At 42.6% G+C, this 128,685-nt stretch overlaps 3 protein-coding genes across 5 annotated transcripts in view; all 3 read right to left on the reverse strand.

The window, feature by feature from the left end:
* rassf2b (Ras association domain family member 2b) overlaps positions 1 to 9,230 on the reverse strand; it is a 14,007-nt gene extending 4,777 nt beyond the window's left edge. Inside the window, exons 1-7 of one of the 2 annotated variants that reach the window (XM_079516301.1) lie at positions 9,090 to 9,230; positions 6,190 to 6,225; positions 4,856 to 4,934; positions 2,522 to 2,597; positions 2,006 to 2,157; positions 966 to 1,072; positions 234 to 376 (exon numbers count right to left, since the gene is read on the reverse strand). In XM_079516301.1, the coding sequence (XP_079372427.1) occupies positions 234 to 376; positions 966 to 1,072; positions 2,006 to 2,157; positions 2,522 to 2,597; positions 4,856 to 4,908 (531 nt within the window). In that variant the 5' untranslated portion in view covers positions 4,909 to 4,934; positions 6,190 to 6,225; positions 9,090 to 9,230. Of the gene's footprint in view, positions 1 to 233; positions 377 to 965; positions 1,073 to 2,005; positions 2,158 to 2,521; positions 2,598 to 4,855; positions 4,935 to 6,189; positions 6,437 to 9,089 lie in introns of those variants that run through there. The other variant, XM_079516302.1, reaches the window with a different exon arrangement.
* Positions 9,231 to 18,899: 9,669 nt separating this feature from the next.
* LOC306934506 (solute carrier family 23 member 2-like) lies at positions 18,900 to 68,206 on the reverse strand. Of its 2 annotated transcripts, XM_079517096.1 has the most exons (16): positions 67,844 to 68,206; positions 50,163 to 50,211; positions 48,943 to 49,151; positions 46,597 to 46,695; positions 43,647 to 43,763; positions 43,079 to 43,236; positions 35,969 to 36,057; positions 35,400 to 35,467; positions 33,910 to 34,091; positions 32,576 to 32,708; positions 30,611 to 30,767; positions 28,859 to 29,006; positions 27,609 to 27,714; positions 27,225 to 27,492; positions 26,802 to 26,897; positions 18,900 to 25,477 (listed from the first exon to the last, which is right to left on the reverse strand). In XM_079517096.1, the coding sequence occupies exons 2-16, from the start codon at positions 50,209 to 50,211 to the stop codon at positions 25,209 to 25,211; spliced, it is 2,148 nt and encodes a 715-aa protein (XP_079373222.1). In that variant the 5' UTR covers positions 67,844 to 68,206; the 3' UTR covers positions 18,900 to 25,208. The 2 variants fall into 2 exon arrangements, with proteins under 2 accessions (XP_079373222.1, XP_079373223.1); XM_079517097.1 differs by lacking the exon at positions 50,163 to 50,211.
* Positions 68,207 to 71,088: 2,882 nt separating this feature from the next.
* Positions 71,089 to 121,289, reverse strand: kcnip3b (Kv channel interacting protein 3b, calsenilin). The gene is made up of 8 exons (XM_079515235.1): positions 121,226 to 121,289; positions 104,994 to 105,175; positions 79,412 to 79,532; positions 79,179 to 79,248; positions 78,827 to 79,005; positions 77,881 to 77,985; positions 77,676 to 77,738; positions 71,089 to 72,901 (listed from the first exon to the last, which is right to left on the reverse strand). The coding sequence occupies exons 1-8, from the start codon at positions 121,229 to 121,231 to the stop codon at positions 72,854 to 72,856; spliced, it is 774 nt and encodes a 257-aa protein (XP_079371361.1). The 5' UTR covers positions 121,232 to 121,289; the 3' UTR covers positions 71,089 to 72,853.
* Positions 121,290 to 128,685: the final 7,396 nt, after the last annotated feature.

Consider the following 128,685-nt stretch of genomic DNA (forward strand, 5'->3'; position numbering starts at 1 on the left):
AGGACATTATTTCAAAGGAGATTAGGATTAGTGTTTCATGTTAGGGTTTGAATTTAACGCTAGATTAAAGTTAGCGTAAGTGATATGTGTACGCATGTAATGATTATGGGTAACGGGTTATAGGTCTTAAGGATGTATTGTGTACAGTAGTAGATATTATGTCATAGACATACAGTAACATATGTTTTGTTGTTCTGTGTGTGTGTGTGTGTGTGTGTGTGTGGTTGTATCACCTTATGGTTATAGAAGTGTCCATTGATGGAGAATCGATGTCGCCGTATCCTCCTCTGGTCGCTAGGTGACCGCCGCTGGCCCCGCCTCAGAACCCCAGCATCACTCTTTGTCCTCAGGAGTTGCGCGGAGCTCTCATAGTCCTCTGTACAACAGAAAGAAATAAAATAAAATCAGTCATGTTAAATATGGTCACACATAAACCTTTGTGGTCCTCCCATTAGCCAATTTGAATATATAAGCATAGGATTATGTAGATATTGTGACATGAGCCTAGATATCATCAGGGTTTTGGGATATTATGAGAAAAAACAAACGATCCGGGCACTCAGGAGTAAAAATGGAGGAAAGACAAGAAAGAGCTTTAGTCTTGCTGAATGATTGATTGTGCCTATGTAATTACAGTACCATCTAAAGTGCCGCCACGTGTATTTGGACACTTGCTAATTGTCTAATTACTTAGCTGTTCTCACATGTTTTAGCAAAATGTAATGAGTTTGTTTGTCTGTCATATTTATTCTGCCCTGATTAATACAAGGCAGTTCGTTGCCTTGTATTAATATAAAGGCTTTTCCTCCTTTTTTACATTGGATTTTGATCCTTTTTGATCCTGTGAACACCATTGAAACTTATCTCCTGTGAGCACCTGGTTGTCCTGTTTCTTATTATTACGATATCGATAGAATGTTTAGAATAGTTTTATTTTGTTCATATAGCCCAGCCTACAAACCCACCTTCTGTCTCATCTTCCTCCACTGCATTGTCCTCTGAGTCTGCTGTCACTTCCACCGTGGGAATGTTTTGCTGTGTCTGCTGTTGCCCCTCTGTGTTATTGGGTGAACTTGGAAAAGCAAGGAGAACAAAATATAAACTGACAAAGCTGAGCACATGTAAACAAGTACTACATTCATTCAAAAACAAACAAAAAAACCCATCTCAAACCCCCAATGGTAACCTTGGATTTAGGTCATTCCAACACAGAAATGACCTGTGTGCCTATTCTCTCAAAGAGAATGACATACGGCTTTCAACCAGTCAAACTGCATACCCATGATTAGGCCTACTAGGCTTCATTTTAGGGGGGAAAACGGAGGTACCATTTAAGCCCTATTTAAATAGAATAGTGAAAATAGAAGACATACAAGCTCACAACGCATCACACTATTTTGGCTATTAAAAAAGGGAAAAAGGCACATCTTTGTCTCCTATTAGGACATGCCCAACATAGGGACCAGGTTGAAAGTGGCTAATGAATGTACGGCTGCAGACAAGAAAACATGTCTATAACATGTGTGTTACATACAGTACATGTCACATTTAGATGATTGGGTGTGGATTGAGACACACTGATAAGAATTAGATTAGTGTGTGCAAAACATTCTCAGACGTGGAGAAACTAAGTATGCAAAACATAACTGAATTTGTGGTTAAATGATTAGGTTAGTCTAGGGAGACTAGACTTGAGCCCCTTGAAACAGATATGGATAGTGCTACCCTCAGGACAAAACAAACTGAGACCTGACACGGATTATCATCAGTAGTTCAGTAAAGTAAACACTTTGGACATCTGCAGTGCTTCGGTTACTTAAATTCTCTTTTTGGTGTTAAAACCGCTACACAATGAGATAATGTCAACAAATTACAAAACAAATTTCTTTGGCTTTATACTAAGTTCTTGTCAGTCCCCACTTGATCTATAGCTGCTCTCATTGACCCACTACACTTCTCTAAAGTATTTCCGGTAAGTGGGGTGTAACTGGAGACAGCTCCTTACCCCTGACAGTCCAGAGCACAGCCAGAGTGCCAGGAGGTGGAGGATGGAGGCGGGCGGATTCGTTCATGGTCATCCTGCATCTGAAGCCTGATTGGCCGACGTAGGCCCCAGGAGATGTTGAGCAAGCCCTCAACAATCAACTCCCCCTCTTCCTGTTATGGAACAGAGCTTTGATCAATACACACAGACACACGTGCGTACATACATGCACGTATTGTGAGTGGGCATATGTATAGAAAGAGGCTCAGCTATGCATTTATGTGCGTGCACAGTGCACACACACAGTTATGAAGGATGAGGGTGAATGAAAGCTGGACAAACATGGACATGAGGATAAAGCTTTCTGACTTTTCATAGCAACACGCGCGCAAACACGCACACTGTATATTCACCCTTCCATCATCCAAACACATGTTGGCCACCCAAAATCCACACAAATGTATTAAACCTAATTTATACTTAGTTGCGCACCGAAAAAACCATTTTCATGAAGTATAAATCACCCTTTATACCCACTTCTCTGTGCCTCAGCTGCAGGTTCTGTCCGTCATAGTAGAGGTTGTATGTCTTCAGGTGTGTAAGGACAGTTGACCTGGAGACAGAGATTTGTTAATGTGAAGATTGTAAGGGTGAAGGAATAGTCCTTTCTCTACCTCACACTAGTACCCAGTGCTCACACTGAAACAGCTTTATTAGTAACGCCCAACCCATATATTGATCTGACCTATACATCGAGACATTATTTGAATTTTTTGCAGACATCTGAATCGGCAGTTATGCATCCGAGGTGACGCGATTTCTTTTTACCACTTTCAACCTTTCTGGGCAGGTCATCTTGGTGACTTTGAACTGTACCCATTCTACAAACTGTTAATAACAGTTCCAACTAGAAAAAGTGCCCTTCTGGGCACAGGTCTCCACCAGGAGGATAGGAGTGTGTGAGATGTTTGGCAAAATGTTTAGTAGTAATATAAACATGTTTGCCTTGTATGGCAATTGGATGATTTGAGGCATTTTGTTCCAATCAACCTGTTTTGCAAAAATCAACCTGTTGGTGGCGCTATAACAGGCCAATGTGAAAAGGGTGGGATATATTCCTCAGCCTAGTAAGAAAATGTGTGAAAGATTTCACGTAAATTGCATGCTGTGTTCATGATTTGAGGCTTTTGTTCAAAACGGGGCAATCTTGCAAACTGTGAAAGCCAATTATAGCCAATTAAGGTGGAATATGAAATATCGGACAGATCCGACTTGAGCACATGACCATAGAGATACTGTGTAACGATTTGTGAGATTTTTGGACAGAATCTGGAGGAGTAATATCCAAAAATGTGTTTTACAAAAGTCGGCCTCCTGGTGGCGCTATAAAAGGCAGATGCGGAAAATGCAGGTCAAAGGTTTGTCCTTGGCCTCTAGGGAGTGTGCATGCAACGTTTCACGCAGATTGGTGCAGTTTTAGGTAACAAATGTGAAAAGCTGCCTCATGGTGGCGCTATAACAGGCCGTTCTGGAAAATGCGGGGCAGAGGTTCATCGTTGGCATCTAGGGAGTGTGTGTGCAAAGTTTGGCATCGACCGGGTTAACGGTGCCGGAGATTAGCTGGTAACGGACGGACGGAAGGACACACGGACACACGGACGGACACACACACGGACGGAGTGCAAAACATACTCTCTCCCCATCCCCATGCCTTCGGCCTGGTGGAGACAACAATCAGCTTGAGAACCACTGGTCGGGATCAGACATCAGAATGTCTGTGCTTATTAGTAAGCACGGTGAAATGGGCCCTTAACCCATTGATGCCTGATGCAACGTATACGTTGTTCTACCCTTGATGCCGGCGCGCTCTCTGCGTCTCATCAGCTATTGCTATACATGTAGCAACATAACTATTTAAAAAATAATTAATCCGAATTTGAAGGTTTTTAGAAACCTTAGGTCAGGCCCTAGAAGGCGTTCCCAGATTCGGCCTCAGGCATCAATGGGTTAAAGGTCTATGGTTATTTAATTGTGTAAGATTTATACTGGGGAGAAGTCTGAATCCCTCTGATAGTGTGGTGGAGTGCATGGGATACACATTATAAACTATAAAACACATATTAATCACATTGAGTTGAGCATGTGTGCAACAATTCATGTCTCGAAAGAGTGTTACTTTAAAGGACACTTTGTTTGTTTGTTTTCAACCAAGGTTCATATTTTAGGTTGATATTCTAGAAAGTAAAAGTGTAATTCTTTTGTTTTGCTTGCTCCTTTCTTTCGTTTTAGCGATTTTAGCTATTTTTGATAGGGGGGCGGGGGCATTCGAAGTGGCTAAATATGTATTTTATTTATTTATTATTATATTCCGTGATCTTTTGTGGCCAGATGAAATTTCCTGGGGCCTAGTAGGACTATAGTAAATAAAGAAATCACTGTAAACTTTTGTAAAGAAAATACCCGTACATACTTGTTCGAATGCCCCCTGCGGCCCCACCCCCCTGTCAAAAATAGCTAAAATGAAAGAAAGCAGCAAATGGAAGAAATAAATTAACACTACTTTCTCTAATAACAACCTAAAAACATGAACTTTGGTTGAAAAAACAAAAAAACAACCTTTAACTCCTTTAACTCAGAGAGTGTACAAATGTAACCAAATGGACTTCAGTTACAGATTAATGAATTAACACTGAAGAATTTGACTATGCATGCAGCACTAACATACATGGACAGCACAACACACAAGACATATATTTTGTGCAGAGATAGGCATATAGTACAGTATATAGTACAATTTTTGTCTGCATTTTGTACATGTAGGTCTCGTGGGTCTGTGTGCGTGACAGCTCTGTGCGTAGGCCTTCTCCTTACTTGCTGATGAACTTGTTCTCTCCGATCTGAACCCCATCCCGCACGTCATCCATTTTCAGACAGCATGAGAGAGAAGCGGCTGAGAGACAAAGGGACAACAGAGAGAGAGAGTGGTGGTGAGTTGGAGTCCCATGACTCCTCATGACCGGCGAGTATGCGTCCGAGGGCATCACCACACAGTAAAATCCAGAGTGTTGATCCTCAGAACTCTGAGAGTGTGCTCCAACCTCAATTAACTATTCGGATTTTGCTGTGTACACTGAGAGGGAGCCGAGACCAGTGGGCTTCCAGAGTGGAAAGTTAAGTTATCAGAGGATAAGAGATCATATGTATAGTATACTGCTTCTGTCGTCTACACATCTTGCTCTGTCACACTGAAGACAACCACCACTCTACTATTACTTCACACACACTTAACCAACCCACATCTCTCCATTCTCATTATCACTCCTCTAATCTGGGACTATTTTAGATGAGACATCAGGGGAACGCAATTCACTGCCTGGTAGAATAGATAGAACACAGTGGTTAGAAATGCTTATCCAACCCGAGGAAGGAGGTGGATAATCATTGCTTGCAAAAGTCTCAGTCAGAGTCATTTCGGTTGTGATGGAACAAGACAGCTGCTCTCCATGGCACTCTCTTCCTCTTCTTACACTTACTTCCTTTTTTCTTGAACCCTCTCCTTGTCTCCACACACACACACACACACACACACACACACACACACACACACACACACACACACACACACACACACACACACACACACACACACACACACACACACACACACACACACACACACACACACACACACACACACACACACACACACACACACACACACACACACACACACACACACACACACACACACACACACACACACACACGGCTTTCTGCCATCACCCTTAAGAATTTTCCGTCCTTCACAGCCACACTTGTGTATCCATGGAGAATGCGTGTGTGTGTGTGTCTGTCTGTGTGCGCGGGAGAGAGATCTTCCGGAAGGGAAGGAACAGGTGCAAAGCACATGGGCCAAAGCACATCGGCCAAAGCCTTTCAGTTGCTTAAACATTTATGTGAGTTAACCATACAGTAGTTAAGAAATGTCAAACACCAGGCCACACATACACTTATAAAACTTGATTCTATGGGCTAGCCTATGTACACCTATTCAAAACACGATTACACTTCACTTTGCACCCACTTTACAATGCCTCAATGAGACCGCAGCTGAAGGAATGACTGAGGGAAATGAACTGAATCTGCATACTGTAAATATATACAGTATGTGTGTGGCCTTGTTTCAAGAATCTTTAAAAGCTTACCGTAATGAAGACTGTGTGGTTGGTCTTGGTCGGCCACTGGTGAGAGGGAGAACCAGATGTGTAGAGAGGTAAAGAAAGAATAAAGAGATGAGAGATGTTGAGAGCCAGACGTTAGTATCCGCCGGTATAAATGCAGCTGCAGTATATCATCCACAGTTTGACTCTTAACAGATTCAAGGGCTTTTCCATACAACTAGCAGAGTTAATGAGCTGCTGTGTTTAAAGGAGGAGCTCCCCTTCCGTTAATCACTTCCTCCTTTACTGAGTCATTCACACAGGAAACTGACTGACTTCCTCAATTGGAACAACACTTTACAAATGCACATGCAAGCAAACCCCAACAGACCCGGGCAAAGACGCAGATGCAACCCCATGTGGTCCCTCTCTGCGACTTCCTCTAACAGTATAAACGCCTAAGAGCGCCTACATACAACATCCTCAACAATGCATGCTCTATTCTCCACAGTACAGCTGTAAACAAAGACATTCAAAAACCCACTGACGTGCTGAAAGCTGTGACAGGCTTAAACGTACAGTGCTGATAAACACAGGTCGTTCATCTCTGACACTAATGAGTTTTGTAATTGTGGCCAGATGAAATATTAAACGCCAATCAGCCTCACCCAGTGTTGTGCTCTATCAATATTTCAGCGCCCATATTAGGGCCTGTCAAGCCCACAAACACGCATCATTGACCGAGACAATGAGATGCATTAGTCTTTAATACCATGGTTGTGGTCAAGGTCAGTGGTGCAGACTCGATAATGAGTTGTGCTTGTGGTCTGATACAGTCCTGTCATATGTAAACAATGTTGTATCTGTCTTGTTGCAACGGGTCACAAGATTAAGAACAGCTGGGTTTCAAGGGTCAAATAAGGTGTCATTTGACAACAAAATTCTAATGCTCTCCTAAATTCCATTATGTCCCTGATAAAATGCTATAATCTGATGGATTGGTCTGGAATGGTCATGAACCACATAAAATGGAATAATTATTCAGGGACCAAGGCAAATAGTTTCAAATCAGCACTTTAAAATGGTTGTGGCACTTAAACAAAAGTACATTTTAAAACCCTGTGCAGTGGAAGTGATATGCTGTCTCTAGTAGACACAGTGTTTATAGTTTCAAGCCGACATGTACTGTAGATACATTTTTAACCAAATGAAAACATCCTATACTAGCGGACATTCTGAGCCAGGGTTGATCTAACAGTACACCAGAACATGAGAGACCAGGACTCTGTTCTATGTTCTAGATTGGAGTGAGTCCAAATATAGATCTAATATTATTTATCCTGTATTCCCCTGCAGCAGCTCATTACAGCAGCCAGTCCACAACCTCTCTCTTGGGTTCACTCTCTCTTTTGCTTGTTTGTTTCATGTGAGACTATTCCTTCCCTAGTATCCAATAGCTTCTTTTCTCCCCTCTTCGTGGAGTTGTATTTCCTCCTTTGTCTGCTGCTTTTTATGTCCCGTATTGACTGTGATCTCTCTCTGCAGTTGGCCTTTCTCTCCTTCTCTTGTGAGAGACTGGATCACCACGCTATTAAAACTCATGACCACAATTTCCTGACTTCCTCCCCCCACATCACCCTGTCTTTTTCAGACACACTGTGTGGACCAGATGTCCCCCTTTGCGTGGGACAGTCCCTCATTTCCAAGACTTTTTAGGCATCACCCTTGTGACAGGCAGGCATCAGTGTTCAAATCCCTAGTCCCCTAATAGTTGTCTTTCTCTTAAAGCTCTCTCGTTGTCTCTTTTCCTGCAAGATGTCTTTTTAAGCCTGTTAAAATAACATGAGACATATCCCTTAGGTTACAGTACCAAGTTGGCCAGACCACCCATGACCAAAATTAGCATTTTAAAACAAAATGTGAGACACCAGAGTGGTTTAATTAATAACAAAATGATAGGCAATATTAGACCTATGGTTGAATATGACATCAAGGCAATAAATAGCAACATACTTCTGTCCCTCAAATGAACAGTTTTGATCTGGTCGAGCCTAGCCACACATGCAGACTTATTTTCTGCCCTCTCTGCCTCTGAACCTCTGTGAACTGCTTTGGTTGGGGGGGGGGGGGGGGGATATAAAGTCCAAACCTTCACTGCCTGCTTTCCACCCCCACCTTTCTTCAGCTTCAATGTTCTGTTCAGCCTCTATGCCTGCCTCACTATTGTTATCATTGTCATAGCAACCCCACAAAACATCTGAGATCCAGCAACTCAGTTAGGAATAATTGTGCCAAATAGTATGCATGCTTTCCCTTTATCCCCTAGGCCGTTTTGTTGTTATTAAAACTGCATGTGTCTTGATCTCCAGTCTAAATCTGTCTCCCAGCTTCTCTACGTCAGGCTGAAACTGTACCTCCTATTAATGATTAAAACTAAAGACCACTACATTATGAATTCTCTCCTGACTTTGGAGTGGAAAATGTGTCCCTTCTGCTTGGCAGTTTACCGCCTAAGTTTAACAGAAGGTTATGGCCATAAAGTACTCCCTTGTGTGTCTGTGTAGACAAGAAGAATCCTACTGTTATGCAATCTGTTCAGACTCTTCTTTCGACAGTCACATTACATAGACAACTGCAGCCCACACGCTTTCACAGAGAGTATGCTAGTTTATTTTAGACAAATCCTTCCTTAGTGTAAACTTGAGCATGTGGATCATATTATTGAAACGCACAAGTGCTTTTTATTAATTTGTGCCATTAAATTCCATTTGTGCAACGCAAGGATCTTGATAATATCAGTTTGTCGCGCAATCAACCACGATAACTAAACCCCGATAAAATCTATCATATTAGTGAATCGAACATAATGGCAGTGATTAATTATTTCAGAGATTTAGCCTGTTTATTAGGAATTGAGATCTGGAATAACAGACTCGCCTACTTACGGAGCCACTTCTGTCTTGGGAGTCGGCGATTCTTGTCGAGTTTAATGATGTTGTCTGATCAGGCTCGTTTGTGGAGCACGCGTGTTGACTGTACAACGTACAGTACGGTCAACTGGCTCCTTCTGCTGTTGTCGGAGTCGGAGACAATCAGTGGTGCGCACACTGTGGGATGTACAACATTACCGGCGGAGGAGGACCCCATCTGTTCTAGCGGACCTCGTTGGCGTCTGGCCCAACGGCAACCAATCAGCTCACGACCTGACGCGCCTTTGTTCGTGCTGACTGGGTGCTGAAGATGAATAACTGGGAGACCCGAAAACAATGAGACCCCGGCCATGCACACACACACGTCACACACAGTGGTGAGCTGTGGATTTTTTAACTAAGGGGGCTATAATTTATGACGTCACGTGCACGTGCACGCGCATGCGCGCGCACGCGCATGTGCACGTGCACGTGCGCGGGCATGTGCACATAGCCACTCAGCTCAGTGCTAGTTGAAATACTGTATTCAACATGTGATTATTAATGTATTTATATTTCTTATTATTTTGTTGCATTGTTAATTTGTTGTTTTTATTTTTGTTTCAATTAATCAATTATTTTATTTTCCTTTACATAGACTCACCCACACATAAGTACTTAAAATAATCAGACAACTTTACTTCATCTTTACTTCAATGACTTTATTTTTTTTTAAAGACACAAGATGTCACTTACATTGCTTTCAACTTTCATAAGTCATAATGATCTAGGAATGGCCTGTCTTTCTGTGCCAGGTAGTATGCAGAGTTAAAAATAGCACACGTAGCAGTACGAACTGATGCATTATTGTTGTCATTGCATTTCTCAAATGGCTGATCTTTTGCAGATGCTTGTATCTTTTCTGCCGCCTTGTGACTCTGTGTCTCTTTGTGTAGTCCTATTTTCTTCCGAAGATTTTTCATCAGGTAGATTCTGTCCTTTCCACTGGGTGTAACGTTGTAGCTACTCCATTGGTCTGACAAATGTGCCCCCTTGGCCTTGTGGACGGATAAACCTGGAACAGAAGAGCATGGCTTGCACCCCAATTTCCCATCTTTACAGTCAAGCCAGGGGTGTTCCTCCTTCTTCTTAGCCCACTTCTCATCTGTCCATAAATCGGGGAATGGTGAATATGAAGAAGAATCAGTGGTGGATGAGGAAGTCTTGTCAGGAGTACAGCCACTATCTCCCAGCTATAAAATGAACAAAGTAAAAAAGAACACATTAGAAACAATTACAACAGGTTAGAGACAAGAGAGACCAATTGTCTTTCATTGTGAGAGGAATGTAAACACATTCAACCACACAGAGCTGTTCCCCATCCCCCACATTTGAGTGAGCCCTGAATTGGTCATTGAGACACATTCAAACACATTCCATGACTGGTTTAACAGGTTTAATTTAAATGAACAGTAGGCTAAATGAAAAGCAAACACATTTATTTGCACTTAATTGCAGTGGTGTACAGTAAGACGTGTTGAGAGCTTGTAGATTTGCTATTTTAACATTTTAGTACTTTGGTACATTAAGTACGTTTTGATACCAATACTTTTGTACTTTTACTCAAGTAACATTTTGAACACAGGCCATTAACTCCCAAATATAAAAAAGGTAAACAGGGTCCCGAAAGGGGCTAGCCATTAACCTGTAACAAAGTATTTCTACATTGCAGTATTGATACTTTTACTTAATAATTAATAACAGAACATGTAACACTAGTGCATAGTCACATTTGTAATGATTATATGCCAAATTTAAGAAAAATAAAAATAGTAGCCCCATCTGATAATAAATAACATATGATTTAACAGTTACTTGCCTCAGTGATGGCTTCCACAGACGGTTGAACAACTGATAATCTTCTTTGAGCTTTGAAAGTTTTCCTCCCCTCCAGCGGTGGTGCGGTTTTCGGATCTTCTACCACAGCCGTTTTGTTTCCCAACAACAGCTGAGACTGAGCGTCCACATGCACGGGTTTTGTAGGCGTCGGCGTCGCAACAAAACACAGTTTCCTCTGGACTCCTGTCTTGTTGTTGTTTCCCAACAACAGCTGAGTCGGAGCGTCCACAGGCACGTGTTCTTCAAGCAGGCGGGTAGGCGTAGCGAAACTGAGTTCTTCAAGCAGGCGGGTACATAGACATATATACATAGACGCCTCATTTGCCGCTGCAGTTCATTGGAGCGACGTGTATCCCAATGAAGGCGGAAGTGCAGTGCTGAAGGCTTTTTTTTTTTTAACAAATCTTTATAACAGTCATGACAATATACATTACAAAACAAGACAAACAAACAAACACAAACAACAAAGTTATTAACAATACAACATCAGAGCCAGGGGGGATTAGATTACTAACAGAAAACATTAAAGAGTGAACACAAAGCAACAGTTCTCCGCAGCTTTCTTATTTAGAAGTGCTGAAGGCATTTGCTGAAGGCGACTGCGTCGCTGCCCGAGTGACGTCACTCATTTGACTCCTCCATGTCTCTCGCTGTCACTCAAGTGACTACTGGCCAATCACAGCGCGTCTTTTCCGGGACTTATGTTACGCACGCGGAAGCTTGTCTTTGCTTCCGCTATTCTTCGCAAGGAATGTCGGGAAAATAGTGCCTTCAATTTTGACACACGCCTCAGAGCCGGAAGGGGCGTCTATGTATATATGTCTATGGGCGGGTAGGCGTAGCGAAACTGAGTTTCTTCTGGATGCATTTCTTCTTCTTCGGAGGCAAGGTGAGAGGCATTGTAGAATTCGCAGACAAGTGAAATACCTGACCTGTGTGGCTGTTAATACAGTGTAACTGAGGACGTAAGTGAGAACACAATGTGCTTTGCATAACATTGCTTTCTCACTTACGTCCTCAACCTGGCCATTGTTGTGTTAATGTTGACGGCTCGCGGCCGGGTGACGGTGAGTGCTCGCGCCAGCCCCCAGCCTGGGAACTAAGGGGTCGACGACCCCCCGTAGCACCCCCTTCAGCTCATCCCTGGTCACACACATACATAATAGAACACTACACTGGCCAACTAATTGGGTAATGGAAACCTCAACAGTACTGTACACATGTATACAGATCAGTGAGATCACCGGCACCAACAAACAGTCAGTAGCCTACTTATAGCCTACTACGGTTTGATTGATTGATTGAAATATTTATTAACAGTTTGCAGAATTACAGTACATTTCAGGCACAAACTCAATACAAAGACTGTTAACTGTGAGTGGACGACCCAATTAAGCATTACACTTGTTTACAAGAGGGTCCACCTTGTTCAATTCATCAAAACATTTATAGACGTACAATTAGATTGATTGATTGATTGATTGAAATATTTATTAACAGTTTGCAGAATTACAGTACATTTCGAGCACAAACTCAATACAAAGGCTGTTAACTGTGAGTGGACGACCCAATTAAGCATTACACTTGTTTCCAACAGGGTCCACCATGTTCAATTCATCAAAACATTTAGAGACGTACAAATAGACACTTCTATATAGACAAAGAGAACAGGAATTCATCATAAGACACTTCTATATAGTCAAAGAACAGAACAGGAATTCATCATAAAGGAGGTAAAAAGGGAAAAGAAACATATACATACACAGTGAGGGGAAAAAGGGGTGGGGGGATTCAGATTTTACGGGGGGCAGTTTCGAATTGCAGCCGTCCGTAGGTGCCCTTTGAGAGCGGTTTTGAAGGAGTCAAGGGATTCGCATGTCTTAATGACTGTTGGTAAGGCGTTCCACATTTTGGTGGCATAGGAGCAAAAATAATTTAGTCCCTTGTTTGTGCCGAATCTGGGTTGTACATGGTTCGTTGCACTCCCTCTGGTGTTGTGGGTGTGGACTTCGTTAACATTAAGGAAGTATCTAGACAGGTACATGGGTATCTTGGTGGTGTATCGAATCTTGTGGACCAGACCCATTGCAAGATGCTGTACTCTGTCGTCGACCCTAAGCCATTCCAGCCTGTCAAAGTGGGCAGTGGTGAGATGGGTTCGGGGGGTGAGGCCAAGTAGGAGCTTGACCAGTTTTGGGAAGTCTGGAGCCTAGTTTTAAGGGCCTTTGAGGTGCTGTGGTACCAGGAGGTGCATGCATAGTCAAAGAAACCTTGTACGAGGGCTCCTGTTAAGGTCTTCAAGGTGTTTTTGTTGACCAGTGAGGAGATCCTGTAAAGGAATCTTGTTCTTTGGTTGACTTTTTTGATTACGTTGGTGGCCATTTTATCACCGGAAAGATTAGCCTCCAGGATGGAACCTAGGTAGGTAATTTAATCTTTTCGTGTGATAATATTGTCACCCACTCTAACCAAGAAGTCATTTGCCTTGCTGAGATTACTATTAGATCCAAAGAGAATGGATTCAGTTTTCCCAGGTGTAAAGATAGTTTGTTATCAGCGAGCCAGGTGCAGATTCTACCGAGTTCAGAGCTGAGGGCCTTTTCAACCTGCAGTTTGTTCCTGTCCGAGATTAGCAGTGCCGAGTCATCTGCGAACAGGAACAAGTTGCAGTCACAAGCTGATGTCATGTCGTTTACATATATTAGGGACAGTAAAGGCCCTAGTATGCTTCCTTGTGGAACACCACAGCTCACTGGGAGGGGGGGGGCAGTGTTCCATTCACCTCCACCATCTGTTCTCTCCCCTCCTGGTAGGATTGCATCCAGCTCACTGATGTGCTATCGAAACCAATTGCTTTTAGCTTGTTAACCAGTATGGAGTGGTTCACGGTGTCAAAAGCCTTTTGGAGGTCCAGCATGACCATGCCGCAGTATTTACCAGCATCCACCTCATGTTTGATGTGGTCGCTCAAATAGAGAAGGCATGTGTCAGTGGAGTGGGATGTTCTGAAGCCAGATTGGAACTAGTACATTAATTTATTTGTGGCAAGATACTTTTCAACCTGTTCATAGACTATTTTTTCCATCACTTTCGAGATGGAGCTTAGAATAGAAATAGGGCGGTCTGGTTTAAAGGGTGTGTTTGTTCAGTAACTGGCCCCCCTGTCTCCAGCTTTTTAATAAGCTGAACAGGTGGAGTTCCCATTTATCAGCTTCAATTTTATAGTGTTCCTCTTCCAATTTCTCCTGTTAATTTTCTTTGTGTCATCACTTTCACTTGTAGGCCGTGCTGCGAGGTCCCTTTTTGTTCGGTTTCGTTCCCGCGTCTTTGGCACTACGATTTCAATGCATATTTCCATAGACAATACCCTTCTGGACTCTGGGTTAAAAGTTCTCCGCATAATATCCTGCAGTATTTTGTCACAAGCCAGAAATGTATATACAAGTGTATAACCAAAAAACGAAAATCTTGTGCTGCTGTTTTTGCTTGTAAAATGTGTTATATTGATTTTGGCAACACCAAATCTTTCTCAAATGTCATAAATACATATACCTAACATCTGAAACAAGTATTGGTGCCTTAGTTTACTCATATGTGAATCTAGATCATGAAATGTAGCAAATTTGTTAAAGAAAACGCTTCAACTTAAGTGATTGGCACCTAGCACAATGAAACATACACATAGAAAAAGCTTATGTTTCATACATAAAAATGTCACAACCTACTGGGTAATGAAAGGTAGAAAAGAAAAGCAGCCCACCTTGGCCCAAAATGGCTGAGAATCTATCAAAATGTTACCACGCCCCCTAAATTGGAATAATGAAAAAAATGGACAAGACTAAAAATAAATCTACTAAAGGTCAGAATTATTACAACATATGGTATGAAACATTTATACAAGTACCACAAAGTGTCACAGCATCTGACATTTGCACATCACCCCACCCCAGCTCAAGTGCAGTTAGTCAGTCTATTTGCCAGCCCATAGAGTCCCATTGTGAACCCAGACATGTTGAGTACACCAAAGTTTTATAGTACAAATGTTGAGTATGTATGGGTCCCCAGCATGTAGAAACCGTCGGATGCTAACTTGCATATGTTGAACAATTATAATTAGCTTTAATGACCATAATCACCTACTGTATATGGACAAGATTTCAGCAATAGTCACGGGCCTTATGGATTTTTCTGCGCCAATCAATATTAAAAGGACTAAATTTGGCCCAGATGTAGTCCTGCTCTAATGATTTAGCTAGGGAACCCGAGCCAGTTACCTTCGGGGTCGCCATGGCGGCCAAATCCAATATGGCCGCCACATAAAACGCCTTCCTCACCAGCCATTTGCAGCATCCTGTTGCACACACACTAAAAGATCTGAGCCTTCTTGAGAAGAACAGAAGACCAGAGTAGTCAGACCAGTCCAACGACCTGTTCAGGTGCACTCCTAGAAACTTGTAGTTGTCTACATTCTCCACTACCTTAATATGTTGCTGGGAACCGGAGGTACACTCTTGGTCGTGCCATAGTCCACCACCATCTTCTTGGTCTTGCTAGCATTGAGCCAGAGGCTATTTGCCTTGCTCCAGTGCACAACTTCCGTAACCATGCGTGCTCAACAGTGTTGTTACCTGAGATGCAGGTGACAACTGACATGTCTTGTAGTTGAAGTGGAAGTCAGATGTTTATAGGGTGAACAGGTGACAGCACTGTGCCCTGGGGAGCGCCCGTGATGTTCACCAGCACCTCCGAACAGACAACCCTGCAGTCTCACATACTGCGGTCTGCCCGAGAGATAGTCTGAGAGAATACTGGACAACTCACCCCGGTGCTTGCCCGTTTTTCCTCCCGGAATTTTCCCCAGTGAGGGGGATAACTTTGTAATATGCTATTGGCTGTTTGTATTCTTTTTGGAAAAATATAAAAAGATACTCCTGTGGAAAGGCTATATTATTTTACTTATATTGACCCTATAACAATTTAGTATTATTTATTATGTAAGGTTTTTCCCACTCAAATGGTACCTCGTCAGATAATCCCCACATAGCCTACAACAACTTCTGTGAACTGACTTCACTGTAGTAGCTTTTCATAAATATATTTGTACTTAGGCTGTCTGCTGTCGTGTCGTGAAAGTTTATAGGTAGAGAAATTCAAAGTCCAGCCGTCTGCTGTCCAGCCTCTCCCACCCCTCACTGGGGAAAATTCCGGGGAAAATTCCGGGAGGAAAACAGAAAAGGGGTGAGTTGTCTTGTTACCGTCTGGGATCCATGCCACCAAACCATGGTCCACCCCCATCAACGCAAGCTTCTGTAAGCAGTTGTGACTGGATAGTTCTGAAGACTCTGGAGAAGTCAAAAAGCATGATTCTAACTGCGTTGCCCATGGTGCCAAGGTGTGTGAATGCCCTGTTTAGCATGTAGATGATGACATCATCAAACCCAATGTCCACCTGGTATGTAAAAACTGAAGGGGGCCGACGTAGTCACTCACCATCGGTCACAATGCAGCAATATTTCCACAGTTCCTCCCTGTCATCAGGGAGGGGCATATCGTTTGGATCAGTAGTTCTGGACAACCTGATCTCCATATATGCCTATACTATATTATTGCGACCACAGGTCGCATTTACTATGAAATTGCGCATTTTCCGTCAGTCAGTCAGTGTATCACTCAAAATCCCCATACATGGGGAAAGCCCCCATATTGCCCAGGTCTTGTGAGTGACATAACGTGAAATCATCAGGGATGGAGATCCCTGATGTCATCAATATTGGCCAGCAACTCTACAACTGACCCCAAGTTCCCCAACCCTTAGATCTCCATATGGATATACTGTATGTCAGAACCTGTTCTGACATTCCATATGTTGATCCTTCCCCATCCATCCTTCCTCTTCGATGTCTCCCTTTTGACTGATACCTGTCCGTGTAAACTCTAGATGGGCCTGCCCCAAAGTTATTAATGCAGCCCGTTAGGGTGAGGTCGCTTCTCGCCCTCAGACTTACTGGTACTATGCTATAGCCTATACTATACTATACTATACTATACTATACTGATATGCCAATATCTATGTATGGCTGTATATACTGTAGGTAGTTTGAATCAGCGGTTCTGGACAACCGGATCTCCATATATGACTACACGAACACTGCACTACACACTACACTATACTGATACGCCCATACCCATGCATGGGCATATATACTGTAAGTAGTTCTGGACAACCGCCTATCCAATCAACTCGACACCGGACATATAAATGTCCCTGGCTAAATCCAGATTCTGTGACACTTTGTGATACTTGAATAAATGTTTCATACCATATGTTGAAATAATTCTGACCTTTAGTGCATTTATTTTTAATCTTGTCCATTTTTTGCATTATTCCAATTTAGGGGGCGTGGTAACATTTTGATAGATTTTCAGCCATTTTGGGCCAAGGTGGGCTGCTTTTCTTTTCTACCTTTCATTACACAGTAGATTGTGAAATTCTTTATGTATGAAACATAAGCTTTTGGCTAAATTAACTATTGTGTATGTTTCATTGAGCTAGGTGCCATCACTTAAGTTGAAGAGTTTTCTTTAACAAATTTGCTACATTTCATGATCTAAATTCACATGATTAAACTAAGGCACCAATACTTGTTTCAGATGTTAGGTATATGTAATTATGACATTTGAGAAATAGTTTGTGTTGCCACAATCAATATAACACATTTTACAAGCAAAAACAGCAGCACAAGATTTTCGTTTTTTGGTTATACACTTGTATATACATTTCTGGCTTGTGACAAAATACTGCAGGATATTATGCGGAGAACTTTTAACCCAAAGTCCAGAAGGGTATTGTCTATGGAAATATGCATTGAAATCGTAGTGCCAAAGACGCGGGAACGAAACCGAACATTTTCTAGGCACTTTTTCTTGGGTCGCAGCAGGGGTCTCCTTCGAGTCCTTCCAGTGGGACGTGCAACGAGGATCTCCCTAGGGAGACGTTCGGGAGGCAAGATGCCTGAACCACCTAAGCTGGCTCCTTTCCAAGTAAAGAAGCAGCGCGTCTACTCCGCGTCTCCCTCTCATGACTGAACTTCTCACCCTATCTCTAAAGGGAGATGCCAGCCACCCGTCTGAGACAACTCATTTCGGCCGCTTGTATCCGCAACTTTATTCTTTCGGTCATGACCCACACGGAATGAAGATTGTTCAGACCCAGAGATCTCATGCAAATCCATCGGTTTCCTGCTGTAAACCATGGCCTCAGATTTGGAGATGCCGATACTCACCCCAGCCGCTGTACACTCGACTGTGAAGGTCTCGGACCGATGAATTGTGACAACGCGTCTGTCTCTCTCTCTGTGTGTGTGTGTATACAGTATATATGAAGTTATTTTTTTTAATAAAGAATTCATTAGTTAGTCACCATACGTAAATATGCCCCAAAAATGCTAATTTGCACTACCATATTGTGGTAACAGAAAGATGATGGCAGGTATAAAGCATATTATCACATTTTGTTTATTATGACAAATACCAAAAACAATTGTGCACCCATGTTTGTGCTATAGTGAAGGAAAGAAGGATAATAGCCTGGTTTAACTACATTACTTACAGTAGTGAGAATGGAAGGGAAGGGGTGTGTGTGTTTGTGTGTATCAGTCTGTGTTACCAGGTCTAATCTCTTTTCCAAGAACAGATTGAAAGAGTCTTATGAAATAGGAAAGGATGAACAGACAGAAAGTGACAGAGCTTAAAAATAAATAATGAAACAGGGCTATAGTGCAAGAAAGTGAGAGAGCTTTAGGCATAGTTTATTTGAATCTCTGCCAGTATAGCCTAGATCAAATCGGACTATTTCTCCTTGTTCTTATGTTCCCACTTCGACTAATATGCCAGTGCACGTACCCAGGAAGAGACATTGACGACGATCAATAAAGACAAAAGACTGTATTCATTCTGTAACATCTTATTAAATAGTTTTAGGAACAATATAACATTTTGTTGCTACTATAAGTATACACAATGCCTGGTCCAGAATTATTTGCACACTGTACTCAATTCAATATACATTTATGTAGTTTTTACATCTGTTAAAAGTTTCTCCACATTTTTATTTGATTTTGTTTTGATACTGTGTTAACATGAACAGAAAGCAATGTTAGAAAAATACAATATGAAACATTCTAGCAAACTAAGGTGCTCCACCAACTACAGATTGGAAGTAGAAACAAAATGCATTTACCGTTTCTTTTAAAATAAGTAACAAAATGGTGTGCCTTGCAGCATGATTTCAGATTAAAATTTGTGATTTCTTACAAACATTAGTCTGTAAAACATGAAAATGATGTATAAAAAACAAACAAAAAAAACATTGAAATTTGAAAACACTTTAATAGATAAAAGTATTAATCTTCAGGTAGTGTCCCCTTCAAAATAACAGAAAGGGATTTATTTCTTTGTGTAATACACTTTTTGGCCACCTTCTTAATACCCATCTTTATAGCTTTGCAGAGCACAGGCTGAAGAGGAGAATCTGTCACCGTCAAAGCAATGTTATGTAGTTTCAATTATTTAAGGAACATAATGTAAACTACTGCTTGCATCTCCTGAAAGATAATGTGCCACAAGGTGAAAGATTATGTGATAATGTGATAATGTGATAATAATGTGATAATGCTGAAAGATAATGTGCCACAAATTGAAGGTGTAGAGTTAAGCTACAATCTGGAAATTATTTTAACGATTAAAACATTTTAATAAATCTGTATAGTAAAGTTCAATTTACAGTAACTGGCACATTGGTAGTGGGAGGTGGTCTCCCTACTCTTCCATTGATAAATGTAGAGTCTTGTAGACCATAGTGTCAGGTAGGACACCTATTGGTTGACTGACAAAGTTACAAAGTTATTTCAAGCAGAAGGCGCACATGATTGGACACTAGATGGGCGCCATCTTCATTGTAGTTTGGAGATCATTGCTTCTCTCCCGTCAGTTGAGGTAGTAAAGCTTCAAATTTAAAGTAAAACTATGTTGAGCCACTGATATAGAACATCAGTCTTCAGTAACTCAATTTCATTCAGCCTGCCAGCAAAACCAAGAGGCTCTCAAAAAGAAGGCCAACCAGTGATATAAGCTTGATTTATACTTAGTTGCACACTGAAAATAATGATACAAGATCACAACACGTCACAATGTGACGCATGGTAGGCTTGTAGATCTGCTATGTTTGGCGCACAAACAAGTATAAATTAACCCTTACATCGCCTCCAGAAACCTCAACATCAACATTTTCAATAGCAGGAAACGAATTAAAATAAAAAATAAAACACATACAATAAACAAGGTAAGATTACAGCAATGTCTGCACTGAAGCAGTGGGATGGGGAGGCGGGTAGAGATGGAGGTTAGTGAGGAAGCATGTATTGGGGCCAAAAAAATTATAATATCCGTTTGTTAGATGATGTCACAGAAATGGATGAAGGAATGTAGGAACTCCTACCAAACACGGTAGCAAATTTATAGTCCATTGTACACTATGTACAGCCACCTCGTTCGTCAGAAATCAAATAGTTTTGTCAAGTTTTGCAGTTGAAAATCAGTTATTTTTGGTGAGTGACGTGGCTATAGTGTAAACTAGGCTTAAACGCCCTCTGGCCCTGTTCCATGTTGTCCTGACCCAAGAGGAGACGGCATGGGCTATGAACACACAGGAACACTTCCTCATCACGTACAGTGTGGCAATTAACACCCCCGCTGTACCAATCACTCCTCATTAACACTGCTTCTACGGTATAATATGCACCCGGTCAGGAATCCTGATAACAGATTGGAATATCATCTCATCAGAACGATGAGCATTGCAGATGATGTAGTTGCTGTTTTTTTCTCAGAATCATTAAGGCCCAAGAAATAGTATCAAACCACAAATTGATTTGATGACGTTCACTAAACCGTAACATTACATATGGAAATATGGTAACTACTGTCCTTGATACGCTCTGGCATACTATTTACCACAAATATAAAAACAGTACTTAGGATACCTGTATAAATGTCTTGACACTGGAATCTCACTAAAACGGTCCAGTTCAAAAGTGTTTCATAAAAATAAAAATAAAAAATCTGCCGATATATGGAATGAACTGTAAGCATCAAACACTGTTAGATGCTATCTTCAGAAGAATGTGTATGCCCCCCTGCAGACTGAGGTCAAGTTACAGTAGCCTACTTGCTAGCCACTTATCTCTTATAGCCATGATATGTAGCTCCAATGCAGGGCAGAACTCTCACGGCATCTTTTACAGGGCAGCACAAGTTAACTCTAAACATCTGATAAATATCCACTGTATTGTTGTACAAGAGGCACATTAATGTGCTTCAAATAATCTTCATTCAGCAAAAACGTTCTCATAAATAAATAAATAATTCTACCAAAAAGATAAAAGTCTTGAAGATTTCAAATGAACCTGGGCAATGTCATGACATTTGCCGTCAACCTATTTGTTTTTTCTTTTTGGTGTAACAGTGATCAAGAGCAAACACAAATTAAGCACAAAAAACAGCACAATAACAGAAGAGAAAGAAAACAGCCTTTAGCATTTTGGTTTCGCAAAGATCTCAGTTTGACGGATTATATTCTAAATTCTTTAGCAGTTGTTGACCTAATGTTTATTTTTAAACTAAAGGCTATAATTTGAAATGTTCCACTTCTCAGCAGAGGCAACACAACTTGGGACAAATCTCAACCCGGGGTCTGGGGTAAGGACCCGGGGTCTGGGGTAAGGACAGACACTCACAGCCAGAGACCCAAGGCTTTCTAACCTGCCAAATGACGCTAGACCAGGCCCAAGATGGCAGGAGGCATGGATAGTAGTAACAATTATTAATAGTAAAAGCGCCACACAGACGAACTGCAGATTTGAGGGGCACAAGGCCAAGTGGTGAGGATTAAGATGCCAGAGAACAGGAGAAATGGATGGGAGGGATTGTCAACACTTAAACATTACTATGACATCAGAAACAATCATCATACTGATAATCCATAGTTATAATCAGGAGATGCAAGACAATACATTGTACAGTCTGTGAGCCATATATATATATATATATATATATATATATATATATATATAACACCATCACTACTTTTACGAACAGGTTTAAATACCCCCTCCTAATCCGACCCAAGCTAGAATGTCGATATATTTAACCTTACACCACTGTCTTACACCACATCCATGCAGCCATATAATTTAGTGTTCACGAGGGCATTAGAGCACTTTCTCTCAGATAGTATTAAAGAGCCTTAAGGATTACAGTGCAGTCAATCATGTTACATGTCCTGTAGAGCAGAGCAGAAGTGAACTTGTAATCGTTAATTCAGAGAGCGGAGCGGACGTTATGGACTACAGAACCGTGGGGCAGTCACATGTAGACAGGACGTTATGGACTACAGAACCGTGGGGCAGTCACATGTAGACAGGATAGATATTGTCTAACCTGTCTGAGGTGGTAACTGTCAAAAAGCTAAAAAAAATGCTTTTGCAGGGTCACTTGTTTGTGCACTGGATAGTGGGTACCAATCTCCCATTCCAAGCAGTAATAATGATATCATAACACGCCTAAGGCATTGCACTGGCCATTCCAAACCTGTTAAAACTAACATTATGCATGTGCCTACATAATATTATAGAGGTCCTTGCCTACACAAAAAGGTTAAGGTTATCAGTGAAATACAAAGGTTACCTAAACTCTACAAAAGGTTTGCAGTAATTGCACATTTAGGGTTGAAAAACAAGGGCCTTTTGCTACATGCTGAAGCGACGTAGATACTTCTAATGCCCATTTAAGCATTGAATGTGAGGGAATGTGTCCACGAGAGGGGTTTGGTGGTATTAGTGGATCAATGGGATCGTGCATAAGATAATGCAAGGGACTGTGGCCAGAAAAAAGAATGAAAGTCCATTTTCATTCTTTCATTTCATTTTCAAATCGATATTGTAACCATTACTAACACTCTTCCTGGTTTAGAAAACAAGGGGCTGGAGCAGACCACTCCGCTCTGCTTGCAGGTATTTCCTCTCCTAGAGAAGGAACATAATGGTATTTTTGTATTTTAACACGTCTGCGAATTTTGCCAAAGGCCAAATGGAGTGAGCAGTGGAGTGACATTCTGGGGTACCAGCTACTGGGACCGAGGCTAATGGGCCCCTTCCGCAAACTTTAAAAGACAATTGTAGTCAATCTTAATGGAATATGAAGAATCTGACTTCAGAGATAATGTGATTATGTGATAATGTGATAATGTGATAATGTGATGAGATTTGTGAGATTTGTGATAATGTGATAATGTGATAATGTGATAATGTGATGAGATTTGTGAGTTTTGGACAAAATATGTGTTTTGAAGAAGAACACACATTAAAACACATTAGCGTTGTAAGGCTTCATAGCACTCGTTATAAATGTTTATAATGATGCATAACAACTTATAACAAGTTTTATGAAGTATTATAAGTGCTGGTCATAATGCATTATAAGGCATTATAAGATGACCAGCACATTGTAAGTACAGTACCATACTTAGTGAGTTATATATTACTGTATAAGAGGCTTTATAACAGACTAAGTACTGTATGGTAGTTTGACGAGCATATAATGCATTATGACCAGCACTTATAATACTTCATAAACCCTGTTATATAAGGTATGCATCATTGTAAATGTTTGTAACGGTTCAAGAGTTATAGGCCAAAACGTGAATGGCCCTGTTATAGCACCACCAATATCAAAAATTTGGGTCAGAGGTTCTTCCATAATCTCCTGGGAGTGTGCGTGCAAAGCTTCATGCTGATCAGTCCAACAGTGCCGGAGATTAGCTGTTCAGAGACAGACAGACAGACGGACAAACTCACAGGAGCAAAAATATAATCCCTCGCCTTGGGCCACTTTGGCCTGCTGGCAGGGATAACAATCACATTTTGCATTGCATTAGCATGACCAAGCCAGTTTACGACGTGCATTATGGCTAGAGCCTAACCGATATCGGTTTGGCTCATATATCAGACTGTTTACCTTTTGACAACATCGGTATTGGCAATTATAGTACGTGGCCGATGCGTCTGTCACTTTCAACCTGGCTATTTTGGGGTAAAATTCAACAATTTTCAAAAATTGCTGAACTACAGTACAAGTACACGATGTGACATGATGCGTTGTGAGCTTACAGATTGGCTTTGTTTTTGATAGGGCTTAAAATATAAAATTAAGTTCAGTTCATGCGTTTGTTAATATTTACTTGCTTGGTCATTGTAGAATTAAAGTTAAACGTTATTTTAATTTTGTCTTATATTTATTTGGTCCCCAGGACTCCCCACTCCTTTGGGGTATTTCGTTTGTCACTGTACTTGCAGTGTACATACGTAGAATCTGTGCTCTGCCTTTACCCGTCCTAACTATTAGGTCTTAGGAGCAGTTGGCGCTACTAATACAGTGCAAGGGGAGCAGTTAGGGGTCAAGTGTCTTGCTCAGAGACACATTGACTAGGCATTCCCATTCCCTCTCTATTAATTCAGCTATGCATTGAAGTTTGTATACTTATATTAAAAAAAGAAATCTATCAAAAAGTGTAGCTGTAAGTGTAGGGACTGTTATTGTCTGCATGTGTGAGCACAATTCTGATGTGGTTATAAAAACAGTGAGCAATTCAATTTAGCATAATCCCAAACTTGCATTGTCAAATCTCCTTTTTACAGGAGATTATACTTCCTAACAACCACCTTGGGCAGTACGGGTTCTTTGTAAAGGGCTTAGTCACTGGCTGTACGATTAGAACTGATTCTACAAAATGTTACAGTCATCGCATTGAGCCTTTTAGCATCATCTGCTCATGTGTATTAAGGGACAATGTGCAAGCAAATATAAGCACAACCCAGACATGGAGAGCTCTATGAATTCTTGCACACAGTCACACACACGCGCAAACACACACCTGACCAAGATCTGACCTTGTGAGTTAATGATGGCATAATTTAAAGCATGCTGTGGATTGCCATAGCATGCTCATGACAGCATGGATAGAAATGACAAAGGCAGACTGAACGGAGGCTAAATCTTGACAAACACATGATCGGGGGGTTGGCACATCATATTGCTTCCATAGAATCCACAAAAAACGTTCATTCCTATACACTCCTTCCCAACTCCGACCTACTTCTCTTCTGTACTACTCTGTTTGCTCCCCAGCCTCCTGACTGTCTATTATACCCCGCTCTCTCCCTCTGTTCCTATTCCACCGTCCCCTTTCCCCGTTTCTGCATGTCCCATCCGTCTGGCACAGGCCCCCCGTAGTGCCCCCCACTGGTAGCCTGTGAAGGTGGGGCTGATGGGGATGTACTGGAAGACTCTGTGTCTACGGATAAAGTCCATGCCGAACGGCAAGTCGTAGGATTTCAGCCCCTCCAGCTCGGCACGACTGAGCCCGCCGGCGCCGCGATTCAGCTTCCCGATGCCGCGCTCTTCTGGAGTACCTGTGAAGGGCGGGTTGAGGGCCAAGGGGAGCATTAGCTATGATGGCACGGCGGTTTGAGCTGTAACGCTTGAAAGCCACCAGGCACGCAAGCATAAGCGCAAAGAGTCCATGCACGAACACTGTTTTTCTTGCGCTCCATGTTATAAATGAATGCAGCTGTTCTTACTGCCCTGCACAGGCGCTCCAATCGCGCATATAAAGATTATATTTCCGCTCGGGCAGAAAAATACGTTTCTCTGTGCACATGCTCATTGCAAATGCACTGACCAAACATCCTGCTGTGGGCAGGTTTGGCAAGAACAGTCGCACTCAAATCTGCTGCGCACAATAAAGCGCATGAGCGAATTTTGTTTGGTGGGTTGGGTACTTGGGTTGAGTTCCCAGAGCAATAGAGCTAAAAAGTTAATGCCCACTTTTAGAACAGCTCCGTTTCTGCAAGTGAATTTCCCATTAATTTACTCTGATGTTTCAGAAAATCCTAATTAAAAGTTAGTTAATGAATTCAATTGTTAAAGATGCATTTCCAACAACATTCATGAATTTAACCTTTATCATTATAATAATGTATTAATATATTTTAGTTGCTCTGTAATGATTGTCACCCTTCCTCAACTAAAAAAAAAGAAATAACAGAATGCCTTCCCTGTGTATATTGATGACGAACAATCTGAGATTATGAATTCACAAAATGTGAAATATCACAGAAGAAAAATAAATATTCACAAAATCTGAAAGATTTGAGAATTTACTTCCTTGGCCTATTGGTAGTGTGCACAAGAAAGTTGGTGCTGATTGTATCAGTGGTTTAGCCACGAACAGACACAGACAGACAGACAGCTCAACCCTAGGAGTTAAGGTCCCCATGCACACAACGGACAGCTCAACCCTAGGAGTTAAGGTCCCCATGCACACAACAGACAGCTCAACCCTAGGAGTTAAGGTCCCCATGCACACAACGCGCGTTTTTCGGATTTTTAGCGGCGTTTCTCCATCGGTTTTCCGAAAAACGCGTCCAGTGTGCAACCACCTTTATACTGTGAAAATACTTTGTAAAAGGAAATCATGGTTGCTCTAGCAATCATGAGCAATCATCACCTAGAGGATCATGTTTGATTTTCTGTTTTTCTCATCCATCTTGTCCATATGTTGCAGTGTTTTGAGGCTGTACCCTCAATATTGTATGTGGATCCAGAAAAGGCTTATTAATTATTATGCATGCACTTTTCCAATGCACTGTAGTATTATATTTGCATTTAACTAGATTCTTAATAATTGCATGCAATGATGACTCATGGCAGTGAAGAGCAGACTGAAAGACTTACCCGGGATGGTGTTGTCCAGAACGAATGCAACAGAGCCACCAACGAACATGGCAGTGGTCATCAGCACGTTCAGCACCTGGTCTATCTCAACGATACCTGAGAGATTGGATGAAGGAGTTAGCCATTAGCAGTAGATTGAAAGCTCTTGTGTACCGTTAACTACTTAATCCATACTGTATGTTGTTGACTAGGGTTCCCCGCCAGGGCTCTATATGAGGTCCCCTATTCAATCTACACAAAATCTCTTCATCGGAAGTAGCCAATCTACGATACATGCTCACTATGTGTGGTGAGCTTAAGTTGTAGATCTGCCATTTTCGACAAATGTTCGCCTATTACGACATGACCAGAAAAGGAATGTTAGGGTTCATGTGGTTAAGAGCAGACATTTTTATTCAGATTGACGTGCTCGACTCCACTCACCGGTGACCAGCGGATTCACTTTGAGGTAGCTTGGCAGCACAAGGCCAAAGAAGATGGAAAAGCCAAGGACGAAGAGATTCCGAGATGAGTTGAGGTCCACGAACTGTAGGTTGGACAGCCCCACAGCCGTGATCATGCCGAACAAGGTACAGAACAGTGCACCTAGGATGGGGTCGGGCAGAGAGGCAAACAGTGCACTGAATTTCCCCACGAGCCCAAGCAGCAGCATCATGGCCGCCCCATACTGGATCACGCGTCTGCTGCCCACCTGGAAAAGCCAATCAGAGACCAACAGGAGGTTGTCAGGGAAACAGGGGAATGGGGAGGCAGTGATAATTATGAGGCGAGTTGGGTGTGTTGTAAATGTGTTGTACAATGCATTACCTTTGTGATTCCCAGCACGCCGATATTAGGACTGGAAGAGGTGGAACCGTTTCCTGTCCCAAACAGGCCGTCCAGTACACAGGAGATGCCCTCCATAAATATGCCCCTAGGGAAAGATAAATAAATAAAGATCTTTAAATGGTCTTAAAACCAGTGTTGGGAAGGTTCACTTTCTACATGAACTAGTTCAGTTCACACATTTAAAAATGAACTAGTTCAGTTCATCATTAAACATTTGGAACTAAAGTTCATGGTTCTAAAAATTAACTAGTTTATTTTTATTCTTTTATTTTTTTTACCAATTCGTTGCTGCGAGCTATTGTCTAAATGATTGCCACATAGCCATATAGAACCATATTATTCCTATTGTCCGTCCAAACCTTTAAAAAAATCACTTTGGGATTAATAAAAAATAAATAAACTTTTACAATATGTTTTGCAATGTGAAATGCCACCGTAATCCTTTTCCACTTTGCTTCTGTCTTTATATGGAAAAATGTGAAAACGAAGCCCCAACTTGTGAAACTCATATGCTTTTATTTTGAAGGCAAAGGTTTCTGAACGTATCACTGACTCTCACTCACAGCCTGCATATTTCCGCATGATGAAAATAGCTGATCCACAAGCTCACAACGTGTCAAGGACGCGACGCGTTGTGAGCTTGTGGATCAGCTATATTCAGCATGCAACACGTTGTACGATGATTCCAAGAATACATCAGGCTTCACTGTGGTGTGGGAGGGAAATGTGTTTTGTTGGCCGAGGCGATTTATGTAAAGACAGTGGTCCTCGATGCAAAAATAACAAGCGGTGGCACCGTGGCACATTATGTTTAATCAAACAACAAGTTTAAGCCCGTGTTTTTGGGGTAGGGACATGTTCTGTATCCGACTGTCTGCGTGCATCAGCGGCAGCGTGAGAATCATCCTCCAGTTGTGAGTTGCGCGCTCCCATACAGTAAGCGCGCTTCAGAGAAGTACACGGCAGAGATTGATTCATTTGTGGCGGACTTGGTGGGTTTTCTACTACATATTATCTGACACTCTTGAACGAAGTGAACTGTGATAGAGCGACGTTCACACACGCCAGAAATTAACAAGTTCTCAATAACGTTCATCAAGCAGAAATACGGTACGTTCAGTTCACCCAAAATATGAACAGGTTTGTTGAACGTGTTCAGGGACAACACTGCTTAAAACTCAAGTTAAGGAATACGGCAAGGACAAAGGAGAGATCAAATGTACACTTACCTATTGATTGCATGGATCGGGGGTGGAGGGGCACAGGAGAGACGTGCACAGGCATAATAATCTCCAATAGACTCAATGATGCTCGCAACCACCGCACTCATCATGCCAATCACCCCTGCAGCTGTAACCGTTGGGACACCCCACTGAACTGTACAGATAAAGAGACAGAATCTGCTTAAAAAAATACAAAAAATAAAATAAAAATAACCTAACTCAGGGGTCCCGACCTACAGGTTGAGAACCACTGGGCCACAGGAGGTGTGAACACACCAGCACGGCCACTCTGTGATTTCTATGTGATGTGTTGTGATGTTTCGTGTGTGTGTGTGTGTGTGTGTGTGTGTGACTTGTATATATATCTCATTTAAATAACAGCAGGCGTGGCGCAGGTAATGGCAGCTGATTGGTTTAACTAATGTAACCCAAAACCAGTGGTGTAAAGTAACTAAATACTGTACTTTAGCACTTTACTGGAGTATTTCCAATTTTCAGAACTTATAACACTTACCCTAGCTTTAAAAGACAAATCAAAGATACACATCTCTATGATATGACTGATTATAAAATGTAAGTTAAATATATTTTTTTTAGTAAAACATGGCAGGTGTGCACAAGACATTTGGCAAGAAATGTGCTCGATCACATGCATGAAATATCTGGCCTGACAAGGAACAAGGAAGCAGATGGAGTTTAACCTAAATGCAATCTTGTACATCAATGAATACATGTTGATGTATGCTGAAAGATTTATAAATAAGAATAAATAATGTTAAGTGTGCCACTTTCTTTTCACATCTGTAGTGGCAAATCAAGGCATTAAATGCCAGGGCCAAATGTTTGTTCCATGTCAGCCTAGCCGCAATTTGCAACTCTAGATTTTTTTACAATGGGATGAATCTAGAGTTGCAATACCCTCCATTGACTCCCCACTCATCATTTTGCGTTTGTGATCTGCTGGTCTCAAACGACGTTAAACTCACCAACATTGCAGCTGTAGTCCAAGCTTGAATTTTTCTCTTTCGATCTGCAAAGCTTGTTTTTCATAAAAATCCCCCGTAGACATGTTATGAGCTACTTTCTGTCCAAAATATTCCACAAGTGATATTCCGAGCCGCCATTTTGCAATTCTGCGACGGGCCGTAAAACAAGACGTGAGGGGGAGAGCTTGTTTAATAGAATCTTACCTGCGCAGGTAAGACACCCAAAGAAGAAGCCGACGCAGCGCGACGCCCCGTCACGCACGGCCTTCTATTAAACAAGCGCTCTCCCACACGTCTTGTTTTACGGCAGGTTGAAAAAATACAAAATGGCGGCTCGGAATATCACTTGTGGAATATTTTGGACAGAAAGTAGCTCATAACATGTCTACGGGGGATTTTTATGAAAAACAAGCTTTGCAGATCGAAAGAGAAAAAATCAAGCTTGGACTACAGCTGCAATGTTGGTGAGTTTAACGTCGTTTGAGACCAGCAGATCACAAACGCAAAATGATGAGTGGGGAGTCAATGGAGGGTATTGCAACTCTAGATTCATCCCATTGTAAAAAAATCTAGAGTTGCAAATTGCGGCTAATGTCAGCCCTGACCCTAGTTCCAAAGCTAAATTGAGGGACATGAGATACATGCAATGTCAAACACTGACATTATTTTGCTTGCAGGCTCATGACTTGACACACACCAAAATAGTCAGATGCGTAGACATAAGAGGATGGAGATGAGACATAACACCACCCACACACCCTGACAGACTTACAGGGATAAGGGACCCTGAACCATGGTGCAGCTGCTAAGATGCCCTGGCGTGCGTCCGTGCGGGCGTAGTAACCGTATTTATCCTTCTCTGGTGGGAAGATGTTCGTCACAGTGAAAATGAAACACAAACCCCATGCAACCAGGATAGCCATGATGATCTGGAAGAGAGAAATAAGACATGGTTGTTTGCACATGTGGCTAAAAATGAATATTTGTACCGTTTTCATTCTCGCTACGCTAGGTTTGTTGTGTTCTCGTTGAGAGCCACTGCTTTAATTGCAGACAAGGGGTGTAACACCAGTTGTAGGGGCTATCGCTGATGAGACGCCAAGTGTTTTTTCAACAGGATACCTTTTCAGAACACATAACCAGTGCTTAATTTCAGCCGGAGCTTGGCGGAGCTCAGCTCACTTGAGCTCCCCCACCTGTAGAGGCAGCTCCTGTAGCTGTAGAGGGCGCTCCGCCACCCCAAATGCACATTACAATATACAATACGTCTCTATTATTATTTTAGTTTCATTTTCAAGTCAACTAGGCTTCTTCCTCGTCATAGTTACTTCTATTTCCAGTACGATTCCAAAATAAAATGAATTGAATGATCGCATTGCAACTTTGCAAGTACAAACAAAAAACACTCTTATTTTGAAATGTGTGCCCGTTTTGAGAGGAAATAGGTGGCTATGGAAGTGAGGCTTGACGCCTCACTGTTGACGGTGTCGGATGCGTAAATAAAAACAACTCTCGTCTCGACTTTTGCAATTTGCATCTGTTGTCGTTCGTTGCATATGGAATATGGAACTTTTAGATTAACTCATGCTACTTGGAGTTTAGCCTTGGGGACAGCATGCGTTTTGTTTTCAATACAACATGGACATGGTGAGTTCTTATGAACAGAACTGACTGCATTGCCAAATCTCGCAAAGACACCCGGCTTTACAACATGGCTCGATCAAAATCGAATATCATAACGCTTGCTTTGGTGGGCCCGAAATAAAAAAAAAGACTAGTACAGAATTAAGTAGTAGTAGCATTATTGAGGTGTCATCGGAGAAGGAGGAGGAGGTGGTGGTCGGAGGAGGAGGCGGAGATGGAACTTGGATAAGGACAACAACAACACATGCAGGTATTTAGCATTGCGTACTGTTCTGATGATGGGCCACCCTAACTTAATACTGTAATTTATACAGTATCTAATATAACATTGAGCCGCTGTGCCAACTGAACTGCAAATGCCTACTGTAGTTGTGTGTTGTGAGCCGGCGGGCCCCTGTGTAAACTGCTGCTGCAAATGTTATTGATTGACTGAAATTTTATTCAGTTTGTAGAATGGGTACAGTTCAAACGAAAGTAGCCTACACAGGTCAATACAAAATCTGACTGCTACGAGTATAAAACCAGAAAAAGCTTAAGACTTGTTACTTCAGGGTCCTCCATTTTCAATTAATCAGAACATTTAAAGACAAAAACGTCTATATGCTCTATTGTGTTCTGATGGGTGGGCTGGCCGTTGGTTGTGCTAAAAAAGGCACGCACAATTTTGCGCGTGCATGTGCGTGCACGTGTGCGTGCGTGCACGTGCACGCATGCACGTGCACGCACCCGAGCTCCGGCACCTAATAATTTAGAAATTAAGCACTGGGCATAACCACATGGGCAATGTGACAACCTTGTGTAAATGCAGTGCCTGTTATTTAGTATATCACCAGCAGGGGGCAGAAAAAGACTTAAAGATTTATACAATCCGCAGGTAGCAAATAATCAGGCAGGGGGGTAAATCTAAGCTCCTGGGGGGAATGAAAGACATAATTATAATAGCACCAGAAGCTGAATTATTAAAAAATTAGATGAGAAAACAAGCAGTGCTCAGAAACAAAAAAGAATAGTTTGTGAAGAGGAAGGGAGGGAGCAAGATATACTATACAATATATACATCTGATCTGACTGAAGGCTGAACTTGTGCACTTACAGGGAACATCTTGAACAGCTGGACCCTATAAGAGGTCCATCCTTTTTTTCCATCCTTTTTGGCCTTATAGACTGGAAGGGGCAACTTGACGTCTCTGGCATACTGGGAAAATAGCAGCACCAAAAAAATAGTCCTACAGAGAAGAGAGACATTCAGTCAGTGGCTAAAAAGGAATCACTCAATGCAAACATTTCTCAGGTCAAACTCATTGTTCTTAGACTTTACACTGGCTTAGACTTTACACTGGCTCCCAGTCAATCAAACAATTTATTTCAAAATACCACTGTTGGTTAACCCATTCTGACCTGAGATCAGATTCTAAAAATGTCTTCTACATCCTGACAGTTTTCTGTCGTTCTTCGATTTTTCAAAAATAGCAGACCTACAAGCTCGTAGCGCGCCACCGGGATCTGCTATTTTTCAATAGCTAAAGCATAACATAATGCGAACACCAAAAGGGGTTCCCGCACAAAATGGGTTAAGCACTGACTGGTTTAGGGCCAAAGTACATTTGGTGACTGAGACATTATCTTTCTATATCATGAACCATCGCTCATGTCATCGGGGACAGATCTGCATTGTGAAGACAACTATGCAGCACATATCTGGAATAAAAGGTCTGCTACAACTCAATTATTTTAAACCAAAGCTACAGTAAAACACCTTTCTGTTAGCCACTGCCTTTAACTGACATTTAAAATAATAATAAAAAGCAGGTAATAAATGAGTATTTAAAATGGTGTTTTCAGGTAAGGTGTGTAGTGAGAGAGCAGAAACAATCACTCAGGTTAAAGATGAGGAAACAAAGAATGAGGAACACCTTTGTAATCTAATATAAATCTAAACTTATTTCCCTGGCAGCCATGCATGGATAAACCTGGTTATAACTGTGTCTGTAATACTCATAGCTTTGCAAGAATTCCCTACTATTACTGGGGGGATTTCAGTTTCTTCATCCATAGATCTGACAAAGAGCCCAAGAGGTACCTCAGCCAATCAGTTTAGTTTTACTGCCGGGAAGGGAGAAAATCAGAGGCTATTACGCTGCTCCCCCAGAGGGAGCATGGTGGAGAAGAACACTCCTATTGCATGATTTGTACTTGGTTGCACGAGCAGTCCGCTCAGAAAGCGTTGAATCATGATATGATGCATTGTGACTGTGAGCTTGTAGATCGGCTATTTTCAGCGTGGAAAAATTACTACCAACAATGTATAACAGTTTGACTCCAAAACATCCATGATGACACAGCAGGTTCTACCTCATGGATTTCACAGCTTTTCATGTGACACAAACAACAAAAGTGTTTGGTTGTGCCTCATGATGACATACTCACAGCATAGCGATGCCCCAGTGTTTTCCAGCCCTCTCGCCTGCAGCCTGGAAGCCGGACAGGCCGATGAGGACCACAGTGGGGGTGATGGTCAGGGGTCCAATGTACTTCAGCAGGAGCCCCGGCAGGCCCAGCGCTCCGATGCACACCTCGATCGTAGATGACACAATGATAGCCCCCTGGATCTGTAACGATAGAACAGAGCCACGGAGAGAAGGCACATAAGGATCATATTTTGCACAATTAATTCAGCAAAAAACAAGAATGAACCGCAAACACACACTTGCGGTCGCTTGACGATGACGTGCTATGGGTTTTAAGAGCCCCCGCACTCATCAACCACATGAAAACAGAAAGACACAAGGATGCATACACAGTTGTCATCTCTTTACACCCATGACTGTAACCAAATTGTTGATTATATATTTGTAATAATTTAAGGAGAAGATTGGCCTAAATAGTTACCAGAGCAAATCTTTCAGTTACACTTGATTGGAAATCTGTCAAGCACAATTAAATTCAAGAAAAGCATGGCTCTTTTCCACTCTTTAAATGCTCTGTATTTTTAACCTCTCTGTACATCTTAACCCTCCAGCCCTCTATCTATTAGTGTTCTGTCCCTCAATTCGATTTGGTCCGATTCGGTTACGGTCTCGCACATGCGTCAGAACAGTTACCCGACTGGCTGACACACGCCCACAAGAAAAGGTTAATGTGAGTTAACGTCTCTTGTCACACTTTGCACACACGCCTGCAGCGGTACCAGACAGAAGCCAGACATGTGAGGTTGCTGTGCACGCATGCCCTGTGACCGTGCACACTCATTCAGCTCTGCTTTCCTTTACGATTGCCTTCAGCCGATTTGTTGTCGGGTGGTTTGTTGTTTGTTCCTCAAAATGGACTCGCCTCCTAGACACTAAGGGTCTCTGTCTCTCAGCGTGCCAGGCTAATTAAAAGCTCAATCAATCTCCTGTGTTCAGATGTGAATATGGAGGGAACTGGTGTTGTTTTGCTACTGTCCGTTCACTTTGAATAAAAGTGAGTTAAAGGGAATAAACGTTGTGATTATTACGTCAAAGTCAACAATACCAACACCGGTATTCTATTATCCACATTCTGAGAAAGCGGAAGATTAGTCTGTGTGTGGAACCTGCATTTCCAAAGGGTGAATGAAAAAACATGCCTCTGGTGATAAACTCTCCCCATATTTGCATACTGGGCCCTGATTGAAGTGAAAACCAATCACAATTGAATTCATGAAAAAAAGGTTTATGTTTAATTTTCAGAGGTTACTTTGTAGCGAGACAAAGTGGCAACTAACCATGAGGCTTGGTGTGTTCTGAACTAGGCGTGAACTAGGTGTACAGTGTACACAAAGGTGAAATGGATGTTTCGGATGTTTTGTACCCACACATTTAGTAGAAAGAACTTTATTGCTGATGGTGTGAATTCTGCATTAAACATTCCGTTCTCTCAGTGATTCCTTTCCTTACCTCTCGTATCCTGGGGTGCCAGATGTGCTCTGTGTGCATGAGTTCTGTGCTGTTGAATAGCTGAACCGCTGGTCGCAAGAGAACATTTCAAGATAAGGAGAGAAAAAAGACGATGAGCACAAAAATGTGATTCATGTATTACAATGTTTACTTAAGAGTTACAGATACTGTATGTAACTCTTAACGAACTGGCTGACATGATGGCTCCTTACCGTAAGTTAGCTTTGAGTAACCAGACTAAACCTGCCGAAACCTCTGGGGATTTTTATATTAAATGGGTATAAACAATTTGGAGATAAAAAACTAAATGACTGCATTGCAGAATCATTGTAAAGCCTTTAGGGCGGTAGCAGTGGTCGTAAGTTTGTCAGCGGCTGTTCTCATCGCTGTTTTAGCCCATACATTGAATTTTGATTTCGCCGTAATATTGAATATATAAATAACACATTATGTTTCAGTAGGCGAAGATCTCTGTTCAGCTGTGTGAGACGAGTAGGCACTATGTTGGTGTGAGACAGTTTGTGTGAAAGTGAGACAGAGACAGAGACAGCAAGAGAATAATCATTTACCTGTATCATTACACTTCCATTTGTCTAGAGACAGAATGGCCCTGGCTGGGGCCAGAAAAGCAAAAGCACTGGCCTGGAAGAGCGGCAACCTGGAAACCAGCAAAGAAAACGCTTTATGAGAAATAACACATTACCAGCCCTCATAATCACATGAATACTAGACACGTGGCCTAGTCTGAGAAAAGCTGTAGGATGGAGACATCCTGCTTTAAAACCACTAGGTGTCAGCACTTGTGGGGCATAAATATGAGTGTATACTGCTTAGCATCAGTCCCCGACCCATTTGAATACCATTCACAGTGCATTTTAAAAACACAACCAGATATATAGAGCTAACATCAAAGAAAGTCGGATGAATTGGTACGTATGAATGGAAAAACAAGAGCAACGTAATGAAACATGACGTGGCCAAGCAGTGGAAAGTCACAAGTTGGTATGAACTGAGAAAACAAAACAGGAACATCTTCTGAGAAAAGCGGAAGGAAAACTAGCCAGAATCATATAAAACTAGAAAAAGTGCCCTTCTGGGCACAGGTCTCCACCAGGAGGATAGGACTGTGTGAGATGTTTAGGAGTAATATAAACATGTTTGCCTTTGATGGCAATTGGATGATTTGAGGCATTTTGTTCCAAAAATGTGTTTTGCAAAAATCAACCTGTTGGTGGCGCTATAACAGGCCAATGTGAAAAGGGTGGGATATATTCCTCAGCCCAGTAAGAAAATGTGTGAAAGATTTCACGTAAATTGCATGCTGCGTTCATGATTTGAGGCTTTTGTTCAAAACGGGGCAATCTTGCAAACTGTGAAAGCCAATTATAGCCAATTATGATGGAATATGAAATATCGGACAGATCCGACTTGAGCACATGACCATAGAGATACTGTGTAACGATTTGTGAGATTTTTGGACAGAATCTGGAGGAGTAATATCAAAAAATGTGTTTTACAAAAGTCGGCCTCCTGGTGGCGCTATAAAAGGCAGATGCGGAAAATGCAGGTCAAAGGTTTGTCCTTGGCCTCTAGGGAGTGTGCATGCAACGTTTCACGCAGAGCGGTGCAGTTTTAGGTAAAACATGTGAAAAGCTGCCTCATGGTGGCGCTATAACAGGCCGTTCTGGAAAATGCGGGGCAGAGGTTCATCGTTGGCATCCAGGGAGTGTGTGTGCAAAGTTTGGCATCGACCGGGTTAACGGTGCCGGAGATTAGCTGTACACAGACGGACGGAAGGAAGGACGGACGGACGGACGGACGGACACACACACACACACGGAGTGCAAAACATACTCTCTCCCCATGCCTTCGGCCTGGTGGAGACAATGAAAAACAGTCTGAGAACCCACTGCTGTATGAAGTAAATGGAAGACTCCATACAATATGTAGTATATATATTAGCCGACTAAAACTATGATGAAAAACGTTCGTTGACTAACTATTTTCACAGATGAAAACAAAATAAAAACTAAGCAATAATGACTAAATCTATGGCAAAGCTATTGACAATTAAACTACCGGTAGATGAAAATATTAGGGAGGGACAAGTGGAGAAGATATCCAGTAGAACTAAAAGACAAGCGGAGTGCTGTGCCACCTGTGCACACATTTTGCACATACATGTTCCTGTCCTGGAACACAATGGATGTGTGTGTGTGTGTGTGTGTGTGTCATGACTCATCAGAATCAGAAGAACACACAAGCAGCACGTTTGCCCTCACTCTATTGCATCAGCCCTCACTTCTAAAGACCTTTGAACTCCAGTCATTGCTTACTTATAGCCTATAAGTAAATCGATTAGTTGCGTTAACTGTTGCAGCCCCGACAGTTATAACCGAACTAATCGATGTATAGCGATTACAAAGATTATTTGTTTGCTATTTTTCTGAAAAAGCCGAAACAACAAGCGGACAATGCGTCGCATCGCGATTCAACGTGTTGGAAGCTTGTATATCGCCTATTTCAGCCATTAAAAAAAAAAAAGTGGTTAAACAAATCAGTTTAATATTTTTTTTTATCCATTTGAATTTCTTCACGTCTATTTGTTGATATAAAAAACAAAACGATCCTCTCCAAAATTAAACTCTAAAAGGATCAAATCGATATAATAATCGCACTACACACACACACACCTTTCTTTGACACATCATGGATCTCTTCTGTTCATCCACAATTCCACATGACTCTGACTCATCACTAGTGAATGATAGTTCCCACCACTACTTATTTTCATCTGGGAGATGGCAACAGGTGTGATATATTTCTTTCCGTCCTGTCTGCTTTATTTATTTTTTTATCCATCAATCTCCCTTTTCTGCCCTGGCTCTCGTTGCGCACTGCGTTGCCATGGTGATACTGCTAAATGACGGCGTGACACAGACACTGCTGTCATTAACAAGAACCTGCCACCATGCCACATCGTGCCTCTGTACAATAACCGTTTTTTTGGCGTGTACTATGTGTGTGTGTGTGTGTGTGTGTGTGTGTGTGTGTGTATGCGTGAGTGTGGAAGCACGGAGGTGAAGCGGCAGTGAACGCAGTGAACTTATCGTAGTCAGTTGCTGAGATGTTCTGCAAACTTGTTTTAATCATGTGTGCCGTGTCAGCGTTCTGATCGGTCTACAAACAGGCACTGTGTGTGTGACTGATATTGGGTTTCCAATCATTTTCCAGCTGGATGTTTCCAGGTCATTTTATGTGACCAACCAGTATATTATTATTATTACATAATATTAAATAATAATACAAAATATCAGTTGAAAGGACACCATTTCCTCTGACCAGTAATAGAAAATCCCTTTAGTTTGTTGAGCACAAAATGTAATTAGTTGTTTTCTAGGACCTTTGGGTTATTTAAAAAATGTCTATGATTTCAATGACTGGAAAACCACATAAGAATTTGTCCAGGTTTTCCAGGACGCGTGGGAACCCTGTCAAGGCTGAATCCTGTCTGTTTGGAACAGACAGTAAATAGGACAGTGTTTGTTCCCTCGTTACACTAGGGCTTTAGCCAAGGCCCTCAGACTAGTGTCAAAGAAACAGTGAATGCACTGTGTGTGTGTGTGTGTGTGTGTGTGTGTGTGTGTGTGTGTGTGTGTGTGTGTGTGTGTGTGTGTGTGTACGCATGCGTGTGTGCGTGGCTGTATATTGGTTACAGAAACAAGATGATTCTAATAATTTACCACTGTAATGAAAACAGAAAGATGGCCATAGTGCGATTACAATCTCTGTGTTTGTCTTTGTGTAAGTCATAAGACACAGATGTGAGATATGAGCCGTGGTCAGCCGTGGTCACCTGCCCGTGGTATTTCAACGAGCGATGATGAGATGGATTTGGCCCTGAGGGTTAAGCCAGGTGCCTCAAAGCCAACGCAATACACACTCATCAGATGATGAACACGACCAAATATGAGAGAGAGGGACAACAAAATGCACACTGAAGTGTAAATTGGAAAGTTAAGTGTATTTCAGGACACCAAATAACCTCTTCTAGATTCCCGACAGTACACATTAATAAAGTGTGAGCAAAAAGAAAGAGGAAGGGTGGAGCCAAAGGAAAGGAGATTGGAGGTCAAATGCAGATTGTGCAGCTACTTTGGATTTCATAGAAACAGCCATTTGAGGCAAACTTCTATGTGAACTAAAGCAGTAGTTCTCAAAGTATAGTCCAGGGACCACCGCAAGTCCTTGATGGGGTTTCAGCTAAAAGAAGAACGGTTTAACCCTATTTTATAATTTAATTATTCGAATTCTACAAATCTACAAAACGCGTTTTGATGTGACGCCTTGTGAGCCTGTAGATCTGCAATTTATTTTGAAACATTTTGAAAAAAAATCTTAACAAATCTCTTATGTGGGTCCATGGCACAATATCTTTTCAGATAAGGGTCTGCTGCCAAATACATTTGGCAGCAGAATACATTTGGCAGCATCAATTTGCGGGTCCTCAAAATTAAAATATTGGAGAACAGTGAATGAGGTGAAATTAATAGTAAACTAGGGTAATAACACAGCAACATATAGACTTCGCTTTCTTGATTATGAAGTTGGCCACACTGGGGTCAGTTCTCACTTCAGCTCACATGTGTTGATGACTGTTTTGTTTGTGATGCAGACCTAGGATTGAAGCCTAGCTGATTTTCCCTTGAAACCATACTTAAATGGTAAAAAGGCAACACCCATTAATTTGTGGTGCCCTTGCCACAAGACCACACCCATACTTGAACTCGGCCTCCATTGCAATCTCACCTGTAACCGTTGTGACTGCATATTGCATGGTGGTGATGATGCTACTGCATTGACACAATCTGTCCACAGATAATCAGAGAGTAAAAGCTAGACTACTTCTGTGGTAGTTACCACTACAACAATAGGTGTCTCCAGGAGCACATTTTGCTATGACGACACACACAGACTAGAAGGTGGAAACAATGCCAGCCACAATGTCGCAGCTGGTTACTAACAGACAGTACAGATTACAAACCCAGCCACAGATTGATGTGGGCTGGATAAAAATAATTAATGATTAAATGATTACTGACCCCTGGGTTGATCAGGACACCACAGACACATGACAATGAAACAATGAACGGTGTGTTGTGTGTCCTTAACCACATTATGGTGAAAAATGTGGGAAAGAAATACCCACTTTTCTCCTAAGCAATTGCTGCCACAAATCTTCCTCTCACATATAATGTAGGTTTTGGGTAATTCACTGACACTAGTGTGTATCAAGTTACCGGTCTTTGATGTCAAACCGACAGTAAGCACTCACACAAACCGTTAGATACCGCACGCACGCACACGCACACAGACATGAAGAGGCAGATTGGGAAAGTACACTTTGACAATGACCCTTGTCCTTGAGTGGCATTTAAATGTGAGAGACAAGGAAGAGGAAAAAAGGGAGTAGAGGAATGGAAAGAAAGAGAACAATATGTACAGCCTGAAGAGCTACATCAAGGCAATGACGTTAATGAATAATGATCAATGCAGGACTTGCAGGCAGTGGTGGAAAAAGTACACAAATCTTCTCTTGTGGGGGTCCCTGCCTGGCACAAAACATTTTCAGACAGGGGTCCGTGGTCAAATACATAATTTTGGGGGTCCTTGGCACAAAAAAGTTTGAGAATTACTGATTTGGAAGGCATTTGTAGAATCAGCCTCCTCAGGTTTTAATCAGTCAAGTAAACTATCAATACTGCAATGTAGAAAGTTTTTTTTTTTTTTTAATATTTTTTATCCTACGATTTTGTAACCCATTTTTCACCCCTGTGTCAATTATCTAATGTGATCCTGGGCTCTACACATCCTCCGCCAACCTAGTCCCCATATATGGGGGACATGGGGAGAGCAACGGACTTGAACTCATGCTTCCCTCATGCCCGAGTGTCCAAGTTGCTCCTTTACACCTGACAGGGGGGAGTTTCCTTGGTTGGATGTAGCGCGTGGACCCGGCTGGCCAGGGGGAGGCAGTTTAGAGACCAGGATTACTGCATGTTTTTTGTGAGGGTACCTAAGGGGACACAGGGAGAACATGCAAACTCCACACAGAAAGGCCCTTTCGCCAACCCCGCCTCGGCTATGGGCACTGATGACGCGGAGGAGGAAACACGCCACCAGCACCCACAGCGCCCCGAGCGGGAATCGAACCCAGGACCTTCTAGCTGTGAAGCGACAGCACTACCAACTGTGCCACCGTGCCCCGAAATACTTTGTTTTTTGTCACATTCCTAATGGCTCGTACACACTGCCCGATATTTGCTCCGATTATGCTGTCTGGGAGCATTTTTGGCGCTCGCCGACAAAACCCCCGATCTGACGTCAAATCGGGCTTTGATCGGCGAGGTTTTGCTCGCTGTGTGTGAAAGGAGCTGCGAGAAGATCCAGCGCCGATAAAAGCGCTCGCTGACGCCTCCCCGACCATTTCTGAACATCTAGCACGTTTGATATTTGACTCTGTCGCCGACTGGATATCATACCGTATGAACTGGGTTGCGACTGCGCCCCGATAAGGCCTGTATTACAGCCAATGAGAGCACACTGCTCACAGCACTGCTGTCTATGATTATAACGTCCTGTCTCGCTATAGCGCTATCACAAACATGCCGCCCTGTTAGCCTGGCTATTCCTGTGTGTGTGGCGTGCCATGCACGCACAGAGAGAGAGAGTGCCCTGTGTGGGTCTCGCGCTTGTATCACGGCATCATGCACGTGCATGTCAAAATGAATTGGAATAAAAAAACAAATGATGTAGCCGCTGCCTATATGTAGCCTATCGGGTCTGGATCCATCTTGGTGAACTCTTGCAGTGTGTGATCCCTGGTCGGCGATCAATCGTTTAGTGTGAAAGCCACAAAGATATAATGACAGCCGATTAAAAAAAATGAAAAGACTCCTGCAGTGTGAAATGCGATCTGATGACTCGCCGACAACTTTAAAACTCCTACAGTGTGTAGGGGCCATAAGCCAATAATTTGATGAACAGCAGTGGTTCCCTATGGAGACACAAAGAGGGTCCTTTGTGTCCCCAGGGGCCCATTGTCTCATAATCCGCCTATTACCATTAGTGTCAACCAATATGTGGTGGGGTTTGTAACTTTGTATACATTGCATATACAGTATGTGGTATTTGAAAGTGAGTGAGTGATTTTAAAGTAATTGTGCACACAAGTTTTGAATATTTTCATTAAACTGTGTACATTTGCATTTGACTACTTTTATTTACTTTTACTACAACTACATTTCCACGTCGGTTATTATTTTATTATATTATTATATTGGGATATTTAGCTAATACTGTTTTAAGTACATTTTGAAGGCCGATATTAGCCAATAAAATATATTTGATATACAATTTATCGTGCATCCCTGACCAATTCTCTCAGGGGAAACATGTGTGCATCAATGTGTATTTGAAACTCTTATTCCCCAGAACACGTAAGTGTTCCAGCCACTGTGTAAGCCTCTGTCTGTGTGTCCTGGAAAGTGAGTGTGGCAATCAGGGTTAGATTAAGGTTAGGCATGTAGTGTAGTGAATTAGGGGAATTCATGTAATCCGTGGAGATCACAAAAGGGTCGCCCCGGGCATAGAATTGCAAGGATGGTGTGAGGGTCTACCTGCAGCCCAGCGTGGTCTGGAGAAGAGTGGTGATCCCCACACAGAAGAATATGGTCCCAATGAGCTGACTGGTGGCCCACTGGTCATAGCCCACACACATGGCCTCGGCCAGGAGGAACGGAACAGCAATGGTTCCGCTGAAGCATGTCAGGTAGTGCTGGAGATACACAGGGTTTAGGGTTAACTGTGTATGTATTTACTATCTTTACAGAGGTTTGCAAACTATATATAACCCTACAATACAATACAATACTTTATTGACCTTGATGAGTTCAATACATAGGACCATTGCTTTTTGTGTTATCCTGTTAACGTCATTGTGAAATCGAACCGCTGTACTTTTGTTCCAGGGCTCTATACTAGCTACCAATTATATTCACTGAAGAGATTTGAGCATGTAGATATGCTACTTTCACCCAGTGATTGCACCAAAATAGACACTAGGGTTATTTTGGTAAACACACAAATGTATTCAAAGGCGCAACTGTAATGTAATAATAATATCATCAATAAAGTGCAAATAAAATAAGTAACTGTTGCCCATACGAGGTTGGAAGGAGGATTTACCTGTAGGCCTAAGAACACACACAGGTACCATGGCGGGGTGTCTTCTATCGTGTAGATCATATCCATCTTTCTGGCATCGATACTATCTGTGCTATCCAACGTCTCAGACATTGAGCTCTACAAAGGCAGACACACACACACACACACACACACAGGTTATTTTTCATAGCATATGAACTGCACTGTTCAGACCTATAGCATTACAATTTGATTACAATTTGATTTGGCTTCAAGCGGACATGTCTAAATAAGGCATTAACACCCTCAAGAGATCTTCAGATCTTTACACTTTGCGCACTTTATTTATATTTAAAGTAGCCTGGACACAAATGTGTCCCTGTCCACATTAAGTGAAGTCAACACCATGTCAACAATGTCGTAACATCGTCATCGTAACAACGTCATCGTTGGTCAGTGAATGCCAAGTAGTCCAAAACCTGCTCTCCTCTTCTTCCTTTATTATGACTGAATTCTTTGTAAAGCAGCTTGTAACATGTTTTGTTGAAAGGTGCCATTTAAATAAACATCCCCTTTACAGTTCTGAAATTATATAAGCTAGCATTGTTCTCAATACCTGATTGCCTTCACACTAATGGCAACAAAGGCTACAAAACAACCAAGCATGGCCAACTACATTGCTGCCAAGTCACTGTTGAAGTATTGCTCAAGCAACACTGTATAAACGGGAATACGACGATCTGCTATTTTTACTCTTATAGTGTAACACTCTTGTGTGATGAAGTAGGGCATTCAACAAAAAGTTTAAATATGGAGATACAAGCCCCATCTGTGCCATCACTAGTTGTTGATGTGTGACTGACTGGTTTGTGACTGGTTATACTGTACCTTTTGTCTAATAAAAGTATATTTTCCTAAATCTGGAGATTATGGATAATTCATATGTAAACTAGACCGATATTCCTCTGCTCATTACTGTGCACAAATGTACCATATATACATACATCTTTGTATGTGAGCGCAAAATGCATTTTGAGAACCCCCAAATCCCCCCCATCCCCTCTAGCACCTTCAGGTTCTGGCTAGGGGAAACACTGGCAAGAATTAGTTCTTCCTTTTACGGAGCAGAGAGGAAATGGAAGTCCTCAAACAAAAACATATGATTGTTTGATGCTTCATTATGTCATTGGAGCACTGGAAAAATAAAATGGCTCATGTTTTTTGTAGCGCCACGCCCATCGCACAACGACAATTGTCAGGCATCAACATACGATTGATTTACACTTCACTGCGTCATTGGGGTGTTGTAGCCACTAGCCAGCTCAACTTTTTTATTTGTTTTGTGCAGCAACAAGTGTCCGGTGTCGGTTTGTAGCTTCATGGCGCTGGCTTTAATTGAAAATGAATTGTAGCCTGTTGCTTTGTTGCTGATAGTGTCAATGCATTTTTACTACAAAACGTCCACACACAAAACATCGGGTCTGAACGAGGTTAATTGGGCCATTTTTAATTCAGGGTTCTGTCATGGAGGAGTATACCCTGGACAGCTGTTTAAATGTGCAACAGTCAAGACTCTCAGAGTCAGAGTACCATTTAAAGTACAGTACAGCCTCAGGCAGGGCTTGACATTAACTTTTTGAGGTACTTGTCCTATGGACAAGTACATTTCCCATTCAGTTGTGCGGGCACAAAAGTCACTTGTCCGGAGCACGAGCACACACAAATACAATTTAAATCAACTAAATGTAAGTTGTTTTTTGTGAATAAATACATGATTGAATATTCTCAGTTAATAGTTATTCAAGTTAATAGCCCTAGAATGTCTATGATCTTACATACATTTCATGTATTCCAAATACACAGGCTACACAGCCATAGATCGGTCCTATCCGTGCACCATTAGCAGACTGACCACATCGGCATTTAAACTTGTAGAACTGCGTTCCTAAGACTTGAAGTCGTTTTGGTGACCACTCTTCCACAAGCTGCACACGGACATTCTTTCCGGCGAGGGGCCCAGAATGAGTGCAGGACTGAATATATCAAAACTTCTTTTAGGAAGCACAAATGTATGGGGCACACACAATAGGCCAATATGCCATTAGACTGCACATGTGCCTGACAGATGTGGTCAGTCTGCTAACCGTGGGCGGATAGGACCGGTCTATGGCTGTGTATTTGGAATACATGAAATGTATACAAGATCACAGAAATTCTATGCTAGGGCTATTACCAATATTGGAAAGGTGATTATTAGGAAAGCCAGACAATATTGTTGGCTGCTAGGAGCGTCACAGAAAAGGTTAAACCAACAGTCACTTGTCCAACGGACAAGTAAAATTTGAAAGATGAATTACTTGTCCCAGACAACAGGACAAGCCTTAATATCATGGCCTGAGTACAGCCCTTGTGTGACACCACTCTCACTGTGAGAAAAGAGCCGAGTCACAGTGATGAGGACAATAAGAGATCACAGGAAAAGGGAGGAGTCAATGAGCTCTGATAGGCCCAATATGCTTGCGATTAAGTTCTGTATTTTTGTTAACGCACAAAGACAATAGTGACCTTGAACGCAGAGCTTGTAGGTTTACATGGAAGAGGTAGTGAAACAGAGTTTGCATGTAGTAAAATCAGCATTAAATCCCTTGTGGGTCCACTCATACACTCTCAGGAGTTAAGTATTTTGCTGTGTAGGCTTGGTAGATAAGTAGCTTAATACTGGTGTAGATACTGACTGTAAGCCTGTATGTTAATCAAATGAACCCCAGCTAATATCCCTATTTTGGGCATTCTTTAGCAGGAACATATATAAAACATAGTGGAATTTTCGTCAAACTAGCAGATCTACAATGTTTGTATATTGTCTATTTTTGGCAAGGAGAACTGGTGTAACCCTGAACAAATGAGGGGAAAAGTATAGACTCTTGGGGATCCTGGCCAAAAAAAAGGGTTAAGCTTTGTACACCAGCATTTTGAGGGAACACTGTCGTACCTTCTCGGCTCCTTGGCCATCTTTAGCGTAGATTGCCATCAGCTCTGTGGCCTCCGTATCATGATCTCCACTGGCCTGGGCCACGCCATTTACCACGACCTGCATGCACACACACAACACAATGCTTTTGATTTAAGCATTAGATAATCTTCTTATTGCTGCTTGTTGTTGTCAATAACTACAGCCCACAAACTGGTTTTCTACAAAGTAGGTTAAAGTCAGCATGCATAGCATTGACACATTCGTGACTGTGTGCCGAAACAGAACTGTTTGTGTCTCTGTGTGTCTGTGCGTGCGTGCGTGCGCGCGTGTGTGTGCATGTGTGCGTGTGCGTGTGTGTGTATATTTGATCAAATCACTTGATATCTACACAGTGACACTAATATGATATTGTGACGATAATATTAAACATTTTCTTATACATCTTCTTTATTCAGTTTCAGAATGTATAAAATGTAGGCTGTTTTGTAGTTTAACAACAATTATGGTTAAAAACAAAAGGCAGTCCGCATAAGACAGACCATATTACATACCTTAGGCTTAGTACACCATGATGTAAGCGACACAGCTGCAGTTAATCCAATTAATAATAATGGGTGCGTTAGATTTAGGTGTTTCAATGTACATTGACAATACTGATGACTCCCATCTACAGTATTGCTGCCTTGCACACCTACAGTAAATCTAGTATTCTACCACATCCATTATTAACGTCACTAGATGCAGCTGTGTTGCTTAAGCCTACCATGATTTGGAAAAAACTACAAAATTTGGATCCCATGCAAACATGTATGTAAACAAACACTCGCATCGAAAGTGGTGTGTTTTACATGTATGAGGGTCCTTTTATGGAGGACGCGCGCGCGCACGCACGCACACGCACACGCACACGCACACACACACACACACACACACACACACACACACACACACACACACAAGGAAGAGAGAAGGCTCGTTTTCTTTTTTTTGTCATACGTAACAGGATGAAAAGACAGATGGCTGTATGCAAAAGAAAACTCACCTCACATGATGACAAATGTCACCAGGTTGTGTTTACTGTGTGTGCACAATGCACATGTCTGTGATTGTGTTTAGTAGGTCAAATCCATTATCCCATTAAGACTTGAGGCCAATTCTACAAATGCCATCTAAACCAGTTGTTCTGACACTTTCAAGATCTTTTGAAAATGTTCAAAAATAGCAGATATACAAGCTCACAGCATGTCACCTCGTGCTGTGGCGCTGCAAGCTTGTATAATAGCTAACACAAAAATATAAAATGACAGTGATATGGGTGCAAAATAAATAAATACCTAGTTGTAGCAGCATACAAGCATGCACAATAATGAGGAGGAAAAATGCCTGTTTAGTTTACATATGGGTATGTCAAGATTTAGGAAAAACACTTTTATTGCCTCCAGGCACAAGTATAACTGTCAGTTTATGTGGAATACCAAAGCTATCAGGATGGATCTTCTGAATGTGTTATTTCACTGATCTTTCCTTGCATGTGTGCATTAATTGCTGCATTTGCTGTAATTTCAAGCTCAAAATTATTGTTACACAATGGTGTTGCTTACCAAAAAGAACAGATCTACAAGCAATCAATGCGTTGCATCACATCGCAGATATACCTTGTAAATCTTTCTATTTGGGACGTGGGATGTTTTACAAACTGTGGGTCAAAATGTTCATCAATAGAGACTCAAAACAATAACGTCTCTTATAGTGGAATAATGGGAAGAAAATGGCTGTACTGTTTCTATTTTACTGAGCCAAGAAAAGGAAACCACAACAGATTCCAGATTATCTTGCCAAACTAGTAGGCCTTGGGGATAGTGTCACCACTCCACTAAAAGACAGCACTGGTCAAAACCCCACGTTATAACCCCACTGTATTATTTGATACTTCAGGCGTGCGTGACTGTAGTTTGACTTATGAATTGGTGGTGGAGCTTTTGTCGTTTGACCTACATCAGGCAATGGTAGTGTAGGAAATGGAAACAGGAGCAGTGACTTGCTCCATCTGGGCATGGATGAGACAGCAGTCTTCCACATGCACACAACACAGACTAGTAGTCATGGAAGGTCTTGTGTGTGACGCACAGAATAAATGACTGTGTGTGCGTGTGTATGCGGGAGAGAGAGAGAGAGAGAGAGAGAGAGAGAGTGAAGAGGACTGTAATTACAGAGCTCCAACACCTGTCTTTATCATCATACCATTCATCATGAAAGATTTTAAACTGTTTGTGCACTCCTGAAAATTGAGGACATTTTGCTAGTCCTCACATTTCTATAGGAATAGGAAACCATTCACACATACACATGCATGGACATGCATACCGGGATAGGGTAGAAATCGGCGCCGTGTTTGCTCTCCTCTTCATATTTGCCTCCTTCTCCGCCTCCATCCATCGACTTAGAGGTGGTGTTCTTCCCCACGCCCATTCCTTTCTCCTCCTCGTCGGCAGCGGCGCCTTCCACCCCTCCTCTGTCTCGCTCTGGTGTGAATGTGGAAGTGCTCTCCCTCAGCCTTCTTTCATCGTCCAGGGCTGATACATGCAACGGGGGAAGGGGAGAAACACAAGGGACAGAAAGAGAGGGAGGGACACATGAGTTGAACATCTGGATGCAAAAGAGAGAGAAAAACTCTGAATGGTTCAGAATTTCTAACTTCAACTAAGGTGGAGTGGACCACCGTGGAATCCAGCTTTACAGTAGAAGCTGGAGACAGTTCCTAGCGCCCTCTGGGCTGGCCTCAGGTCTGCGTTAGTCCACACGGGACCGCCTCCCACGGTATACTATAGAGGTAGCCGTTTGGTGTTAATACTCGACCGAGGATATTGGGAAAGCAACCTTTTTGAACTGTTGACAATTAGTTTGTAGTACTGCGGGTGGCCATGCAGATGGGACCAATGGTAAGAGACAAGAGCAACCAGGGTGGTGGCAGAGATGAGGAAAACAGGAGGAGGTGGCACAAAGGAGGAGAGGAATGAGGGAAGGGGGAGAAGATAGGAGGGAGATGGGAGCGGAGAGACACAGGACAGAAGCCTGGAAGGTGAGTTTAATTGTTCGCAAAGGGTGTTTGTGGTATTTCTGCTGTTGCGTCAAGTCGTGTTTAGGTACAATAAGGTCTTGGAGTTGTGTTCACGGCCTTCCTTCTGACAGCATGGCGGCTACTGCTTTTGGTTATAAATTGACCTTCCTTGAAACATGCCCAATGAAAACTGTCAACTCACTACGGCCTTGAGGCTAAAATGAATGCTGCCTACCTTTGTGTTTAGGTAATAAATATGCACAAAAATTGGCAAAATAATAAGCATTAGTGCAGCTCAAAGGGGGTCTATCCTATCTCCTTCCAACCTTCGTACGTTCGCCTGACACCTTCCTTATCTCCATCATCTCCTCTCTGCACTGCTCATCACATTCACCCGTTCCTTTGCCTAACGCCCCACCTGACCTAATGACAGAGCCCCCCTCTCCTCCCTCCCCTCCCCTGCCGACCCGGGCAGTCACTCTGTGTCCGGCGGTGTTGTTAGGTAGGTGTTGGATAGGTGTAATACCTAGTTGACACATCCCATCGCTCCTGGCGAGCTGGGCAGCGGGGATCATCTGTGAGGGAGTGGGCATGGGGCGAGACAGAGGAGTAGGTGGAAGGACAGAAGAGGAGAAAGGAGAGAGAGATAGTGTGAGAGAGAGAGAGAGGAGAGAGAGAGAGAGAGAGAGAGAGAGAGAGAGAGAGAGAGGGGGGGGGGGGGGGAGGGGCAGAGGGTGGGTGGGGTGTTCAGGAGGAAGGGGGAGGTGAGACAGGAGTTAATTTGACAGTCAACAATTAATCACGAGCATTAAATGATGAGTAAGAGTTGGACTGGTCTATTTTCCATGAGAGTGTAACATTTTGACCCAGATTCCAGTCAGTCAGTCTCCCATCTCAAATAACACACCATCAATCTAAAACAAATCCAGTCACCTTCTGAATGTGTGTTGGACACAAATGCTGCACCTGATGTCATGAGGTGACGGGCTTGTGGCATGTCATGGAAGTCACCTTCAGCCATAATAGTGTGTGTGTGTGTGTGTGTGTGTGTGTGTGTGTGTGTGTGTGTGTGTGTGTGTGAGTGTGAGAGAGAAAAAACAAGAAAGAGAATAAAGAAGTAGAAGAAAAGAGATTTGAGGTGGAGGTTGTGACACAGACCGCATGCAGGTGCCATTCTAAACCCATCCCAGATTCACTGCGGTGGTGTACAGGTTTCTAGATCAAATACTGCAGTAAGCTGATCCAAGGATCTCGCCCAGTCAAACAATGCTGGGTGTAGGACGAGGCTCACCCTACACCATTATGTTGCACGTGCATATTCACGTGCACTTGTGCAACTGTATCAGTGTGCACCAGATTGGTTGGTCAGAAATAAAATAATTACTGTTAGGAGTGCACATTATTCACTTTCACAGGGGTTTCTTTTTAGCACCTGAATGAGGATGTGGCAAACGTTTTAGTTTTTCAATTAATTGTACAGCCTTGCAATATTCAGTAAACTATACCATCAGCTGCTCTCAGTCTCTCCTCCCACTCATTTATGTTTGAAGTTGTACACACAGCAACATGTTTAAACCCGTGGTTGGAAAGGAATTGCACTACTCCAGGGGTGGGCAACTGGCGGCCCCCACCTTCACTTAATGTGGCCCTCATGTTAATATCAGAATACTGATATAGTATTGATCTCAGCTGTTACAATTCCAAACCCGCTTTAATTACTTCATGACTAGTATTAAATGACTAGTAGGCTACTTAATGACTAGTATTAAAATGCTGTTGTCTTTTTGTGTCCAATGTAGTTATGTTAACAGTTCATAATATAACTATAACTAAATGCATTTGAAATTCAATGAAAAGTTACTTTTCAGGATTCCAATTAAAAAATAGCAAAACATTATTCAGGTTTTCAATTCAAATATAGCAACAATAGCTGATCTACAAGCTCAAAACGCGTCGCATTGCGATCTGAAAATTGATGTATCTTACTTGCACAAGAGACTGATATTCTGCCAAAAGTGTTATTTATTTATTTTATTTACATCTTTACGCAGATCTACGCAGTCATCCACTCAGTTTAGCCTTTCAAAACCCGCAATCAGACTTTAATTTAATTTGAATTCTATTATCATTAAATTCCGGAAAAACGAAATACATTGTCTTCTCAAGAAAACAATGCGGTAACATAACCACTATAGAGGGGACTCCTATTTAAAGAGTCTCCAGCCACAAATACCTGGGCATATGTATAGATGACAAACGGTTGATTCACAGTTGATTCAAGCCACAATTGTATCAGTTAGATATCATTTTCATGCACTCCACTCCACCCTTTGGCCTGCAGAGTACACCTTCTCTATGTCACTGTCTGATCACATGACATCACCCCAAGTTCTAGACTTAAAGGGGGGAACTTATTTATTATTTCCACACAAGAATTATAAGGTATATTAATGACATAGTTCAATGTTAAAAATTAGTGTTATTACCCTTTAACCTAGGAAATTTGTAGTTAAACTTATCACACACTCCTACACATGAAGTCAGCTAATCATTTGAGCAAAAGTTGCACAAATAAATTGCAATAATGTCGCACTCTCAATTTAAATTAATTGATTCATAAACAAAAGATGAATTGCCAGAGAGAAGACGATATTGGAAACATTGCACACATCTATCTCTACTTATAGTTGTTACATGTCTTAGCCGTCTATATCTGCACTTTTTACAACAGACATAATGTAAGACATCTTGCATGCCTCTTGCCTTAAATGGCACAATAGTTATTGCTCAAATAACAGAAACCTCACCACTGCAAACCACGCTGTACTGTCTGTCTTGAAATAAAACTGCCGTAAAATAAAACCTTTGGTCTTTATGCAATCTGCAGGAGTTATCGTCTCCGTACTCCGAACTCTCCGAACTCTCAGTACTACTCCACATCATGAAAATAATATTTTACGTAGCTATTCATTTAACTTATAGTGCACCTACTAGCTGACCTGATGGTGCATTAACCACATTCTGTTAGTGCAACATGTCTAGTTTAACTGAAATGAACCGCAGTGCCCCTCAGTTTCCAGTATGTCTACTACAGTCCTACCTAACATCTAACATCTAATTGAAGGAATGTCTGTTTGCATGTTTGTCTGAGGCAATGTCGCCGTCCTGAATTTGCACAAAGACATTGCCCATTTACCCATTACCATATGCAGGGGATAACGACGCCCTTTTTTCATATAATATGATCTATTAAATCGCATTACCAACACTGTACATAATTTGGTGTTCATATATTCGAACAGCCGGGTAAAGTCTAATGCAACTAATTGAAACATTTAGTCTCACCTCAAAAGTGGCATAAAAAATATTATCATTATTATTGTAAAAAGGATATTAGGTAAAAAAAGATAATACCGTATTATATACTGCATCGTACATACACACAATAATAATAATAAGTTGTTCAGAAACTCTAGAATCGACCTCAGGTCTAAATGGGTTAATAGGAGCCAATACCCCTCCTGCTTTATTTAATACTGTACAGTCCCTCACCGCACTAGGCTACACTGTGAGAACGCTCACTAAAAGAAACTGCAGCTAATTTAGATGAAGGGAACAATGGGGTACAGCCCAGATAATGTAGCTCCATCATTTTCTCACTGTAATACAGACACCTACACAGCATGCAGGTCACAGCATGCCGTCAGAAGCCCATGAATGGGCGCTGAAGGTTAGTAACATAAAACACTGTTTTGCTGTTGTTCTCAGAAGATATAGGCCTACAGTATATATGGTGCTGTGTGCATGCGTCCGTGTGTGTGTGCACGGGTACACGCACGTATGCTAGAGGGTGCTCTGGCAATACCACCACCACCCACTGACTGAGGCATTTTTCCCATCAGGCCTGCAGGCTGGCTTAAGGCCAGTGTATGTATTGTTGCTTCAAGCTTATGAGATTTGCCATAGGCCACCTTAAGAAAATAAACTCCCCCTCATCTAACTACTCTCAGTGGGATTGCCCCTTTCCAATAGATTTACAGTGGAATTACTTCTTAATGTAGTCGTTTCACAGTTTCAAAATAAAAAGTCAAGGCTCATTTGAATTGAAATACTTAACCAGACATATTAAATAGGGGAAAACAGCATAATTTATATTTTGCCACAAATGTTATTTTCAGTATCTGAAAATACGACGAGGTATCCATTTTGCGATACCATTATATTCAAAAGACTATGACTAAACTAAATCAAAATTTGCTGTCAAATCAACACTGTTTATCATTTTAGTTTAATGTAATAAATAAATTGCCTGGGCCTTTGATTGGATAAATTATCAGCAACTGAGCTGCCTACTACTGAACATCGTTGCATAATCCATCCATCTTCAACCACTTATCCGTAGTCAGGTCGCGGGGGCAACAGCTCCACCAGAGAGCTCCAGATTTCCCTCTCCACAGCAACATTAGTAACTTCATTCATTCTGGGGGATCCCGAGGCAATCCAAGGCCATTGTGGAGATATAATCCTCCCTCTCTCATCCTTGGTCTGCCCCGGGGTCTCCTTCCAGTGGGACGTGCATCGAGGACCTCCCTAGGGAGACACTCGAGAGGCATTCTAACCAGATGCCCGAACCACCTAAGCTGGCTCCTTTCCAAGCGAAGAAGCCCAGACTCTACTCTGAGTCTCTCAACGTGAATGCGCTTCTCACCCTATCTCTAGAGATCTGCAACCTTCTTCTTTCTGTCATAAATTAACCCACACTTCATGACCCTATAAGTGAGAGTAGTTACGAAGATTGCTAGGTAGACAGAGAGCTAATTCTTACATCATATTTTGTCTATAACTCTGTAAATACCATTGAAACAAGTTGAGCGACTCTGAAAACATAGCCCTACGGAGACGATGAATATTTAAAGCTGCTGATTCATGTCCCACACCTACAAAGACCTTAGGTTACAAGTTACACAATGGTTGCTCGGGTGTCATTCCATGTGCTGATGATCAGGCATAAACGTGTGCACAATGCACATGAATACAAATGCTGAAGCATGACATTCAATCATGTTTAATTACACAACAGGATATTTCACACTACAGACTAGCGCTGCTGGTTCCAAATTGCACTAAATCAGGTCAGTGTGAGGTGTCAATATGATGGTTGGAAAGAATGAAAGACATTTGCACACTCCACCAAGTTACACAAAAATAAATGCACTCGCCCAAGTCACCTCTCACTCAAACGATCATCTTCAAATGTACCATTTGAATGCATAATATGATTACATATGCTAAATAAATACATAGGCTAATAGCCTACACATGCTGTATACTAGTACATACCGTGCTTGTGTACACACTAGTGCACAAGCCCTGCACAATCCATAAAATGCTCATCAGTTATCCGACTCTCATAACCAGGTCAGATGTGACCAGAGTAAACCCCCTTTTTTACTGCACAAGTGGGTAGGACAAAGATGGCACATGCACGCATGTACATACTATACACATACCTTCTTCTGATAGGAATAGACTGCATCTATAGGGTTTAGGCATTCCTTTAATCCTGTTGTTCATTACACACAGCCCTTAGGCTTGTACTACAGGTGCACAGCGACAAAAATGTGGCAAAAATGGCCAAAAATGAAATTTTGTGGTTTTATGCAACAAGTTTGCGGTTGGCCATCATAAAAAGAGGAAGGTACTAAAGGTAGTGCTGTCACAAACAAGGATAACATCTTCTCGTCTGGTCAATGCATAGGGGCTTTTGTGAACAGCTGTGTCCGTCTCTGGGTGCCCAACACGACCAAAGCAGTTTCTACATAGCCATTTGCAGCCCTTGCCAGCGTCTTTCAGCGTTAACTTTTTGTCTCCACCAGGCCGAAGGCATGGGGAGAGCTAGTATGTTTTGCACTCCGTCCGTCCGTCCGTCCGTCCGTCCGTGTGTGTGTCCGTCCTTCCGTCTGTGAACAGCTAATCTCTGGCACCGTTAAAACAAACTCTGTCGACACTACTAGTCGAGGACCTTTCACATCAAGTTCTTTCCACACTAACCAAAATAGGGTAGTGAGCCTTGGCAAACACTAACACACTAACATGCTGATGCTACTCATTTATCAGTATGCCGATGTTCCCTTTTCAGACAAAAACATCTGTGTGCCACCTTACACGTGTTTGGGTGATATGCAAATAAATACATTTTTCATTTATATTCAATTTCACTAAGCGTAAACTAAGGTTTTTGTAAGTGCAGAATCGGACCTTGAAACGAACAACACTGTACTAGATAACCTCCTGAGGTGGTCTGAGTTCATTTGGTGTGTTCATGGGCACAATAATGTTGAGTCATCATCGGTCTAAGTTCACAGAGTTTTACCTCAACCGCTGCCACAGAATCAATTGACAGTCATGTACAGGTTTTGTTTTGCCAACGGCTTGAATTTCAGGTATATAATGACCATTATACACTATATACCTGAAATTCAAGCCGTTGGCAAAACAAAATCACCTCGCCAAAAATAGCCAATCTACAAGCTCAAAATACATTTCATTACGTTGCGTTGTGAGCTTGTTACAACTTGCAGCTAATAGCTACCTGTATTGTGAGGTTGAGCTGCTATTTTCGGCAAATGTTCCCCCACAGAGAATCATTAGTATAGTTTAGAACATGATCTTGCCTGGTCTCCCACTGAAAATCATATGCCGAATGTCCTACTTCCTCTTTTTTTCCACATTTCCTTCACACTGGGGGTGTATGACCTTCACACCGGGGGTGTAGTCTATAAATGTTTGGTTATTGTGCCTTGTTTCACAATGAAAAATAAATATAAACACTAAAAGGCTGAAGACAAGCACATTCATGGTATTGGACTTGGTATATTAAACTAATTTGCTGGAAACAAAATTCTAAAATCATAATAATAATGATAATGTACTGCTCACCCACCCACCCAAATCTGAATCCCCCCCCACCGCCCCCCCCTTTTCCCCTCACTGTATATGTTTCTTTTCCCCTTTTACCTCCATTATGATGAATTCCTGTACTGTTCTTTGTATATATAGAAGTGTCTATTTGTACGTCTCTAAATGTTTTGATGAATTGAACATGGTGGACCCTGTTGTAAACAAGTGTAATGCTTAATTGGGTCGTCCACTCACAGTTAACAGCCTTTGTATTGAGTTTGTGCTTGAAATGTACTGTAATTCTGCAAACTGTTAATACAATTTTCAATCAATCAATCAAACGTGTACATGAACCAGCAGCCCAATGTAATATTAAGTCACATGCCACCTATGGCAAACAGGGCCATGAAATTCATTGAACTGGGTCACAAACATGGATTCATGGCATGAATCCATGTTTGTGACCCAGTTCAATTTGGATCTGCCCTGGCACTGCCAGGCCAAAGCGCCCTCTTTGAGGTCATCGTCACATGATATTGATAACCTCTATTCCAGTCCAGAAGCCTTTCAACAGCATACATTTAGTTTGTTCCCTTACACCTCACGATTATGGTAGAAACATTGAGATTCAGAAACATTGTGCAGGTGAAATCTTGGTCAGCATTTCCAGTTTTCCACATGCTGCACAGAGGAAGGTTAAAAACAATGGACATAGACAACACATCAAACTCAAAATCTTAAGTATGTACAATCATCTAAGAACAGTTAGGAAAAACAGGTAGGTTTTCAAACGTAACTTAAACAGCAGATATCGCTAACCTTAGCTGTACCGGCAGTGCATTCCACAGCCTAGGTGCCCGGGCGACAAAGGCCTGATCACCCCGGGAAGAGAAAGACTTAGGAGGGGAGAGCATTTCTAAGATATAAGTAGGGGCCAGCCCAGCCAAGGCTTTATAGGTAATAATATGAATTTTAAATTCGCTCATGGAGCTCACAGGCAGACAGTGTAGAGGGTGACAGTGTGACCATTTATGTGGCGAGTCAGATTAAAAGATTCATAGAGTCCTAAATAAAATCAGTTGCAAAGGTAGATGAAGGGCAACAGACATGAATATTATATAGTCACCAGCCAGGATGACTGTCGTGCTGGGCCATAATAATTGATAAAACTACACACCATGTCATGGTGCACCCTGACAATTGAGTGTCATATTTTTTTGTTTTGTTTTCTTCCGTCAGCTGTGGGCTTCCTCTGTCTGCCTTTTCTCAACCTATCTGCCTGAGTGAGTACTAGGGCTCTAGACTGCAACCAAAAGTGTCAGTTAAAACCTGATCGCAATTCTGTGAGTCCATGGTGATTTCTAAGTTGGTCTGTCCATGCTGCATGTTCATCATGAGTGTGCATGTATGTTGATAAGACATGCATATTTAATAATCTCCTTCAAAGAGACTGGCACAATGCCATGGCATGTGCTAGGATAGCGTGCACACACAAATAACCCACAGATCTACAAACTCACAGGCAAGTTGATATGATCCGTTGTTTGCTTGTAGATCTGATTATGTCAATTTTGCAGGCAATGAACTTGGGATATATTGTGAAAGAAATCTATCTGCTATTTGCTGCCAACAGTAACTCCTAGGCATGGCAATTAGAATTTTAAATGGGGCAGAAGTAGATTGGAGAAGTATTTGCCTGCAGGGCAATAGAAAAAAAGTATTTTCAAACTGAGAGACAAGACAAGTTGATTGCGGAGAGAACTGTCTCCCACTGTGAATGAGAGGCACAGATGCTCCGTGTGTTGTGTGGTGTTGTGTTGTGTTACACTTAATTATTCAGGATCCATAAAAACCTGACTGATGTGTATATATTATACAATGGTTAATGTAACGACATATATACACACCCTCCGCTACACGATCATGTTACTATATTTAGATTGCAATAATTGTATAACTTAGGAATACCAATTATATTAATTAAATGGGCTATGAGATAAAAAACAACACAGTTGAAGATAGGAATGGAATCAATGTGTAGAGATGTTTGATGATTAACTCATTCAGAGCCACCATTGACTCCGGCGCTGCAACTTCATTGCCACCGGATACAGTGGGGTCTTTTATTTTGAAGACCCCAAAATGAACAGGAAGCAAAATGGCCTAAAGCTAATCTGGTGATCGTATTTTTAAAAGTCATCAAGATCGTTAATATTGCAACCACGAGGTAGCAACGATTTAGTAATGAGCCCCTGACATCGACGTTCTGTTCAAACACCTCAATCTGAGCCTCAATTCGATAAAAATGGTTTTAACCCATTCAGGACAGGAACCCGTTGGTGTTTAAAGCATTATGTTATACTTTAGCTATTGAAGAAATAGGAGATCTACAAGCTCGTGCTGTAGATCTGAAACGGAGCATATCTGTGGTCATCATATGGGCATACCTAACAATCTAGTATGCCAAAACAATGGGGAAATTTCCTTTTGTGTATCAAAAGTCCATAAAGCCAATTTGAATTACTTCCTTTGAACAAAAACATGATACGTGATGACGTGTCGATACGAGGCCCACATGAATAAATTAATCTTGATTTCATTCACCTGGTTGAGAGCCATCGCTGCACGTTCCTCTAAACACAGCTGGTTTTGATTACAGAACTACTCCGTTTTTAATCTCATTCAAGATGACATCCAGACAGTGTATTACTCGTTTTAAAATGTATTCAGCACGCTAAAATATGTTGAATAGAAGAAGTCAAGGGAGTGCTGCCGTGGTCCTTTGTTTGTTGAACTGAATACAGGTGCTCGTTGGAGAGGTTAAATCATGAAAATAAAGAAGAGGCATTGAAGAATATCACTATTCCAGTAGATAATGAGGCAAAAACAATTAGGTCTAATCGAAAAGGTTTATTTGAAGATAATACAAAAAAGGATAAGTCCAAAAGTAAAAGAGATTAATACAAGAGAATAAGTAAAGTACAACGATGAATCCAAAAAGAAAAGTACAAGAGTCGAAAAAGGATAGCTGTGCAAGCAGCCGATGAACCGTACAGAAGTAGAGTCTCACTTGTTCCTCGGTTTTTAGTCTGGCATATTAGCTAACTTCACCCAACTCGCATCCAGGTTATATAGCAGTGATTTCACAATTTGCAAGTCATCTGCCCACACGAAAGTTTCGTGGCCGTTTCCAAGTTCTTCCCACAAAACACATAAGTCATCTCCCACAGCTCCGACCGTCTCACCGTCTCAGAACATTTCAGAACATTTGAGTACTGCCAGAAAAAGGCAACCAGACCTGGCTACAAGTCAGGATGTTTTCACATTGCACATGAACAGAAATATAAGCACATATAACCCACCAGACCAGCTCTGGTCTGAGGGAGCAATCAGAATGTCTGTGGTGTACTGTAACACTGCACTGGTTCAGAGTGAGACAACGTGTCCCACAAAGAGCAATAACACCCAGTACAGGGTCAACGTGAATACACTCGGTCAGAGGGTCAATTAAAGCATACATGGGTCAAAGGGTTAATAGAATATACAACCCTGTATATAGAATAATACGCCCCTATATTTTTTTCACCTCACTGGAACAGAGTGCCTTGGATCCTCTTCTTTATTTTCACGCTAAAATATGTATCTGAAAACATTATAGGTTAAAAATAAGCCACAGGTTTTGCTGCCTATCTGTCTGTGAGTAACTGTGACTTTAAACATAAAACTCCATGCGTTGCAGATGTAGCGAAGCTACGTCCCATAGCCTGGAGGGATGAGACGCTCCGATTGGTTCAGAAACGAGCTTTCCATTTCAGAGTGAAACTTAAAAATAAAATGCCCCAAAAAGCTATTGCACCCCATCTTTAAGATCGTACTTGTAATGGCCGCGGGCGGTGGGGAATCATTTCATTGACGGACCACAGGTGAGCCGAGCGTTACCTAGTGACGGGGACGCTGCTATACGGTGGATATCCGCGAAACCCTTCTGAATCAATACAAATATACGCCAAAAGACAATCTTGGCACAGAGCGCCATTGGAAAAAAAGACGTCAAAAGACTATCTTGGCAGATGAGATGGATGGAAGTGGGGCAGACAGAATGCCACAGACGAAAAACAGTCTAAGTCCACACTATTTATCCATAATGTATAAATGATAGATAAGGGGTCAGGACAACAAGGCCTTTTCGTGGAGGGGTCAGTCTGAAATTTGGACTTTCGTCATTTGTTTTTCGTCTGTGGTACTCAGTTAAGAGACTATTATTTAAAATCCTAGCCCCAGGATATTGCATAAAGCCACAGTATTTGCCTACCGTCTGTTTTTGAGGGGCGCTTTAATGTTTGTCTTTAGTTCAATGTTTGTTTTGTAAACGCCTTTGATAATGAAGGGAAAACTTACAGCATAATGCGTCTCATTACGTCATATTGTCTCTTGCCACCAGGGGGCGCCAAAAGGCTCAGACCGCCACCATATATATCTTTTTTTATTTCATTTTATTTTTCTCTAAAAAAAAAGTCTAAAAAAATACGGGCCACTGAAATAAACAGTAATATAGTGACATCACACTATCAGCCCCTCCCCTAACCCCTCCCCCTTTATCATACAACTACAGCTGTGGGTGCGGCTTCAGTTCAGGTGGATCACCACCCATCAGGCAAACCAGGTATACTTAATGAACTTGTGGGCGTGCCCACATAAAAAAAACATTTTAACAAGTACTGTACACTTTTTTGAAAAAATTATACCTCCTTATATTATAAGACCTGATGATCATGTTTTAGGGTGGAAAAAAATCACGGCACTCCATCTTTAATGTTTGTGTTGGCACCGTTTGTTTTAAATCACCATTACCTCACCTAATCAACATGAGTTTGACTTTAATATATTAGCGCCCCTCACTTCACACAGGTGTGATTTTTATGGCTATATTCACCATTTCTAAAAAGATTTCTAAAAACTGTACTGTTTTGTCCTTATTTGGAGCACCTGCACTGTTTGTCCCATTTTGGAGCACCAATGGCCAAGTAAAAAAGTCCTAATATATGTAGTATACATATCATAATACAGTATATATATATATGGTATGGTATGGTTTGTCTGCAGCCCTAAAGTCACAACTGCTGCAACAACTGAACATTTGTTCAAAGATTGTTGGACAACCACTTCAGAAAGTAGAAACGTAATACATCCACGTATGATAACAGTATCCTAAGGTCCAATACTAACCATGTGTTGTATGGAGAATATAGGTTGCTACCTTCAGGAAGGAGATATGGTGTACCAGCATACAATATGGTCAGACTAAATGGTCAGACTAAAGAGGTCCTTTGTCCACCAGCCAACTTTGAGGCTTAATTAGGACTCGGAGTTGTAGTAGCCAATAGCCATGGGGTAAGCTGGGCAGTGGTCATTGCTCTTGTCTTCATGTCTTTATGTATGTATGTAATATTGTTTTGTTCTTTGTGCTATGTCAAATGTGTGTATATGTGTTCCGCATACTTGGCTCAAGTTGGCTGCTGGGTCACAAGACAAATTTCAGTGTGAACTGACAATAAAGTACTAAATCACATCATATCATATCATACATATGCATGTATCAACTGTTCATGACAAGTCATGTGTCTTTAGTACTTACACCCTTTTGCTGTTCTGACCTGCTGCAAACGTGATGATGCATAACCAGACACCAGCTTCTGACAGCATTCCTGAGGAATTTTACTGCAGTGGTCTAAGGTTCACTAACTTTCTTTTCAAATCCCACTATAAATTCTCTGTGGTTCAAGTCAGGAGACTGACACCCAGTCTAGAATGGTCCAGGACTTCCTCTGAAACCAAGCCTCATTGGACTTTGAGGAATGCTTGGGATTATTGTCCTGATGGAAGTCCCAATGACACCCAGGATTCAGCTTTCTCACAGACAACAAGACGTTTTCTCTTAAGGTTTTCTGATATTCCAGTTCATTGAATCGATCTTGCCCACAACATAGTGCAGTTTTCCAGTGCCAAAGGAAGCAAAGCCATCACTGAGCCACCACCATGCTTCACTGTAGACAAGGTGTTCTTTTCAGTATAATCAATGCTTTATTCTTCCTTCTCCAGACATACGATCCATAATATGATCCCTAGGCCCGAAGCGTTATAGTATTTTGGAGTAGACCTAATTGTGCTTTTGGATGTATTGGTGTATGTCTTGGAGTTCGGTCATGGATCCTTTCAGTGTTTAATATGCACCTTATTGTGCAAAGTGGAACCTCAGTGTCTGCTGTAACCAAGTCTTGCTGTTACTTAATAATCTGGTGGTAGCCATTGATAGCTTCCTCTTTCTGCCATAGCCACATTGTTCCTTTAACTGTTAACATTTATTATGCTTCAAACACTGCAAGGCTTAGTGTCTGAGGTTGTCCTGGAAGATTCTACAGTGGCGTCACGATCAAAGTCTCCTGTCCTGACTTGAATCCATAGCAAATGTAATAATACATATATACATGGCCTAAGCCTGACCTTACAGGGGTAGACATTAAGGGAAGTTTGCCAAAAGTAGCTTTTGAAGATCACTGGCCCCACCATGGTAACCACTGGCTCAGGACAATGTCAGATATCTATCCCCATAATAATGAAAAAGAACAAATTTGATTCAATAACATTTATTAATACTGCACAGCAATAAATGCATTCAATAGAATTGAGGTAACTATTAAGGGTGCTCCGATCACATTTATGGGAGCTGATCCCGATTACTGATTGTCTTTTTCATGATCAGTCGATACCGATTTAATGTCTGTGCTGAACTATTGCTACTGCCATTTAGCTATCTATGAGTTAAAGCAGTAGATGTTCCCTGCAGACTGTCACAGCGCTGCACACAGACCGACAGCACAGTAGAACACATAACCTTGTTTTAGCTGTACATTTACCGAGACGATTTCACAGAATTAATGTCAAAACAGTACCACAGGGGATTCATGTGAAATTAGACTTTATTTAATTTTCAAGGCATTTTTTTACACTGGCAAAACAGGGCCAGTGTATGGCGCCATCTAGTGGCCCGGCCGTTCTGAAAAGTACAACCGGGCCAGTGGGCCATTTATAATGTCGACCCCTGTGCAGTATAAAAAAGCTTAATATATAATATAGGTATAGTATAGCCGCCCTACAGCCTTCTGCTGATGGCGGATACCTACACGTTCCTGTGAATGCACATGACAATTCACTGAACTGGAATGACAACGCTGAAGCCCTCTCCCGGAAGGGCCTCCTCAGGAATAACAAGTGGTTATTTCTGAGGAGGCCCTGGTCCGTGTGCAACAACACGCTACTGCAGATGTTCAGTTTTAAACTGGGCAATTTATACGTTGACCAATAATAATATCGTTTTTTTTCTTCTTTTTATTGCGACAGAAGGTCGCAGATTACTATGAAAACTCGCAAAACCAGTCAGTTGGTCGGTTGGTTACGCCTCCATATATGGTTGCCAGTCCATTACGCCTCGTGACGTCACACCTTGTGACATCACACCCATATATGGAGATCCCTGATGTCATCAATATTAAGCCCTATCATATATGGGAATGTCGTGAGTCACGCCTCATGACGTCACGCCTTGTGACATCACACCCATATATGGAGATCCCTGATGTCATCAATATTAAACCCTATCATATATGGGAATGTCGTGAGTCACGCCTCGTGAAACATCACGCCTCATGACATCACGCCCCATGACACTCCATTTATGGCTGTCTCCATATCTCGATCTGACCTCATCAAACCCTCTTCACTCAATACACGCTATAAACTTGGTATGGCCATGAACCCTGGCCATACCTGTTTTTCATCATCACCTGGATCTCCATATATGAAGATCACGACACGGACCTCATCAAACCCTGGATAGCCATACATGGTTTGACATACTAGATCTACATATATGGAGCCGGCCAGCAAATCTACATCTGACCTCACTGACAATAGTAATAATTCTTGCTTCTGTGCCATATTAAAGCTCTGTTGTTTCAGTGAGACCTCACCCTTAAGGGCGAGAGCTGACCCAAATAGTTCGATGACACAGGATTTCGGACAAGGACTAACAGATCTAGACAGGTCTACAGACAGACGGGTACAACGGGCACTCTGACAAAGCCCCCGACACTATGACCCATAGCGGCCCAAACCTCTAGTATATATACTGTATATATTGGCCAATATATTGGATTATTTGATTGTTCAAAAATATCGGTATCTGGGGGGCACGGTGTCTGTGAGCTGTGAGGCTGTCGTCTCACAGCTCACAGAAGGTCCTGGGTTCGATTCCCGCTGGGGATGCTGTGGGCGTGTTCTCTCCTCCGCGTCATCAGTGCCCATACCCGAGGTGGGGTTGGCGAAAGGGCCTTTCTGTGTGGAGTTTGCATGTTCTCCCCGTGTCCCCTAGGGTAGGTACCCTCAATAAATAGAGCTGCGCACAATAAATACATCAATACCCTTGCCTTAACCCACACAAGTATATTAAGTCTTCCATGAATGACTACCCAATATAATAATTACAATAACTTTACCCTACAACATAAATTAGCAACTACAAATGCACATCACACCCATCTTTACTATCCTGACTATATGGTCCAGCCAGTTGTACACAACAGGTCATTGTTAGGCCAATCCAACTTAATAAAACTTCACATGAACTATTTCACTTTTCAAAACATATTGATTGATGATGATTGTCAAACACCAAACATTTCCCCAGGTGAAACTCGTTGGCCGAGTGGCCATCTCAGCTAAACATGAAACGGTATTCAACAATAAAATGTAAAATGCAACTGTGCAAGTTAATAAAGTGCCAATAACTAAAGTGCCCATATGCTGTGCAAATATTGTTCAATTAAATAAGGGTTAAAATACAGTCCCAGAGGTCCTCTCTGTTACAAGGCCAAACAGTGCCAACCCGGTGACATGTAACACTGCTTGCTACTGATTGTCCATGGTCATACTTGATGAATTGAACATGGTGGACCCTGTTGTAAACAAGTGTAATGCTTAATTGGGTCGTCCACTCACAGTTAACAGCCTTTGTATTGAGTTTGTGCTTGAAATGTACTGTAATTCTGCAAACTGTTAATAAAATTTTCAATCAATCAATCAATGATGTTTCGGTAGACTGAAGTGAGGATCTGACGCTCCCCCAGGACTTTTTATTTAGTATACGACTATACGTGTATATTTTTCACTGGATTTGCACTCAATTTGCTTGTGATTTGCACTGGTTTTACTGTGATTTGTTAAAATGTGTTGTTGTTGTTAATAAACAGTTTATTAACAACATCCATTTGGTTCCATTTTTACGCTCTGGGTTTACAGTGGTCTATTTGGTTCGTACCGATAGCTGGCCTGGAATACTGCCTTCACAGTTCACAGGTGATTTGCATTGTGTACAGCAGGGATCTTCAACGTTTTCAGGCCAAGGAAGGACCCACCATGAAGCAGCAGGGACCCCCACTACTACATATTGGATTCATGTAAAATGTGTTTTCAATACTTTGTAAACTTCACCGATATCGGTATTTTCCCGATCTGATTTTCCGAGCCTATTTATATTTTTATAGAACACTTATGTCATATCACAATATTCAAAATCACAGAAAATATCCAGTCTAATATCATGATGTGGATATAATATTGATACTAGGGATGTCCAGATACCGGTTTTCTCCCGATCCGATTCCGATCACTTGAAAATGACGACCAAATTTCCGATCACGTGATCGGATCGGGACAACCCTACTCGTTACTTTGTCTGCTCTTTAACTTCTTCTCCGCCGATCTACAAGCTCACAACAAGCTCACACTTGTAGATCTGCTATTTTCGGCTAATGTTCCCCCCAGAATAGCGATGCGAGGGTTCATGTCGTTAATGTAAAAATAAAACAAAGTTCCTGTCACACAAAGATTTGGTGACCCCCCTGCAGTATTTCTGAGGACCCCCTAGGGGTCCCGGCCCTGACCCCCTGTTGAAGACCCCTGGTGTACAGGACAATTGGACTTTCTCCACCTAGTACTTGCATTACAATTCATTCAAATAAGGGGCGTTTAGAAAGAGACATTAGCCAATCTATGGCCCAAACCACACTAATGATTCGCCATGCAACTCCTTGCAACCAAACAGTTGTGTGTAGTTGGATGTCACCATTATCCCCAACGGCAGTTGCAAGGGGTTGCACTGGTGGGGTTTGGGCTTACAAGCTCACAATGCAGTAGATTGGCTATTTTTGGCAAAGACATATACAGTTACAGTATGGTGTAGAGTAGACAGAAGGAAAAAAACGGTCCAAGTACAGAGACAAATCAGCTCCAGTCTATGGAACCGTTACCTGCATTATAGAATATGTATATGAGCTGTATAAACTTGTAAGATGTGTGTCAGAGTCATTGATTCGCCAAAATAGTGTCAGTTCAATCAGTTCAATAAGAGACACGTCTTTTAGTTTCCAAATAAGTGTACGATTCTGTATTTCAAGTGATGGTTGGCATAACTTGGCAAGTTAGCAACCCTAACCTCCAAGCACTTTCGATTCTGCCCATGGGCACACCACAAATGTTGCACCATATGGCATATAAATCTTATTTCCCTGTGTAGCTTCCTCTGGTCCTGATGGTTGCAAATCATACTTCCACAGCCCTGGCTAGGCAACCCATCCTGGTACAGTTATGCACTCAGCTGAACGCTCCTATCTTAATTTGTACAGTACTATCTCTACTGTAGGTACCATACTCATCCGTTTCATCATCGTGATTATTGCTGTTGCAACACCTGCATTTCCCCCATCTATCTATCTATCCATCCATCTAGTGCCCCCCTACTCTGAAATATGAACACTTATAACAGCACTCGTTGGGGCATTGTGCTGCGTTGGTTAGCTAAGCTGTCCTACCTAGTCTTTATTATGAAATTAGAGTACGCGGCACCGTGGTCTAGACCTTGAAACCGATGTCCTCCACATTCTAGTGTGTGCAAGGTTGTTTTCAACACAAAGTGCTAAAACAGCAAAGAGAACATAGGATAGATCATCTTAAGTTCTTAACCCTCTGTTCTCCACAGCGCATCATCCGGGACCAGGGAACATATGGCCCACTAATTCCTGTCCAGGAGGCAGGAACGTACCACTCTCTTCTCCGTTCCGTTTTTTCACACGCTGTCTTCTGGTCCACCTAATGTGTGTTACACACACGCGTGTCGATCCTGCACCGACTGTTTCATAACAGCCACATAACAATGGTTACATGGTGGAAGAAATCACTAAAATACAGACTCACCTGTCTGAGGAAACGAGGGATCGACAGAATCCACGTCCCTGGCTCACACAGCTAACTAACGTTGTTGTTGCTCGGTGTTGTGTAGAGAGTAGAGAGATGGTAGTGATGATGGGGCACAGAAACCGTTTGAAAGAAGTCCGAATAAAAACGAAGCCGTGTTGAATTGCCGACACCTTCGGGCCCGGTTGTTCACGCCACAGCTTGTTTCAGCATACAGTCGCCTACAGTGCAATACAGTATATAAGGACGCTACGGCTAGTCGGCTACAATGCTGTGTGTCCATGAAGAGATTTTGCCTTTCATACAGCCACGGGGTTGACTAGCTCATCATCACGCATGCTCAAACGGACCCTTGACGTCAGATCTGTATATCGCGCCCCGACCAATCGGGCTGCATGTAAACCCGGTTACGTATGTCTCTCTCTGGAGCCGAATAGTTCTTCGTCGTACATCGGAGTCGCGCACAATACATTTAACCCTGGCTCTGCATTTAACTAACTAACAGCAGGTTAGGTTTGCTTTCCTTTCCTAAACCACATCTCCCTTCACCTCTCTGGCTCTGTGGTCATTCCTCCTGGAATTCCAAATGTTTATTATTGAGTAAAAACTGTATTTTAGTCGCCGAAACAACGGCGCTCAAGGTTCGTGAAAAGAGCAAACACTGCACTCTAACGGTTATTTGTTTGTACTACGATTTTTTGATTGATTGATTGATTGAAATATGTATTAACAGTTTGCAGAATATACAGTACATTTCAAGCACAAACTCAATACAAAGACTGTTAACTGTGAGTGGACGACCCAATTAAGCATTACACTTGTTTACAAGAGGGTCCACCTTGTTCAATTCATCATTATTTTATGATTGACCTACAAAGTCACTTCTCCCTGTAATAGCCTGTAAAAGTAAAGTAAAGTAGGCTACTGTAGGCCTAGTACGCTATTCAACTTCCAATCCCAACAATAGAACAAATAGCATTAGATTAGGAAAATATAAATAATGCTTGTAAATATAAATAATATATAAAAAATGTATTTTGAAGATTCAAATAACAGACACACTCACACACACACACACACACACACACACACACACACACACACACACACACACACACACACACACACACACACACACACACACACTCACACACACACACACACACACACACACACACACACACACACACACACCATTTTTCATGTAGGCTACCTTATGCAAATTTCATTTTGTTATAAGACATTTAACTTTTTCCTCATGATTATCTTTTTACCTGCAATTTGCGAATAAATTGTGCTGTGACAATACAGCAATACAAGTTGAAGTTGACGCTGGTGGAGAAGCGAGTTGGCCGGGTTGAACTACACACAGGCAGGGGAGGATTATCCACAGGGCCTGTTGGGACCAGGCCCAGGGGCCCCTGAGCTATGGGGGGCCCTGAGCTTGAGCGTCCGCGTGACCTCAAAGATCGAGGCTCAAGCTCAGGGCCCCCCCAAAAAATGGGTAACAGTGAATAACAGTGACGCACACGGTCCTTGTCACTGTTATTAACAATGGGCTTATTCATTTGTGTCAATAAATTAACCCCAAAAGTTAAACCTAAACCATCATGATACGGTACACTACTGCAGTGTTTCCCAACCTGTGTCCCGCGGCACTTTACTGTGCCGTTTGATGTGTCCAGGTGTGCCGCCTGATTTGACCGAAAATAACACTAACCCTCCCCCAAAGCAATATTATAGCTTAATTTATTCTTCGTCGTACACGTGTTCCATGCTGAAAATGGCTGATTTACAAGCTCACAACGCGTTGCGGACGCAACGCGTTGTGAGCTTGTCGATCAGCAATTTTTAGCACGTGGAAATATGCAGGCTGTGAGAACTGAGACCCTTCACAATAAAAGCATGCAGCTTTCACAAGTTGGCCAATAATAAAGACAAGGAAAAGGATTAAGAATTAGGTGGCATTTCACATTGCATATGAGCTACATTGCATATGAGGAATTAATTTTATTATTACATCCCCCAAAGTTTTTTTATTCAATAAAGTCTGAGGTTCTATATGGCTATGGGCTGTGGTACTGTGGTAATAATAATAATAATAATTCAAAAAAGAAAGAACGAAAAATAACTAAAATAGTTCATTTTTTGGAACCATGAACTTTAGTTCAAAATATTGAATGATAAATATATAAATATATAAATATATAAATATATAAATATATAAATATATAAATATATAAATATATAAATATATAAATATATAAATATATAAATATATAAATATATACACATACATACACATATGTATGTATATGTATATAGATAGGCCTATACACCGTATATCTAGGTGTGCCCTGAGATTTTTAGGCTATGAAAAGTGTGCCCTGGGACAAAAAAGGTTGGGAAACACTGCACTACTGCACTGTTTAAACCCTCAGTTTGCATTTATTTGGCTTCGTTTTTGGCAGTTTATTATTTTTAAGCAATCCCTTGCTGTAAATCCTGAATATCGCAGGCCTATAGGCTATATGTCATAATAGTTATGCGTACACGTGTGCAGACAGTATGCGCCACGTCGGGAAGAAAAAGAAAAAAGCTCCGGGGTGGTGGGGGGCCCTTTTGCATGGCGGTGGCCCAGGGGCCCATAATTTCTAGATCCGCCTATGCACACAGGCTGTACACACCCTGTACTGGCACGGTTAAGGTACAAAGACACCAGGTTAAGGTACAAAGACACTCTTTCACCAGGTTGTTAATTAACTGTTAAGCACCTCTATTCTAAATCATTGTTGAATACAGAGACACTGAACAAATCCACTCCAAACTAGGTTAAATTTAATATTTGAACTGTCTGACAGAGACAAGCCAAGGGTTTCCCGCTCTTTACCCCTACAGTAGATTTGTTGCCTTGTCATCTTTATTGTCTGCATATTCAAGAATACCATGTAAAGTTACTCATTAGTCTGGAATTAAGAGAAGTCACAGCTGTAGAGATTATCTTTAATCATTCCACATCACAAAGATCCTACTGTACTGTACATTATGCCAAGGGTTTCCCGCTCTTTACCCCTACAGTAGATTTGTTGCCTTGTCATCTTTGTCTGCATATTCAAGAATACCATGTAAAGTGACTCATTAGTCTGGAATTAAGAGGAGAAGTCACAGCTGTAGAGATTATCTTTAATCATTCCACATCACAAAGATCCTACTGTACTGTACATTATACCATGGCACTTCCACATCACAAAGATCCTACTGTACTGTACATTACTGACATGGCACTGACAGTCAGCAGCATGCTCTTTGAAACTGGATACCATCAACACACTTTTCTAACACTCCTTTTATTCCTGCACATAAACTCCACTGTGCCAAACAGAAATCTTGCTTTTAAGACTTAGGGAAATAAAAAACAAACAATGAGTAATAGCTGACTGTAGAACCATTTACGTAAATTCAGTGAAGAGAACATGAAGAGCACAGCTACATTTTAATCGATTAACATATAGAGCGCAGAACAGATACAATTGTATCCGTTCCTGCACCATAACTGTTGTGCTGCACAGACGTGAGCATTACAACTCTGGATATTAAGTCGTATTATCTATATACATACACACTGGCTTCCATCAGTGGTCTATTACGCCTGATTTAGTTGCATGTGGGTTTCGCGCACCAAAAATAGTAAATGCAGATGGGCTATTTTCAGTTAGCGTGGCACTCGCACACAACCAAGTATAACTCATTGATTGATTGATTGAAATATTTATGAACAGTATGCAGAATTACAGTACATTTCAAGCACAAACTCAATACAAAAGACTGTTAACTGTGAGTGGACGACCCAATTAAGCATTACACTTGTTTTACAATAGGGTCCACCATGTTCAATTCATCAAAACATTTAGTACAAATAGACACTTCTACTCAGGCTTTAGATGCTGTAGGAGCCATGAAATGGTTATGTTGGTTATTAGTTATATGTTGGTCATGGTCAATGAAATGAATGGGCTGTCACTGGTGTCTAAGTGAAAGATTGATTGACGGGCATAGGGGCGGACCTAGTTATCTTTAACATCACCTGTGCACCTGCTGAACACACAGTGAGAGAGGGGGTGTCTGGGACGCCGTACTTTTGTTGACCGCTTTATGCCGCTTATTTTGCTTTCCTTTATTTACTTTATTTACGTTTGATCGCTGTGGCTACTTTGCTTTATGTTTGAGCACCTTTCACACTGATTCAATAAAACCACTTAAACGCATTGTTTTGGACCCAGCAAGTTTCTTTTGTTTGCGGAGCGCGTCTGACAACCTGGCCCATCCCATCGCCTCTCAGCGACTTATTTATACATCAAGCTCCTGTAGTCGCTCAACAGATGCTATCTTACAATGCCTTTGTTTTAGGCACATTATACATAGAGATCAAATCTTAGTGCAAGCTAATTCCACATCACAATGATCACATATTTGCTGACAAACATGCTTCAGTTCATTTTCTTTTCGTTGCTGTGGTTTTGGTGATGATCAGCAGCATCAACTTAATTGGTTCAGTGCATTCAGTGCTACTATACAGTGTGTGTGTGTGTGTGTGTGTGTGTGTGCATGTGTGCATGCGTGAGTGCGTGCATGCGTGCGTGCGTGCGCGTGGGTGTAAAATAGAAAGTGTGTGTATTAAAGCAAGATACATGTATTATGTGTTATATCATCCATAAATCCCTCCTCTCCTCAAACTCCTGTTCTGTTTGTCCAAGAAGTCTCTTGCAGTCCCCCGTTAGTATCCAAAAGCAGTGGCAAGACAGGTGAAGGAGAATGATTCTGTACAAAAACCTGTGTAGTTTTCAACATACAGTATATTCCTGGATCAATTTCCCTATTGGTATTGTTCAGTTAAGAGACTATATAAATGCGTGGCTACTTGGGTCTCTATCTGTATGCATTGCATTTCATTGGGTGTACTCTGTAACAAAGACAGATAGGAATCGAAAAACAAGAGTACTCTGCTTGGGTCTAGATAACATTCTCAAAGAGCTGCATGGAGTTCATGATGTTCTCGTCCTGAAAAACAAAAAGAGCGAGGTCAACAGTTTAGAACCCTGGACAAATTAAGTGCAAAATGTTCATTTTTGTCTGAGTTAATCCTCAGGGCTTTTATTCGTGAAGCCACGAAGTGACTGTGAAACTATTGTATCTTTGTATTAGAATTAGTAGTTAAATGTACGTTGAAAATCCAAAAGGTATACATTTATTTAACCTGACATAGTATAGGGACAATACTACAACCAAAATGAAATGTATGCATCCACAATCTCTTATCTTAACATAAAAGTAGGTTGTTTGTCTATTCATGAAGCTGCAGTCCGGAAAACCAAAACCATCAAGAGGGACCAATTTGAGGAGTGAAGAGTGACTATAGGACACTAGGATATTGCTACATGCCACTACTTGCTACTTGCTACATGCCATCGTCTTGAGACACACAAGAGTCGTGATGATGACACAGACAGGAGACAGCTTTGTGTTACTCTAGTATTATGCAAGTTGTAGCAATCTCAGCTTCCGCCCTAATGTACAAAGGCCATACTGTACATACTGTACCTATGGTTGCAGTTGACAGAAGGAGTCATGGAACCATTGGTGTATGAAAAGGCAGCGGCACCACAATAAGTGTGAGACTGAGATCTACACATCTCTAGGCCTACTGCAATGCATTCAACAGAAGAAATGTCCTTGTCTTCATCATCTCATGTATTGAATTATGTGCATGTGATTACAGTGCCCACTGTCCAACAGAATTGTGGATGAAAAATTCTTGGTTACATTGTATATCTATAATATTTGCTTTACTATGAAAAAACATGATGCATGTGAAAAAGACTATTTTCATTTTAGATGGACCCAAATATCAATCACATTTCATTTTACAATCAAATATTTTTTATACAACCATCAATTTCAAAAACTGAACATTATGGGGAAGAGAAAAAAATCACACCTGTGTGAACTGAGTGGTGTAATATAGCCTGTCTGACGTAATGAAATCATGTCTGACTTAATGAAATCACACCCGGGTGAACAGGGTGAACATAGCAACCATGCTCATTTTTTCTGCACTATCATGTCTGACGTAATGAAATCACACCCGGGTGAACAGGGTGAACATAGCAACCATGCTCATTTTTTCTGCACAACAAAGCCAGTTGTAGGAGTGGTTTACACCACTCAAAAAGGGAACATTCCCTGACGGTGACGGAGACACAACGCTGGTGGCAGTGCTTTGTTGCCGTTTCCCAAAACAGTGATTAGCAATTGAATAAAAAAGACCTTCAGTTAATCCAGCACTGGAAACCCCTGAGGTCACTAAATACATTGAGTTGTTTACATTCAACAAATAAAAAAACGAACTCAGACAGTTCAATGTATTTGAACTTGAAGGACTTGAACATATTACCATAATATTTTGTGTATTCTTCTGGAGTACACATTCTGTGTATTCTGTAGAACCACATAATACTGTAGGTCAAGGTTGAGTTGATTTATTAAAAAGAAATCACACCCGTGTGAACTGAGTGGTGTAAGGTATTATATAGCCTGTCTGACGTAATGAAATCATGTCTGACGTAATTAAATCACACCCGGGTGAACAGGGTGAACATAGCAACCATGCTCATTTTTTCTGCACAACAAAGCCAGTTGTAGGAGTGGTTTACACCACTCAAAAAAAAGATGAGGGAGATATTGGAATTCTGTACAATAAGTTTGTACTTACTGTCGCACCTTGACCAAAACCAAGACAGAAGCAGTTGTCAGTATTCGCCCGCAGGCTAGATTTATTTAGAAGTGAAGTTACAAGGAAAGGCAGATAGGAGGTGAGAGTTCGTCAGGACGAAAACTACAACTACAGTCTCTATTTCTCTTCTTTTCCAGGGGCCGGAGAATCCAGGCGGTGGATATAGAGGTACATTAGGTTATTAACTCTTTGCCAGATCCAAGGCATTTCAATGTAGTTGATAGCAGTGACGTAGAGTCTGTGGGGGCCGGGGGGCCAGGGCCCCCATGAGGAATTGGACCAGGGATCTCGGCCCCCATGAGGATTATGAAAACTATTCGTCCCTGGTTGATAGGATTCTCTATGGCAGAATGGCGTTTTTGAATGATTTATTGAAAATTCTCTGTTGTGAATGCGCGACAACGAAAGACCTTCAGAAAAAGCTTGACTTGTCTGCTTCCAGGAAAAAAATGAACTGAGTTGATAAAATGTTTAGTTTTTGTGTTGGAAGCCATTTAAAAGAGCCTGCATTTACACTATGTAGCGTTTCTAGGATAATAAAAAAAAGTTATGCCCGGTTGAAGTTTTTTCTGCTGGGCGTACACCGTACATACCCATGCCATATCTCATTTTAAAGGGTGAGTTGTCTAGTTCAATTTTAAAAAGTTTCTCACATGTGTGTAGTTACTCTATTCTTGTGATAATGTATATAGACAACCACGTCAGGATAACATACAACTTTATTGACAAACGTCATCTGACCAAGTCATTCTCATTCTGTCTCATACAACCTCCCAAAACCCCCACAGTGCCCTCTAGAGGCACCTGTACATCTCCCCCTTGTAGCTGAAGGTTAGACTCTTTGGAACTGTCAACAGAACATGTTGCATTTTATGATTTGCACATTTAGAACAACATCAACAGGGCATTATAATCTATTACTCAAAAGCAAAATTATAAACTTTTCTTGAACATGCATTTAAACTGCAATAAGATATCACTCTTGTGTTGCACCACTTTTTCTTTTCCATTCATCTTTTCTTTTTTTTTTCTCCTTTCTTTTTTTAACACAAACAAACACAAGTACCTATTTCTTACCTACATTCAAAGCTGTCCATTGTCTTTTCCCCCTGTCTATCTGACCCTACCCCTCTTTCAAAGGTCAAGTCTATCTGGAGGCTTAGACACTCGCCCTGACTTGGTAGTGTTTATAGCTTGCGGTATAGCTGCTAGGCACCACCCTCAGATGAGAACGGTTGCGGCGAAGCTGTCCTCCAGGCGTGTCCACCACATAGGAGCGTGGTGTGGGTGCAGGACCCAGAACAGTCCCTTGTGTCTTTGTTGGCATGACCCATACCTTCTGTCCCACTGGTAAAGGTGGCAGAGTCTGTGTGCGGTGTCTGCGATTGTAGGTTTGCTGTTGCTGTACTTTCAGAGCAGTGTCCTTCTCCCTGATCCGGCCACTGTGGTCGTAGCTGTCCTGATGAAACGGGCACCGGTGTCCTGATCCTCCTCCCCATCAGCAGCTGCGCTGGGGAACTCCCATGAACAAGTGGTGTGGCCCTGTATGCCATCAGAACCACGTGGAAGTCCCCTCCTTTTGCGAGGAGCGACTTGACAGTCTGAACCGCCCTTTCCGCTTCCCCGTTGCTACGGGGATATCTGGGGCTGCTCGTCACATGCGTGAAATCAAAGTCTTTAGCAAACTGGGCAAACTCATGGCTGGAGAACGGGGGCCCATTGTCGCTAAAAAAAGAACGAGGGCTGCCAAACCTGGAGAAGACAGCCTTGCACCTCTCAATAACCTGTTTTGCTGCAGTGCTACTAGGTAGGTTGCAAACTTCTATATATCTGGAGAAATAATCAACCAGGACTAGATAATCACCATTATTCCAATGGAAAAGGTCAGCGCCCACTCTCTGCCATGGTCCGCTCGGCAACTCTGTTGTGATTAGTGGTTCGACTGGTGTCGGGGTTTCACGTACATAGGTCTCACATCTTTCCACCATCTGTTTAATCTGAGATGTGATACCTGGCCACCAGACAGATTCTCTTGCTCTAGCGAGGCATTTGTTGATCCCTTGATGCCCCTGGTGGATCTTTTGTAGAATCTCTGGCCTCAGGTGGTCTGGGATAACCATTATCTCTCCTTTCATAATCAGGCCTTCTCCCTCATGCAAGTCTGCCCGTTCTGGCCAATAGGGAAGCAGCGTTTCACGGACTTCTCTTCTGTTAGCAGGCCAGCCCCTTTTCATGAGGTTTCTTAGGCGTATGCATGTGTCGTCACTGTTTTGTGCCACCTTGATGTGCTCCAGTTTTGCTTGTGATGCTGGCAGATGAGCTATCACACTGGCAATGTATGCTTTGCATTCTCTCTCCAGTTCTTCCTCAACCCTGGTGAGTTTCTCCGGCAGGGGTGCTCTTGACAGCGCATCTGCTGCTACCAGGTACGTTGCCTGGCACGTGTATGATGTCAAAGGTGAACCTGAGAAGCCGCAGTCTGAATCGGAGTATCCTGGGAGGTACTGTAGGTCATCTAACGCCCTTGATTTGAGGAGCGTAATGAGCGGTTTGTGATCCCACAGTACATACTGTACATACATTCTTCCTGTGTCCTCCACCCACCAGGAAAACCCAATATGGGTCAAGGGTATATATGTAACCAGCTGGATTTGATTCTGAGCATGGAAAACTAAATATCTATCCTTCAGCCAGAAGAGAATCCCCTGGCCATGCATTTATACATGCATTTATTGTATGTCACTATCTCCACTTGAGTCTCAACACTGAATCACAACACTGTAACACAAGGCCATGGCATGTCATGTACTATTTGGTGTATCTATTTATCTATTCATTTGGTGGTCAAATGTCAAGAAGGTAATCTGGTTTTCCATGTCTTGGGCAAATTTCTGCTCTTTGCAAGGTAGTTTATTTTGTCTCTAATACTTCTATACAAAAAAAAAAGTAATTGGTTGAAGTTGAACTCAACCTACTGTATAACATATGTATGTGAATGCATGTAATGCATGTTATTCTGTGCGTGCAAGGAAGGTGAGTTACCTTCTGACATGTTTCAATGAACTCTTCAATGGTCACCACGCCATCTCTGTTTCGGTCCATTTTCTATGGGTAGGAAAGGAAAGGAACAATGGAAATAATGGAAAGAGTCAGGCCTCTTGTCTGACATTCTGTGTGACATTCAGTAGAGCAGAGTGGAGAACAAACAGTATGAATGGGTGTGCATGTGTCTTCACGTGTGTGCAACCTGAAAGAACTTGTCGACGTGTTCGGAAGGAGCTTCATCTCGCACACAGGGGTAAGTGTACCTCCCCATCATGTCGTAGATTGACTTCATTATCGCCAGCATTTCCTGAGAAAGGAGAAGAGAGACAAGCTTATTTCAGAGCAAGTGGACATTTAAAGATGGTGCCGTGAGTTTTGTACTTTTTCTGTTTCATATGTGTCTATGGAGTTAACATTACTCTAATAGACCCCCAGGTGTGGTTAGAATATTGAAATATGTCTTGCCTGTGTATTTTTGGTTTATATCATCCCCTCCCCTAACCCTTTATCATACAGTTCAGGTGGATCACCACCACCCACTCGGCAAACCAGGCATACTCAATGAACTGGTGGGTGTGGCCACATAAAAACATAATTTTAACACTTTCTGTACACTTTTTTTAAAAAGATCTTTCTCCTAGTATAATCATAGTACCTGATGATCATGTTTTAGGGGTGGGGTGGGGGGGATCACGGCACTACCTCTTTAATGTTTCTCTGTGTGAATATATATATATATATTTACTTCTACGTACATAGCAGTGGTTTACAGTGGGACTGTATATCATTGGCCTTCCAAACCCCAAATCCATTCTGGTGTATTTCAATATATTTTACGCACTGCTTACAATACATACTCATATTTTCACGTTCAGCACTTTTTAACTTCTTGTTTTTGAAAAGTGCTATAACTATCATTAATTATTATTAAAACTGCAACAAAGCAAAGTATCCATAATCCATCCAAACAAAACAAAAAAATCCACATGAAATATTTCTTATACAGGCTAAAAGCCTATTAATATGCTCCGTAGTAGGATGGTGTCGCTTTCTGATAAGAAAACAACGAGTCACATTTCTGCATCGTTAACTTGAAGATCAGTACTCTAGCATGCATTGGATTATAAATTATGATAAACAACATGCACCTCTTTGGTGATGCATCCATCCTTATTGATGTCATACAAGTTAAAGGCCCAGTTGAGTTTCTCGGTGACGGAGCCCCTCAGCAGCACAGACAGACCAATGACAAAGTCCTCAAAGCGGATTGAGCCATTTCTGTCCGGGTCAAATGCGTTGAATAGGAAATGAGCGTAGGTTGTCGCATCTGTGCCACAGCAGTTGAGAGGAGAGTGGGACGGAGAGTGACATAGGACAAAAGACAAAGACAAAAAAGAACAGGATTGACCATAAAATAATTCAGAATGTATCCCCCCTTGTGTAAGAACAAGAGCGGGTGAGAGGATAGATATGAGGGAAGAGTTTGTTAAATCTCCTAACCTCCTTGGGGAAAAAACTGAGAATAGATGGACTTGAATGTCTCCTCATCAACCAAGCCACTGGGACACTCCTGCAAGATAGAGAGAGAGAGAGAGAGAGAGAGAGAGAGAGAGAGAGAGAGAGAGAGATGGGGGTGTCTGTATTAAAACATTTTAGGTATATAAACATTTAAAAGCAATCCATAAAACTCAGTCTCAGTTCTAATCCATAGACCATTTCATGGACTGACGTACATTTTTAAAGCCCCGGTAGAGAGACTGCAGCTCCTTCTTGGTAAACTTGGTCTGAGCCTGCAGCTGGTCCAGTCCCTCGGGCTGGTGACGCACCGTGGACAACTCCAAGTCAATGTAACTACTGTCTGTGGGAGAGAGAGACAGAGAGAGCGAGACCCAGAGAGAGAGAGAGAGAGAGAGAGAGAGAGAGAGAGAGAGGTGGATGGATGGACAGAGAAGAGAGAGACAGAGAAATAGGGAAAGACGGAAGGAGGAAGAGATCAAGAGAAAAAAGAGGCGGGGTGGGAGTCGAGGATGAGTGCATAGATGCAGGGCAGGCCAACATGGAGGAAGGGAGGGAGGAGAAGGGAGAACACATCAAACAGGCATTGGATATAGGTGCAGACTCAGAGTTAGAGAGAGGACAAAAACGGGACTGAAAAAAGAGGGGATACTTTCTTTTATAGCGGAGTTGTCACCAAATGAGAGCTACGTAGACCCGATTTGCTTTGGAGGGGGGATCTACAACTACAATGGAGCAAATAACAACTTGACTCAAAGTTCAATCAAAGGCTCTCGTCTTTAATCGTGAACCAATTACTGGGGTAATTTAAGTTGCAGCACCATTGGTTTCAGTTCACACATCACTAAGAGAAAGCACTGGATGACTGGGAGAGAATGGGGAAAAAAGTTCTCAAAGTCTCCATACTCACCATCTTTAGACAGAGAAGGATGTGTGTTGATATAGATGGGAAAATAGACGGAGAAAGTGAAAGTGAGAGAGGAAGAAAGAGAGCGAGATTGAGAGCGAAAGAGACAGATTGAGAGAGAGAGAGAGAGAGAGAGTGAGAGTAAATGGAGAAAGGTGGAAGAGCGACAGTGAGAGGAGGACAAGAAAAACAACAAAGAAAACAATCAGGTTGGTTCAGTTACTGGGATGGAACTATGATGGTCAGCAAGTGGTCTGGAGAGGAAAGGAATCACGTTATTATTCTCAGAAAGCATCCAACAGAGCAGTAAAACAGAATGTATGTATAGGTGTCTAATGTGAACCCAAAAGTACTGTGAAGACAGGACGCAGTGTGAAGTCACAGCAGACCCTTCGTCTCATGTTCATTGGAAAAATTAGGCTGCACAAACCAAACTGCAAAAACGTTCTCTGAACGTAATTTACATTTTCAGAGCTACATGAACACCGGATTTTTGCTCTGTAGGACATACTCTTGTCACATACATTACAGTACAGACCAGTTACTATGTCCATGTTACTAGTTACTACCAGGGAGATAAATACTGCAGGAGTTGAACTGTGTGGGACTGGGACATAACGCTATATGATTCACACATTCCAAACCACCATGAGGGCTCTCTCACTTTCTCTGCCTTTCTAACACCAGACAGATTTGGACATTCCCATGTATACAGCAGGTGCAAAGTTTAACATTTTTGTTACAAAACTAATTTTGTTCACAGTTCACAGAGTTTTCAAACTGCAAATTGCACAAGTAGCCATTTCTTGATGATATTTCTAGATCATTTTTTGCCAGTCAGTGTTACAGTATTATTCCTTATTGGTTGTGGAAGTTTTCTGTATAGGGCCTTCCTGTTCTCTCCTGTTTTTAATAAGGCACAATCAAAGAAAAAAATAACACTGTACACTTCAATAAACTCCCAAACTGCAGGTCTTCTTTTTATAAACTGCCAAAACATCATTTATCCAGAACCTGAAAAATACTAAATCAGTCTCGCTGGTACTTGCTCCTTCAACTCATTGCCATTCCACCCCTCTCCGCTTACCCGCCCCACTCTGACACACACAAGCTTTACCCCTTTCCCATCTCTCTCTCTCTCTCTCTCTCTCTCTCTCTCTCTCTCTCTCTCACTCACTCCATCCCAGGGGTTGTCTCACCGGTCTCTGCGATGTCAATGAGGCCCAGCAGGTGCATCAGTTTGAGGAACATGATCACTAGACAGACGATCCCCACAGTCAGGAGTCCTTCAGTCTCCCACTTTACGCTCATCCTGACTTTGAGCTCTTTCTAATCTCTCTTTCTCTGTCACTCAACTCGGTTGTGGTCCTTTTTGCTCTCCACCTCCCTCACTCCTATTACTACCGAGTACCGACCCCTACCCCTCTGTCAGCTTCAGAGTCATCATGCCTGCATTGCCTCTGTCTCAAACTGGCTTTGCAATTGTCTTTGCTAGCCCTACCTGATGCGTAAATCCCTGTCAATCACCCGCCACTTTCTTTCTGTCGCGCTGCTACTTTCTTCTTTCTTTTGACGATGTTATTCTCTCTTCAATTCCTCTTGTCAGTCGTCATTCAAGGTATATCCCATGACGGACAGCTGTGACCTCAATGGACTGCTGGATCGAGGTCATGAAAGTGGATCAGATTGTTGATGTGAAAACAGCTAAAAAAAAAAGTAGCAAAATAACCCCCTCCCCCAAAACAAAATACTACGAATTAAAACAAATAGAGCCAAAAGTGTGAAATATCCAATCAGATTGACACCAGGCTTATATATAATTTGTAAAGGCATAATACTACAGTTGGTCGACTTACTCATAGATAAAAATCTCTGGTGATGAGAGGAAGCACACCAACACTTTTGCAAGTATTACTATCTTCTGCTGGCTCCTCAAGTTCATCCCTCCCCTACACATCTTTCTCTTCTGCTAATTAACCTAAATGAAAGACACCAAAGAAATCCTGCTTCTGTCCCAGTTCCATTTAAAACGCTCAGTAAAGAACCGGGGACTTCGGGGTGCAGAATATCAGCACTGGATGTCAATAACTCTAAACTGTTTTTGGCCGATGGGAGTTGGGACCTGAACAGTTCACTGACGATGACTTCAGGACCCAATGAATAAAACCATATTCCCATATTCAAGTTGTATTTGTCCCTGGCTCTCTAAGAACATCCTGCTAATTAATTTTGGGTGGGCTTTACCAGGCTACCTGATCCGCTTGCTGAGAAATAGTGCTTTAAGCAATTAAAGGCTTTACCTCAGCATTATTCCTATTGTGAGTGACTCACAGAGTAACCTTTTGCTTTTAATCCATTGAGACCTGGAACGCATCCATGTCACGTTAGCGTTTAACCACATTAACCATTAACCCATTTTGGGGCGGGAACCCCTTTTGGTGTTTTAAACATTGTTATAATTTAGCTATTGAAAAATAGCAGATCTACAAGCTCATAGCGCGCCACCGAGTGGCGCGCTATGAACTTGTAGGTCTGCTATTTTTGAAAAATCGTTAAAATGTGCCTCAAATCTTTCCGAAAATTGTCATGATTTAGAAAACTTTTTTTTTTAAATTTCGACGTCAGGCCTGAATGGGTTAAGGAAGCACAGAGGGTGATTGTATATGTCAGTGGTTCCCAAACTGTGGTGCGTGCACCCCTTGGTGCGCGAGCGCCTTCTAGGGGGTGCGCCACATGAAAAGGCTAATGGTGGTGCTATGGTTTTATTTAAAATATATTAACATATTATACCAATATATGGCAAGTATATGCAGAATATAGCCTATGTGCCATATTCAGGTTCATATACCATATGTGCATATATGTGGTTAAAATCACACCCGTGTGAACTGAGTGGTGCAAGGTCTTATATAGTCTGATCAGCTATGGTCTGACGTCACACACTAACCATGGTAACCATGCTCACCTGTGCACGGACACGTACACAGGTACACGGACACGTACACAGGTACACAAACATACAGACAAAGCTGGTTATTGGAGTGGTTTGCACCACTCAAAAAGGAAATATATGCCTCTATATAGCTTATGCAACTTATATTTCCATGTGGGGGGGTGCGTCAGCTAGGTCGGGAGATAACAGGGGGTGCATGGCCAAAAAGGTTTGGGAACCGCTGGTATAGGTGAATGGGTGCCATGCATCCCATGTTCCCAGTTAGCACTGTGATAGACTTTCTAATTGCTCTCATCTCTTCTGGGATTGTTAACACAGATTTAAGAACGTGCTGCCTGAGTGGAGTCTGGGGAACTGTCATCCAGCGAAAAACTAATACGAATACACTTAGCTGAAAGTCCCCTGGGCACTGTGACACTTGATGACTTGACTCTCTTTTCTTTTTTCTGTTCTTTTATGTGTTATCTCTGCTGTCCTCTAGTGGGGAAGAGGAAAGCAACAGAAGAAAATCGAGGATACACTATTTGTGAGACATGGAGAGATACATTTTCACCACCAGTTGACTGAAACTGAGAATTCTAGCTGTAGAAGGGGAACTTAATCCCAGACCAAAACAACAAGTCCACTGTAGAAATTAATTGAGTGTTGTTGAAATGGCCTATCTCAAAGTACATGGAATCATCGAGGCTCCGATTATGAGACTGTGGTTGGTTGTGTGACTGTTGGACTCATTGTCAGGCACTGTATTTCATCAAATGTTTTATCAAACTATTCACAGTACAATTACGTAATTACATGATTATTAATAACAGATCTATGAGTTAAATTCTGTTGAAGTCAATGAACAAGCAAGCAAAGAACTGAGTGAGAGAACACAAATACTGCCTACAGCTAACATAAATATTCACAATACCAACACACAGAAATAGAAATAGAGTAAACACCAGATATCAGAGAGACCCAAAATAGGCTTATAGAGCTCTCCAAGGCTAGGCTAGCTCCAGGATGAGGAAATATCGATATCATCCCAAAATAGGAAAGACTGGGCACTGTGGGCAGGGTTTTACACAATGTTGTCATCGGAGCATGAAAGTAGAGGCAACAATGGCAACAGTCTGTCAACAGTAAGTCACAGATACACAAACGCAGATTTGAGTCAAGTTAATGGACTTTTCGTTTAGCACTAGAGACATAAACTTTGTAGCCGATGAGCCAACTATTTATATTTGATGTTAACGGATAACATCCCGAGAGCAGGAGCAAGGGTCAAGAGACGGCGCCCTGTCAAAATTAACATGCTCGTTAGTTGTTATGTTAGTATAGGCTTATCAGGTCCATCGGTTTAGAACCAGAGGCTTTTAATGTCAACATTGCTTAGAGAGAAAGACAGACAGACAGACAGACAGACAGACAGACAGACAGACAGACAGACAGACAGACAGACAGACAGACAGACAGACAGACAGACAGACAGACAGACAGACAGATTTTACAAAAGTAGATGAGAGAGATGCTGTAGATGAGGGAGTGAAGCAAAGGAGGAAGATGATAAGATAATCAGTATGTGTGTGTGTGTGTGTGTGTGTGTGTGTGTGTGTGTGTGTGTGTTGGGGGGGGGGGGTTGTACAGAGGCGATGGCCAGTGTCCTTCAGGGTCCTGGTGGAGGGTTCCAAGCTCCGTATTTAGGCGGCCTCAGAGAAGGCCTGTTCAATAACAGCATGCATAATTTATGTGAAGTAATGCTAAACCTGTGTGTAGGCCCTGCCTCTCTGAAATATATGACCACAGAGTAAGGAAGGGAGTGAGAGAAAACGAGAGACAGACAGACAGACAGACAGACAGACAGACAGACAGACAGACAGACAGACAGTGTAGAAACAGCGACGCAGAGAATCAGGGATTAAGAGTGTCACAGAGAAAAAGTGTCACAGAGAAAGTAGCCTCGGAAACCCAGACGTTTTTATTTCCAGGGAGAAAAAAAAAGTCTGGGACCGAGTCGACTTCAATACGGCATAGAGTAGCGCAAACGTCGATAAATGGTAAATGGTAAATGGTGCATTTATATAGCGCCTTTATCCAAGGCGCTTTACATAGATTGTGCATTACATTCACCCATTCACACACACATTCATACACCGATTGCGGCGGAAGCCATGCAAGGTACCAACCAGCACATCGGGAGCAATTTGGGGTTCAGTGTCTTGCCCAAGGACACTTCGACATGTAGACAGGAGGAGCCGGGATTCGAACCGCCAACCCATGGATCATTGGACGACCTGCTCTACCTCCTGAGCCACAGTCGATCACTCTCTGCGTCTGCACCTTTGTTAAATTGACGCACACACGTACACACACACACTCCTCTCTCTCTCTGTCGCTCTAATTAATTAGTCTCATGTCGCACAGCTGCGTCTAGATTCTCCCGGCGGATCCTGCCGGGAGCTGCCTATGCCATAAAAAGCATAGGTGGACCCCAGGCCACAGAGTGAGAGACACAACTGCAGATCGAAGAGATTGAGAGAGCGATGAATAATGAAAACACATTACTGGTGTAACGTTGAGTTTTATAGCTTGCTTATGATGCCTGACCATATGAGAAGCACTAATGTACCGCCTGGAGCCTTTCAACTGTAATTGTCTTGGCACCGTCTACAGGGCACTCTGGCTTGGTTGGCCTTTGGCCTAAAACCTTCATCAAAGCAAACACCATTTAAAGAGCAATATCTGATGCCCTGTGTGTGTGTGTGTGTGTGTGTGTGTGTGTGTGTGTGTGTGTGTGTGTGTGTGTGTGTGTGTGTGTGTGCGCGTGTGTGTGTGTGTCAGACTGCCACAACAGCTTCGTTCGCTTCCGCGCTTACGCGTCTTACTTGTTTGATATGATAATAAAATAACAACTCATTCATGTCATCCTGAGCTCAGTCACGTCTTACATGACATATACATAAATACACAGCTGTTAGTCAGGAAAGGAGGTGGGGGCCCAGAGGGCCCTTACCTTCAAGGGTTGACAAAGGCTCCAGGATGCCAAACTGCTTGAGCACTGCCATGAAAAGGATGATGACAACACCAATGGCAAATAGTTCCATGCCATCCATGATAGCGAAATGCTCTGGGCCAAGCCCGCACACAAGGGCCTGGCCCAGGGGAAGACCCGAAAGAAGGGGTAGGTTGGGCCCCTAGCTAGGCCAGTTAGACCACCTATGAAGCACTGTTCTTAAGAGAGGAAAGTGGGGCTGAAGCTAATCTGCAGTGGGAGACAGCATGGGTTTTTACGTCCAGGCACAGCATGAGAACGACGAGGCCAGCCAGCTGGGTGATGGTTGGTTTAATGTCAACAATGATGATGAAATGGAAAATACGTGGAAGTCGACATATATGGAGAACCTCCTTCTCTCCAACCATGAGGGAAAATGGAGGCTGCAGAGGTCATTAATTTTAGTACATTAAAAGAGGCGGTCAGGGTCGCGTCCAAGACATTCCCGCTGCGCTCAAGAGGTACTGACAGGTGAAGTATACAGATTACAGTGCGGTACACCCTCTCACTCCAAACAAATGACCGTCAGTCTTCAAGTCATCGTGTGCACTCGCACCAGAGACATTGCAATTACATGCAATACATATTCTATTTTAGGTGACAATCTATTTAAAAACAAGCAGGAATTCCGATGAAGCCACATTATCATTTTTGGTTCATGAAAACTGTATGACTGACTTTAATTAATTAATTAAGGAAGAGAGAGACTGTCGGAATATAGCTGTCATACTGCAAAATACATTATTTATGAAAATGAACCAGTATACCCAGGAGTCAGGACTTCTCATTTAGATCATATAAAACAATGGATCAATTATTGCAATTTGTTAAAACCTTCTAAACTCAAATATGACTAGGCCTACTCTATGTTTGTGAAATTAAAGACCCAAATACATCCTGACGTCCGTGTCTCAGGACCATCCTTTTCTACATATTGCACCTGTAAGACAATGTGTTAAGGTTTTGTTAACTTAAACCGCTGACTCCTGAATGCTTGAGTGCTATTTTTAAGCTTCAATCTAACCATTTTCACGGTTCACTCCGCCACATTTCTCGGGACCTGCCTGTCATTCCTTGGGTTTAGTCGGCTTTCCAAAGACCTCAAACAGAAGCGGAGTCTCACAACAGTCCCCTCTTTCTTTCAGTCCAATCAAATTCCTTGCACCGTGGAACAACTCAGGACACTTTATACTTGTAGCGTTCTTCGGCTATAGCTCAGTTTGATCTGATGCAGTCTGCGATCCAGTATTCGGCTAAGTCCAGCTCCAGATATGGAAAAGAGTGGAGGCCCTCCACAGAGACTAGTGTCATCGAGGAGGGGAATCCTGAGAAGGAGCGGTGGGGGTGGAAGTCTCTCCAGTGACTACCTCCTCCACACATACTTTCACATCCCTCCCACTCTCATACACATCTACCTCTCTCTGTACTCAGCTGTTGCCATGAATTTGTTCTGCCCTCCCTTTGTTTCCTCATCACACCAAAACTATGCCCCATAGAAAAACAAAACCTTAAGACGCTGAGGTGACAGTAGCCAATCCAGTGACTCGCTTCTGATCTCTCCCTCTCTTTCCCGCTGCACTCCTCTCCGTCTGATTTGTTTTGTGCAACCCTGGGTCCGCTACCTCCTTGCCTGGGTCCCTGGGTCCGCTACCTCCTTGCTCCACCTCCATTGTCATTCCATCACTTTGTCCGACCGCAGACTTTCTCGCAGATCCATTCATCCCACTCTCCGATTCTTTCTACCCACTGACTCTGTACCGCATCCCTCTCTTCTTCTCCACTTCTCTCCCCAGACAGTAGTGCTAGGGGACTTGAGGTGAAGTCACATTACACAACTTCGACCAAGGGGGATCATAACCAAGGCTGCTCGTTGGTAAAAGTCATAAGCACGATTCACATCACATTATCACGATTACTCAATGGCTTTGGAAACATCATGCATTTATTGGACAAAAACAAAAACCTTGACTGTTAACTTTTCTCTCCTTTATTGGTCATAGACCATTTTGTGATTGTACAGATGACTACACAAATTGGTCATATTTCCTTTTAACAAATCTTGCACAATATTTAATGTTGTTCCTCCTCAGACTCCTTGAAAGCAAAGTGTTTCCAAACAGCTGAATTCGTTTTACCTTTCATGTTGACCAAAGGCTGTCTTTCCATCATCTGGGCTCGAGCTGAACTAAATCTGCCACAGCCTGGTTGAGAGTGAGTTTGGCTTTTTAGGGAGGGGCGAAAGCGCACCACTCTAAAGGAAAGGGGTGCGCTGAATTTATAACACAAGATAAAACGAGAAACGGAATGCCGCACAAAAATAATTTTATCTCAATAAATGTTTAATAATCATTGGAACAAAAACAGTGCAATTGAATACACTGTAAATGAACAGCCGTAAAACACGTACCCACGCACGCACGCACGCACGCACGCACGCACGCACGCACGCACGCACGCACGCACACACACACACACACACACACACACACACACACACACACACAGAGAGATCAAATAGCAGGGACACCCCACCTCACCATTTACACTGCAGCTTACCCTGAGTGCCTTGCGCTCTCTCTCTCTCCCTCTCTCTCTGTGTCTCTCTACTATGTCAATTACAATGATCCAGGAGAGAAGCTGAGCTCTAAACTTTATTCAATTCTTGAACATAATTTTGTTGACTCAGACTCTAGTTCCAGTATTATTACTGGGATGGAAAACATAAGAAATGTGTAATTTAGTGTGTGTGCGTGCGTGCGTGCGTGCGTGCGTGCGTGCGTGCGTGCGTGCGTGCGTGCGTGTGAAAATTTGATGGGACTGCAGGGGTTAAGAAAAGAATAACTGATGACTGTGCAGTGTGCACTAGCTAATGCATCAAGTTAGAACAGATGAGAATGGAGACAGGTGTGTGTGTGTGTGTGTGTGTGTGTGTGTGTGTGTGTGTGTGTGTGTGTGTGTGTGTGTGTGCGTGTGCGCGCGCGTGCGCCTGTGCGTACATGCGCTCGCAAGTGTGTGTGTGTGTGTGTGTGTGTGTGCGCGCGCCTGTGCGTACATGCGTGTGTGTGTGTGTGTGTGTGTGTGTGTGTGTGTGTGTGTGTGTGTGTGTGCAGTGTGCACACATGTGCATGTGTTAATGCATTGACTTAGCTAGAGATGGGAGACCAAAGTGAGAGATCAATAACTCTGTGGTGAGATGGGTTTCCTTTCCCCCATCGGATAGTATCCCTTTACCAGAGAAATAAATCACAGCCTACATTCACATTCACAAAATCACAAAAGGTTCTACATTGAATAACTACTCCATACTATGTTGTGGTGGCATTTCCTTATTTACTTCTTTGCTCGAAAAATTGTACATCGTACAATGTTGCGAGCTTGTAGATCTGCTTTTGTTTGCTATTTAGAAGTTTTTAATTACGGCTAAAACCAAAGCCTTTTGATTAAGATGCCCCGAGGGCAAGAAGCGACCTCGCCTGAGAAGTGACCTCCGTCTGGGTGACAGTGGACTGCTGGCATGGGGGGTCAGATCAACATATGGAATTAATTCTGTACTGGCCATATATGGAGCATGTCTTGAGTGTACAGGGTTTGATGAGGTCTGGCCATATATGGAGCGTGTCTTGAGTGTACAGGGTTTGATGAGGTCAGACCAACATATGGAATGTCAGAACAGGTCAGCTCCATATATGAAGATCTAAGGGTGGCAGCGGGGGCAGTGTCTTGAGTGTACAGGGTTTGATGAGGGCCCAGGTAGGGCCTTTTAAGCTTCGGGCCTGTTGAGAACTCTAGTTTTCGCCGGCTGCCGGGCGGGGCTGCACTAATAACTTTGGGGCGAGCCCGTCTAGAGTTTGAATGGTATCATTCAAAAGGGAGACATCGAAGAGGAAGGACGGTGGGGAGGAACAACATTATGGAATGCCAGAACAGATCAGCTCCATATATGGAGATGGAGGCGTGATGTCACGAGGCGTGACCATATATGGAGGAGCGATGTCACGAGGCGTGATGTCATGAGACATTCAGGTTTTCATAGTAAATCAAACAGACAGAATTAAATGGATGCATTTCCCAAAAGGAAATGCATCCATTTAATTCCGTCTTGACCGGAAGTGGGGATAAATCCCCACTGGTCATAACAAAATAATGATGAAAAGAGGGGGATGTCAAAAGCAGAGGCATGGAATAAACGGGAAAAAAATAAAAAATTGCATCAATATTATTCATAAAAGCTGATGCCTTTATTGCAGTGCGGAGTGCAAATACACACACACACACACACACACACACACACACACACACACACACACACACACACACACACACACACACACACACACACACACACACACACACACACACACACACACTCATGTACAGTAAGTGCATGACATGCATCGATCCACCTACATGTGTGTGTATCTGTGTCTGTGTGAATGTGTGTGTGTGTGTGTGTGTGTGTGCACGCACGCACGTGTGCATGCTGGCGTGTGTTGAGAGTGGATTCCTCCCGGCAGACCATTAAGGTCGGCTAAACGGTTGGCTTGTCTCTGTCTGCTGACACAACAGTGCATGAGAGAGAGAGGATGGAGACATCTCCCTTGACATACATCTGACATCCTCTACATCAGAGCGGAGCACCACACAGTCTCTCATCAGAACATCCTCTACATCAGAGCGGAGCACCACACAGTCTCTCATCAGAACATCCTCTACATCAGAGCGGAGCACCACACAGTCTCTCATCAGAACATCCTCTACATCAGAGCGGAGCACCACACAGTCTCTCATCAGAACATCCTCTACATCAGAGCGGAGCACCACACAGTCTCTCATCAGAACACACATTTAACCCTTTTTATAGAATAAACTTTCTATAAAAGGCCACTCACTCCTCTTGGTCCAGGCGCATGCCACATATAGGCTCTGGCCTGACAGCGTGTCGCGTGTTCGAGTGCCGTTCATGAAGACCTTTGCTGCATGTCTCTCGCCTTCTCTCTCCCTCTTTCCTTCCGTCTTCACTTAAAACTATCAAAAAAAGGAAGAAAAGCCAATGACGCTGATCCTATAGTAGAAGCACCTTTGTCACACATTTAAGACACTGTTTATCTCCTCTGACTGAGCACCCAGTTGGCCTCTTGTGTTTTTTCTCTACACATTTAACCCTCCTGAATGAAAAGAGGGTGGCCAGCCCCACCGCATGCATTATAACCCTCCTGAATGAAAAGAGGGTGGCCAGCCCCACCGCATGCATTATAACCCTCCTGAATGAAAAGAGGGTGGCCAGCCCCACCGCATGCATTATAACCCTCCTGAATGAAAAGAGGGTGGCCAGCCCCACCGCATGCATTATAACCCTCCTGAATGAAAAGAGGGTGGCCAGCCCCACCGCATGCATTATAACCCTCCTGAATGTAAAGAGGGTGGCCAGCCCCACCGCATGCATTATACATTACAATTTACTATTTACAATTTAGGCATTTAGCAGACGCTCTTAATCCAGAGCGACTTACATTAAGCAAGAACAAAAAGCATGGGAATACATCACATATATAAACAGCATTTATCAAGAAACATGCGTAAGCTAAGAATGTAACTAGAACATATCTATATATAATGACACTATACATATAAGCTACTGTTATTGTGCTGTCTACATGACATGCTATAAGTCTGTTTCAAATGCTATCTAAGTCTAAAAAAGTGCTGTCTACATTGCATTCCATTCTGGGAGAAAAAAGGAAAGTCAGCGTGACAGTGATGATGAGACTATAGAGAGGTCGAGAACCTGACACAGAACTGTGCCAGAAGAATAACCTGTTTCTCAAAGTCAGTAAGACTACAGGAGGCTGAGAAGAGTGCGCATGCATGAACCGACTGCACTGATGGCGTTGCACTGGAACTAGTCATTGAGTTCAGTGTCCACTGAGAGGACCTCTCTTGGGACGAGTACGCTGACCAGGGGGTGAAGAAGGAAAAGCACTGCATGCTTCTTTCACTACAGGCGACAGAAGAAGTGTGGCATGGGGCCCAAGATCTTACGGGCATTCTACAGAGAAACCATCGAGAGCATACTGACCAGATGCATCACTGCCTGATATGGGAACTGTACTGCACTCAACCACAAAGCAATGCAGAGGTTTATGCGAACATTTCTTTGTGACAGCAACATTATGTATACAATCTGTCCAGTTGTGATGCTAATATTAACATAGAGTGTCAGGGTTTACGCAATTCACCTTTAGCAAAGCCCCGCCCTCTCCCACTTAGACACTCCCACTTGGACACTTTCCAGCCAGGCTCATACATTCCAATGTAAATATCATGGATTTTACACATTAAACACTGGTTCATTTTTGGAACCAGACCTTCAAAATCTCTTCCAAATCCGTCAACAAGGCCTGCCATATGAACTGGAAAAATATGTGTGTGACATTTATTTTTTAAAACAATCTTTTATCATATAGGGAAACTATTTCTGTTTCTCTACCCATGTTATGCTTAGCTGTGATTGGACCATGGCAGTTTGGGGAGGGGCTTAGCTATAGGTCAATTTGAATGTGACATACACTTTTCACAGGTGGTTATAATTTAAATTGTTATAGTTGCTTCTGTTAGTATAGTGTTTTTTTTTATCCCACGATTTTGCAACCCATTTTTTCACCCGGTGTCAATTATCTAATGTAATCCTGGGCACTACACTTCCTCTGCCAACCTGTGGGGCAGCGGACTGGCCTCATGCTTCCTTTTATGCATAAGGAGTCCAAGCTGCTCCTTTTCACCTGACAGGGGGGAGTTTCCCCAGCCGGATGTAACACGTGGAGGGAAGGAACACGTTATTCCGACCAGTTCCATTCCCCTCCATCAGGCGCCCCGGCTGGCCAGGGGGAGGTAGTTCAGAGATCAGGATTACTGCATGTTTTTTGTGAGGGTACCTACTACCTACCCTAGTGGACACGGGGAGAACATGCAAACTCCACACAGGAGGGCCCTTTCGCCAACCCTGCCTCGGGTATGGGCACTGATGACCTTCTAGCTGTGAGGCGACAGCACTACCGACTGTGCCACTGTGCCCCCGTTTTAGTTAGTACAGTGTTACAGTCAATTATTTGACTGTTTTTCAACATAAAGTTTTGGAAATGTGGATAGTTTCGGGGAATGCATCCGATTGAGAAAAACTAACCCAATACTTAAGCCCAGCCCACTGTGTATCTGTCCATGGTGCTGAAATGGTCACATCATGATCCAGCTCCCCCCCCCCCCCCCCACCCTCAAGCAAAGTCATGGACGAGAGGGTGAGAAGTGAGTGAATGAGTGAGAGAGCACGCGATGAAGCGAGTGGGTGAATGAAAGAATGAGGGGAACAAGCGAGCCAATGAAAACATCCATGAGACATAAAGACTCAACAGCCTACCTGAACGGTGATATCTGGCAGCACCGTGCCCACAGTGGGAGATACAGTTGGGACGAGAGAAACGTCTCCTGGCCTCCATAGAGAGGGCAGCCATTACAGCCCCCATACTGCAGCAGGGCCACAGCAGACAAATAACACAGAAATATCTCCCCCTCTGATGTCCCGGATATGTTGCTGGACACCGGAGGACACCACACGCGTGCTGACAAAAATATTGTGCAAAAGATAGTGTGATGATAACTAAATAAATCTAAAACAAGGTCTAACAAACAAACACAGCTGTGTTTGCATCACTCACTTCGTGATAGAGGCAACAGACTAGCTGTGTAGAAGGTGAGTGAGCATTTGTATGTGCGAGCACATGCATGTTTCTGTCAGGGGCCACATTTCAAAGTCTGTTTGGAGTTTGTCAGGCAGAACAAGAGAGCAAGAGATAAAGAGAACAAGAGATCAAAACAGAGCCTACAGAGGTAAAGAACTGCTGACCTTTCATATAAAACATCCCTCACCTCCACCTTCCTCTCTCTCACTCTCAGCTCAAAGGAGCTTCTGCAAAAAAAAAGGCTCCACTCGTACTTATGACTGGGCTAGCATGAAAAGATCCACTTCACCCATTTTCTTCGTACAATTGGTCCTCACTAATGCTCATTGAAAGATGGCATCATTTCTGTCTACTCACACTGTGTCTCAGAGAAGGGCTGTGGACACTTCAGAAACTTAAATGTTCTGACATTTGTATTTTTTATTTTCACCTACATCATAATAATAAAATGCTCTTCGGAGCATAGGTCTCCGTCAGGTCAGGTAGGTTATTGTGGGCCAGCAATGTCGTGATCACATGATCACATGACTATAGAGATAATTTGATTGTGTACCGATATAAGCACACTTAAGCCGCAAGGAACGCCTATCCCAGGCGTTCTCTTCTCTTCCGGGTTTTTAAACAGCTGGTGGACGGAAATGACGCTCGCGTGCGACTGCAACTTGATGCGTCGGCCAAAAAACGAAAATGCTTTGCCGACACTGCAAGTTGAAGCCGCACGCTAGCGTCCTTTCCATCTAACCAACTAACAATGTTTTCACTGACTAATACTACCAAAACACACGTCCCAGTGTTTCACCCAGCATTGTTTTACTTTTCCACTTTTTTCATTTGAACAACGAATAGTGGAATTTATCAAATCAGTAACGCTATCTATTTATGTACATCAGACCATTGTTCTGGTCATAAGGTGTCGAAAAACCGTAGTAAAGTACTAAAGTTTATTGTGCTTGTTAGTGTGGTTGCAGTAGGCAACCAGACTATTAGTGCCTTATTGACTTTATTGTGCCGTCATGTGGCACATGTGCCATCATCATCATACTGTACTTAGTGAGCTGCTCGAGGGGAAAGTGCAACCACACTTGCAATTCCCCAGAATTTCACCTTAAAGTGGCTCAGGAGGTGGAGCAGCCTCCTGAGATTTGGAAGGTCCCTGGTTTAATTCCCGACTCACGCTCTTAGTGTCAAAGTGTCCTTGAGTATGACACTGAACTCCCCCTGATCCATGGGCACTGTTCTAGTTGTACACTGTCAGGATGGGTTAAATGTGTGAGGACAAATTCCACGTATATCCAAGCGTACTTGGCAAATATCCCAACAACAACTAAAAGGGACACAAGTATTATTATTTCATTATTATTCACAAAATTTTCCTCCACAATTGAGGTAATAGGTAGTCTAATCCAGCAGAGGGCGCTAGACACCATGGCATGGAGTCTACAAGTTGCAACACAGTAGTCTAAAAGCTTTCATTCATTCACAAGACAATTGGGGGAAAGAGAAGGAAATGAAATATGAGAGGGAGGATCAAATACTGTATTTCAGACTATTCCTAGATACAGTTGCATATAATGCCTGGCACTGTCTTGTCATCATTTTCTTTGTCCTTTCGCATTGATGCAATCGATTGAAAACAAAACAATATGTGGATCAACATTCAATATGAAATATGCACTGTAATTGCAGTGTTATGACCCTGTTCCATTCAAAGCTGGAAAAGAACCCACTGTCCACCGGTAGTGTAATGTAACTAAGTACATTTACTCAAGTACAGTAAGATTCTTTTAGGTATTCTTTACTGGAGTATTTTCAGTTTACAGTATTTTTACTTCTCCTCCACTACATCTCAGAGGCAAATATTTTACTTTTACTCCACTACAATTATTTGACAACTTTAGCTACTTTGTAGAGTCTGATTATTATTACAAAACATATATTACCCACTTCAACCCTATATACATTTCGGTCATTTGACAGTAGCCAATCCAGGCCCGGATCGCTGCCATGGCCTTGTGGTCCGGGCACCTGAACTTTGACTTAACAGCGTATTTCTATATTGTGTGAATACTTTCCCTTCACTGCTGTCCATTGTGTGCAACTCCATCATGAATCATGAACATGAAGGTGAATAAATAACATACAGTGAGTGTGTGCTGTATCTTTCCCTACAACCAGTCCTAATGCCTCAATTATGCTTCATCGTACGACAGCGTATAATTCAGGCTTAACACATACATACACCTCAAGGTTTGAGCATAAACAGTAAAGCCCCACTTGAATAGTTAATATTGCAGTGAGGCCCCAGGACTCTGGTCTGAATGCAGACTGTAGAAGAGTGTGAGGCCCCAGGACTCTGGTCTGAATGCAGACTGTAGAAGAGTGTGTGTGTGGAGTCTGTGGCTGCCAGAGAGCTGATTATGTCAGTGATCCTTTTTAAATCTCACAGAAATTCTCTAACAACCGGCACAGGGATGTACTGCAGATGAAAACTTTAAAAAAGATATTAGAATACATACATGTATGTACATAGTACATAGAATACATGCAGACTTTCATGACGATGCAGACACGTTCTGGAAGAGGTAAAAAACAACACATTTTTCTTTCACTCCTTCCCACCAGCCCCTTCTTACTTTATTCCAATCAATAAGAGTTGTTCCTGCTTCAACATGAGCAATATTCATTAAAAGATTAAAACAAAAAACAGCTGTGCAGGTTCAAAGACAGCCGTGCAATTAAAACAGGGACCGCTGAATCGAAGCTTTCTTACCTCTAATTCCTAAATTATACTTTGCACTTGCCAAAATGTTTTGTTATTTTTTAGCAAGTGACACTGTTATGTGACAATATATAAATTAGGCTTATACTGTACCTGCTCTTCCCCTCAGGGCCTCACGTCACTTTTTAAAGTTTTTGTAATGTACTCTCTCTCTCTCTCTCTCTCTCTCTCTCTCTCTCTCTCTCTCTTTCTCTCTCTCTCTCTCTCTCTCATTGTTCTCTCTCCTTGTCTCTCCCACCCACCCATCTCTGCCTATGTGGCTCACAGCCCACAGTCTCTCTTTAGGCTTCGTACAGTGAGACAGAATTGGGTTTTTGAGACAGAAGATCTGTGGGGCCTCTTCCTAAACAACGCTTCATTATGGGGGAAAGTTGGGGAAACGCTGATTCAGCCAGTGGTGGCACACAGCTGAACCCCTGTCATTTTGACAAATGGACAGATGAATAAGATAAGCATCCAATCAATGCTCAACAAAAGGTCACACAGCCACACAGGCAACAAGCAAAAAGACAACAGAAAGTGAAGCCCCAAACGAAACAAATCAAGGATATGTTTGGTGGACGGGGGACGGGTCCTACTTGACTCCTTGTTAAGACAGATCATGCTCAGAATAACATACATTTAACAGGGCTCAGGGAAAGAACAGGAATTCAATGTCCAGCACCGATAACAGAAACAGAAAGATCGTGAAGCTGGCTGAGTGAGAAGGGTTTACCTGGAACCAGAGTCCCGGTCATGAAGCCAAAGACGCAGCTCAGCACCTTGCTGAGCTCCCTCGCGCAGTTCCGTCTGCAGTTACTCATCCTCGCTCTTCACCACCGTAACTAGGAAGGAGACAGGTTCCTGAACCAGACTCCACTACTCAGAACCCCTCCAAACCCTACAAAAGACAGTCCCCAACTTGAAAAACATTTAAATAAATGTTTCCTACACCCAAAAAGTCTAGGAAATAAACAGCTCTGAGGTGAAAGGAAGAGGAAGGCGAATATGAAGTCTTTATCCAGTCAAAGACTTGGAAAGAATTCTTCAGCTCCCATGCCGTTGAACGAAACAAACAAACTTAATGAGAAACTTGCTAGAAGTACAAGTATGTTTGTTTAAAGTGTGTTAAACATCTAAGTTGACTCTTTGCATCCAGAGGCTGTTCCTTCATTCCAGGGTCGACTGCCTTGTATTAACTTCAAAACACCAGCACTCCTTTTCCTGAAACACTGTCCCACTTTTCATACAGGTGATGTTCCATGCCACCTCCCTCTATCCCTTTCTCTCTCTGTCTAGCTAAAAGTTTTGGGAGGAGGTGAATTGGGTCCCATGGTTTTACCTCCGTTCGCTGTCGTTTCGTATAACAAACGGACGCTCCTCCTGTTTCAATCCTGGGGATTAAGACACACGGCTGGTCATTGGGACACACAATCTGTCCAGTCCCTGTCCTGACCCTGAATCAGCAGGTGGCCCCAAAATAATTTAAAAAACTGTATATATCACACCGTACTTCTCTCTCTTCACACTTCTCACCTCTTTCAGCGCAGTAGAAGTGTATACAAGTCATACAGAGGCGGATCCTCCCACTCGTTCACCTCCCTCGTTTCATCCCTCCCTTCCTGTTTCCCCACTTCATCTGTGATCAAGTTACACATTTCATATTGCAGTCATTCATGTCTCTGTGCATCACAGTCACCCCCTCCCCCCTCCCATGGCACCACTTTAAAATCACTCTATTCCTCTGGTTTACCATTAACTTAACAATATTTTTGCCAGAGAATTCTTCAAAATAAAAGAGTTCCAGCAGATATGGCAGATTTTACTCTGAAAAGCCCCGCCTTCTGTTCCCCCCCAAAACCGGGAGGCATAATCTTCCGTTTTTACCTCACGCTGATTCTTCTAAAGTCTCTCTAGAAGCATTTATATTCCAAACGAGATGCATGCTGAAGTCAGAAATTCAGCTTTTGGTCAAAACCATGGAGAGCTCCCTAGATTTAGAGTTACGAGCCATTCTAATGGAGCTGTAAATAAGGAAGTGAACGGCAATGCGCCCAGGACGTCTATACACATCCTTAGCAAAAAAGAGTGTTAAGAGATGAAAGTTTGTCATTATTTAAACCCACTGCATTTGTCTCACTCTTGGGTTCCATGAGGAACAGTATAGCAGCAAATTGTTTAGCAGGAGGAGCCACACACGGTATAGAATTTAAGATTTTATTGTAATAATCTGTATTTAATGCAAATATAAACTGTTTAATTGTGTTTGCTGCATGCATTGTGCTCACGTCTATTGATGTTTTATTGATAGATTAAGTATGACTGTCTGCTAGTGACATCCGTGTGGAACACAGCATTCCTGTCCTCTCCTATCAGACTACATCGTCTATCGATATCAGTATCATGACAATGTCTAATTTTTCTCTCACCCTCTAAAGATCTATCCAACTGATAGACACAGACCCTCCTGTATGTACAATGATATGATATAGTACTTCTATCGTCAGTTCACACTGAAATTTGTCTAGCGACCCAGCAGCCATGAAGGCGAAACACACACATTTGACATATTGTAATACTGTACAGTCTCAACAATTGCTTTATGATCTCCCCTCCCCTCTCTTTCTCTCTCTGATTCATATCTCAAAGTAGACTATGCTTCTATTTTTAGCAACTGACCATTAGCTAGGTGAGCACAATTCTCTCCTATCTCCCTCTACACAAACCAGCTGCAAATAAACAACGCACGGATGTGCGTGCGTGCGTGCGTGCGTGCGTGTGTGGTACAGGACACATTAAGGCAAGGGAATGCTGCAGGAGAGGAGAAGCCTTACTTAATCATGTGATTGTGGACTGTGATTAGACACAGTGGGTTCATTAGGACTGGATCTAGCTCTCATATTTCAGTGGCTCTGCTAGGATGCCATCACACGTCAAACACATGAAACCACCAGCAGAACCATTGTCCTTACAAGTCCTCAGGGCTGTATCAGGGCCCCTGCTGTTAGGCCATGGTTTGATTGATTGATTGATTGATTGAAGAATTTATTAACAGTTTGCAGAATTACAGTACATTTCAAGCACAAACTCAATACAAAGGCTGTTAACTGTGAGTGGACGACCCAATTAAGCATTACACTTGTTTCCAACAGGGTCCACCATGTTCAAATCATCAAAACATTTAGAGACGTACAAATAGACACTTCTATAGACAGAACAGGAAATTCATCAAAAAGGAGGTAAAAAGGGAAAAGAAATATATACAGTGAGGGGAAAAAAAGGGGGGGGGGCGGGGGGGGGATTCAGATTTTACGGGGGCCAGTTTCGAATTGCAGCCATCCGTAGGTGCCCTTTGAGAGCGGTTTTGAAGGAGTCAAGGGATTCGCATGTCTTAATGACAGTTGGTAGGGCGTTCCACATTTTGGTGGCATAGGAGCGAAAAGAATTTAGTCCCTTGTTTGTGCCGAATCTGGGTTGTACATGGTTCGTTGCACTCCCTCTGGTGTTGTGGGTGTGGACTTCGTTAACATTAAGGAAGTATCTAGACAGGTACATGGGTATCTTGGTGGTGTATCGAATCTTGTGGACCAGACCCATTGCAAGTTGCTGTACTCTGTCGTCGACCCTAAGCCATTCCAGCCTGTCGAAGTGGGCAGGGGTGAGGTGGGTTCGGGGGGCTAGATCAAGTAGGAGCCTGACCAGTTTGTTTTGGGAAGTCTGGAGCCTGGTTTTAAGGGCCTTTGAGGTGCTGTGGTACCAGGAGGTGCATGCATAGTCAAAGAAACCCTGTACAAGGGCTCCTGTTAAGGTCTTCAAGGTGTTTTTGTTGACCAGTGAGGAGATCCTGTAGAGGAATCTTGTTCTATGGTTGACTTTTTTGATTACGTTGGTGGCCATTTTATCACCGGAAAGATTAGCCTCCAGGATGGAACCTAGGTAGGTAATTTCATCTTTACGTGTGATAACATTGTCACCCACTCTAACCAAGAAGCCATTTGCCTTGCTGAGATTACTAATAGAGCCAAAGAGAATGGATTCAGTTTTTCCCAGGTGTAAAGATAGTTTGTTATCAGCGAGCCAGGTGCAGATTCTACCGAGTTCAGAGCTGAGGGCATTTTCAACCTGCAGTTTGTCCCTGTCCGAGACCAGCAGTGCTGAGTCATCTGCGAACAGGAACAAGTTGCAGTCACAGGCTGAAGTCATGTCGTTTACATATATTAGGAACAGTAGAGGCCCTAGTATGCTTCCTTGTGGAACGCCACAGCTCACTGGGAGGGGGGGGGACAGTGTTCCGTTCACTTCCACCATCTGTTCTCTCCCCTCCAGGTAGGATTGCATCCAGCTCACTGATGTGCTATCGAAACCAATTGCTTTTAGCTTGTTAACCAGTATGGAGTGGTTCACGGTGTCAAAAGCCTTTTGGAGGTCCAGCATGACCATGCCGCAGTATTTGCCAGCGTCCACCTCTTGTTTGATGTGGTCGCTCAAATAGAGAAGGCATGTGTCAGTGGAGTGGGATGTTCTGAAGCCAGATTGGAACTCGTACAATAATTTATTAGTGGCAAGATACTTTTCAACCTGTTCATAGACTATTTTTTCCATCACTTTCGAGATGGAACTAAGAATAGAAATAGGGCGGTAGTTGCCGGGGTCTAATTTACTCCCTTTCTTGTGCAAGGGGGTTACTTTGGCCAGTTTGAAATCTTGGGGGACCTGTCCCTGTTTGATGGAGAGGTTTACTATGTGGGTGATGATTGGAGCTATAGAGATGGCTGAGTCTCTGAGAAATTTGGAGGGAATGTTGTCATGGCCTGTGGCCTTGTGGGGTTGGAGGGCACTCAGTTTCTTAATTATCTCATCAGTTGTTACCATAACTAGTTTAAAATCGTCTTTACAAACACCTAGGTTTTTGTAGAAGGTTGTAATGTGCTCTACACCAAAGAGCCCAGAGTGGGAGGGCAGTTTGTTAACCAGAGTTGTTGCTATGTTTGTAAAGAAGATATTCAAGTAGTTGGCCACATCAAGGTTGTCAGTGATGAGAGTGTTGTCAGATTTGATGTTTATGTTCGAAAATCTGGTTTATGTAGTGTCAGTTAGACACCCCCTTCCTACAGTATATGAACCCATTGTAACGTCAATCTCCAAAATAGTGCTCACGTCCTAGTCTGGCTTGGACTACATTTGGACATGCCTAACACGGGACTCCATATATGGACATAAAAGGAACACAGTATGTCTTGACAATGACCTTCATTGTTAGGAAACAGTGCATGTTGTCCACCAACCGACCGTGACATCATAGTGCATGTTAAATTTGGGACATCCACGGTCCACCCCCCCACCGACCAACACACCCTAGGGATGTGACACCATGTCACGAGCACATCACTTCAGTGCATATTGTCAGCCGGCTGGCTGCCCACTTTACTTAGGCAATCTTAATAGAGCACCAAAGTCTGTCGTCAATATCGTTAGAGGGCGTTAATTCCACACATTTTTTTATTTGTATTATAATCCCCATAGGGGGATCTTAGATCGCCTCATATAAGAACTGTGTTTGAAAAATAAACAAATCATCCCGGCGGTTTCACTCATATGGATATGAAGAATCAACTGACTGTGAGAAAACACTAATGTTACTGCTGTCGTAAACGATACAGAGACACCTTCCCGACAATATCACAAAGACAGTTTGTTTATTTTTGGACCACAATTCTTATAGAGCACCGAAGTCTGACGTCACTTTCAGTAGAGGGCACCAACACACAGGTTCGTGTATTTTTTTATTTGTATTGAAATCTCCATAGGGCGATTTTATGTCGCTTCATATAAGAACTGTGTTTGAAAAATAAACCGACCACCCCGGCGTTTCTGTCAGGGGAGTGGCTGTGCGTCGTTAATGATGTCCATTCATATTTGATACAGCCAGTTTCTGGAGAAAATGGAATTAATGTGACCGCAAAAGCCTTGAAACTACATATGAATGCAATGTCGCTGAGCATATACCGCCCAGCTGTCAACATATTGCGTTCCTGAGATTCCTCGTTGACGTAAGCTCAGCTGGTGGTGACTCGACTCGTACTAACCACGATACATTATATATCAATAAAATAAAAATAAAATAAACGTAATTAACGTTCAAGTTTCTGTTGTGCGACGGGCTGCGGGCAGATGCAGCCTACCCGGAAATGTAGTCTCTGGGTTGTTTGGCTCGTTTCTAACGCTTATTTTGTTACTCTTTGGGTATATTTGTACATTTCCACCTTCAGTTGATGCTTCATATCCATGAGTGAAAAGGCCGGGGTGATCGGTTTATTTTTCAAACACAGTTCTTATATGAGGCGATCTAAAATCCCCCTATGGAGATTACAATGCTTGTAAAAAAAATACACAAACCTGGGGACTGGCGCCCTCTACTGATAGTAGAGGGCAGTGACGTCAGGACTTCGGTGCTCTATAGAGCTCCGAAGTCTGACGTCACTTTCAGTAGAGGTCGTCAATCTCCAGGTTCATGTATTTGTTTATTTGCATTGAGATCCCCAAACGGCGATTTTGGGTCGCTTCATATAAGAACTGTGTTTGAAAAATAAACCGACCACCTCGGCGTTTCTGTCAGGGGAGTGGCTGTGCGTCGTTAATGATGTCCATTCATATTTGATACAGCCAGTTTCTAGAGAAAATGGAATTAATGTGACCGCAAAAGCCTTGAAACTACATATGAATGCAATGTCGCTGAGCATATACGTCACGCCCAGCTGTCAACATATTGCGTTCCTGAGATTCCTCGTTGACGTAAGCTCAGCTGGTGGTGACTCGACTCGTACTAACCACGATACATTATATATCAATAAAATAAAAATAAAAATAAACGTAATTAACGTTCAGTTTCTGTTGTGCGACGGGCTGCGGGCAGAAGCAGCCAACCCGGAAATGTAGTCTCTGGGTTGTTTGGCTCGTTTCTAACGCTTATTTTGTTACTCTTTGGGTATATTTGTACATTTCCACCTTCAGTCGATGCTTCATATCCATATGAGTGAAAAGGCCGGGGTGATCGGTTTATTTTTCAAACACAGTTCTTATATGAGGCGATCTAAAATCCCCCTATGGAGAGTACAATGCTTATAAAAACATACATGAACCTTTGCGCTCACTGCCCTCTACTGGTAGTAGAGGGCAGTGACGTCAGGACTTCGGTGCTCTATATGAGACGATTTTAAGATGACCCAATGTTATTCTCCATAGAGAAATTACTTCTGCAAACCAGGGGATTTGCAGAAGTACCTCAGGTGCTCTATAATAATCTTAATAATGTTTGTATCATTGTATTTCTTTTTTGCTATAAAGGTAAAGGCGAACAACTTGGTTTATTGATATGATCATTATCATTATTATTTCAGTGGTCTATCCAGAAGTGCTGCTTTGAAAGGACATGGGTTACAGCTGATAGCAATAACTGATTCTCTTTGGAGCTGTGGGCTGAATGCAGCTTTATGTCCTCCTCGTGCGGTCTGGACATCATGAAGCTATCTGATATATAATCTGTTCATATTTTCTTTGTAGGAGACAGAACGTTTGTTCAACTTCAGACTGAAGGAAAATCCTATATGGATCTCAAATACGATCTTTAGGACTTCACATTGTTGACTTATGGTTGACTCTCTGACTATATAGTGTTGCTTGCCGAAAATATCCGATCTACAAGGTCACAAGACGACGCATCACGCTGCGCTGTGACCTTGCAGATCGCCTATTTTCAATGAAAGGCACAGTCGTACAATCAGGCATCGGTGTCCGAGTATTCAGACTGAGAAATCTTAATTGCATTTCAAACCAAAGAGTGAGCCTGCTTAAGAATGTGTGTTAAATCTCATTAGCAAAAATCTGTATCCTATCCATGATTTTTTTAATTTAGTTTTTAGTTTTCGGTCATTCAGCATAATTTGAGGAAAAAAATTATATATGAATAGTGATTCATAATTTCATGCGTGCTTGTGCGTGCGTGCGTGCGTGCGTGCGTGCGTGCATGCGTGTGTTTGTGTGTGAGAGAGAGAGAGAGAGAGAGAGAGAGAGAGAGAGAGAGAGAGAGAGATAAATCATCTGTGAGTGCTGACCCCTGAGGTGAGTTTTTCCCGCAGCACTGAGAGGGTTGCCCACAGGGGCCAATTGGAGGCAGAGAAATGACCCATCAGTACATTCAACCATCAATAGAAAACCTTGTTAGTCACACACAGTCCTCATAGAGGACACCACACACACGCGCGCACACACACACACACACACACACACACACACACACACACACACACACACACACACACACACACACACACACACACACACACACACACACACACACACACAAATAAGTGTATTGACTTGACTGTTAGATTGACTGCTAAATTAGATTGTTTTGACCTCTCACCTTTGTCCTGTGGCTTGGTGCTGGTAATGATCCACTTAACCAGGCAGCACTTCATCAGGGCTTTGCGAGAGAAGCGTGGCTTCTGCCACTTCCCAGAATCCTTCACTCTGCCAGGTACATTCTCCATGCCATTGGCATCACCCAGTAGGCTGCCATCCACCACCTTTCCATCCTCCTGGGGAAAGAGAGAGGGATGCCCATTTTTATTAGCATAAACACACACATGGCTGTATGCCACATGCCACAGGGTTTGTGGAATTAATGTGTGTATACTGATACTGAGAGAGAGAGAGAGAGAGAGAGAGAGAGAGAGAGAGAGAGAGAGAGAGAGAGAGAGAGAGAGAGAGAGGAGAGGAGAGGAGAGGAGAGGAGAGGAGAGAGAGAGAGAGAGAGAGAGAGAGAGAGAGAGAGAGAGAGAGAGAGAGAGAGAGAGAGAGAGAGAGAGAGAGAGAGAGAGAGAGAGAGAGAGAGAGGAGAGGAGAGGAGAGAGAGAGAGAGAGAGAGAAAGAGAGAGAGGAGAGAGAGAGAGAGAGAAAGAGAGAGAGGAGAGAGAGAGAGAGAGAGAGAGAGAGAGAGAGAGAGAGAGAGAGAGAGATGGCACCTCTACACATACTCCTGGGTTAACTAATCCATTTGTGGGGAACCGGACACGGTTGTATAACTGAGTCACTGCAGTTATATAAACATATGGTTGCAGAGCCAGCGTTTTTAATAAAACAAAAATCACACTTGTGTGAATTGAGGGGTATAGAGATGTATTTACATTGGCCACATGACGTCTCACGTCGACTTTTAGTGCCCTAAAACATTAAAAGTCCATAGACTTGTCCGGCAAGAGATTTTTGTTAAAAGTGCTCTAAACAAACATTAAAAGTCCATAGACTTGGCTGCCATATGACGTAATTTCAAAAACCATGCATTGGAGGGGCTAGCGCCGCCCCCCAAAAAATGAAGGTTGACTTAGTATGGGGGAAGAAAGAAAGGCAGGTGTGTTTCATCTGGGCAGTGGGTGCTCAGCTATAAATACAACTTAACTCATAAACCACCAAAGTGGAAAAAGCGGCACTCCAAAATGCAAGATGCAAGACTGGCTCAGATGCAATTTCTCAATTTAAATTGAGAACGCTAACGCGTTATGGCAACAGCCTTCCTCAGAGCAGATTAAAACTATGGGGGAGTCTGGGGTGGTACGGGGTAAATGACCTGCATACCACCGTGGACATAGCACTTTAATGTAAAAGCATTTCAGACTGTCTCACTATAGCGTGGGTCAAAGTGTTTCATTATTTTTGGCCTAAACGGCCTCTCATTACAATTCCTCCACCCTAAGGAACTTGGAGGGATAGCGGCTTCCTCCACACACATTACACCCACCCAGTGAGACTCTTGATATTTTGACGTTTTGTTCAAGATGGAGTCTAAAACAGGATCATCAGGTACTATGATTATACAAGGACAATTTCTTTCAAAAACAGTACATTGTTAAAGTGATGTTTTATGTGGCCACACTCACCAGTTCATTAAGTACTGTATACCTAATTTTCCCTTAGCACCACCCACCTGAACTTAAGCCTCGCCCACAGCTGTGTGTTGTATGATAACAAGGGAGGGGTTAGGTTTATGATGTAACTAAAGTGGTGTATTTCGATTGAGCCTTTTGACTTTCAGGAAGAAACCAAAAATACACAGGGAAGACATATTTGAATATTATAACCACACCTGGTGGTCTATTAGAGTAATGTTAACTCCATAGACACAGAAAACAGAAAATAACGGCACTCCATCTTTAATGGTCCGATTAATTCACAGTGGATTGGATTTGATAGGTTAGTTCCCTGAAAGAAGAGAGTTGTTAAGGGCCTGATTGATCACAGGGATTGGATTTGTGTTTTCCTGACACTCTTTTAGGAATCCCCCATCACTTGTCAGCAACTCCAGCTATGCAAATGAAATACATACGTAATGTATGTATGCAGGCAGGCAGTGCGCGTTTGGCGCAAAGCCTTGATGAAGTGCTGCCTGGTTAAGTGGATTATTGCCAGCACCACGCCACGGGACAAAGGTGAGAGGTCAAAACAATCTAAGACAACAGTCAAGTCAATGCAGTTATTTGTGTAGTCTGTGTCAGTGGCACCGTCAGGACGTAAAAAGTGTGGGGACATTGGGACGTCTTTGGACGTCAAGACTCACATTGTTGTTGTGTATTAGCCCGTCTGACACCTTAATCGAGTTGAGACTAAGAGCAACTGCAGTTACTACACGTATGTAGACAATACTGACTATTGCTCAGAAAAATGTAAAAGGTACTAGAGCATAGCATGCACCACCACCACCGGTCATAAGTAAATAAATAGAAATAGTGTGTGTGCGTGCGTGCGTGCGTGCGTGCGTGCGTGCGTGCGTGCGTGCGTGCGTGCGTGCGTGCGTGCGTGCGTGCGTGCGTGCGTGAGAGTGAGAGTGAGAGAGGGAGAGTGAGGCAGAGCACAGTCTTGCGATCGAAAAAGGCCGTCATAGGCAGACCTGTCTTCCTATATAGAAGACAGACTATGCACCCACTGCACACAGAATTAAGTGGAAACTGAGCTACATTTCCTAGAGAGGGGGGGGGGGGGGAGGATAGAGATAGGTGTCTCTCTATAAGGGGGGTATGCTGAGGAACAGGTTTTCTATTGATTGTTGACTGTACTGATGGGACCTCCCTGCCTCCAATTGGCCCCTGTGGGCAGAAAGTGGGGCTCTCAGTGCTGTGGGAAAAACTCACCTCTTGGGTCCGCACGCACGCACGCACGCACGCACGCACGCACGCAGAGAGAGAGAGAGAGAGAGAGAGAGAGAGAGAGAGAGAGAGAGAGAGAGAACATAGAGAGAGGATTTTAAATGACCCCCAAGGGGGTCTGACCATGAAAATCCCTCACTCTGAGGGAGTGAGAGAAAGCGAGAGAGAGAGAGACAAAGGGAAAAAGATAAAACGAGAGACGGTGAGGGAGGATGAGCTATAATGAGAGAGAAAGAGAGAAGGAAGAAGCTACAATATGAGAGAAAGAGAGAGAAAGAGAGAGAAAGAGAGAGAGAGAGAGAGGTGAACAAGGTGCAGGCTTGTTCTTGGAAGAACTGAAGTCAATTAGCATAATGAGGACAGCAGGTTGCAGGGCAGAGGTGGAGATATAAAACACTTTGCTGGGAAACACATTTTCATAGGCAATGTCTGTGCACCATGTAAGAGTAGCATATTAAATATAATAATAATAATAATAATAATAAATATAGCTGCAAGCTATACGCTATACGCATACGCAATATACACAATGGGCTATACCAGTAAGACGCCTGAGGGCGAGAAGCGACCTCGCCCCAAAAGGGCGAGAAGCGACCTCGCGTGCACGCATTCCGCCTCGTTGACGGTAGACTGCTGGGCGAGCGCTTGCGCTTTGGCATGGGGGGTCAGATCAAATGTACTGTTCTGTACTGGCCATATAAGGAGCATGTCTTGAGTGTACAGGGTTTGATGAGGTCAGATCAACATATGGAATGTCAGAACTGGTGAACTCCATACAGGCAGATTCTTTTTTTGTTTGTTTTTTGTTTTTACTGAGACTCGAGACTTGTACTCGTGGCTAAAGACTCGAGACTCAACTCGTAGGCCTACTCGACCCCCAAAGACTATATACTCGACACGGACTCGACCCCAAAGACTCCAGACTCGACTCGGACTCCGAGACTCGTGGGCCTCTCTGCTGTCTATGGGAACGCAGTTTTTAGAATTATAATATCTTGGATTCTTCTTTTTGGGTCAAAACAAGCTTGATTTGCGCCTCATTTCTCTAAACGATATCATCCCCGGTTACAAAATGTATGTTTTGGGTGAATTAAATAAAAATTGCGGGACCCGTTACATAGCGATAATTCACTCCCTGAATCTGTTTCGGAGTGAAATGGCTAAAGGTGTCTCCAATATAAGATGACTGGCTGGTATCCTGGAGTACACAATTCAGACACCAGATGGGGGTGTTGGCGGTAAATGAGTTAAAAGTGAAAATAGCGGATCTACAAGCTCACAACACATTTCGATGTGAGCTTGTACAGTAACAGTTGATCTGCTATTTTTGGAGCGGCACTAGCCTCTCCTATGCACATCTTTGTGTGTATGTGTGTCTGTCCGTAAGAGCACAGAATAAGCTCAGCTGATTGGCTGAATGTGATGTATGATGATTTAAGAGCGCCACTCACTTCACACAAGTGTGATTTTTACTATTTCTATTTCTTTCTTAATTCTTTTGTGGAAAAAAACAGAGTTAGCTGAGTGAAACAATTCCATTCATCCAAACATCTGTTAATTTATTCGCAGATCAACAGTGGCAGGGCGGGCAGGGCTAATCAGAAGAAAGGTTGGATGTACGTGTACGAGATCAGCAGCAGGCTCACTCTTTCAGAGGAGTGTAATGTAAGAATAGATTGTTTTCATTGTGGCTTTATACATGGAAAGTAATGAGATGGCAACAGGGCTGGTAACAACTCAAAGAAATGCAAACTGACATGCAGCGTAAACGCATGAAAATACAGCACTGCACTAAGACGTTATGTTAACCCACGGACCACTGGACAGAGCGCTGGATATGCACATGTGCTGCATATGATGACGTATATACACAAATGGGTCCATGCACGCTCACACACGCATGCACTCGTCTCAAACACACGCACGCACGCACGCACGCACGCACGCACGCACGCACGCACGCACGCACGCACGCACGCACGCAGGCAGGCAGGCAGGCAGGCAGGCAGGCAGGCAGGCAGGCAGACAGACAGACAGGCAGGCAGGCAGGCAGGCAGGCAGGCAGGCAGGCAGGCAGGCAGGCAGGCAGACAGACAGACAGACAGACAGACAGACAGACAGACAGACAGACAGACAGACAGACAGACAGACAGACAGACAGACAGACAGACAGACAGTGTTTCAGCTGCAGCCTGTTCCCTCTTAACGCTTGAGCTGCTTCAGTCCCGGAGCAGCACTGTAACATCTGCCCTTAACATCCCCTTGACCACAGAGATCCTCCACTGTAACATCTGCCCTTAACGTCCCCTTGACCACAGAGATCCTCTCGTCCGCACACACACAGGCACAGGCACACACACTACAATACCATGCAGCTGTAACACTCAAGGCAAGTACAGAATATTACATCCAGCACATTGCTTTACTGGGGCATTCATTATGTAATATTTGCCATGAAGTTGCTGTTACAAAGGCTCCTGTCACTACACACTACATGCTAACAGGAGACAGACAGACAGACAGACAGACAGACAGACAGACAGACAGACAGACAGACAGACAGACAGACAGACAGACAGACGGAAGGACAGACGGAAGGACAGACGGAAGGACAGACGGACGGACGGACGGGATGAGGACTCCTGTTAAAGTTAAGGCTGGGAGATTCCATTAATAGTCATGTGATTAACACCCTGCTGCGCCAGCCCCAAAATACACTCTGTCTCTCTGTTCTCTCTCTCTCTCTCTCCTACAAGTTTCTCTCCCCCTCTCTCTTTTCTCCTCCAGTCCCTCGCTGCTCATTCCACAGATTTTGGTGTTTCCTTCCTTTTTCTCCATTAATAGTTATATCCGTAATTCAGCAGCGCTCTCTGTTACAGTAATAAAAAAAACTAAACATGCACATGTAAATGCTGGCATGCAGCACACGCTCACAGGTGCACACACACAGCGGAAGCCCTGACTAGCAGCAGTTATTTCATTACATATTCATATTAATATTATCCACGTCGACCCGAAGTGTCAGCACTCGTTACTGTTCCTCCCGCTCTCTTATCTTTCCATTGCTCCCAATTTATTTGACAGTCAATCACCCACTCCCACCTCTCTCTCCTCGCCCTGCATGTCTTCCCACGGTATGTCCCTCCTTCTCTCCTCTGCATCCCTGATGTCACTTGTCAAGTGTGTGACTGCCAACCAGGACTTAGGGCCTGTACTCACGAGGACGATTTCGGTGTTTCTCGGGCAAGTAATTAGCCGATCTGCCCTTTTTGTCACACGGAGACGGCGTTTTGGGGGACTTTAACGGCTAATTTTGAAACTACCTTCCAGAGTGGGAAAGTTTGGAGACGCGACTTTCACGTCTCCGTGTGTACAGCGAATGCCGCCTAATTTGCTGAAACGGTGATGTCATAGTCCCCTCGCCCCCTCCAAACTAACTAGTGTTAATGGTTTATTTCACCATAACCACTTACATATAAGTATCACAGCTATTTTATATTTGCACATAATGTCTATAAATCTCTTCTCCAAAAATAGCCGATCTGCAGCCCGCATGCACGAGCTTGTAGAGGAGCTATTTTTGGAGAACAGATATAAATTATGGTGATTACCAATCCGGAAAGACAAGAAAAAAAACGGATCTTCTACATTATTGTTACTATTAAATGGTGTAGTGTAGAATAGATTAGTATATAGGCTATACAAGATAGGCAGCACAGCCACCGCACGTTCCTCTCAGGCAGGTCTGACTGCGCAGTGCACAGTGCAAAGCATGCATGGACCTCATCAAAGTGCTTCTCTTCTTGGGTGGAAATTAAACATTCTTTGTGTAACTTCAAAACGGCTTTGCATTGAGAGACCACAGGTAGGATAAACACATTGTTTACTGTCCATATTCCTCTATAAACGGCCTGTTTTCACTGTTTCCAATTGCTCTTTTTTTATACTTTTGTAGGCTATAGCCTATGTGCAATGATTAGCTGTGCTGCCACTGCCAGCAGGTGTAATCAATCTATAAACGAGCAATTATCTGACATTCAGAGGTGTTGCGCACCAGCGAATATATATTCAATCTCCAAAGTCAAACTCATAAATTCACAATGTACCATGCCGCTCCTCGTTGTGAGCTGTATGATCATCTGAGAGAGAGAGAGAGAGAGAGAGAGAGAGAGAGAGAGAGAGCGCACCCGCGCTCTCTCTCTCTCTCTCTCTCTCTCTCTCTCTGAATGTGTGAATCACTTACTTTGTGCGTGCTGCTCGTTTTCAGAAGAATTAATCCAAGGTTTGTCATATTATGATTTTAAAGTAGGCATCAACTTTAGCTGGTAAATCAGTGTGTGCAGAGTGAGAAGCATCACTGCTCTGCAACCTCTGCTGATTAAATTGATATGACCTAGATAGCCTATGTCATATGCGCATCTGAGATAATTAGTTATTTGGCAACACCTGTGTGAAATACCAATAGTATAATTTATAAAATGCTTTCATATTGCCTTAGAATAAGCTTTTTCTTTATTTTTGGGTGGCCATCTACAGGCCGGCAATATATGTACTACAGCTGTATCTTGAAAACGAAGCAGTTTACCGGTCTCGTCTAGACCCGTACATAATTAACATAACCGCAATGTAGACGCAGTAAAGCTTTATATCGTTCACAAAACTTAGGCGGGGAACAGCCCGCGACGTCCTCGTGAGTACAGGCCCTTAAGCACTTTCAACATCGCATCCCTATTAAAGTGTTTCAACTCATTTCAAAATGTTTCCAAAGAATTCCAACGAATATCCAACATTTTCAAAAATAAATAGTGAAAATAGCTGATCTACTACTTGACCAGACAGTGGCCATGTGCCTGTGGTTAGAGTGTCCGCCCTGAAACTGGGAGGTCGGATCCCCGGCCGAGTCATACCAAAGACTGTAAATATTTTTTTTGTGTGGCTTTTGCCTTTATTTTATATTTTTTATGGAGGGTCAGACAGTAGGCTGACAGGAAATGGGGAGAGAGATGGGGGGAAGACATGCAGTCTGGCACACTGCCAGACTGGGTTACCAGCCAAGGTGCCTGGACCACTGAGCCATGGCCCAGGCCATACCAAAGACCAAAGATGGGACCCAATGCCTCCCTGCTTGGCAGTGCACTGTTTGGCAGAGAACAAATTTCACTGCGGTAACGTGTGTGACAAATCGTACTACTTTGACTACTAGCTCACAACACAGTGAACACCACGACTGGCCATAGTAAAAGGCAACCTACGTAGCTAATGATTTCACTCTGGCAGATTCATACTAGCCAGGCTAGTATAAATCACCCTTAATGTGAAGAAGGCTGCTGCCAAGCATACACCGGCCCTAGCCCACAATGAGATGAAGAGATGAGTGAAATAATTCCATTCATCCAAACATCTGTTTATTATTCGCAGATCATCACTGGCAGGCTCACTCTTTCGGAGGAGCATGCTGCACAAGAATAGATTGTATTCATTGTGATTTTACTGAAGAAATAATGAGAAAGGCGCTGGAAACAACACAGACAAATGCAAACTGACATGCGGCATGAGCACATAAAAATACAGCACTGCTTCAAATATTGATTTGAACAAAAATTAATTCATATTAATATTTTTAATATACAGTGTTAAAAGTGTCAACACATATCACTGTTCCTCTTCTCTCTCTATCCTCATCGTTTCATTCCTCACAATTTATTTTACAGTCAATCACCTCCTCCCTGCTCTCTCTCCTCTCCCTGCATGTCCTCCCACGATGTCTCCCTCCTTCTCTCCTCTGACTCCCTGATGTCCCCTGTCACCACCACAGCTACGCCCCAGGTGAAGTGTGTGAATGCCATCCGCGACTAAAGCTGAAGGGGAAGAGTCGTGCACTCCTGCTACATGGGACACGGTGTACTGTGTCCGTCTGTCCGTCCGGGTGTGTGTGTGTGTGTGTGTGTCAGCCTGTTGGCACCCTTGTGCACATCAAAGGCAACAAATAAAAAAAGAGAGCTAGGGAAGACATCAGGCAGAGGGGAAAAAGGAAGAGCATGGGAGAGAGAGTGAGAGATGTGGAGTAAGAATGGGACCCAATATACTCAAATGGACCTTCAGAGTTAAATTAACTCACTGTGTGTGCACAACATGGCCTCAAAAAAACAAATGGTAACCACAGTTGAGGAGATGGCGCGCCACGTTCCTACTGTATAATGAGATAACGTGTTAAAAAAGTGCCTCCCCCTCTGACCGAAAGCCCAAACTCTCCCTCTTATTGGCTGTGGTCCAAAAGGCCTCAAGGTGTCCAGTCCACCATCGTGCCAATCCCCAAGCACTCCAAGATGGCAATCGTGAATGACTGGAGACCTCAGTTGTCAGTAAACTGCTTTAAGAGGTTGGTGAGACTGCTGTACCCATGGCAATTTGCCTATTGCCAAAACAGATCCACAAAATTGGCATGGCTCTTCACATGGCATTCTCTCACCTGTTTGTTGACTACAGCTCAGCATTCAAGTAGTATAGTCCTGCCAGACTCCACACAAAGCTCAAAGAACGCCTGCACCCAAAGATACTGTATATGCAACTGGATAATGGATATAATGGCCAAATGTCAGATTAGCTTATTCATTAAGCCACTTCTTTTTCAAAGTGAGCAGTTTTGATAAACGTTTTGACTCGTACCCAAGCACTTAAAGTAGTTAGGTTATGATTCAGATACAGTACATTCATACAGTACATCCACAGTCTTCATCAAACGCTTTTCCTTTCAGGTATTTAGGTACACTTTCTTTTACAGAATTATTCTCTCAGGTAAGTAGGCTACAGGTAAGTGCAGTACAGGTTCTTAAAATGTTATTTTCTTGTCAAATAATACGTTTATGATTGCAGTCAAAAAGCTGTACATGTGCTTCCAACACTAGCATCACTCCACTCAATCACCATTGCCAATATAATAATCTACAGCTGTAGTAGATTATTATGTAGGTTCAGGTTCTTTTAGCATGCGCAGTAAGAAATTCGAATTCAACCAATAAAGCATCAGCATGTCAAACATAAATTAGCTGTTCTCTGATTTCAAGTTCCTTGGAATATACTGTACATATCTCTGAGGACCTCAAAGGGGCCACACACACAACCAGCATGTGAGGCAAAAGGCTCAGCAACACCTTCTACAACAGCAAGCACTATACCGGATGGTGCAGACAGCCAAGAGCGTCGTTGTAGGTAAGGTATGGTTACGGTACACTCCCTCCAGGGAATATATGCGTTTTTTAAAAATTTTAGTGTTATGTTTTAGCAACAACACGTTGTTATAAACAGTATTTATTAACTGTAAAATACATAAATACATTTTCGCTACATTTCTGGTGCTTATAGTCATTTTGCAAGTCATGTTTAACAGTGTTCCTTTCATGTGGAATGGTTGTAGTGAAAAATATATCGCTGAAAGAGTTCAAAATCACTGATGTTTAAATGAAAAGGTTACACGGTATGACTTTCAAATGCTGAATACGTTTTCCACCTGCACAAAAAGCTTTTCTGAGAGCAGAACATGCATATAAAGTAATTTCACACACGCTTTTACACATGTGATGTGACACTAAAGTTGATTCTAGTTTTTGTATTCAACCGCAAAATCTGTGTACACATGCCGATGGTTGAAAGGCGATACTATTTGTGTCCTTGTTGCTTGAGCATGGCTGTCACTGTGTATGAATGTGTCTGTGGGAAGATGGGGAATCCATAGCTGCTGCATGCAGTGTGTGTGCGTGCGTGCGTGCGTGCGTGCGTGCGTGCGTGCGTGCGTGCGTGCGTGCATGCGTGCGCACATACCCATGCATTGTACTGATGTGTGAGACCTCATGTGAAGAGAGAATTAATACAGGTTGGGGGACCAGAGCAATACCAGAGTGTATATTACATTATCATTCCACAGTCTTCCACAGTCTTACACACACACACACACACACACACACACACACACGCGCGCGCGTGCGCGAGCATGCACACACAGAGGGAGCAATTAAAGACAATAGACAATTCTTGCATCATCTTTGTCCCAGAGAGTATATTGATATATGATAAAGATAGGACAAATTGATCAGCATCCCACCTCTCAATCTCCAAAAGCCAATCATCTCAACCTCCCTGCATTATTTCTAGTCTGGGTCGATCTTACTGTGACTTAGACAGGGCAATGACACTCACGGTATGATATAGGATAGTGTGTGTGTGTGTGTGTGTGTGTGTGTGTGTGTGTGTGTGTGTGTGTGTGTGTGTGTGTGTGTGTGTGTGTGTGTGTGTGTGTGTGTGTGTGTGCGTGTGTTCACTTGATTGCACACAGTCTGAAAACCCCTCTGACATTGTAATCAAACCCTTTTGAAATTGTTATTTTTTATTTTAGCATGTGGGATTATAGCATCATACACAACGTATACAACTAGAAAGGTGCAATTCTGGGAAATTGCAAGTGTGGTTGCACTGACGTGAGTTGCAAGGAATCCACTGGGAACTGAATTCCGTCTTACCATTTATACTATATATTGTGAACAGTAACAAGTGACCACAGTCTGTGAACGAACATGACCAAAAGTTTCACTTTTCTGTTGTGCAAAAGTTAACAAAAAGCAGGTTCACTTTGCTGGCAAAACATTCTTGGACAGGGAACAATAGTATGTTGCCGATAGCAACCACACTAACTAAACTTGTATTAGAAGGGAGACACAATGAAGACACCTAATAAATGGGGTATCAGTGGCACATAATGGCCAGCTGAAACTAATTTACTGTTTATAACTTCACTTTATATAACAGCAAAATATAAATCACAATACATATTCATAATTTAAGTGGCTGCAATTGTGTTTCAAGTAGATTCCTAAAAAGGTGTTCTGTGCATGAAATCTTACATTTCATTGGCATTTTGAAGAAACATTTTCACATTTTTCGAGGAAAAAAAGCTGTGCTTGCAAGTATTGCAGTTCACATTGCAGTATGTTGTTTTGTCAATACTGCGCAGCCCTGCTATTGATCTACTATGGTTTGAAATGATAACAGCAGATTGAGCACTAAACATGATTTCTCCTTGATAGTATCTTGATGGTAGGATTGCATCGCTCCCATCTGTTCACTGCTATGTTTGGTTTTGGCAGATCTAGTGATTAGATCAAAAGTGTGACTGAGTCTCCCAAACTCTTGGCCTCTTTGGGGGATAGTGTTACCAGAGCGTTTAAATTATCCATGAGTCTAAATCTGCAATCACTAAACCTGTCCCTCTCCCAATTGTGTACGTGTGTGTGTGTGTGTGTGTGTGTGTGTGTGTGTGTGTGTGTGTGTGTGTGTGTGTGTGTGTGTGTGTGTGCGTGCTGTACGCACGCGTGAATGTGTTAACACTGGTGTAGCTGTCAGACAGTGTGGTATAATGGTCAATGATCTTGTAAAGGCTAATTATATGTGAATGCTTTGATTGACATGGAAACCGTGGGCTGTGGAAAACTGTGCTGACTGGACTGAGCCATATGCAATGAAGACATCCCTCTAGGCCCACAAGCTGTCATCCATCCTCACTGATAATCACTTGGAATGGATTAAGGACAAAACCACTGTCTATGGGTGTTTCTCAACATAGGGTTGATACCCAACATGGACCACAAAATGTTTTGACATGGTTACAGGTTGAGAACAAGCAATATTGTGACGTTTAATAGTTAAAGATGGAGTGCCGTGATTTTTTTCCACCCTAAAACATGATCATCAGGTCATATTGTTATATAAGGAGGTATAATTTTTTCAAAAAAGTGTACAGTATTTGTTAAAATGTTGTTTTTATGTGGGCACGCCCACCAGTTCATTAAGTATGCCTGGTTTTCCTGGTGGGTGGCGATGGGTGGTGATCAAGCCCCCAGTGAAGCTCTCCAACGTTGAGGCGCTCGGCCCTAGTGGTAAGAGTGGGGACTGCAGGTGGACCCGTGGAGTTATGACGAGGAAACCCCGTGCATCTGGGCTTTAACATTGAGCGCTCGTTTGTACTTCCGCATTTTGGTGTCCAAATCAAAAAAAATTGGAAGTAGACAGTTCTTCCGGGTGCTTCAAAACGCCACTGAGCAACTTCCATTGAAATGGATAGCGGGGGGACGGGGCTATCGCTCCGGTTCAGTCTCTATCCTTTTAATACTCTATGGTGGTGATCCACCTGAACTGAAGCCGCACCCACAGCTGTAGTTGTATGATAAAGGGGGAGGGGTTAGGGGAGGGGCTGCTAGTGTGATGTCACTATATTACTGTTTATTGGCCCGTTTGACTGTCAAGGGGTCAGCCTCCAGGAAGAAACCCTAAATACAAAGTTAATACACCATTGCACATAACAACGACTCCAGGGTGTCTAATGAAGTACTGTCACCTCATAGACACATGAAAAACTGGAAAAATACAAAAATTGTGGCACTCCCTCTTTAAATACAGTGAATCCTGATACGTTGTGGTCAGCTCTACCAGGGCAGTCGGGCTCGGCCTTAGCCGATCACTCCACAATAGCACTCATCCTGATTCCAGACAGGACAGCATCTGGATTATTCAAAGATGCTTCCTATTGCATACAGTATAAACACACTGAATGTGTTTAGGGGTTAAAGTACAACTCAGGTGCCACGATGCCTGCAGGCTGCAGCACTGATGGCTCACCCAATGGCTCACTGCTTGACACTCAGCATCAAGGGGTTGGATTGTGGCTAAGTCCGAGCGACATACTAGTGTCATGTCCAGTGGGGTGTATGTGTACATCTAGGCTGGGGGATGTATCTGTACATCAAGCTGCCTCACTACCGGCTTACACCATTGATTACCAACATCACAAAGTACAATGTAAGAAGGCATTAAAAATAATGGGTGTGTGGATTGTGTACCAACATCACAAAGTACAATTTAAGAAGGCATTAAAATAATGGGTGTGAGGATTGTTGATATAAAAGAAGAATCTGGGGATGTGTTGACTTATTTCATTATGTCTCCTTTGAATGTCCTTGTGTGGCTGTGTGCATATAAGAACTCAGTGTTCTGTGCATCAGTGTGGGACTTAGTGCTTACAACAGGTATAAGCACTAACTGTTTAATTTCCCCACTAAATGAAGTAGATAATCTAATATATACACAAATGAAGATACTGTATATATATTTACACACAAAAAGGTCTGTCTGTATGTCTGTCTTTCAATGGCAAATTGGCAATCCTTCGCTGAATTAACTTGTTTCGGAGTAAAATGGGGACAACTGGAAATGCTTGTTTGTTTATTTTCACTTACAATGAGGGAGAATGCTTGAAACCCCTCCAGGGGCTTGAGAAGTGTCATTCTCCAGGAATATTACATTCATAGGATAAGAATTACATAAACATTGAATATGCAGATCTACACAAACATTAGACCCATGTCAAGTTTGCTTAATGATGGTGTTAAAGGCCACTAGCTTGCCAGGTTGTCCTCTGGGCCCACAAGTTTAGAACTTTTAATTAGTGTATCAGATTTGAAACAAATGCAGAGAAGGGAGGAACAATGAATCAGTTATTATATTCTAGACATTTTGAAGTGCAGAGCGTTCTTATCTAGGCCAAATGCTGTTCTCTTATTGGGGGACTAGAAGGACAACTTGGGAGCTCAGAATGTTTTTTGACAGCTGACTGAGAAAACGTGGTTATCAAAAATGTATTTCTCACTGCATTTTATATTTTATACACACAACTTGAAACATTCTGGGGTGGGAAATTTCGCAAAAATAGCAGAGCTACAAGCTCACAACGCTTGTCAATCGGCTGCTGTTGGTGAAGATACTTGTAAATCATAACAAGAGGGGGCCTAGTATGGAGCCCTGAGGGAATCTGATCACCTAAGTATTAGATTTAAGTGGTTAATGAATGCCCACATTAGGCCTGATGATAGTAGGCCTACTGTCACTTTGCCAGTATGAACATTTAAAGGACCACTTCACCACTTTTCAACTTCTCTTCCTATAATTGGTCCTAACTAATGTTTAGGATAAAATACCACCATTTTTTCCTACTCAGTCTGTGTCTCATAGGAAGGCTGTGGGCAGTTCAGAAACCCGTCCACCAGTGACATCATCGATGTTGAATCCAAGCTAATAGAAACGGCAGGCTTTCTTTTCCTGAAAAGTTGCAATGCAAAAGTTGAAGCCATCGTTCTCACGATAATAAAAATCTAAATATATTTTAAAACAAATCTTGTTTAAAACAAAATCTGCCTAATGATGATGTCAATGGTGGACGGGTGTCCGAACTGCCCAAAGCCCTCTTATGAGACACAGACTGAGTAGGAAAAATGGTGGTGTTTTATCATGAACATTAGGCCTATCTCACAGCATTTCCCCACCCCCTTTCCACACCCCCTTTTGGAGCTAATGGTGTTATTTTTTCTGCGGTCCATAGACTTCCATGTTAAAAGAGGTATTTTCACAAGCCACAAACTACCGTTTTGTAAAGGTAAGGTTTATTCTACTTATTTGAGTTGTTATACCATTGTGTTTTCTTCATATTATTATCGTTTTTTGACATTTTAACATTAGGAAATGTACTTAGATTCTCCAGAGAAAAAAAGTGTAAATGCCTAATGTTAAATGACACCACTAGCTAACGGAAGGGGGCGTGGAAAGGGGGCTGTGAGATAGGCCTATCCTGTTGGGAGCGGATGATAGTCGACAGGCAGGAACAACAGGCGGCAACTTCCTTTTCCCTCAAACCAATTTTTCTCAATAAAAGCTACAGGCTACGAGAGCTTTTATTGAGAAAATGAAAAGGAAGTTGCCATAGATATATATAAAGTTACCGCCTGTTGTTCCTGCCTGATCGACTACAAAACAATACTACAACATGACGTAACGATATCATCCGCTCCCGACAGGATCATACGGACTTTTGAAACAGAGACCAGGCTTTCCTCCGAGGTGGTGGAAAGCCTGGTGAGGCAAGGTTAATTATATGAAGAGATATTGAAAAGTGGTGAAGTGGTCCTTTAACAGTTTCAGTTTTTTTGTTGGTTCCTTCTAATTGCCAAAGAATAAGAATAAGAATAAGACTGTATAAGAATGTATTGGTGGAAGATGTAGATGAACGCTGCTATGTGACATTTGCGCCTGGAAGCAGCTTGGAGCACTGGGCAGTGGGCGCTCTACTCTGCTCTCCATGGTGCGCTCTGCTCCGAGCAGCTACTGTGTGCACACTAGGCATGGTATTACGTAACTTCGCTCAAAACCTCGCCAATGAGTGTTACGTGTGTGGAAATATGTCGCTGAAACAAGCGAGGAATCAATCTAACTCAGTCTACTAAAGCACTATTCAAATATTGAGCCGATTTGCGCCCGCGTCTGTCCGCGGGCGCACGAGAAACCAAATCGAAATCAGTTACAAGAATTATATTGCATGCATAACGGGAATGCCATGTATTTTCTTGTTCTTACCTGCATGTTTTCACCGCGTGTTGTTATGGGCTACAGTTCAGTTGCTCTGCTTGTTGAGTTCCCGTGCGTTTCTTGTAGACACCTCCGAGTCCTACCACTGGCACTTCCACCACATGCAAAGGAATGCACCCTCCCTCCCTGACTGAGCCGCAATACCGATACAAAAGGATGGGGTCAGTCAGAGAGAGAGAGAGAGGGGGGGGGGGGGGGGGGGGGGGGGGGGGGGGGGGGGGGGTGTTGAAGCGTAAATAATGAAGTTATGGTCATTGCCCATAAGCGTGTTAACATCAACGGGCTTAAGTACCGAAATAAATCTCAAACAGGAAAACAGGACATGAATAAATCCTGTCTGTGTTGAGAACAGGCTAACTGTCCGAAGTTCAGGCATGAGTTTTTTCAAATGTAGGCTAGTACACCTGCCAATGCCATGTTGGGGGCCATCACAGGTGCATGTTTCAATTTCTCTGATTGGCTAATTAACGATCGAATTAATTTGTTTGCAACATCTGTTGGTCCCCAACATCATCAGGTGTAGAACTAGCCTATATTTGAAACTCATGAATACAGACCGATAGGCCCATATGGGCATGCCAATATACAGGTTTATGGGCCAATGACATCAGGGATCTCCATAGGGGCATAAAAGGGACATAGACAGACAAAGCCCTACTAGGACTTAGCTCTGGTCCATAGCTCGAATGCCTTCATTAGAGCTATGTTACTCTTCTCTTCCTGCGCTCACATGAAATGCAAACCAGCCTCTCGTCTGCAGAGAAATATAAAGAACGTTTTTGCTATTCACCAATACAAATGTGGTATTAGAAAGCTTACTTTCCTTAGTGTGGACGCACTCTGAGTCCCCCACCACGCGTATAAAATGCACTTTTTGGCCAGAAAGGGATTTTTTTTCACCGGAAGGAAAAATCTTGTCTATGAGGTTTTCTCTTGACAATATCGGTAGAGGGCGCAGTGGAGTAACTAAAAGTATTTTTCTTCTGGCCAAAATCCCTTTCTGGCCTCTGGCTTTCTAATATCACAAGGGACCGAAACGTTGCTAACATAGCGTCTAACATAATTAGACATTGTGAGGGCCGTGTAGCGGCTCGCACCTCTAGTACAGTATATTCAAATCATTTCTTTCACACTCTTTGCACGGCCAATTTCAGCACGCTAAGGTGCGCACGTTACCATCCAATATTGATAGAGAAATGCAATTAAATTTATTTTGTTAATTCTTCCTGCCTGGCAAAGAAGTGAATCAATTTAGTTATAGGTGACCTTGCCTCTGGGTGCCCTGGGCAGAGAGCAGTGTGTTCGGGGGATGGGGGTGGGGGGTAGTAGCAATCAAGCCGGGTCAAGCATCCTAAGGCCTAGTTCACACCTACACAACAAATGTTCGGTCCGTGTGTGATGCCTGATTGCTTTTTGAGTGCTGCTCCAATTCATTTTCAATGGGAGTCACATGGTTTGACCAAACATTTTTGTTTGATGAGGGGGGAGCAATCAGCAATCAGCGATCAAACACAAATGTTTGATCAAACCATGTGACTCCCATTGGAAAAGCATTGTGGTGCCCCAAAAAAACAAAAAAACGACCAAACATTGCTTGATTGGTGTTTGGTACGTGTGAATGAGGCCTCACACGCATCATGTTGATTGCATAATGAACAGTGAAGTATTGTAAACGCCTGTAAGGCTGAGGAGAGGACAGTTGTCTCTCGCTACACTCAAAACGGCCTACTACAGTATTACATCATGTGGCAGCCAAGTCTATGGACTTTTAAATGTTTGTTTAGAGCACTTATACATAAATCATGAGATGAGATCATGTTTGTTTAGGGCACTAAATGACGACATAAGACGCCATGTGGCCGATAAAAATACAGTGGCCGGCGGGCACCCTATGCTTTTTTAATCCAAACTATTCATTGTGCCATGTTCCACAGGGTTGATGCACTCTGTTATCCTGTTCCACAGGGTTGATTCACTCTGTTATCCTCATTCTGTCATGTTCCACAGGGTTGATGCACTCTGTTATCCTCATTATGCCATGTTCCACAGGGTTGATGCACTCTGTTATCCTCATTCTGTCTACAGTGTAGATGTGTGGTCCCTCTAAAGACAATGTCAAGGTCATTCCAGATGGACCTGTCACTCACTATATTTAGTATTTGTAGATACATTGTCATCCATGTTATGCATATTTTCATATCTTTTGTTATGAGTTATGTTGCTCAAGAGACTGCAGAACACTGACACACACTTTATTATATTAATAATAATAATCTTTATTGTCCCGAAGGATATTTGTCTTCACAGTCTGTTCAAGCACCCACATCAAAAACAACGCATAGCACATAACACCAAGACAATACAAAAAGATGAGGTCCCCACTGTACACAGAACCATCCCATCATACATGTACGTTGTATAGAGAACCATCCTATCGGCGGGGCAGTTTATTTGATGGCTGAGGGGACAAAACTCCTGCTAAAACTGACATTTTTCCATGGCAAGGTTCTGTATCTTTGTCCAGAAGGCATGAGGTTAAAAAAGCGATACATAGGATGATCAGTGTCATTTGAAAGTGCTAACCTTGTAATGGCCTGATATTGTTCATATCAGAAAGTGTGGGTGTAGTGAGATTAGGTATTTGTTTTCCTCAATAGTAGCCTTTAGAACTATCAGTTCCAGAGCATGTGACCCACAGGTCAGGAGCCCAATTCATTAGCGTGAGGCAGCTTGATGTACAAGTACACCCCCTGGACATGATGTACAAGTACACCTCCTGGACATGATGTACAAGTACACCTCCTGGACATGATGTACAAGTACACCCCCTGGACATGATGTACAAGTACACCTCCTGGACATGATGTACAAGTACACCCCCTGGACATGATGTACAAGTACACCCCCTGAACATGATGTACAAGTACACCCCCTGGACATGATGTACAAGTACACCTCCTGGACATGATGTACAAGTACACCTCCTGGACATGATGTACAAGTACACCCCCTGGACATGATGTACAAGTACACCTCCTGGACATGATGTACAAGTACACCCCCTGGACATGATGTACAAGTACACCTCCTGGACATGATGTACAAGTACACCTCCTGGACATGATGTACAAGTACACCTCCTGGACATGATGTACAAGTACATCTCCTGGACATGTCGCTATGTTGTAAGGACTTTCCCCCAATCCAACCCTTGATGCTGAGTGCCAAGCAGGCACTGGTGAGTGGTGATTCACCTCCCTGTCATTCTGTAAAATGGTACAAGAAAGTTGAAGTGTAGCTGATGTCTGCTGTCTTCCCGCTTGTTCGGGGCATGTCTGTGATCTGTCTGTCTGTAAATAGCTGACCCAACCTCCCCAGCCTGTTCTTATACAGAATCTAAATGGTCACTGAAACATGTTTACAGGCAGTACTGTATCTCATCTCATCCCCTCTCACGATGATCACAGCACAGACACAGAGGCACCCACACACGTATGCATGCGTGCGACAATTCTGGCTGACCCGATGGATAATTACATGTGCTCATTGGGTGAGTATTATTCACACATGAACACTGCGGCAGATGGGTGACTGACTGACTGACTGACTGACTGACTGAATTAAATGAGTGAGTAGTGGATGAATGAAGGCATACACCAGCCTTTGTGTGTGTGTGTGTGTGTGTGTGTGTGTGTGTGTGTGTGTGCGTGCGTGCGTGCGTGCGTGCGTGCGTGCGTGCGTGGTGCGTGAGAGAGAGAATGCCCTCAAATGCTATCAAAATCTTGTTTTAATGGGTAGTATTACTCAAACCGGATGGTCAATAAGTCTATAATCTGACTAAAAGCTATTTTTCAGGTCTCTGCTATTCCTACTCAGGCATGCATACATTTACTGTAGACATATTACAAACGTGCTCACACAAAGAGGTGTGCACATTCACAACCCGCAGTCTATGCATCTATAGTCTATACTGTAGCCTAGTAGTGAGTAGTATGCAACAGTTATCAATACCTTGAATGACTGGCTCAACAGGAGGGGGAAAAACGAGGAAAATCTGTGTTTGTGGTCAATTCCACCCCAAGCCAATTAACCGACTCATACAGAAGATTTGTTATCATCCCTGTGGAATCGTCTGGGTCAGCATTTTGAATCACCTGGTCGTCCCCAAGGACGACCAGAGTCTCCTCTAATGACAATACATCAGATTAGACTAACAGCAACCATGCAGGAAGGGAGGGACAGATAGTAAAGCTGACACATAATACCACAATGTCCTGATGTAATCGCCCTGATCTTACTTACTCCAGAGACACTCCAGAGATGTAGAAGAGAGAGCGAAAGACGAAATAGCAAAAGAGCATTTGCAGAAGATGAATCAGCATACAGGGGCGCCGTTTGTGGATTCATTAATATAATTACCAGGATAATAATTAGAACTTGCATGCTGTGATCTGACAATACAACAAGATAGTCTACATAGAAAACATTACTTCAGTTTGACTTTAGAGGGACAATTGCTTCCCTTCATCCTTTAAGTGTTATGGCAGTGGTGTCAGATTATATATGTATACATAGGGGCATTACCTTTAGTCCACCCAACACTGAAACATGTCATCGTTACGTCACCATCGATAACCAATTATACCCTGGCATTGGTACATATATTCATCACGTCATATGCTCATATGTCTATGTGTATGTCTATATGTATACTGTATATGTAATTTCTGAGTGATTAGTGGTATAATGTGGTTACTCGGGTGGTTTGATGCGTATGTCCCTTTTTTAATCCACCTGACACTGAAACATATCATCATTACGTCACCATCGTAAACCAATTATACCCTGGCATTGGTACATAATCTTCATCACGTCATGGGACATCCGTGGAAAACATACCTGCACGGTCTGCTTCCGTATGTCCGGGGCCAGCATATGACGTCATATCATATGCATTCTAAGGGACATTGGTACATATCTTCATCACATCATGGGACATATGCTTCGTAGCATGACGGAACCTGCACGGTCAGCTTCGTGCCAGCATATGACGTCATATCATATGCTGCTAAGGGACATACGCATCGTAGCACCTGACTGATAACATTACTTGCACGCTCTGCTTGCGCAAGGAATAATGGATTACATTTTTATAGCGCTTTTCTATGCACTACGTGCTTACTCAAAGTGCTTTACAATGGTCCATTCATTCATACATTGGGACACAAGGTCAAGGCGAGGTCATTACTTCCAGTGCAATCGGAGTGAGCCGTGTCCGGTGTAGCATGCCGAAATAATAACATGCTGCAGAGAAAGGCCAACGACGATGTTGATAATGCAGAGATAGCAGAGGCAGGGACTGCAAAGGAGAAAGAAATCATTGTCAATGGAGTTTGAGCATGTGAATTCGCATTACCAATGCCATGTGTCTTCTGCAGACCGGTGGCCGTTTTACAGAAACCAAGAATGGAAGCTATAGAGCCAATCAGCATCAGTGCTAAGGGCCCTAATTGGCTCGTCTACTTTTTGGTTTCTGCAAAACAACCACCCAGTGCTTAGGGCCAATTGATCATGTGAATTTACACTACTGGGATGGTAAAGCACCAAAAATGAAGCTTCCATATCCAACATCCTATCTCTGTGAATCTGGGTTCTCCCACAATGATGGCAAAGATAACATTACAGAAGTCGCTGTCTCTGCCCCTTGATGGGACTGTCTTGTTGCTGGGAAACAAGCTCAGGGCTCCCACTGATTCAGAGACATGGTGAGTTGCAATGTTTTTATTATGGTAATTCTAGAAAAAAATGCACATTTTCTTTTTTTAATAATATAATAATCCCATTTGACCTACTTAAACTAATATGTCATGAAAAGGTTGTGGCTATTAGTCCTATTTGGTATTCTGGTCAGTCACCGATCTTTAGTTTCACCATTTGTGGCTTCAAATGTTGATAATAATAAGCATGTCTTCATCTATAACCGATCCTTTAGTATTCATCTATCTTTCATTGGTCATTGTGATCTTTCACGTTTCAGCTATAAAGCAGGACCATTTGGGCAAGTATATTTAGTTCTTTCTATTTCTCTGTCCACATCTTCCGTAGACTTTGGAATTAATTGAATTCATTCTGACGCCTGTTCTGACGTCTGTTCTTACTGTCTATATTACCTCTACCGTCCCTCCTCAGAGGTATAAATGCCTTTGCATTCTCTCTTTTCTACCACGACAAATAAGAAAAACACCAAAACAGAAAAGAACACAAATACACCTAAATTGATAAACATAATTTAAAATAAAATAAAAAAATAGAGTAGTACAAATTTATTATTTTTTATACTTTCTATTGCTGACCTCCCTTATCAGTCCCATCACCAAAAGCAAGCCACCCAATTACAAAATTATATATAGGTAGGTTATGGGAGTTACAAGTGAAATAACCAATATTAATTTCATAAGCATATATACTACAAGAACAAGAGAAACAATCATTAGATGAATCAATGAATGAACAAATACTGTTTGCATGTTTACATGCATTTTGTGTTATATTGAAGAAATGTCATAAGATAATAATGTCATAAGATAATTAACAGAGAAGACAGGAAAGGCAGGACAGAGAAAGGGGATGACATGCAGTAAAGAGCTGAAGTTGGATATGAACCAAAGTCAGCTGCAGGAAATACTGTATAGCTTTATTATGTGTTTTTATACCTACAGACCAACGATTTGCAATGAGACAAAACCGTTTTCATACTTTATCCTATGACTGTGTTGCTCACCAAAAAAGCTCGCAACGAGCATGTAGATCTGCTACCTTTGGCACATGTACAGTAGAACGCTTAAAAATCGTATCAGAGTTATTTTTGCTCTTGAGCTTATCATTATGGCTATATAACTCTTCCTTGTTGTATCATGTCACCACCACCGGTTCATCAACAGGTATCAGGTGCGATCGCCCCTAAACCATCTCGCCCCTCAATTTAATCCGCCGACCTCACACCGACCGCTCGGTGCTGCGGTTTTGCATTCTTTATTTTGTTTTACTGAGAATAAGGATAGAAATAAATGTAGGGTTAGGCATAGTTTTACTGAGGTTAAGGTTAGGAATAGGCTTAGGTTTAACCGTTTAAGCATAATTTACTTAGGTTACTTTAGGAATACCAGGCGGCACAGTTCCGCCGGCTGTACGCCGGGGCGACTCGTTTGGTATTCCATCAACACCTCTCAAGTGAGCAGAAAGGATAGAATGGAATCCAGTCCATTGCTGGTTAATCACTGACTCAATAGCCAAGTCTTAACCTCTTAAACCCTATACAGTACTTTGTTATACATCAAATGGGAAAATAGACAATCTAAAAGTCCCCTACATGCGTCACACTGTAAAGCATTGTGAGCTTGTTTACTAGGTGTGCTATTTCCACAGAATGTGGACCCATAATGCCTATT

This window comes from Electrona antarctica (genome assembly GCF_951216825.1).
Source record: "Electrona antarctica genome assembly, chromosome: 12".
Taxonomy (NCBI): domain Eukaryota; kingdom Metazoa; phylum Chordata; class Actinopteri; order Myctophiformes; family Myctophidae; genus Electrona; species Electrona antarctica.

What these genes read in the sequence shown, in the direction of transcription:
- kcnip3b (XM_079515235.1), bottom strand. An exon ending in CCACAGGACAAAGGTGAGAG is followed by an intron (nt 79,533 to 104,993) that starts GTCAAAACAATC and finishes TCCCACAGACAG; the next exon opens with TAGTTACATTGACTTGGAGT. An exon ending in TCAGTTTTTTCCCCAAGGAG is followed by an intron (nt 79,006 to 79,178) that starts GTTAGGAGATTT and finishes GCTGTGGCACAG; the next exon opens with ATGCGACAACCTACGCTCAT.
- LOC306934506 (XM_079517096.1), bottom strand. Translation starts at nt 50,211, where the DNA reads ATGATCCCCGCTGCCCAGCTCGCCAGGAGCGATGGGATGTGTCAACTA. An exon ending in GTGTGTTCTTAGGCCTACAG is followed by an intron (nt 43,237 to 43,646) that starts GTAAATCCTCCT and finishes GTGTATCTCCAG; the next exon opens with CACTACCTGACATGCTTCAG. An exon ending in GCGTGCTGGGAATCACAAAG is followed by an intron (nt 27,493 to 27,608) that starts GTAATGCATTGT and finishes TGGCTTTTCCAG; the next exon opens with GTGGGCAGCAGACGCGTGAT.